General features: G+C 42.7%; 3 protein-coding genes across 16 annotated transcripts; all 3 read right to left on the reverse strand.

Moving 5' to 3' along the window:
* Positions 1-10,317: 10,317 nt before the first annotated feature.
* Positions 10,318-20,358, reverse strand: LOC127355856 (transmembrane protein 235). Its single transcript, XM_051387105.1, has 4 exons — positions 19,871-20,358; positions 18,528-18,605; positions 17,945-18,082; positions 10,318-14,988 (listed from the first exon to the last, which is right to left on the reverse strand). Exons 1-4 carry the CDS (start codon positions 20,040-20,042, stop codon positions 14,744-14,746), a joined length of 633 nt encoding a protein of 210 aa, XP_051243065.1. The 5' UTR covers positions 20,043-20,358; the 3' UTR covers positions 10,318-14,743.
* A 10,018-nt stretch (positions 20,359-30,376) lies between these two features.
* On the reverse strand, positions 30,377-38,612 carry fscn2a (fascin actin-bundling protein 2a, retinal). Of its 2 annotated transcripts, XM_051387104.1 has the most exons (5): positions 37,526-38,612; positions 33,998-34,154; positions 33,781-33,902; positions 33,505-33,672; positions 30,377-33,376 (listed from the first exon to the last, which is right to left on the reverse strand). In XM_051387104.1, exons 1-5 carry the CDS (start codon positions 38,346-38,348, stop codon positions 33,171-33,173), a joined length of 1,476 nt encoding a protein of 491 aa, XP_051243064.1. In that variant the 5' UTR covers positions 38,349-38,612; the 3' UTR covers positions 30,377-33,170. The 2 variants fall into 2 exon arrangements, with proteins under 2 accessions (XP_051243064.1, XP_051243063.1); XM_051387103.1 differs by having other exon boundaries at positions 33,505-33,902.
* A 16,572-nt stretch (positions 38,613-55,184) lies between these two features.
* On the reverse strand, positions 55,185-119,411 carry LOC127355853 (BAH and coiled-coil domain-containing protein 1). Of its 13 annotated transcripts, none has more exons than XM_051387092.1 (30): positions 119,182-119,411; positions 115,733-116,056; positions 89,094-89,276; positions 82,631-82,753; positions 80,042-82,420; positions 78,989-79,103; positions 78,687-78,886; positions 78,063-78,224; positions 76,272-76,561; positions 75,517-75,862; positions 73,667-74,608; positions 72,156-72,325; positions 71,853-71,989; positions 71,528-71,641; positions 70,380-70,520; positions 68,589-68,703; positions 68,044-68,278; positions 67,696-67,890; positions 66,573-66,746; positions 66,155-66,438; positions 65,558-65,638; positions 64,934-65,063; positions 64,725-64,839; positions 64,045-64,120; positions 61,527-61,635; positions 61,266-61,382; positions 61,000-61,161; positions 59,332-60,569; positions 58,923-59,159; positions 55,185-58,786 (listed from the first exon to the last, which is right to left on the reverse strand). In XM_051387092.1, the coding sequence occupies exons 2-30, from the start codon at positions 115,902-115,904 to the stop codon at positions 58,577-58,579; spliced, it is 8,952 nt and encodes a 2,983-aa protein (XP_051243052.1). In that variant the 5' UTR covers positions 115,905-116,056; positions 119,182-119,411; the 3' UTR covers positions 55,185-58,576. The 13 variants fall into 13 exon arrangements, with proteins under 13 accessions (XP_051243052.1, XP_051243055.1, XP_051243050.1 ...); XM_051387095.1 differs by having other exon boundaries at positions 78,989-79,076; positions 82,631-82,756; XM_051387090.1 differs by having other exon boundaries at positions 78,063-78,221; positions 82,631-82,756.
* Positions 119,412-125,268: the final 5,857 nt, after the last annotated feature.

The following is a 125,268-nucleotide window of genomic DNA, read 5'->3' on the forward strand; positions in this document are numbered from 1 at the left end:
ATTTAGTGTCATCTAGTTGCTGATTGCAACACCCTTGCCTCACCCTCCCATTTCAAATGGGAAGGAGAAACTAGGGTGGCTGTGAAACTTTTGAAAAATGTGTGAGGCCCTATCTAGAGCCAGTCTCTGCTTTGTCTTTGTCAGCTTTAGAAACGTGGTCGTCCACACAGTTCTCACAGACAGAGTGGTCCCCCTGTGGATGAAAACGTCTCATTTAACAAAAACAATAGATCCTCCTAAATGTAACACACTGGCCCTTTAACAAAAAGGTCAATCTCTGTATGGGTTCAAACATAACCTGTCAGTGGAAATAAATCAAAAAATGTTGTCCCAATTAGGAAAATAGGGTTTACCAAAGTTACCCTTAAATGTTTTATAATGCAATAATAGTATAGGAATGTCAATACTTTAAGTATTAATTAACTTTAAGTTTAAATTCTGCAAGTTGATTTCCATCATCATTATTATGTTTAAGTGAAACAGCTGAAGTAGTTAAAATAACTCAAATAATTTTAGTGCCTTGGGAGACTTTCTAAAAAAAAAGAAAAAGAAAAAAGAACATTGTTGTGTTACTCAGGGGCCAGATAAAGATGGCTGTGTTAAGTAAATACTCTTTGAGAAAATGTTTGAATTATTATCTCGGGATGCTGTGGATGGTGGAGAAAGAGCTGCTGTGGCACAATAAATAGGCCAGACACCATTTGTCCTGTGTCCACTGTGAGAAACCCAAGCTCCTCCAGTCTGAGGTAATGCCAGTGTGTGCAGACGGCTTCACGAGTGGATCAGATGACAGCAGTGAGTCCAGAGAGAAACACTTCCATTTTGAATCACCTCGCTGATACCCACATCCTCAGTCTCTCTTTCATGTTGACATATAGTTTTGTTCCCTGTCCTAAAGCTGAAAATAGCAATGAAGTTCCCATTAAATGATGTCCTGGGTCTTTAGATGGAACTACTTTATTGTGTCAGGATGGCAGCTCAACCCTGAAGAAGAATTGTGTTTAAAAATCTGTTTAACTTTTGTCACCCATCAAAAGTTTCAAGAAGAGTTTTGTGCTGAGCGGTCTACCAAGTGAAGTTTGTCAATGACAAGTTAAAGGCCTGAGGAGTGTTAATGCAGAACAGATTAAAGGGAAATCTTGTTCAAAGAGAGAGTGTGGATTTGTAGTAACACCACTAATGACACTTAGTGGATTACAATGATGATAAGTAGTATATTTGTTACACTGGCTATAAAGCACTGATGCTTAACACATATTAGTAAATATGTAAGTCTTTATCAGGTAAAACTACAGCGCAGTGTGTATATTATGGGTTGTACATGGTTCCTCTGAATATTAGGCAACTTGTTACCCAAAACACCTCAAGGCACAGACACTGAACACACTTAAAAGAATGAGTGGTGGGATTCTTTCAGCACATACTCATCAAGTTCTTTACATTAAACATATGAATACTTTTCAGGCATGTTGATGGAACATTACAGTAAAACATACAGCAACCAAAGTCTGACTGCATCATTTTGAATGGTGATCAAAGGGCAAACAATTTCCACATTATGTGGGAAGAAAGTAAAATGGAAATTTAGGTGTGTGTGTGTGTGTGTGTGTGTGTGTGTGTGTGTGTGTGTGTGTGTGTGTGTGTGTCTGTGTGTGTGTCTGTGTGTGTCTGTGTGATCAGGTTATATCTGTATTCACGAGAAAAATACTTTAGACAGTCTGTGGTGTGGCTTTTAGGGTTAGGAGGATAATGGTTAATATTGGTCTTTTTTGGCCCATTTTTTCTCTATGTAGTCTATTATTTGCTAAAACACTCCCAACCTCGCCAGTGACAGAAGAATGAGCCGTACTTTTCAGTAAGAGAAACATATTCAGAGCATTTACTTAAAGGTCCAGTATGTCACATTTAGGAAGATCTATTGGCAGAAAAAGAATATGATATTGCTAGGTATGTTGAAAGTACTTGGAAATAATAAGAATCATTCTGTATTTGTTACCTTAGAATGAGCAGTTTTTTTAATACAGATGCTCCCATGGAAAACTGGCTGTCTCTAGGGACCACCGTGCGAACTGTGGGGACTGCCATGTTTCTAAAGTAGCCAAGACAAACCAAAGTTTTGTGGTCACTGTAGCTTCACCTACCCACTTCACAGCCTGTTTTCAGGCCTTCAAATACAGAAGGGAGTGGTGTTCAGTTAATTGCAACTTCACCGTTAGATGCCACTAAATCCTACCTACTGGTTCTTTAAGCGAAACTATAAAAAATAACCCATAAAATTCCTCCATTACAGGAAAAAAAATCCTGTTTTCCAAATGTTTCTTCGTAAAAGTACAGCAATATTTTCAGCAAAATGTACCTAAAAAAAAAAAAAAAGTAAAAAGTAAAAGCCTCCATGTCCCCGTGTAGCCCTTATATGATCTATTTATTTTACTGATGCATTAACATATTTCTATTTATAATTAAGGATTTTTATATACTGCTGAAGAACTAGTTGTGTGTTTTTTGGGAGGTAAAAAAACTAGTGGAGTAGAAGTAGAAAGTATAAGCACAATTGTACACTGATATTAATATCATTGAAATAAATAATCATGTGCTTAGAGTATGTTAAATAAGGACAGAGCTTTCTACAGTAAAAATAACAACTCCCTTCTGTTAAAGACTTCTGGAGAAAGAAGCCCTTTGTTAAACTTACTTCAAAGGAAGATATGTCATCAACTACACTTCTGTTTAATTGGAGATCAGATAGCTTGTACAGTTACGGCTACAGTTTACATACCACATTTAACAAATTCGCATGAATAATGGCGACCTGCATAATAGGAAACTCTAATGTGGAATTTTGTCAGTGACACAATATAAGTGATTCGTTAAACTGTTTCCTCTTTCCTTGTAACCGAACCAGAACGACAGATCTGGTGTCTGACCTGCAGTATCAGTAGATGACAAATTCCCACCCTATCACAATGAATTTAGCAGAATGTTTCATGGTTAATCATTACCTTCTGTCATAATAAGGGATCTGTGAAAGCATGCATTTGTATCTGAGCCCACTAGCTGGTTTAGTGTGTGACTCCGTGAAGGCTTGGTAGTTTTGTGTGCATAGCCTGAGGTAACCATTATTCAATAAACTTTACTCTCAAACGTTTGGAAACAGGTGACACTGCTCTCAATAAGAATGTCTCCATTCTTCTGTCTATGTTCTGACCCCCTATCTGGTTGTTGTGATATTTCAGTGCCAAGAAATATTGCTCCACAGACAATGACATTGTACAATCCAGGTCAGGCCTACTCTTTTCCTAGAAGAGGGAGGGGGAGAGGGGATGAGAGAAGAGAAATAAGAGCCGAAAAGAAAATCTGGACAGATGTGTGGAAACAGGCTTGAAAAAAAGTTGGCATTCATATTTCTTTACTCTAACACCTGGCTGCAGCATGGTGTGCGTTTGAATAAAGCCTGTGACCAACTCATCTTACCCAAATCCAAGCTCATGTCTGTTTTCATTGCAAGATTATGGAGACTGAGGGAAGGAGGGAGAGGGTGTGTGTGTGTGTGTGTGTGTGTGTGTGTGTGTGTGTGTGTGTGTGTGTGTGTGTGGAGGGCAGGAAGGTTGGCAGGAATAGCAACAATGAGCTCATGTTGGCCCTTCCCATCTTGGCTTGACTTTTGCTTCAACCCCCAGGGGCCAGCAGTACAGTGTAAACTTTACGGTGAGGTGTTTAGGTCCCCTATGTTGAAATCGCAGTGGGAGGGAGCTTGGGCACAGGCAGAGTGGATTAAGATGGTAAAGGGCGCATAGTGACCATCCCACAGAGCTGTTTGTTTTGGCAGCAGACACAATGTCTACGGGAACACACACACACACACACACACACACACACACACACACACACACACACACACACACACACACACACACACACACACACACACACACACACCTCAGCTCTCAAACTGATGCCGCTGAATCCAGAATTGGGACTCGGCAGACATAGCAGTCAGCAGCAGATGTTAGCTGTATAAATGGAAACGAGTTCTATCCTTGGAAACACTGCATGATTGTTTGTTTGTTTACAGTATATGACTCAGTGCAGCTTTGAGAGGGATATGCTGTTCACGCCCACTAACAAAAAGACCATAATGTGGGCCTTTGTTCTGCATCCACATGAAGAGATCAAAAACGGGCCAAAGAGGCATTCCAAACACTAAACAAAGGAATTTTCCTTGACATGGGCGTCGACAGCCTGCACATGAAAACCCCCAGTCAACTTTTTTTTAAATTTATATTATTTGTGCAGAAAGCGACTCGGACAGACTTGAACCTTTAAGAGAACAGATGATCCTGTTCAGAAGGGAGACTTTTTATGATCATTCTGCAGAAGAGCAGGAACAGAAAATGACTGCAAGGTCATTTGAGTTTGAGCCAGAAGACACTTGAAAATAAAAATTGTGAGGAAGTGAGGAAGTGTACAGAGAAGGTTTGGGCTGAAAAGCCTCTGCAAATGTTTGGCCTGTTGGCTGCAGTGATTTTGTCTTGTACATGCAAAACTTAAGGACTTTGTCATCATTAACGCAAAGAAGTCTTATTCAAAGAGAAGCGGTGTCACTAAATTGCAGCCACCAGAGGACAGGGCATACAGGACCTTATTGTAACAGAAGAGAATAGGAGGAAATTGTACCAACAACACACACCCTATTGGCTTTCTGGAATCACAATGCCCTCTGGATTTCCTTACATGACACATGTGTATCACCTTATGCCAGCCAGGAATTACTCTTAGTGACTGGCAGGCAAACAAAAACAGACAATAGCTTGTAATAGATGCCTTAAGACCACTGTACATGGTGTACTAGGGCTCACGTGGACACTTATCCTGTAAAGCTCTCAGCCATTTAATTAAGGATTCCCGGCAACATAACCCTGCATTTATTGTGACTTCTTACATTCAGTATGCTAATTATAAGTTTTTGTTTTTTGGGGGGTAGAAAAACTTCAAAGTGTGAATACATCCAACTTACTGTCAATGTAGTTTAAACTGTGTTGCTGTAATTCTACTTTAAACAATGGCAATATCCTGAACACTATTGCTGAAATAAAGCCAAAAGTTAGTCAGTTGCACTGCCAGTGTGTGACAGCAGGATGAAAGCTATATTTGGGTGAACAAAGATGTCATTTTGTGACCGCTCAGTACAGGGGGACATGTGTAGATAATGGGCAAATGCTGACACCTGGTGGATCATAAGATACCAACCAACCACAGTGAGTGAGTTCATAAGAGTGTTTGATCAATGTTTCTGTGGCTTACATTGTGTCTCCATCTGGATGATTAATTACTCGCCTACAGCCTCGCTGCATACATAATGAGCTTGTAACACACAAAGAAACCATTGGGGCACTTTTACCACTGAGTGAATTGGTAATGTGTTTGAAATCGACCATTGCTATTTTTCAAACGTTTTATTACCCTACAAAGTATAGTAATGTTTTTAATAGGTCAAATAGTTATGTATAATGTGAAAGGTGTCGCTTGTAGTGACAAATCCACAGAGAATCTTCACCATGTTAGCCTCCTTCAGCTCATTGTTTTGATTTCATGTCAGTTTGGTGTACTGTTTTCATTCAGTCTCATTGCTCTAATCCATATTGTTTTAAGACATGACAGGTTTTAGTGTAAATGCTCTGTACACTTCTATAGAAGTGCAGAAAAAGTTAGAGAAAAGTTTGGTGGAAATATACTGGAGAACTTAGAGAGTAATTCCCTCAGGAGCTAGTGGATGGAGAAAAAAAAGTGTGTGAGTGAATATCGGACTTAAAATCATTGAGTTGCCCAAAACACGACTCCAAGTGAATGTTAATGTTTCCCTGTGCCTGCTGAATGTATAAACAGCCGTTTGCTATATGATGTTTGCTAGTTCAGTTATAGTTTATTAGACAAAAGTTTAGTAAAACATACTGTAGTAAAAAAAAGATCAGCATCTAAGACATTGTCAGGGATAACACAACAAAGACGAAGACTTATTTCTATTGTGGTCACTAATGTTGAATTAGTCTGTCCTCACCAGTAGTTCAATGTCCATAGCGATCACATAATGCCACATCAAAGAACAACAATCTACTAACCAATAAAAGAATAATAATGCAACAGGTATATGTTTATCATGTAACATTATTTTCATTTAAGGTTGAGTTCACATGAATAATTTTTTTTTATTTGGACCCCAGAAACAATAGCTGCTGTGATCCATATTAAAAATGTTAAAAATGGTGTACTAGGTGCGAAATTTAACATAAAGAAACATTTAGTCATTTAATCAATAATACAAGATTCCTATTTGTGCCAAACGTCTTCACAGCCATACAATCTGGACAAAAAGCTGAATTTTCTTTTCAGGTTTTCTTGGGTTGTCTCACCCAGCCTCTCTTCCAACACATGGTGGTTTAATTGCAACATCGACTGCAGTTATTACTGTTTATTTCAAGGTCTTCCAAGAGAAGCCTCTGGCCCTCCAGACTTCGAGAAAAACACAATCCTTTTAGGTTTATATAAGCTTGCGAGCATGTCATAGGGATTCAGGTGGTGTCTTGAATCAAATTAGAGGCCATGTGTATCATGGATTATTGGGTTACCATGTCTCTGGAAGGCATGATGCCATTACAGCTGCTGCAGCCACCCTGCATGATATTTCCACTTTCCCTTCACATGGGGGACATGAAGCCTGTTTCTCACTGACAATTTACTTCATGCCCTTTTTACATTATTTGTTGGCTTCATTTAACCTTATTAGCCTCATATTGACTGTGGTTGCTGGCAGTTCGGTCGCACTATGCAGGAAGCTGCACAGTGGAGATAAGAACACATTTAGCTTCAACAGGAACAATTTGTCATTGTCAACTGAAATAAATCCAGTGAGACAAAGAATGTGTGAGAGAGAGGGTGACAAAGGTGGAAGAAAGATAAAGCCATTTGTGTGTATCACTCTCTGACCTTTCTCCATTTCCATCCTTCTGGATCACGGCAGACAGTAATGTGCAGCTTTCATCAAAAGGAAGTGGGACCATTCTATTCAGAGAGGGGAATATGTGATTCGTCATTATTTTCTTTCTCTCCACTTATGTTTTGATCTACCATTTCTGTTTACAAACTTCCAAAGCCACCAGTGAATTTCCTGTTCTCTTCCTTTTCAACTAAAAGATCTGAGATACTTCTTTTTTTCTTTTCTTTCTTTTGTCGGCTGTTTTTAAAGCTTTCCAATCCAAGTCACATCCCAAACCTTCATCAGCAAATTGCAAGTCAGGATGCAAGTCATTCACGTCTCTGAATGATGACCATTACACTGATGCAGCATTTAAAGGACAAATATGTAAGCTATAGGAGCATCCTGCAGTGTAATTGCGGATTGTAACTCCCTCGCTTGACCTTCCCCTTCCAATCACAAAGGAGAAACTATGGTGGCTGTGAAATGCAAACGGCACATTCTGAAGCCAGTGTTTGGTTTGTCCGTTCTGTTGTAGAAACCGGGCGGTTCAAAGGCTCATTCTAAGGTAACAAAAGCATAACGATTCAGGTGATTATATATTGTTTAAAAAACATAGTTATGCTTATTATTTTACATTTATGCCAAAAGATCCCACTAAATATGACACACTGGACCTTTAAACCTAATCCTTTTCAACCATAAAAACAGGTATTCACCTATGGGTACACCAGATACCTAGATATACAGACACTCATTACCTTTCTTAAAAGTTTATAATTAGGCAAATAAGCTTAGCTAACGGATTACTTTAATAATGGCTATAGGCACAATGCCTGACACAATATTATAGTTAAATGTCCAAAATAACCAAACACTATTTCTGTTTATTTTTGGTACAAAATAAACCAACCAAACAATGCAATAAATACAATTCAGATCTGCATGAACATCAATAATTAAAGGCAAATGTCTTACAGGATAAATGTGTGCTGTATTGTAATAAGCTGTGTGGCTGCTGTGAGACATTACTTAAACCTTTCTGGACATGATTTTAATTTAGGCCTGATAATGAAATATGGAATCTATGCGGCATGACTACATATATAAGTCCCACCTGACGTTATGTAATTTTATTGCCTCAGGATTTTTACAGGGCAAAACGGATCGTTTCTCTCAAGTCTCAATTCAATTTTATTTGTATAGCGCCAATTCATAACAGAAGTTATCTTAGGACACTTTTCAAATAGAGCAGGTCTAGACCGAACTCTATAACATTATTTACAGAGACCCAACAGTACCACTATGAGCAAGCACTTGGCGACAAGGGCAAGGGAAAACTGCCTGTTAAAAGGCAGAAACCTAGGACAGATCCTTTGGCTCTAGGTGGGTGGTCGTCTGTCTCGACCAGTTGGGGTGAAAGAGAGAGAGAGAGAGAGAGAGAGAGAGAGAGAGACAGACAGACAGACAGACAGACAGACAGACAGACAGACAGACAGACAGGTGCACAGCAACAACAGTAGCAACAACTACACGAATAGTAGTGACTTATCATGATGAACATGACAACAGCAACGATGGGGGACAATGAGCAGTGACAACAGCAACAACAGTAACCGTAGCTATAATAAGACTTAATAATATAATAATAATAATAACACTAATATCAGTGATATTGGCAATGGCAGTCAAGCAGGACCATGGCAGGAGGCTCAACCAGGATCCATGAGAACCTGTGAGACGAAAAAGCACAAGAACTCCGGGGAAGAAGTGAAGTTAGTAACATGCATTAATGGGACATGAATGAGTGCAGAAAGAGAGAGGAAGAGAGGAGCTTAGTGCACCATGGGAAATCCCCCAATAGTCTAGGCCTAGGCAGCATAACTAAGGGATGGTTCAGGACTCACCTGAGCCAGCCCTAACTATAAGCTTTATCAAAGAGGAATGTCTTAAGCCTACTCTTGAATGTGGAGAGGGTGTCTGCCTCCCGAACCCCAACTGGAAGCTGGTTCCACAGAAGAGGAGCTTGGTAACTGAAGGCTCTGGCTCCTGTTCTACTTTTAGAGACTATAGGAACCACAAGTAGCCCTGCATTCAGAGAACGAAAATTCTATTCTAAATTTTACAGGGATCCAGTGCAGAGAAGCTAGTACAGGAGAGATGTGATCTCTTTTTCTACTTCCTGTCAGTACCCGTGCTGCAGCATTTTGAATTAATTGGAGCATTTTAATGGACTTATTGGGGCAACCTGATAATAAAGAGTTGCAGTAATCCAGCCTTGAAGTAACAAATGCATGGACTAGTTTTTCTGCATCTCAAGTCCTCATATTTAAGAGTCAGGTCTAAGTCTTTCTGTAGGTTTCAAGTCACTCTTTTCCTGCATTTTAACTTGTATTTATGCATGTTGTCTGTGTGCCAGTGTGTCACATGATTGACGCATTTGTCCTTCTGTGAGAGTTTCCTCCCATTTCATCCCTTGCCTGAATAGCAAATGTAAATGAGATCCGTAGCATCTTCAATTTCTTGAATGATCCCATTACTATACAGTAGGTGCTCACTGAGCAAGGGACAGGTCTAATTAACTTTTCAAGTGGTTCCCAGGTAAAAGAAAACACATCTTATTCACGTTCCTCCAGGGATTGAGTCCCTCCACGGTTTATGAGACCACTCAATCCTGAGACATCAGCTCCACACTTCTCTCGATTGAGGAGCTAGAATGAAGCAATGTGATGTGGTGAAGTGTCCAAGCGGATTTAAAAATCTACCACAACAGAGAGAAAAGATGATCTGAATCAGAGATAAAAGTGTTGGAGAATGAATCAACGGGTCTCTTAAACCTGCTGCCCTTGAAAAATATACAACATACATTTGAGGGATATAAAGTGGATTCTTAAATGGATGTGCTTTGAAATCTGAAGACTGCACAGTAGCTCTCCTTTAGTTTCCCTTTCAGGAGGTGGGTTATTATTTCCACCAAAGCATACTCCACAGTGTGCTGCATCTAGCCTTTCTTGGAAGAATTACATCTTTTCCTCGCAATCTCAGCAGACCCTTAAAGGTCATCAATTGTAGCAGCTCACAATCTATTAATGTATTTTATGTGAAATGAAAAAAAAAACCCAAGAACCATTGTCACAGCAGCATAATGAGCTTCCTTCCCAGCTGATAGCAGTTCTTAATAATGTGTGATCTCAGTTGTGATCTACTCTATTCAGAGTGTTGGCGGTAAGCTGGTGAAACATGAAGTCAAATTTGTTGATGAAAATCTTGTAGAGCCAAAACTTGAACATGTCATAAGACTGATTTCAAATCTTCCTTTACTAAATAACTGAGTCTTTTTCAATGAGTGGTGTTTAAATGTGCTTTTATTTGAGGACAGACCATCAATATGGCAACATGGCTCACCGCAAGGCCGCTCAGCAATGCGTAATTCAGTAGGAATTTTTTCTGTAACATTTCAGTGAGTGGCTTATTCATTATGACGTCAGACCTACTGAAAGAAAGCTATGACCTGATGACTAGAGGCACAACACCCTAAATGATTACAGCAAATCAATACAGGAAGGTGTTTTATTTATATTCCACCGCTTACACCAGCATTTTCATCATTGAGATAATCGCTTTACAAGATAACATGCTCTGGTCTTTCCCTGAGGCAATGTTATTTTTCTGTAACATATTAGTTGTACTGTGTACTGTGAATGTTGCATGGCCATATTATAGACACATGAACACGATATGGTCCAGTTAACTCTATGAGCCACCACACTGTGAGTAAGGATATGTAATATATTATGTTGACCACCCTGAGAGCAACAAATAGTGAGAAATAGCTGTAGTATAAGCACAAGCACAAGCACAAGCACAAACACAGCTACCTAATAGTTAGAAATGTGTCACACAGAGAAGCTAAAAGCCTAATTAAGCATGGTATCAGTTTGGTTCTTTTTTTTAATATATATGTTTGGGCTTTTTTTGCCTTTAATTGATAGTGACAGCTGAAGAGTGACAGGAGGACACACATGTGAACTACTAGGGCGCCCCTCAAAAAGCAAATTTCACAAAGGCAACTAAACTGATTAGACTGAGTGTGCACCCCAAGGAGAAGAAGAAGAGTGAGGAAAGTAGTTCTGATAAAAAATCAGTTGTGTTTCTTCAATAAATTGTTAAAACTGAGAGCCTAGGTTGTCTAAAAGTCAAAATTACTGCACTCTGTCAAAGACAAGGGCACGGACCAAAGAGTAATGGCTTAGCACCAACTTTGGTGTGCTTCTGCCAGAGCGGATTGAATTATGTTCTATAAAAGTTTAATGGGATTTCAGCTCGCCTAATATATAAAAGAAGGCCTGCGAGACTGTCGCTGTGCTTTGGTCCTTCCTTTATAGCTCTCTGCTCTCTGTACCATCTGAGACAGGATTACTGGGCAGGAAGCTGCCAAACAAACAGCTGAGTGGACACAATGTTTCATGGTTTGTATTTTGATTCACTGGTGGAGGCACATTAAATCATGCAGCAAATCACATTTAGGCAAACATAAGCACACCTTTTAATTCTAAAGTGTCTTTCTCAGCCTCTGCCCATTACAACGCTGAGCAGTGTAATTTAGAAGTGTGTTTAGCACTGGTCCACATCTTAGGGTGGAAAATTCCACTTACAACACTATTAGTCGAAAGTGCATCTTTGCAACTCCTAAACCTTTTCATGCAGAAATAAGGCATTTTCTAATGAGCTTTTGACAAAGAAAAAACAAACAAAATCAATGTGTCCAGTCAATTCATTTGGCCACCACTGCAACTTTTGTTGTTGTATTGTTTTTCTGTACAGTTCTGGTTGATCTGCTCTCTCTCACATGTGACATATTTTATACCAAAAAGACATCTACTGAATTGAGTTTCATGCACTGCCGTATTTACTATCTTGAGGTACAATGCAAGACCGTTTCATCATTTTTCGGTAGTTAATAGTTCAAGGTTGTCAAATGTCCTCTACCACTATGATTAAAATTGCTCAGTGGGTAAACAAGTCCTCCTCGTACTTTTATACTTAGCTTCAAACATCTTCAACCCTGTATATATTCTGAATTGTATTTTGAGTCTTACAATCAGTCATGAGAAAAAACATATTGTATAGGGTATATTGTCCTGGGTTATACTTTTCAAAATTGACATGCATGCAGTCTCATATTAATAACTTCCAGTGGAAAAGCCTGGATGTCAGGGATGGTCAGGGTATTGGATGGCCGCTGTTTAATGAGTACCCTGTGGAGTTTTCTTTTCAAACAGTTCTGGTTTTTTACACTTTCCATATTTCTCACTATTTTAACCACATTTGCCTTTTAAATGCAATTTATTTTTCTAACAACTACAACTAAACATTTGCTTTTTTTAGATGCTTTGGTACCAGCATTGTCCACATTGCCTTGTTATTGTCCTCTTTTATATACACATTCCAAGCTTTACAGCACATAACATAAAAGGTAGTAATGTACTGGATATTATGAACACACTTTTGTGTTAAATGTCACTGTTGTCACAACATCCCCAAAGGGATAAATGTGCAAATATATTTTTGAATCAATGTGACTTTTACAGACAGCAGAGTTACAACATGTTGGTCAGACATTTCTGAATTCCTCTGAGACACAATTGCTTTTCTGTCTGGCCGGACTCCTGCTGTGCTTCATTTACATTCAGACAGCCAGTCCCAATTTTACCCAAGGCACGGTGCTAGGTATTCTACAAACTCCAAGACGTCTCAGAATTGTATTACATATAGAATAGGTAAAACAAAACATACAATGCATGAATGAGTACATAAGAATGATGTTTTAGATATTATTGTCTCATAAGCCACAAAAATCATATGTGATTTCATGATATGTGTATATACGTATGTGTCACTTAGCTACATTTGAAAGCCTTTGATCAATGTGGCCATTTTTATGGTACCTACTTACAGTATTCACACTACAGCTGGATTAATGTTGCATTTTTGTCACAGTTAATTAAAAATCTAAGTCGTTTAGTTATAAAAACATTAACCATGTTTGTAGTGACAAAGGAACAACACAATACATTTTACAGCATTGCAAAGTGCTAAATGTTGTGTTTTCACAGTGATCTTTTTAGACAGACAGAATATTACAATATCTAGCCATTAACTACTGCAAAGCAGGCAGCAACACATGCACATATTCTGTATAGCTGAAAACAGCTTGCAGGACCCCCAGCGTGCACTTATCTCCAGCCCTGTTTCCATGATTAATGCATCCACCAGTAGAATGGGTAAAGGAATAAAGTTTGTAAGCAGGAGGCACAAACTAGATGTTTCTCTAAAAGTCACAATACTCAGCAGCTATAATTGTTTTAACTTCTGCATGACCGACCAAATGCTAATTGCTTTTCAAAAGCTGTGGGATGCAAAATGCACATGGATCAACAATACAGCAGTTGTGACTGCATGCTAGAGACTCGGTGGCTCCATTGCCTGGTGGTTTTCTGCTGCAGAACTTGAATGAATTACCCTGAACCAGTGATATGAACCACATTAAATGCACTGTAACATATGGATGCAGAGGAGGTGTAGAAGTCCTCCTCAAGTGGGAAATATCATATAGTGCATGTCAAAAAGAAAATGATCTCATTCAACTTAACTTGTTGTTTTGCATTCAAAACAGCCGAAATGCAGTGACTTTGCATTTGGGCTGCACATCATGCGGTTTTCTGTAAATTACAGACGTTTAAAGACACATCTCACAACAAAGCTACTGCTGAATAAAATGTGATGCACACATTCTTACAGAATTGTATACATACAAAAACTCTTTTCCTGAGTAATTTATTTTTTGGTTCGTTTTTTTGACTAATTTCTTTTTCCTGTTTTACGGAGTAATTTTTTCTGTTTTTCGTGGTAATTTTTTCCCCCATGGCCTTTTCTTCTGAACAACCGCAAAGTCCTCAGGTGCCTGCATAGAGTCGACAAACTAATGATAATACCATCTATATGACTTAAAGACAGGACTATCTCCCAGTGTCTTAAACCCAGATCAAAGTAAAACTTGACTGAACTAAACAAGGCGGTCATGTTTGTTTCCGTTAAATCGAGCTCTCAATAAAGGAATGAATGCGTCTATTGTTTCAAATCCTCTCTAAACTCAGAAAAAAAATTTGTCCGAAAAACTGAAAATTTTTTTTTTTAGAAAATCAGAAAAAAATAACTCTGAAAAAATCAACCATTAAAAAAATTACTCTGAAAAACAGAAAAAAAAATTAATTGCTCAGAAAAACACAAATAATAACTCAAAAACACAAACCAAAAAATACATTTTCAAGTGAATGCAATACACTTCCGTAGCACAAGGCTGAAATGACTGAAAAAAATACTGCTAATTTATGTAGTAATTACACTCTCAATGGGCAGCCTCTTTTTCTGTTTGTGTGGCCACAATGCAAACGTCATTGTGGAATGGGACAATGGGCAGACAATCATACTGAAAGGATGAAAAGCAGCAGGCATCACAACAAGCCACTGAAAACAATGAAGAAGCAGATGTTCAACAGCATCACTTATTCAGAATCTGTGTCTATGGTTGCACTTATGTAAAGCCAGCTTGCACCTATATTTTGCTGTTTTGGCCCTTGACACACTTGATGGTATTATAATACTCCTCAAAGCTATTTTTCTTTGAAAATAAAATAAATAAATAACAACAGCGATAATATACCATCCAACCTGTGGGCTTTTAGATTCACTTTGTCATGGAAAACATTAAACCTATAACATGGCGATGGCCACACCAGAGTCATAATGACCCTTCATCTGAGTTATTCTGGCAGCTAGCATGAGCAGCAGGCCAGTGGCCACCTCCAGGCTGTAGGAGAGCCAAGCTGTGGCTAAGGACCAGCCGAAGGACACATCCACATTGGCGAGGTTCTCCGGGGACACCATCCGCTGGAATTCCTCCATGGCCTGGTTGGAGTATTTGATGTAGATGCTGACCCCGGTAAGGGTAAAAAGACCTGATGGCGCACAGAAACAGACAAATGGCACCGTTGGAAAAAACAAGTCACCAAATTCCCTTGCACCTGGAACATGGAAATGGTTACGTCTTGACAATTAGAGACCCTTGAGCTGCCTAATCACACACCATAATCAGCATGTATTAAACATACTCAGTTTTTACAATGAGGTCATTAAAGTAATAATGCATTAATTATCAAATAATCCTTTTCCAACATAATTGTCCTCACATAAGTCAAGAGATGGCATTACAGAGTCCAATAATGAGAAACAATTTAGCATTAAAGATCTAAAGCAGTTTCAGGACAAAAATCTTTCTCCCAGTCATGTCCAAATTATTCGAGCAAGGTTCTTCTCAATTTAATCCGATAATTTACTAAACAGGAGAAACCTGTGATGTAAGTATGGAGTTTGTATATATTTATATATTGTCTTTGATCCCTTCATCTTTTTTTCCCAAAGAGACACATGAAACACCTCGCATTATCACAATTACCGCAGAGTTGAGCTGAAAGGTATAACTGAATGTCAATCCCAAAACCCCTTAAATATCAAGTAGTGGCTACTACATGCAGAACTGACCTTTCGTGTGGCAAGGCAGAAGGCAGAACCACTACACACTGCACAACGGTGTGCTGCAATTAACCTCCGTTAATTACTGATCATTACAAATCACAACTGTGGGCTTCTCTCTGAATGTCAAGTTGTGTGCCTAATTTTCATGTACAACAGAGTAGAAAGAAAGAAAGAAAGAAAGAAAGAAATTTATATGTGTAGTCTTATGTGTACAGTATGACTTATAGTTCCCTTGCACTTTATGAGGTCTGAACTGTTACTGCACCAATATTGTACTGGAAATGATGGATTTGCTAAAGATCATTTAAAAGCAAAGCTATTTTAATAGAGTGAAAAGAGTAGTTTTTTAAAACAACCCTGAGTTGCAGAGAGTCGAAGCTGATAAAGAAGTAAATTGTGTCCAAGATGGAAATGTCAGTTTTGTCAGATCTCACATTCCCAGAGGCCTGTCCAAAGTCCAAGGATTCAGATTCATTTATACTGCAGTACGTGATGTGAGTGTTCAGAATGGGATTTCAAAGACATATTGATGCATAGCTCAACATAAAATTTGTGTTTGAATATACCATCTCTCATACTAACATTTCAAACTCAAAAATAGGTTGCTGATGTATAAAAGGGGGGGCAGAACAAAACACTGAAATCCATTACCCCTTTTCTGTTTACCTAATGTCAGAGGTGGTTTTTGAAAGTGGAAGAGCTTGCAGGTCTTTTGATGTAGAGATGTGGACAGGACATTCGGTGCAAAGCATGAATTTAGCTGTCTCTTCTGTGTGACATGGGAGGCTGGCCCTGTCAGCAGAGATGGTGAAGTATATAATAATACCTTCTACTTCTGTGACGGATTCATGCATTCACCCTCAAGCTCACCCAAATCGAGATTCAAACTCATTCCCTTTGAGTTCACACCTTATTAAATTCATTCTTTGATGGATATTGTATTTATTGTGACTGGTCAACGGTTGAATCCACCATGGTGAAAGAAAAAAGCAATCTTACTGTTACCGTACTGCTGATGAAAGCATGTCCTTGTAGGGTCTCCTTATGGTATAGACCAAACGTATGGCATGTCTGCTCAGAGGACTCTCCTGTTTCATCAGAGAGGCTGACAGTTTTATCTTTGAGCTCCTATTCAGTTGGACAGTGATGTCTCAAGCATAGGGGTGAAAAAAATAAAGAGGGCACCATGAGGTCAAGACCTGGTGCGTTGATGGTGAAACAGTTCCAAACCCTGTTTCAGATTAAAAAGAGTTTATTATGTGACTCTAGGCCTATGTGGCACTGCATTGTGTTTTCTCCATTTTAAGTGTATTTTAGTGTACTGCAACACATGCTGTCTACTGTAAGGGCACACAAGAGGGCACTTTATCAAGTTTCACACACCATAGGGGCATCAGAGAGTCCATCAGTGCTTTTGGAAAGTCTTACATCTCACTGTTTATAACACAGGTTGTTTATCCTTTGCTGGCTGCTTTAAAAAAACAACAAAGAGGCATAAATTAAAAGTATAATCATGTATCCAGGTACCACTACACCACTACTCTCTTCCTTGGGCAGATACAAAGTATGTTGATTGTTTCAAGAGATATATTATGTTTATCAGTCCACCATTCAGATATGAGGCAATTATATTTTAATAAGACTAAAAGTCTACACCAATGCTAGCACTGTACTTTGGCACAGTGGTGCTTTGAGGTAAATGCTAATGCTAGCATAATGGCAACATGTTCACCAAAGGCATCCAGAGGGGAACATGAACGTGTACTAAATGTCACAGCATCCAGTCATCTATCTAATAGTTGATGATTTATTTCAGTCCTGACAAACCCACTGACCATTTGACCACTCAGTTTCTACAAAAAGGAAATAACATTTTGTTGATTTTTTTCTTTTATTTGAAAGCCGTTTAAAACTTAGAATGACACGAAAAAGAGCCTGCTGATGGTTCCAGGGGGATGTCTGACAGAAGCTTTCAATCAGGGCAATTTGCAATTTTGTGCCACTCCATCATGATCAGCAATCACTCCACATGCTTTGATCAATACTGTTAATTATGTCCATATCCAATGTTTGGTGTCTAAAATCATGTCGAGGACCCAGCTTGCAATCATGATTTATTTAATGCAAATCTAACTGGAGGTAAGACAATCATGTCCTCAGTAAATCATTACCTTTCTACAGCATAGTGTTTGTTAAACCTGCGGCACCTACATGTGTGAAATGTGCTGCCCACACACTTTTTCTTGCGCTGTACATCTTGCACTGACATACTATAACTAAACAAAGCATTCACTTCAGATCAGCCTACACACAAAGCACATATAATTGCTAAGGTTCAGAAAGAAAAAAAAAAACATTCGAAATTCTGTGTGGACTTACTGCAGAAGAGAAAGTAGGATGCTGATCCAGCCAGCAAGTTGGGACTGCTGGCCAACGAGCTGACAAGCCCGAAGATCCAGCCAAACACCAGCAGGACCAGGCTGAGGGGCAACATGATGACCACCACCTTGTGCAAGCCTGCAAACACACATGTGCACATACACGGTTCCGGTGTTTAAAGAATGGATTATTGCTTCAGACTTCACTACAAGTCAGCTGAATTTAGAATTGTTGCTGAGTACAACCATTTGCACATGCAGTGAAGACTTTCAGATTGATTTCTCACCATCCAGAGAGCCATTGTAGGTTTTCATTCCCATTGTCAGTAGGGTATGAAAATCAAGATAGCTTCTGTCACAGTTACAATTTATTACTGCATTTCAGTGTCAAAAGTGCAGGGACTGTTTCGGGAGACACACACTATTCTTTGCAAAATGTTTGCCTGTTGTATGTCTTCTGGATTAGAGTTTTCTGACAGAAAACTGTTGCTTGAAAACGTAATTTCTTCAGCAGCCAGCTCACTACTTTAAATCCGAATCTTTATCACCTCTCATGTCAGTTGATAAATAAAACCATCACTCACCAAGAAGGTGCCTTTCTGCCTCTGACAGGCTGGACATATTTGCTGTGAAAGAAGGGATGACCGAGCTCCTGTTTGCTCCTGAAAATGTGAAAGGAAAAGGTCACACATGACAGGATGTGTGGACAGAGCTGCAAAATTGTTACTGGATACCAAACATTGTCAGTTTCTTTTATCATAGTGATGTATAAATGATGATATTTATAAATATAAACCATTAACACATTCGATTAAGCAAACCAATTAAAGACATTGGTATGACACATATCTCCTCAGCCCTACATGTGTGACAATTTTGCTCCAAGACTTTGTGTCAGTGCATTTTCCACTCTTGCCGATATGTCACAGGTGAGCACTGCTTGAAGAGCCTCAGACTATGGTATATGTTGTGTCATTACTTGACATTTACTCTGTGAACTGTGGGCGCCACCAGACACAAATTGGACACCTCTGGGACCCCAAGCTGTGCTGCCAACAAGCAAATTATATTGCAGCTGTGCTGAAAAATATCTTTTCGCATCTCTCTGCAGCCTCCTGCGTGTTTGCCTGCAGCTCCCTTCAGGCAGCTGATACAGATGTGAGGGGTTACAGTTGTTATTACTTGGAAAGGAGAAAAAAAACATTTGCAATCTAATTTAATATATCTGTTATTCCTGTGGGATTCACCCCTCCCTGAATGAAAAGTTAAAATGTAAGAATCTTATTGGGGAGTTAATAAATCAGTACATAGCCCATAGCATATAGAGTGTTAGTAATTTATCCCTGCAAGCTAAAATCACTTGCATGTCACTTCTTCTGTGCACCAGTGTCACAAAACTGAAATTCAGCTTTTTGCAATCATGAGTTTTCCAATGGAGTAATGAGAAATAAACACACAGATTCTGCAGTGGACTCCAGCTGACAAGGCACACACACGGTAAGGCAGCAACATCAGACATATGATCATAAATAAAAGGCTATATAATACTGTTCGATCGCAACAGCATCACATGTAATACACTCCATCGATTTTCCTTTTTTAGTCAATATTGTGATCAATGCTTGTATTTGCACAAGTCAGAACGTGCCTGATTCCGGACAGATCGATAGAAAACCAAAAGCCTTCAGTGCCTTTCACACTCAATAGTGTCGTGAGAATAAGCGCAAAAGTTAAAAATGAAGGCTGCGTCCGATTTTATTACAGCTATCTTTCTCGCTCTCATACACACACACACACACACACACACACACACACACACACACACACACACACACACACAAACCATACTTGATTAAGTATTAAACCCCCCCTGAAAGAGATAACATACAAACTACAGACTATAATGTGTAGGCTTAAACTAACATACCTTCATTAATTCTCCACAGTCCAGAATGTGAACTCAGGTCGTCTGGACCTGTATGGTTGGGTTTATTCACATCGATGATGTACCAGTAATCAGTCCCAATAGCCACAGCGAGGAGGCTAAAACTGAGCAAACCTGTAAAGCCAGCAGTGAGGACCACCAGTCCGTACCTCATGATACAGTCCGCACGCAGAGCGCAGTTACTCTAATATTCTGTGAAGTTTTTAAAATATATTTCTACACTGTAATCTGCGTCGACGCTCCAAGATGTGCGACGCGTAAAAGCTCTCCAGCTGGATCCATCCCTGTAAAGTGCTGGCTCTCCACGGCTATCGCGGACCGAAAATGTAGTTTCGGGTGGAAACTGAGAAGAAAAAAAAGATAATCCTTAAACTGTTTCCAGTTTACTTTTAAAGGGGAAAAACACGAAAGAGAAGAGAAGAGAGATGCGTCTTCTTCCTCGGCACCAGTTTATAACACACCGCCATGGAATTGGGGCTGACGGAGGAGACAAGTTAAGGGAATAAAACGCCACACTTCCGCTGCGGACTTCCAAAATAAAACCCCGACTGGGGAACATGAAGGTGCTTCATTTAAATGTTTTCATGCATAATAGCCCACATCCGGCCACAGTTTATTTATCTGATGTTGACTTGAGAGTTACAGTAACTCAAATGTAGCCTGTTTTCAATAGCAACATTGGCTGATACTGTGACCAGATATTGATCCGACTCTGCCTTTGTGTCACTGCCCGTCAATAAATAGAAATGCTTTCTAAGATGAGGTAAAATTCCCAGACTTAATCAATATTTAAGGCTAGGAACATTGCCTGCACCTACAGTAAATAACAGACACATAAAAGTCCCCCTGGTTATGTGTTACTTACACTCAAGAAGCTCAGTTTGAATGGTTACATAAAAAAAAATGTTTAATAATAGTTGCCTGTACTTTATGACCAGGCACTTAATCTACTCACCTGTCTTATGGGTAGGGTCCTACAGGTGGGGCAGCTCAGATAATTGACGTTGTGCCTCTCTGAGTCCAAATGGGAAAAGAAAAAAAAGTGTTTGGCACTTTGGCACTAGTATCTGTCTCTGAAGTCTTTTTACAGTTAAACCAGAGTAAATGTGATAAAGTTTTATGTACAGATTTATGTAAATTAAATACAATAATTATCGCATCATTCACCCCTTTCAAGTCAATGTGTAATAGAAGTGCCTTTGGCGACAATTACAGCCTACGAGTCTGTGTGGGTCTGCCAGCCTCGTACATTTGGACAATACGTTTTCACCCCCATTATTCCTTGTAAAACTGCCCAAGCTCTGTCAAGTGCCATGGGGGCCATGAGTGAAAAGCAATTTTCAAATCCTGCTACATTTGTCGATTGGACTGAGGCTGTGTGACCCTGACTTGGCCACTACTCCAGGATATTTTGAAGCCATTCCTGTGTATCTTTATGGCTATAGTTACAGTATGTTGGCTGTTGTTGTTTTGCTGAGAATAAATCTTCAAAGTTATCTTGCAGACTGCAGCAGGCTTTCCTCATTCTCAGAATTCACCAGAAAATCTGGCTGTTACTTGTATTTTCAACCTCTTTTGATTTAAAAGAGTGGTGTAAAAGCAGATGAACACACAGAAAAGAGGCGGAGGAGGATTTCAACATACATCCTTTTAATGATCAGTGAAAGTTCAGTGTCGTGGACATGATTCTTTTTCATATTGACTAAGATTGAAGAAAGCAAACTGATTTTAAAATTCCAGCGCCTTATGAACAGTATACTTGGTTATTTCACCATGTCAGAAATAACCAAGTATCTATTCATTTCAGATCTTCTAAGAACAATGGACATGAAATCATAAAACAGTTTGAGTATGGCACTGTGATGCAATTGGAAGATGTAGTGGGTGTCTTGTTAAAATCCACAACCATCATAAATAATGTAAACTGTCCAGACAGCTCACAAATAAAAACACAACGGTAAAGCCTTGACAGCCAACCTAGAAGTTCCTATATAACCAAACTTTCCTCTATGTAGTTTATTTTTGTTGGTCAGAAATAGGTTGACAAAGGTAGAATTACTTATGGCATGACATATTTTGTACCTGATTGTAGCCCTTTTTTATAAAAAGCCTCATACGTTCACAAAAGACATCCAAGGGAAGGAAAGATTGATTTGTCGAGTGTAGGATGGGAAATTAAGTTCTTCTTGGTCTCTGCAATTTTCCGTGCCATCAAAACTTGTATACCCTATCTGTAGTTGAATTACCTTTCGATTCAAATGCATCCACTGTGATGTGTAGGTGAGTCAGAGGGGTACATTGAAATAATGTTTCTCAAACTTTTTACACTGCGCATCATATAGTGTAGGCCTACCCTGTTCATCTATGGCCTGTTCACAAAGGAGTCAGCTTTATTCCTTTATTTCATTTAAAAAGACATATATATTTCTGAGATTATTCCGCATACCACTAGAGGGAGCTTGCATACCACCGGTGGTACGTGTACTATAGTTTGAGAACCAGTGCAATAAATAAACCATGCACTGAAACATAATTCATTTAATTAGTTTAGAGCTGCACAATTGATCAAAATATTATCAAAATTGCAAGAGCAATGTTCTGATAAAAGGTAAAATGTGTGACAAACAGCATTATAATAAAGTACTGCAGTGCAGCAGAGATGCCCTTGCCTACAGATATTGTTCTCCAGAGAACATGATAGAGACCCCTAAAAATTCCGCATAGACATGATTTTTTAAAAATATATTTGTTTTAGTGAAAATTCAATTTGTGATGCAAAAATGATAATTCCGACTATAATCGTGAATCGTATTGCAATCGCAATATTTGTCAAAATAATCGCAATGTGGTGTTTTTACCATATTGTACAGCCCTAGTTTAGTTCAGAGCACATAGGCAAACTAATCATGTCTTCTTGAAGGGGACATCGCCGTGACGTTTGCAGAGCATCCAACATGATTATTGAGTGGATATTCTTTCATCAGAGTATGCTGTCAGTTCTGTTATAGGATGGATATTTCGGATATAAGTTATCTTTTCAATGAGGTATTTTGTCTAAAATAAATAAATAATCCACTATATTTTATATTTCAAAACAAAATGTCTGCTAAAACTGAGGTTTTATATTATTTATTTTTTTATTTTGTTTCAAAAACAATTTTTTTTAATTGAAAATCAGCTTTTTGCACAATTCCAAGAAAAGGTTTAACAGCAATTAATCATCAAACAGATCTGATCCTTAGCATATGTTAGATATGACAAAAACTGTCTAAACAGAGATAATCTATACAGCACAGATGTCTTTCATGGACGACATGGCATGAATAATTAAATCAAACAGTTTTAGAAATGTAGCCTACACCTGTAAACCTGTGTTAAATTGAAAATTGTTTCATTAAAATTACTGAAATGCCATCCTAGATGGAAAGCAGCAATGAAATGCCATGAAGTGTCAGAGTTGCTGTGGCTTAATCTTTTTAACTGCACCTGAGTATTTTTACCTTGAGCATTAGTTGACGCAAACACACAGGTTTGTGCCTTATTTTGCAAGCTAGTATCAATGTTTTATCAGCCATTTAGGATAGAATATTATTGCTGAAATGCTTCATGATGGTCTATGCAGCACTATGCCTCACTAATGCTTGGATTATTGTTAGCAAGATGAACAAGACTTGCCACATTGTCTCTTAATGATCTCTCTGTTGCAGCATACATTTTCTCCACAAAATTTGCGCCCAGGGACCATTACATTCGCTTTTGCTTTGAGGAAAGTAACACAAGTCAATTAGAGGCTTACCTGTGCTCTGTCGCAGGGGCTAGTTCTTGCTGATACTGGATCAGTGAAGCATTGCTGACATGATGCAATAGATTCCTGAGCAAATGATGTTCTAAAGCATTTTGTAGATCACTAAATCTATTCTGTTTTTGCAGATTTATTAGAAGAATAAAGAAGCCACATTATATCCAAACTGTGAAAGACAATATGAAGTTGTGTTAGCAGCGTGATAAACTAACTGAGTGTCAGAAATTAGGAAAAGGAGAAGTCAGAAGTTAACCTCTCTTTGGATCTGATAACAGAACTGAAACTTGGCAGAACTTATTCTGGGTTGCCAGATTTATTTGTGTCCACGTTGTGGTCATTGATGTCTTTCATAATCTGCCTCAGATGTACAGTCCTTCTTGTTGGCTATAATCTGGTTGGTCAAGTTTGTGTGAGGCCTGTGCTGAGGCTGTGGCCAGCTTCCTAAAAAGGACTTGTCTCCATTTTCCTCTGTGTGTAGCTGTGTAATGGCAGGAGCCTGGCTCATTGGCTTTGAGGTGTTTGTCGAATTATATTGTCTTTTTTGGATCCTGATTAAAAGGCAAAATTGGTCTATTTCTGTGCCGAATGGATTGTGTGTTGTGTTACTGTGTTCTTACCAATTTCAGTTTGCAAGGTTTCAGTTCTATGGTAATTGCATTTTCAATAGCCTTGTCAGGACACATCACTACAATATACAATTAATTCAGCTATGGATTTGAATATTTGTTCAGTTTCAGGTTGGTATAGGTGTTGAGATTGTTTTTTGGCATAGAAAGTCCTCCTTTCTTTGTCTTTCCAAGTGAAATGCCCATTGATGTAATTTGTGTTCCTTAGATTCTTATATATAGTTATGCCATGTGATCAATTGTGTTTTTCAGCTATAATAACACACCATTGTTTATTTGTTTATTATATATATGTAGTAACTATTAACTGAAGTTATCAGTGAAATGATCCATGATAGAAAGTCCATCTGTCCCTCATCCTTGTCAGCCTGTCTCACTGGAAAATGATGCGTCCTCGCCTTCCCTCTGAGCCCCTCCTCCACAGGTCTGGTCAACTTCTACAATCACACACTATTCTCCTGACTTGATCATCCCAGTCAAATCCATTCTGGTTCTGCTGTGGATAACTCCTCCCACTCCTTGCAAGCACCACCCTCCCCATCCCTGAATTTGTCACTCCCCCTCTAACAGATTGGTCATTCTTCCAGTTTTCCCTGATCTCTTCCACCGATCTCAACAAAGCACTGTCTGGCATAAAGACTGCCACCTGCGCCCTGGATCATTAGTCAAAGCTTGTCTCCCTGCTATCTGCCTGCTCATCCTCTCTGTCATCAACTCCTCCCCGTCTACTGGCTCTATCCTCAGTTACACCAATCCTCAAAAAGCCTGGCCTTGACCCTGATTTCCCAAGAATTACAGACCCATCTCCAATTTCCCCTTTCAATCTTAAATACTGAAACACACCATTGCTTCCCAACTCAAAACCCACCTGGACTCCCAACCCAACACAGCACAGAAACAGCTTTGATCAAAGTCACAAATTACGTGCTCTTCTCTAATGCCCACTCCCCTCAAATTTCTGATTCTACTTTGACACAATCAACCATTCCATCATCCTCTCCTTGGGTCCTCCCTCAGCATCACTGGCACTGCACTCTCCTGGTTCAAATCCTACCTCTCCAATCATCAACAGTTCATTAGCATAAACAAATCCAAGTCCAATACAGCCAGGGAGTCCCCCACTGTTCTGTGTTTGGACCCTTCCTCTTTGTCCTCTACATGCTTCCCCTTGGTCACATCATACGCCACCGTGGCCTATATTTCCACTGTTATGCTGATGACACCCAGCTCTACATCGCCACCAAATCCATTACTACTGCCACTTACTCCAATGCTCACAAACTGCCTCACTGAAATAAAATCATAAATACAAGCTAACTTTCTCATACTTAACAGCAATAAATCAGAAATCATCATTGGCCCAAAATCCCTCATCAAATCATGCCACAATTTCTCCCTCTGCCTGCTAAACTGTTCCACCTTCCGCAACCTGAATGTAATTTTTGATCAAACCCTCTCCTTCGAAACGCTGGGTCAACCACATCACAAAAACTGCCTTCTTCCATCTCAAAAACATTGCCCATCTTCGCCCCTCCCTCTCCTTCTCAGCTTTTCAAACACTCACGACTCGACGACTGCAACAGCATCCTGTATGTTACATCCACCATAATCTACTACAGTACAGCCAAAACATGGCCGCTCTTTTCCTCACCCATTCATTACATCACCCCTGTCCTTCAAATCTCCACTGGCTCCCCATTCAACAACAAATCCAGTTTAAAATTCTCCTCACAAGCACTCAACAATCTTGCCCCCTCCTCACCGATCTCCTGCACGGACATACTCCTACCTGCACCGACATACCCCTACCTGCAACCTAGGGGGACAAGGCCTTCTCCACTGTTGCCCATTCCCTCTGGAACTCTCTCCCCAAACACTTCAGACATTCTCCCTCACTCCCATCCTTTAAAACTGCACTCAAAACCCACCTATTTAAAGCTGTGATCCCTCCCTCTTTTTTATTGCTCCACCTGTTTTCTTTTTCGTTTTGTTTTATGCTGTTTTGTCTTTTGTTTATAGTTGTTTATAGTTGTTATAGTAGTGTTTTTATACTGATATTGCCTTGGCTTTATTTATTTTGTTATTCTTTAGTCACCATATGAAGTGTCTTTGTGGAGGTGGGTGTGGTTTGCACCCAGCACCAGGTGAGTTAATTACCTCAGCTGCTACTCATTGTGTAATGACTCATGAGACACACAACACAAGAGACACAGAAAACCCTCATGGACTTTGGAAGTGAGCTAAGCTGTCTCAATAGTGTGTGCAGCTGACAATAGTAATACAGTTGTCTTGCTTATTAATCTCTGTTGTGATCTGTGTGCTGAGTGAACCCTTGGTAGTAGCGAGTCTTGCTACAGCTATATATAAAATAAATATATTATTATTATTATTCCCCACTCCTTCTGAGAGGATATCTTATTCAAAGACACAAAAAGCAAAAAACTGTCCCGTTCCACAATCACATTTGAAACACATTTGCTTGTGTATACACTCCATTTTATTTTATGTGTCTGTATTTGTTTGTCGCGTGTGTTTTACTGGGATGTCGTGGCTGATCCAAGGAGATGGCTGATCTTCATTTAAACAAGATTTGCATAAAAGCTTAGTGTCCAGCTCATCTGTTTAAAACAAGCACTTGCCTTTAATCCAAAATATAGCAGAATTGGATTTCTGTCTAATATTTGTATTTTGAGATAACTTCCTTGGAGGATCTAAAATCTAACAGCCTAGTAAAAATAACTTAATTTTTTTGGCTGCAGGCAAACCTAGCCAGTGTTGCAGTAGAGAACACAGAGGAGGAAAACAGCACCAGTAATACATATTGACATCTAGCCATCAATTCTCAACAGAGGTGTGTAGTGCTATGGTTCAAACACAGACAGAAGAAGAAGAACCACAGGTCAGAGAGGTTAGTTAGTTGGCTACTTGAAATGAAAACTCTCAATTTAGTTTCAGAGTTCTTTTAGACTTTGTTTGCAAATGTAAAAAACGTTGGCTCTCTCATTGTCATTGCAGACATTTCACAGCTTCACCGAAAGCACAGTCTGTGTCATGTTAAAGGCAAGTTAATCCATTAAAACATCTCCAGTTCAATGAGTAGTGTGTAATTATCCGGGCTAGTGAGCAGGGCATTTATGCGCTGTGATTCTCAAAGAAAACGTTTGCCTATGTAATTACAGAATTAAACAAGAGGAGGCAAAAAGTTTAGAGTGTGTGTGTGTGTGTGTGTGTGTGTGTGTGTGTGTGTGTGTGTGTGTGTGTGTGTGTGTGTGTTTTCAAGAAAGAAAACTGGAAGTTTATTGGATAAATAGTTTGAAACACTATGAAAATGTTAGAGATGGTGATGGAAGAGGTCTATGATGGCTGAACCTGTAAGACTTCCTTTACATCATGTGACATCATGTCTTGTTTTCTTAATTACAGATAAGCACAGTGTTCTGGAAGTGACATCTGATGCCAGTTGTAGTTTAAAACTTGAAGTTGTTGAGAGTGTTAACAGATGTCAGGAGGTCAGTTGCAGTGTGGTGGTGGATTGCTAACAGGTGTTTGTGCTTGATGTGATTGCAGGATATGCTACTTTTACAGCACTTGTCACTGAGTATTACTGTGATAAAGAATGGGCTAAGAGAGGTACACACTGCCACCCAGTGTAGTAAATGGGGAAAATCATCTAAGAGATACCACACTGATCAAAATCCTGTCTGCCTTTTTATTTGTGGGTGAATGCTGATAAGGTTGGACTGTGCTCTGGTTTGGAAATTAAAATTCACCAGCCAGATTGCTGCCAAGTGTGCATTTGAGCATTTTGGTTACAGGCGTTTTAGAATTAGGCCATATACTGAAAGCTTTTTTGAACCAGTAACTGGGCTTATTGGCCCTTTGCAACAGACATTGTGACTCATAGCAGTTACACTTGTTACTAATTTTATTACTGCATGAAAGGGCTTATATTTTCAATATGACATTTCCTATTATATTACTGAGCCCTAACTATAATAGACCTTTTACACACATAGTAGGAAAAACTCAGGTGATAATATTATTATGAATTATGGCTGAATTCATTTTCAGGGCCCTGGTATTGTACATGCTGCCTTACTAACATACTGTCATGAGGCCAAATGTTGCAAAAAATGTTAACCAAATTCCCCAGCATTTGAAACAAGAAAATGTGAAGTAAAGATGGAACTGAGTTTTTTTTCTTTTCTTTTTTTTTTACGAAAAAGTGAAAATCAATGTTAATTTTAGTAACACCTATCCTTTTCCTACCATGACAATTCAAAATGTCTGCTATAAAAGAAGGCTGCTGAGTCATCTCTTCTTTATATCTTACAGTAAAGGCATTTGTGAGAAAAAAAGGGGTTAAAGTTGCGCAAATTGCAATAGGCTTCCTATTGTACAGGCACAGCAAAGTATTCTCTCCTGCTGACAAAACATCTGCTGTGGAGGGTGACGGATCACACACTGTAGCTCACGGAAGTCACTGCTGGTTGTGAGGTTTTTGCCATTAAGATGGGAGGTAATGTCACACCCGGCTACTGAATGGATGAAGAGGATGCAAGTGCACATGCTGGGACCCAGCTGCTGCTTGATGGTCTTGATGTTCCAGACACGTGGTGTTCTTACTACTCTTCTTTGGTTAAGTTTTGAAGAAAAGGTCATGTGTCCTGAGATTAGTGTGGTAGAGGGGATTTTTCTTTTCACATTTTTCCAATATAAGGAAAATTCATTCATTCATTTCTCTGAGCCTGGTATTTCGAGCATAAGGTAAGAAATTGTAGCTCTGTCTCAACCTGTCCTCTGTCACACTGGGAGCAGAGTCTCTCCTCCTGTTAGCCAGCTCTGTTTATGGCGCTCACCTTTGTGAAAATGGTAAAACATTGTAGATATATTGGTATTGAGAGCTAGAGAGAGCTAATGTAATTTTACTGAGCAAACCTGAAGAAGCTACAGGCGAAACCCATTGTTCGATAATGAAGTCATAGCAAAGTAATTTCAGTGTGCGCTGGTTAATTCTGACCTTCACTAAAGAGTGATCCTGTTTTGCGTGCGTTTCTTTTTGCCATGGTATCAAGTATTATTTATACTAGTATTTTATCAAAGTTTTACATTCTGATATTGTGAAAACCTTACCGGCAACACAGAACTTGTTGTTTAGAAAGAACAATCAAATGTAATTTCTGGCCAATTTTAACAGCACTTATGCATCTAAGGGATAATAATTTCCTTTGCACATGCATTTTACTGCATCCAACTCCATGTCTCATGTAAAAACAGTTTCTGGTTGATTGTGGACAGTCAGTGTGTAGACATCAGACAAGAAGACATGCATAGATAAATGTTTTTAACATGGGTGACAATGAGAAATTGTGGCATCACCAATTTCAGTATTTTTCACCACTTGGATTTCTTTGGATGCTAAATGACATATTTATAAGACTAAAAGAGTTGAGAGAGTTTCTGCTGCAATTTGTGTAGGGTCATGTTTTACAGACCTAATGGTAAATGGGTTGCATGTATGTAGCACCTTTCTAGTTTTCTGTCAATTAAGTAACTGAGCTGAAAACATCAGCAAATAATCACAAAAGTATTACACAGCTTTTACTACCACCAGGCCTGCACAAATAAGAAACTGTGAAATTCACAAAGCACCTGCAAAGGATGAAATGTACCCTCTGCTACGCTGGTGCTTTTTGCATGTATTTAAATAAGTTAATATGCATACATTGGGCTCAAAATTGCCCCCTCTCTATGCAAATGAGCCTCATCGCAAAAAAAAATTTCAAATTCACGAATGTCACGCTCAGACTTTCCAGTGATATAGCAACATTGATTGTAGCCAGGTGGGAAAAATAGAACACGAGAGTACATTATATGCGCACAGATGGCACAGACAGCACAGTACCTGATATTCACCATGAGGGAATGAAACTAATTCAACAAAACCTACTGCTGGGAGAAACAGAGTCCAGTACATGAGGGAGAGCACACAGTTAAAGCTCCCAGTCACTCTATTTGTGAGACATCCCACCAATAGAAAGAATGAAAGCACAGGGGAAGTTAAATCAAAATAGTTATTTTATGATTTGAGTAAGTTCTCTTTCAAATCAAACACCCTAAGATACAGGTGGAAAGTTCTGTTCTTGCAACTGCACTTATAATCTTTTTTGACTTAAACATAGCTTAATAATGTCATGTGATATGCAACTTCAGTCCACTTGAACAAATATTACTGAAAACACAACAGAAAATTGCAAATGAACATTAACAAATCATCTGCAAATTGCACAACTTGTGAATTGTACATTAAAACTGGACAGATAGTGGTTTCTAGTGATGCACAATAGTGCCATTAGTGGCAGCAATTCTTTTTTCTTTCTCTGCTCCATTTGCATTATAATTTGGGGTTTAGTGTTTCTCTCAAGGAGACTTGACATGAGCGGAGACTCAGAAGTAGGAGCCAGGGTTACAACCACCAACCCTATTGTCTATTTGAACTACTGAATCACAAATTTCCTATTTTCATAGTTTTTATTGTCATCAACATTTTCAAAAATCATATCAGAAAACAAAGATAGTAAAACATCTATATATATTAAATACATTCTAAAATATGGCTGGAGGCTCTCTATAGAGCTGATACAGGATGTATAGGTTAACAAGCCTTTTATACCTTGCTTTCTAAAATGTTTCTCTGTTAACTGCAAAATGCACACATTACAAAACCATTGGTTTAGACATTACGCTTGAACTACTGCTGATTTTATTTCTCCACGGGAAATGACTGGCAAAAGTCTACACGATAAGTTGTATACAGGTTCAGGTACAGGTTCTCCTCTTTGCTGCACACCAACATCTGGGCCAATAAATTCTGGGAAGCTTGTGCCCTTAGGAATTTGATGGGTGTCAGGAGTCTGTAATCATTACAATGTTCCCCATTAAAGGGGCTGTGCTGCCTAAGGGTATACTAGAGGCTACTGATCACATTTTACAAAAGCACTGTTACTGCAGGTTACTTAGAGAAATACTCACAGCTCACATACACTGAAATGCAGTTGTTTCCTGTCACAGCCAGAGTTAGATGAGAAGATTTATATCAGTTTCAGTGGGACGTTCTTGGCCTTAGTGGCTCAATGACTGAAGGCAGAGGGAAGGCAGATAGCCCAGCTCTGTAACATGTTTTTTAACAACTCCAAAGCTGTCTGAAGGAGCAGTTTGCTGATACAATGGAGCTGGGTTCGACCAACAACAACTGGGCAAAGGGAGTGCACATAGCATGCATTTCACAAATGAAATTTATGGCATCCTCTTATCTCACTGTGGGAAAATAGTTGGAAAACAAGCATTATATTAAGATTTATATTTAAATGCATTTGCATGTTCATGATCTTTTACAGAACATCACTGTTGTAATGGCCTAATGAGTTTTCTTATTCTACTTACAAGTATTCCAGTGAGTAATCTGTTCAAATATATCTATATCTATATATATATCTAAATCCATTATATTTTCTAATCTTACCACCCAACTCTGAGCAAGAGAACAGGGTATAAAGGGATATAGAGTGCAGTATGGTTTAAGGCCCCTAGGCAGAACACCAGAGAAGCACTTTCTGAGTTAACACCTGGTACATTAAAAATGATGTATAGTCCGATCAAATGCTTTCAGTGTGCTCCCCCTTTGGTGTCTAGCGTGTCCCTGATATGGATATGACATTTCTGTTGATATTCTTTGTTCCTGAACATGTCTGATCTCTGTAACGCTATATGTGTTACACGTCTATGTCAAAAAATGTTTCATTGTTTGCAGTGATGCTGAACTAAGTCCTCTTTGGATATACATTGCTCAGCATTGCAGAGGTGCCTGAGACAGTGCAGTCTATATGCTCTGGTCCACTCCATTTGCTTCATATTGTGCTTTTATGGAAGCTGTGCATGGTCCATTACGATAAATGAAAACGCAGTTGGCACCAGCCGTTCATGTCTTATGAAAGACAATGGTGCATTACCTCAGTGCTTAGCATGACATCAGTGACTACAGAACATTTCAAAGTATTGAAATCAAGTATCGTAAACAAACATAGTGGGATTGTTTCAGAACTAAGATCCAGATAAACATAGTTGACTACATTCTAGTCATCTAAACCCAATTATGTTGTTTTTTTGTTTGTTTTTTTAAATAAACCAAAGGATGCAGCCGCACTGATCCATCATTGTCATTGTCTGTTTTTCATTGATTTGCAGTGAGAGTGTGTGAACGTTGTTGAAGACTTCACTGCCAGATTTGTATGTGTTTCGACAGAGAGACAAATTGGCAGAGATCTTTTCAGCTTTTGGAGCTATTTAGTCAATTTAGCCAGTGGAATTTGGCAGCAACAGAAGCCTTGTCTTGCTATTCATGGTCATGCTTACTAAGTAGGCAAAAAAGAAAACGGTGGGACTCTATTCAATTTCTCACTGTTCATTGACTGATCAGTGTGGCTGCCCTCAAAGATGTTTGGTTGTCACTGTGCCTATATTGAACTAAGCGTGTCTGAAAGAATAGGGACAGCCACTCTCTTAATCCGTATTTGTGAATTTCAACATTTTCTTACAGTATGTGTTGTTTGATGTTGGCATTCTCATTTGAAAGACAAAACAATTAACATTTAAAAGAAAAAACACACCTTCCTAGTGTTCACTTTTTCCCAATTAAAAAAAACAAAAGACAAAACATAGTATCGGGCACCTAGCAGCTAGTATAAAAACAGGCAGGAAAATGTTACCCGGTCAGTCCGCTTCATTTGACCCTGATATAAGCAGGTCCTCCACCCTGCCTTCTTGCTTCCTCTTTGAGGACCCTGATTGAAAGGGATCAGTACTCCCAAAGAGAAGATCCATCAACGCTTGTGCCATCGCCCATAAGCGTACCTCCCTGGTCTCCACGAAGGTATTTGCCATTGGACCCCTTGATGGCGACCCGTCCATGTTCCAGGAACTCAAGGAAAAAGTCCTCTGGCTTTTCTCCATCTGAGCACACTAGACCACTGCTAGAGACGTACCAGAACTTTCCATTCACGCCTGCAGAAGGATATCAGTGGAGTATACTTTAGTCATTTGTTTAAATTACCAGCCATTGCTATTAAAACAGGACACAGATATAATATTTTGCAGAAATGTTGTATGTTTTGCATATATAAAACACTGACTTTTTATATTGTAGGCGCCGTCATTGAAGATCAATGAGAAAATGTCATAGACAGATCGATTTGCATTCAGAGTGTTGGAGTTCTTGTGGTGACACACATAACCATTCTCTCCACTAAGGATCAGAATAGGGCGGTTGATGAGTTTCATCAGGAATAATTCATCATCACCTGCAATGAAGGAGAAATGCTGTTCATCTATTACGGGGCAACAAAGCTGTACCTGTGGTGTCATTTTCAAACAAACACTGAATCTGTGTCTTGCCTGAGAGTGCTTACCCACTGAATCACTGACTGCTGAGAGCTGCCCATTCTTCTTTGTACACACATACTTTCCATTACTTGCTTTGAGTGCCACCCTCTGTCCTCGCCACTCAATGTCAAACATTGTGTTGACCTCTCTGAGAAAAAAGACATGGATGAGCAGGTGGAGAGGTTCAGGTAAGAAGTATGCGAGAATATGGAATCCTCTTTTAAAGCTCTAAGAGCTACTTACACTTCGGTGGCAGTAGACTGGATCTCTCCGTGAGTCACTAGAGTCCAGTAAGATCCGCCATTGGTCCTGAACATAGACTTTTTGCTCTCCTTATCAATCTCCATCTGAAAGGTCTCCATGTCTGTCTCCACATCCTGATTGGCTGAAATACTCACTCCTAGTAACAAGGGAAGGAAAGACAGCCTTGTTAATTGCCTTTATTCAGTAGAAATTACAGATTACAATGTTGCATCCTCTTGAATGCCATTTGCCTCCTCCTGAATTGAATTTACTCTCTCAGGCATTGCCAAGGAGACTTGTATGCATAATACAGTAGTAATCCAACATTTAATTACATCCATCATACCTTGTCTGTTGTTGCACCACATAATACATTGTGCTACATAAATGACTCATCCTATGCTTCTGTCTCCTAATATAGGCAGCAGGGGTCAGATGCATAAATCTCTGCAGATTCCCAACTGAAAATATGTGCACGGTTCAAGGTTCTTCAAAACACCAGAACAGCTGTCATTAAGCACGATCTGTGCCTATTTATAGTGTCTGTGCCACTAATTGGATGATCAATGATTCATTTATAGCACTCATATTAAAAGAGACTTTAGAAAGTGCTTCAAAATTATGGACACATTTAAAAGATTATTATTAACATGGAATGTAAAATGGGAAAAGAAAAAATAAAATTCATCACTAATAATTCATTTAAAATCAAGTGTATAAATGTGGCTTTGATTTGACATTTTACAGAACGCTGTGTAGAAAAATAATAATACAATCTGTGAAATTAGCAAACTTGATTATTAAAACTGTAAAATTACGTCTCTCCGCTTGTATTTAGTCACCACCTTATCATATTACCCGCAGCTATGTATAGAAAAGTGTGGACACCTAGTATGAAGTATGCCTGAGGTGTGCAAATTCTCACTACACATTCTTCTTCATACCAGTTTATGTGAGGGACATGGCACGCATACATGTTGTTGTTTTTTTGCACATGTATCATATAAACATCTGGCCCAAGGTGTTGTTAGGTCACACCGCATTTTATTGGGCAGAGTAATGCCTTGATGCTATCAATATCATATATTCACATTAATCACACATACAAAAAAGCACATCACATCTTCCATTCCATTATTTTTTTCATCAAATTATTTTGGTTGCTTGATTTTGTGCAATTGGTTCTAGGTTCTAGCGACATACGTGTTAAAATTGTTACCCACTCAAGTGGAGGTGCCGCATACAAATCTATGTTGCTTCAGGGCTCCTGCTGTGCAGATGAGCCTCTAATTTGTGATCTTCAATAGTGCAAAAGTGCGAAAGCAATGGTAACTCTTTGCTGTTGCAGTTGTCAGTGTTCACCTTCATGGATTTATGGCATTAAATCATACTCATTATATCATGCTTACTGTAACTAACAAGATGGCAGTATGTGAAAAGAAGCCTGCAATTTCAGACAGACTGAGATTGGTAGCTTTTAATATATTGGAACCACGAAAACACTGCCATATCTATTTAACCTTTTGGGTTTATAGGGTGTGTAGAATGTTTCATACTCAATAAATAGATTTTGGGCAGAGGATGGCTTTAAACAATCTGCTTTTTGCCATCTACAAGCTGTGGATGTTCCTAAGACTTGCTTTATGAACCTTTGCTCTTAAGCAAATTTCATGTAATGATCTTGTGTGTAAGTAAAGGTAAAAACACCACAGAATAACATTCAAAATCTGCTTTTCTTTCTAGTTAGAAGGTTAATGTTCCATTCTCCAAAGCCGACTGCCTTACTTTCAGCCAATCTGGTGTTAATTCACATGTATTAGCATGGGTGTCTGGTGGGGCGTGTCAGGTGGTGGAGAATACACAGGCATAACTGTGTCTGCTGTAGTTCAAATTAGATGCCACAGAAATATCCTTCAACCTTTCTCTTAAGCCTGTTACAACCCTAATCCCCTACAGTCACCCCTCCACCCTTCCCGTTCATTCGCTTGCTGTAATTCCCTGAGTGGTGAAATGCAAATCTGCACTGCAGGGCCCTCTAAGCAGCTTTCAGTGCCTTGTTCCTTAAAAAACGTGGAACTGCCACAAGGCCAAACACTACAGTTAAAAATTTTATTATTTGCCCTATATTATGAGGCTAGAGTGGCAGGTTGTTTGAATATTGCCCACATAGGGATCTTTTTAATGCAGAATTTTATTCATGCATAAGAATAATGTAAAGATAGTTTGAGAACCTCATTCCTCAGATATGCTATAGTACTGCATGTCCATTGTAACTACTTAACAATAAAGATAAGGCTTATAATAACTATTGTTTTAATTTAACTTTAAAGCTTTAAAAAGCTGCAACAGAACACAGCTTTCTCTCCTGTCCTTTCACATTGTTTGTTTGAATAATTGTACAGGGCAGAGCAAATCACATCATGCAGGCTGACAAGAGACCTTGTAACTGATCTGTCGGGTAAGGCCTGGCTGTAGCTCTTTTTTGCTGCCATCTCATTGCCACACTGGGCGACGATAGACCCACATAATTTGGAAAACTTCACTCGAAGGATGATGGTAAAGAGCGAGTAGCTGCAAGGCTTAAAGTCCATTGATGGTAATTGACACCCATGAGGCCAAGATCTGCCCTAGAGTAATTTGCACGCTGCTTAATCTTCAATGGACACACAGTGGAAATGACAAAGCCCATTACCACAATTACCCCCACAGTATGGCTGTCAACCATTCTAGATCCAGAATGTAGACAGGAAAGACAGCGCTTTCTCTCATTAACTGATAAATGTAACCGATTAGTTTTTTGTTACGTCAACCCAGCAGTGGTACTGCTCCATTCAAATGCCATGTTCTCTACAGTGCTATGTTTCTTAGATATTTTTGCGTAGGCTAATGCTTTACACTTTGCAAACCTCAGTACCTAAACCAACCTAAAGAATCGTCTGAAAAAGGGTGTACACTTTTCAAAAATATAGTGCACGGCTCTCTAACCGATCAGAAAATGGTCTCACCTAGCCTCACATACTAACGCTGTGGTAAAGTGCACAAAGACTTATAGCAGCTGCTTGGTGATTGTAAAATCATAGTGGAGAAATGCTGTGTCATTTTGTCAAAAGTGATGATTTAACCATGGTGTTATATTCATAATCGCTTCTTCCTTTAAGCGTGAACTTAATGGAGCATCTGAAAGTTCTAGCTTCTAGCTACATTTAGCTTGCATGTTCGCCATATTGTTTTTGTGCCCATTTGTTACTACAACAACACTTTACCTTGCCTAATTTTGAATAGTCAAGTTTCTTGAAAATGTATTTGCAAACAATCAAATCTAATTATTTTCCCACAATGGTTTTCAACGATAAACGCTTTAAATTCACTTAGTGCTTAATACTGGATTGTGAACCTCATACTACAAGTGCAGCACTCCAACCCATTTTCTGTATGAAAATTATATTTATTTTGTAACTATCAAAACTTGCTTGCTTACCATTAGAAAAAGAGATGTGATTACACAAGACTGCATCACAGGCTGATTACCTTGCTTGACTGAGACAAATCTTTTATTGGCGGCTTGAAAAACTACTTGTGGATGACTCTCCTCAAGATCAAACAGCTCATCTTTTCCGGGCTTGGAGCATCGGCCAGATCGTAGCGTTCCTGTGGGACCCACTGGGGTCAGATATTTCCCATCACAGTCCTTAAAGGCCAGCTTGCCAGATTTCAGCTCCAGTGTGAAGCTAGTAGTATTGCTGTTCTCCTTCACCAGTTTGCCATCATTGCTGAGGAAACGGCTGTCACAGGTCTTCAGGCTGTACTTGCCATCCAGGTATACCAAGGTAACCAGGGAGTCCACTCCCCAGGGAATGTTGCTGTCCACTGAAATCTCTCCATCCGAAGCAGACAGATGGGCATAGCGCTTGCGTGCCACACTGAGCAGACTGGCCTGTGGGTGTAAAGCCAAATGGACAGCCCACAGCTCTTGTTCCCCAATGGCTTGGGCAAAGCAGGACAGGTAGTCAGCCGAGCCTCCAAAGTAACGCAGGTAAGGCTCTGATTGCAGTGCCCAGCGACCATCAGACTGGGGCACGATAAGGAAACGGCATTCAGGGTCAGGCTTCTCTGCCCCACATATGATCTTCCCATCTTTGTCAGAGGCCAGATAGCGTCCAAGGTGGCTGCGGAGGAACACTACTTGGCCATCTTGCTCGTCCTGCTCTAAGGTCCAGATCTGTTTCTTCTTCATGCTGATGCCCGAGGCGTTCACCTTGAAGCCGAATGCTTCAGCCGTCAGATAACGGTTTTCATAGTTGATGAGGCCAAACTGCAGCTTCAGGGCCCTGTTACCTCCGTTCGGGGGCATGCTTGAACAGGCCACACGTAGAGATTGCAAGTAAAGAGGTTTAGAACAAACAAGGGAAAGGGTAATGAGGGAAAGCAGGCATGAGACTGAAAAGCAAAAATAAAATGCTTGATTTCTCCTCTCTTCTGCCTCTCAAGCTGTAAATTAGCTCCACTGATCTCCCTTGATAGATTGTGTAGTGTTCCTTCCTTCTCCTGTCACTTTCTCTCTTTCCCCAGAGGGTTTGCACAGGCACTTGCTCTCTGTTTGTTAATGAGTTAGGATTAAAATCAGCAGGACACAGCACCTCAATCCAACAAGCCGCTGACGTCACATACCAGTGCACCAACCACAAACTTCCCCTCCTCCCTCTCCTTCTCCGGTAGCACAGATTCATTCTCTGTCTCTTCCATATTTTCCTTTCTCTCATCCCTCTCTTTTCTCCTCCACCCTTGTTTTCCTTCTCTGTAACTCACACTGACACACTCATTTGTCAACCTGACTCCCTATTGGTTGTTAGTATCAAATTTAGGTCCATAAACTAGTAGCCACGCCATCTAGCCCTAGGATTATCTTAGCTTTGATCTGCTGGCAAGCCACAGCCTAATTGGAAAATGTCCAAAAAGTAAAGGTGCTTTTGGTTGCTCCCCGCTGCTGCTCCTTCTCTTTTGCGTCCCTTTTCAAACTAATTGAGTTTTTCATGATTCAGTTTGTGTTAATATAAATACACTTTGAATAACATTTCTTAACCATGAATAAGCATTCTGCTTGTTAAAGGCTTGATGTAAAGATTAAAATTGCATTGACAAAGAGCCTCTTTCACATCGCATTTGACCAGGGTTAATGTACATGGTTGACTGATTTAGAAGCATAGTCTTTACTCCCAAAGTAGTACAGATTTATTTATGAAAGTTTGTAGGTCCAGAAGAGGCATATACCATTATGTTTGTACCAGGTCTTAAGAGATATTTACATTTGTGAAGTCTGTGAGCTTAACCAAGAGAAATTTGAATAACCCACATTTGAATGTGCAAGCGTCGTCCATTTGGTTTTCCTCTACCTTCACCTGTCTTGATTCTTAACCTTTTCTTTCTTGAACACATTTCTTGTTCCATCAGTCAATTGATAATAGAGGACGCGACTCCATGTCACATGACATATGTCACAGTGCACGCTAAGATCAACCTTTGTAAGAGCATTAACACCCTCTTTCACTAAGGTTTCTGGGGATTTTGAGGATAATGCCAAGGAGAACATATTACAAATACTAAAATCACAAAAGTGTGTGATTCAAACTATAGCACAAAGCAAAATCCAAAGGATATTATTTCTGGTTGATAATCACATGGCTCTCATCTATTAGGCATGACAGTTAAGAGTGATTAGCATAGTGATCCCAGACCACCGTAGGGGGTTAACGCTCTGATGGTAATCTAAGGACAAAGGTTGGTAATAGCCCAAAGCTAAAAAAGAAGCTGATTGCAAACATTTGTAGGACATTGATTGTGTGTGTGTGTGTGTGTGTGTGTGTGTGTGTGTGTGTGTGTGTGTGTGTGTGTGTGTGTGTGTGTGTAAAGTATCGTACAGTTCAGTCAGCCAACTCACGTTTTCAATGTTTATTAAGCAGTACAGCATATTTAGATTTTGCCGTCTAGGCTCAGACCTCACCACTCCACGCAAATATGTTTACATAGAGATATTGGGGAGTGATGCGCAAATACCTTAACCCCAAGTCGGAGCCTACAGGTGGATGCTGGGGTGGTGGTGGGGCTTACAGAGCAGCAGCAGCAGCAATACAGATGCAGGGTGTTGACAGAGCAGAGGGAGAGCTTGGAAATTGTACAGTTTAAATAGACCGCCAGATTGGAGGGGAGCGCTTGGTTAGTGATTATGGAATAAGGCATGTCATGTGTGTAATCAGCACAGCTCGAGTTGACCTGCCTGAACTAGCTTGCAGGCTTTCCTCCATTATGTTTTTGTTATGATTAGATTCTCAGCATGCACTCACTGTCATACAAGGCCATATTCACACATGCACTGAACTTTTATGTGAAAACGGGAGTGCAACACATCATTGCCTTACAGGACAGAAAATGTGCACTGTTTCCGTAATTGTCCAAAATATCACGTCTCCCCACTCTCTGTGATGACAGCATTTCACCCCGCCCTCCAGTGTGGCTGAACAACTATAAACACATTAGATTTGCAGAATTGGTTGAACAAACTACTTCTTTTTGAGCCAAACAAGACCATAAGGCCATCAAATCAGCATGCCTCTCAGACTGCTCACTAAAAAGAGCCGGTTCTTTTGGCTCGGCTCACTAAAAAGAGCCGGCTCTTTCGGCTCCCAAGTGGCTCCTCAGATTTTTTGTTGCTTAGATTAATTTATTACCTCATGTGTAAAATTAATTACTAATGTAAATACATACATATATATATATATATCAAATATTTATTATTTATATGGATTTATTAATATATTCAATATGGACCAGAGTGCTACAAAAATAAATTCTAAAATACAAAAACAAAGACCCATCTAAATTAGACAAAAAGCTGCTCGATATGAAATTTTTAACTTTGCACAGTCTACACTCTGCCTTTGAACTGTCTATCACGTGTCCAAACTTTATTATGTTTCCTGTCACTCATTTTCCTCACCTTTCCAGTGTGTAATATCTGTGTATGTAGTGCCAAGTTCTCTCGCTCTCTCAAGTCTCCCTCCCTCCTATTCAAGTGCTCACTGTGCCGTGTGTGTCTGTAACCCCTCCCCCCTCCTGCTCAGTGTAGATACACAGACGCGGCCACACATCTTGACCAATGACATGGCTTTAACAGAAAAAGACGGGGAAAAAATCTGGAGGCTCCCGTCGTTCACTTCAAATAGCCGGCTCTTAGAGCCGGATCGTTCGCCACCGACCCATCACTATTGGGAACCCAGAACTCACTGGAAAGGTAGAGGTTGAGTTATGCTTCAAAACAAACTAGTCTGTGTTGTTTGACTGGTCCGTCTTTAGATGTTCCAAAAGGCCATACTCTAGAGTTGTGACGTTCACGAACAAACCAAGTCTATTGAACGGCTCTTTAACATGAACGATGGGAACCGAGTCGCAGTTGAGAGCCGTTCTTTTTCTTTTTTCGTTCTTAATTTGATATGCAAATTTCGCATGACGTCATCTGAGTTGTCCAACACAGTGGCACACTGCCTTCACATGAGTGCGAGTGTCAGTACTGCAGCTACAATGAGCCAAAGAAAGCGCAGCAGCTTTTGGATGCAGTTTTCGGACGAAAAAAGTGGCAAAGCAAAGTGTAACATCTGTCAAAATAATATTTCCTTCAAGTCTGGTAGCTTCTTAAAATAAATGAATATAAAAACGAGCCAGTCTTTTGAATGACTCTTTGAAAGGAACGGCTCCTCAAGATCCAGCTCCCTTCATAGAGCCATAAATTCCATCTCTACCATACTTGAAGGCCGGGTGAAAGCCTGCCGTCGTAGAGAAGGGGGAGGTATAATGGTCGTTCATGGGGATAGGGTTAGGGTTAGTTACTCATTTGGACAATCAGTCTAATCTGTCCAATCTAGGTGACATTCACAGTGTTGCATTTGTATGTACAGATGAAAAGAAAACAAAAGTTGTAAGGAGAATCAAAACAGAGAAAGACATTCAAATCGTGCCTGCTTTTTTGGCTCCAGACACCTGTGTGATGCGGCCACCAGTGAAAGTGGCAAACAGTGTTGCAATACAAAAAAGGTGTTCACATTGCATTTCTAATTTGTCTGAGAGGACTCTTATTCAGCTCTTTCGGTGAGATTCTGACTCTTAATTGTCATTTGAAGCAACAGGTTTATTTTTGCCTGAACTAAAACATATATATATATGTTTTTATATTTAATCTGTCAAAAGTAATTAGCCAGTTTCTAGTCATTGTTTGAGCAACGCCTAATCTATAAAAACCTGAACTGTAATGTACACTAAAAACAAACTCTCAATTGTCTGTTATCAGAATCTCATTCCTCAAACTCGATTGGTTGGTCTGCTCTTACTTGCCTTAAATTGTGTGATTTAAAAAGTCAAACAAAAACACTTATTGAAGCACATATTATTTTTCATGTGTTTTCACTCGATGCTCACTGGGTGGCAGCATTGCCTTTTAACAGTACCCAATAGTGGTTTACTATTGCAGGTAGCTGAAGCGCTACAATTAACAGAGGATTAAATTCATGTAATACAGTGTCATATTGCTGGTGTTTATTTGTATTGCAGTTTCCAGGACACTGAATTAATCCATTTATCCATGCTGATAGTGAGATAGTGAGCATTGAGGTTATTGATCATTTTGAAAACAGTATTGTGTAAGTTTGAAACGTTTGACAGTCCATGCTTATTAAATTTTTAGCAAATACTAACTGAGTTATTAGATGAATCCGATGAAATTAAATAGCAGATTGTCTTAAGGGACACTACACCAATTGTCAAAGTCAATTTACTAGTTATACTACACTAGGGATGTTACACTACCTGTAGAAACCGCTCCAGTGTCATCACTTGAGTAATTTTTGTGGAAGGCTTGGAGACATAGAACAACAGAAATCACATGGTATTTGAAAGACACGACCATGACAGGGAGAGTCTAACAAAGGACGCCATTGAGTTGCACAACCGGAAGTTTAGGATCCAGTGTTTGTGAAGCTTGACACATACTAGGAAATTAAAGTCATTTTAGCATATGATTGCACTGATTCTGACTATTCTTTTTGTAATCTGTCTCTTACAAGTCCCCTACCTTTGTGGGAGTGCAATACTAATGATCAATCATTAGAATTTTGTTTACCAGAGAAGACTAAAAAAAAGAATTCACTAGATCACAATCAGTACTGTAATGAATTAGTACAGACACATTATAAGTCCCTATGTGAATGTGTTTTTGGATGCCAAATATAACACGCAATTATCTATTTTGGGACAAGGCCCAGCTTTCAATTAACTTTGTAATTCTGTGCATATGTGCATCAGCGCTTCTATGGTTGACATGATTAATTCATGTCCACTAGATGGCAGTGTTGTCTATAAATTTTAACTACTGTGTTTTCGCTCTCATAAATTTGGATTCATGTGTTCACTGGGTTAGGCTGTGAAATGAGAAACATTTCATGAGAGGAATGTCATTCCTTTTCTCAATGTTCATAATAGAAAGAAGTTGCTTGACTGATTGAACACAAAGCAAAAGCTGAATTAACTCATGACACTGTGCAGCAAACGGATTTCTGAGGGTGTATAAGAGAGAATGAACTACTGGCAAATAAATAATCAATAGTATTCAGTATCAATAGTAACGTTTTGTGTTTCAAATTAAGAAAACCAAGCAATAATTAATGGCACTGTGTCAGCCTTTTGTGTCCCAAATAGTATGGAAAGTGTAATGAGAATCATGAAAAATATAAAAGGATTTGTATTTTGCAGGTGTAAAGCAATTCAATTAAATTAAATCATTAATCAGCTGTTCATTCCTTCTTTATGCAAACAGAAAACTGAAAAAGACAAGAAAATGTTGAGAGGACATACTGTCGCTGATAAGGCCATGAGCCTCTGATGGAAATAGTATTCAACAAATGAGGACAGTCTTTCTCCTGTCCTTCAGATGCCCCTACTCCCTTGCACTCCAGGAACCTTATGAGCAATAACTGTACATCATTTAAACAGTGGTGGTCCAGTGGCCATGCCAAATTGCATATTGTGGCTTAAATGTCTTTAATTTCTCTCCCTCTTTCTTTCTTTCTTTGGTTGTTTCTTGGTTGTCTTTGTATCTTTCTCTCTCTTTTTGCACTGTTTCTCACTCCTCCCTCTCTTTCCCTGTGCCATATCCCTTGCTGGAGTTCCTGGTTAAAAGTATGTCAGAAAGAATAATAAAAGCTTTGCTGTAAGCTCTAAAAGACAATGATTGAAGGAGAGAAAAAGGAAAGAATGAGTGAAAAGGTTACTTGCAAATACAGAAATACAGAGACATGCATGTGCACGCATGTTCACATACTGTATACATGCACTCACACACAGATCAGATGGTGAGCTCAGGTCTCCCCCTAGGGCATGAACACGGATTAATGTGCCAAGCGTGATTATTTCATTTATAACTGTCCTGGACCTTTTCAGATAAGGCCATTTTTCAGGTTGCCATCCACTAGCACCTTTAGACTGCATCTATTAGCCTGCCAAGCACTCAGAGCACGATTTAAAGGGCCAGTACTCTCCCTGTTTTGCTTGCATTGTAAAGCACTTTCACAGAAGAGTCAAGGTTGTCTAATGGCAAATTGAGCCAAACTTACTCCCAGAGGACCAAGGTGCAAATGCTTTAAGTAGTCAGTGACACTTTGGTGATTGCGAAGACAAATACACTATGGGATGTGAAGACAGTATGTCTCTTAACAATCCTTAAAAAGATGCATTTACCACTTCAAGTGAGCTCAGTTATTTCAATACTTTTACATTTTGTTTACAATTTGTAGAAATTATTGTACATCATCATAAACCTATTGCAGTTTCTCTTATGGGGTTGTGTCCTTGAGATGGCTGAGGGTTAATAAAATCATAACTGTATAACCAGCAGCCCCACTGCTCATGTCCTATATACAGTACATAGGTCCAAAAAATGTCCTTTCTTTGCTCTCTTGTGCCCCCGTGGGACCCTCCTGCTGCCCCCTCTAAAACCAGCAGAGGAAAACAGTCCATGAGACATGCAATAAAAGTAAAATGTAAAATGGCTGCCTTGGCTGGGATTCTCCTTCCTCAGCAGCTTGGTGCTCACTGACCCCATTAATCCAGGTGTTCATTCATCTACAGGACGATCCTCCCACAGGCCGTTAACGGCTCACCCCACTGTGTTTGCCCAGCCCCAACCCATCCCAGCCCCGGCCTTCTCACTCCTGCTCTACCCAGTGTTATGGGGGCTGCCAATGAGCTAAGTATGGGCAGCCATATAAATGAGCCTTGGTAAATGTCAAGCCTTTTAATAGTCAGTTGTAATGCCACATTTGTTTTGTAGGCTGTCATTTGTTTTTAGAGTGAGCCAAACTTGTTAAACCACTCCCCCTCCCCCTTCCTAATTTTCCAAGGAGTCAAGACAGGGAACTAGTCATGCAGAGAGAGAAGGTGGTATAACTTAATTGGAGGTTACATCGCTGTCAGTGCAATACATTATTGACAAAGATACTTCAACTCTCAAGGAAAGCAGCCTGTAAATAGGTAAGCAATAAAAGCAGTTTCTCATTGATTAAACTGCAGACTGGTGGACACTGCGTACAGCCGTGCACAGACTGGGCTCTTGTTACGATGCAGACAGGGTGAGCTTTAAGGGACAGGAGTGCTCATGTTAATGTCATCCTTTGCTCACTGGCTCTGACAGCAGGGCTAATATGAGGCCTCAGCTTCTGCCATTCTGACAATTCCCTGTCTCTTTCATATAAAGAGAATGATCATGTGAATTACAATGACAGGTATGTGCGTCTGTCTGTAAAAATGTGCTTGTTTGTGTGTGAGCTAATGTCTAGGTGGATGTGAGCTTGCATGCGTAGCAAATACTCACTTTCCTTGTGTGTTTTTTGTTTGTGACTGTGCGTGCATGTGCATGCATACATGGTAATTTATGTGCAAACACATGTGTTTCAGCATCCCCACATGTTGGTCTGTTCACTCAGTGGTTTATATACAATCTCTGCCTTTCTGCAAGAGCCAGACATACGTCCCACTGCATTTCTCCTCCCTCACTTTTTACTGCATTCCCACACGCAGAGACTGTAAAAGAGAGTGATTTACACACAAGTGCATAAATACTGTGCGCTGGCGATACAGTCTATGCACTATACCCATCCTGTGCTCATTCAAAAAAGCTACAGTTAGTCCCAGGCCCCTTTGAGAGGGTCAGAGGAGAATTTGTTTAGCATCCCAGCAAAATCTGTTAGAGGGATTGTTAGTACAGTAGCTAGGGGGCCAAAACAGTGCAAAACCTCACTAAATTAAGACAAGATTTTAACCTGTCACGTAAGGCAATTACAAATGAGGATCAAAATCACTATTATGACGGCTACTCATGGCAACATGTGAGGTTGATATTGGCATATATGAAATTGTCTTGAAGACAACAGTTTAGACCAGCATTTGGAAAAGAGTGGACAATGTGTGGGAGGAGAGATAATGATGAGGAAAGGAGAGGGAGCCCTTATTATGCAGTGTGAACTCAGCCAAGCTGTATATCCAACGTCTGTCTCCATAAGCCCTGAGCACTTGCTATGTGTTCATCTTCACAGAGAGATGCCATTTGTCCTAGCACACACACAAAAACACACACACACACACACTCTCACACACATTCCCCTGAAACAGACTACGGTAGCTTGTCTGACAAATTGAGCACATTTGTTCACTGGAGAAATTTTCATTGAGCAACTGGGTCTTCTCTACGTCTCCTGTTGTTTCTCATTCAGAGGTTTCCTCCCCTCTTTCTCTGTCTGTGAGTAGATTGTTTACAGCAGGAAGTGCCTGGCATCCTCTCACTTGGCACTGGGAGACAGTGACTTGGCTGGTGCTAGTAGCCCAACATCATTCACAGTCCCAGTGCCTGCTTCAATGTAATTCATGTGCTTTTGGGAGACATCCTTACCGGAATAGAGAGCATTTTTGTTGATTATTCCGTCTGTTTTTGATTACATCCTGGCTAGCATGGGAGAGCAAGCAGACAATTTAGCTATCATTCCTAGATGGGTTAATGGGGCCCAGGCTAGAGGTTTATGTTGGGGTTCAAAGCAGTAGGTTGGCTGAGATTTTCAGTTGTTAGAGCAATGATTACTGTATTTGTGTGGTATTACTCTTCCATGTATGTGTGCGCACATGCAAGCTCTACAAATTCACATTTGTGGTTTTGTGTGAAATGTCTCAACAACTGGATAGATTGCCATTACATTTTGAAACATTTGAAATATACATTCAAGACCCGCCCCTTGTACCTGCATAGCATCAGCATGTTAGCATTGCCATTGTAATCAACCTTACCGAGCTGCTAGCATGGCTATGTAGACTTATAGTCTTGCTTTGACAAAGCTATAAGTCATCAGATGTTTAATCCATCTCATGACTGTTTGACCAGGACCAGCTGTGTTACAGACACACTGTAAAAGAGAGGATATTGGTATCTTCATGGTGCAAACAGAATTTGTGCCCTTTGACCCTTGAGATGGATGTTGCATGGTCTGAATAGTGCTAGCTTCTGCATAAGTACTCCAATTGCTCTCTGCTGAAGTGCTAAGCCTGCTGGGGCTGTTTGTGCTGGGTAAGCTTGTATTTCCTTGAGCATGCACCACCTGTCAGCAAGTAACACAACTATGTGTGGATGTGTGTTTGTGTGTGTGTTTATATGTTCATGCTTGGACATTACAAGCGTGTCACAAGCCATGACTAGTCAAACCCATATGTTGTTTTTCTACTGTATAAAGCTTTGTTTATGTTCACATAAGTCACGGTGGTGCGGCCTCCGCAGAGCATGCACAGCAGCCTATATACTCAACACGTTGTTTGCTGCATTAATTCTTCAACATGGCAGGGGGTGAACAAACAAAACATTCTGTGAGAAAGCAAGAAGTCAACGAGTGTTTAACAGAAGAACATGGCGAGCGCTGACCCACAGCTCCTCAATGCTGAGGATGCATTGATCGGTTTATTTATATTAAAAAGACAAAAGTACAGGGTTTGTGAAAATGTTTACAGTAAAAAGAATAGATAAGCATCAGACACAAACATTGTGAATACAACAACTTAATATTATATTAAAATGCGTCGTAAACCTAAAGAATATAGAAAAGAGCAGCTGTCCCAGTGGTCTCTCAATGAAGGGTCATAAAGATGTCTGTAGAAGCGAACTTGTTTGGCTAGTCTACTTCGAACACTTCCATCTTGAAATGAAAAGCGCAGCGTGCATCTAGGTGCAAAGCTTCGTAGGTGCACGACCAAACGAAGCCTTTGCACCCAACGCAAGAGGCGTGATGATGTCATTTTTGGCGTACACACCATTGCGCCGGGAGCTGCGTCGAGCATAAACCTAGCTTAACACTAAGAGGTTGGCACTCTCTTATTAAGGAGCTTTCAGACAGTGTAATTGTATTCCAAAAGCGGTTGTGCTAGTGTGTGCTTATGTTAGTGCATGAGCATATGCAACTTTCCCAGGGGGCTACCTGATCCTATTACATTATCCAGTGCACATCAAAGGGTTAAGAGCTGTCTGCCTCTATAGTCATTAAGCCCTCTCTTAGCCACAGTAAATCAACGCTGTGCTGGCAACAGCTGCTCTGATCACCTATTAAAACTTCCATAATGTGCCGTGTGTACAGAGTGGGGCCTGTAAGCTGACACTGGCCAATACACCCCAGATAAAGGCCATCTTGAGCCTCTGATCTGGTTCCTATGGTCAGGATAGCAAGGGAAGTGGAGCTGAGTGGGGAAAGATGACAGAGAAGCCTTGCCTCGGGGCTTGAAACCATGCAGGATACAAAACAGATATGCCCTGTACTGTAGATGTATTTATATCTCAAGGCACAGACTATAAGATGTTATCAAGCCTTTAACCCAGTTGGTTGAAGTCTTTAAAACTTAATATATTCAAAGCTGGAGATTTCCTGGGCAAATGCCTGGTAGCAGCTGAAAAATATTTTATCTGATGTGTTGGGACCTATACATTAGAAAGGAGTAAAGGAATGCATAGTGTACATGTGAAATGTTTCTTGAAATACAAAAAATACTACAGTTTAGAAATTAATCTAAACATTGACTACAGAATACACAGCGGCTTTCTGCTGTCGTCCACACCAGTTTGGTGTGCAGCAAAAGACTTGACCACAGGCTAGCTTTTTCCACTGATCTAGTCAGTGAAATTGTGTGGAAATCAATAGCAGGACTAGCTAGCTGGACTACTGTCAGTCTGTACAGAAGCCACACTCAGGAGGCCCGTTTCCATGGAGACACAAACAGGGCATGAGGCTGCCCTCAGGTGAATTCTCTGTGTGGCTCCGCCAGCTGAATTGGTCCATTTAGGTTTCATTTTCTTTCTTGTCTACATCTTTCTCTTTCTCTTTTTCTTTCACTTTCTCCCCTACTGTTCAGCAGCAGGTCCCGTGCCCGACTTTTCTATCTCTTTCTTTCATTCACTCACTTTCTTTTTCTCTCCCACTGACAGGTAGCAGGGCTAAAATTCAAGAGAAGATATAAGGTGAAATTGGGTCTCTGTACATAACAACTGTCACAGGCCATTCAGGGGATGGATACTGATTTACCTCTGCCAAGGTTGCAGAGATGTTTGTCAGTTGATCTCATAGCGCGGCCCATGCATGCTGTGCTCTTCCCTCTCCTCTCTCTGACAGAATTTCTCTTCACCTTTTTTTGTCATGTCCTCGCCTCTCTTTTTACATTTTGTCTAATTTTTCTCTTCCTCACTCACACGTGCAGATTGTTTTTCAGCCTCTCACCTCTTTATTGAACAGCCCGTATATGGCTGTGCCTCTGTTTCCTGCATCACAAGGTACATTTAGTGCTTTGAGTTTGTTTCGAATTTAGCACACCAACCCCAATGGATTTGTTTGAAGAAAATGAGAGATGTCTCCAAAATGTCTGATCAAAGCCTGGCTTAGTTGCCCAGGGGCTTCAACTCGTGTTGATAAGATGTCCAAGTGCCAGTCATGGAGCTTATGACTGCCTAGTATCTAAGCAGATTGTATATTTTTAAAGTGCTAGATATATTCGAGGAGGAGAGGAGAGCAGAGCCATCCAGTGAAGGACATGGATGTGTTTAAGGGCTCTGGCAACCAGCGCTGGGGGCCTGGCAGCTGGGCAGAATTCTTTTATATCCTGCTATGACTGGCACTTTTATACACACACACAGGCTGTCTCTGTATGTCTCTCTCTTTAATACGCTCACTCACCACTCGTGCCATTATACACGCTGATATCCTTTTTCATCATGGGTCAGGCTACTACAAGGCTAGGCCAGATAGGAGGAGGAGGTTTTGCGCGTGTGTGTGTCTGTGTGTGTGTGTGTGTGTGTGTGTGTGTGTGTGTGTGTGTGTGTGCGGCAACTTAAACTGCTACAAGCATGTGTCTTCATCACCCTGACGTGAATGTGCAACAGTACATTAGTTGTTACAACCGTCGGCATCCTAGGATTTTCTTCTTTGTCTTTTTTTCTTTCTATTTTCTTCTCTTATTTTCGCTCTTATCAGGCAGCTTTCACGAGAGAGCAAAATGATCAGCCTTACCTGTTAATCAAATGTACCATAAGTTCATTCTTCTGTCTGACGTTCAAAGAACAGGGTGTTTTACTGCCATCCTGGTGACTTTTCTGCATAAACCACCATGTTAGTGTAAATTCAAACTAATTTGTTGCACCATAAAAATGCAATTAGCTAAAAGGGAATAGAACAGATGCAGGGAAGAGGGGGTGAGGCGATTATTTTAGCTGTATTTTGCCCATATGAACCAGAAGTCCATATAGATGAGAGGGAGGGGTATCTATAGCCCTTTGGTGAGTGGTGTAGTGGCCTGTGTGAAGCATGGATGATGTTTGTGGATTTTGCACCATATACTGTTGCCATAGCAGCATTAAGTGGTTGTTTTGTCATTCATATCACTCAAGTCAGAATTACTGTACATTCAAAGGATGAAATTTGAACTAATTTTTTAAATGTGTAACTTAGACGTTAATCATTTGATATTTGAGGAGGCACTGTGTATCATGCTTTATGAAACATCTTTAATCATGCATACACAAACACGACTAGAGAGGAAGACATGCACACGCACGCTGATGCCAGTTCACATATTAGCACTTGTATAGACATGAAGAACCCAGACAGGCCCATATTCCACTGGCTCCAAGCCGTAGCTATTGTATTGTGATAAATGGAGTGTCTCCTGTCCCTGTAGCCACAAGACCCTGCGGCGGTCCACAGGGAGCCTGGGGATGCTTGGTGGCCTTTCTCCCTGGTTTCCTGTCTCCTGACTCAGCACCAGCTGTGCACACTAGCAGGAAAAAGAACATGCAATGGTAAAAAATAATTCACTGGAGATTCATGGTATGGTATGACCCTAAGGCAGTCAGTTAGACAATAGTCTTTCTTCTACCTGACAGCAAGCCAGGCAAAACGTTTCAGAAGGGCTCCTCATGCTCTGCGGGATAATGGCCCCTATGGATGATGTCATGTAAGAGCAGGATATATGTGGTACTTACAGAAAAAGTGCCAATATGATGAAAATGCAATATGTTTTGTAATGACATACTGTAAAAGCCCTGTTTCATTGTAAATATATTTTTGCCAGTTTAATCTAGATAATCTGGATATGATTGCTGCTTGTTTAAATCACCACAAAACTGCATCCCATATGGAGACACTTAATCAAAAGCTGAACTTGGCAAATTTGTCTTGCAGTTTGAAGACAATCTCTGACAGTTGCCCTGGCTGACTCTATGCCCAGAAGCCACTCTGGCATTGAAGGAGACTGAGCTTTATGGCAACAATGGCAGGCGTGCCAGCGGAGCCAGGCAGTCATCATGGTAGCGAGCATGGTGGGCTGTCAGAGAGAGCTGTGTGGCAGCACTGTGCGGTTGAAGCGCCTGCTCCCTCCATAATGGAACAGCTGTTTGGAGCGCGGTGCGCCAGGGCGCTGGAGCACAGAGTAAATAGAGGAGAAGAGCAATGTAAACAGAGATGGGATGGCGGGAGCTGCTTCCCTGTTACCGTGAGAGGGGGTAAACACCCCAGAGAGCTAGACGCAGGGGTTGTCGACACAGGAATGCACAAACACCACTACACAGGAAGGTGTGGGTGTATTGTGAAAGAACGAAATGCTCTACCCCAGCCTCAGTTTCCTATACAATACCTGACCTCTATATTTTTATTTTTTTATGAGACGGATAATTACCAGAGTTAAGACAAGAATCATACCTGCTACCCCATATCCCAGTTTCTCACAATTGAAATCTTAATACTTGCCTATGGGTTTATTATCAACCAAATGCCGTAATTTTATTTGATTTTGAATGGAACTGATTAATTGAGCTCGAAGCTGATCTCCCTCCTAAGAGGGCCAATGGTCTTTATTATTTATGAGATATAGAGCATTTCCAGCTGTCCTGCACTTACAAATGGGATAGTGCGAGAAGGCGCCTGACCCCTTTTATGACAGGCTGTAACTTTTCCTGCTTTTGTTGGGTCAGTGGAGTACTGTGGACAGTGAGAGAACAACTGCGGCTGTTGGCACCGTATCGTTTTGTAACGTGACAAGAGGGACACAGGAAGACATCTATACGTGTTAGACCAAACCCAGATTCATGTAGGTGTTTTTTTAGGAGCTACAAGTGACAACCAGCCCCTCTGACCGACTGCGCAGTCTTCCTTCTTTTTTCCACAGCTAGGTCATGTGCACAAAATTGAGGCTTGGAAAGATTTGATCTTTTGGATTTAGACCCATTTACAAACAGCATCCATCCCCTGATTACGCAGTTTTCTGTGATTCCTGCCAAGCTAGATGAATACATTAGGGGTAAGCAGTTTAGGTCAGATACATATCTGAGATAGTTTGGGGCCATGTGGCTATGAAATCCCCATTTTCTCTTAACCTGAACTCTAGTGGACTATCCTCCCTAAATTGTATACTCATATGAAAATGCTGATTTCTCCTCTGTTTTCATTTTCCTCTTTCATTCATTCATGAACACACTACTGCTGTATCACACAACAGAAGGAAAGACATGGAAAAGTGTTAGAGGGATGATTTTTGGATAAAAGAGGATGTGACACAATCTTAACCCACAAACAAAAAGAGGGAAGACCCTGATAATGAGTCACGCATTTGTTATTTTTTCGGCGCCATGTAAACAGGGTGGCAATGTTACATCAGAGTTTGTGAGCAACATATGTAGCGAGGAGAAACAGTAATCCCATGTAATACTGTGAAAAGCTCTTGTAGCATAGCTGATACAGAATCTTTACAAGCCACTAATAATGAGCAACAGAGAAATGGATTAGGGGTGGCATGGCTGGATCTGGGCCACGGCAAGCAACACACAGCACAGTTAGTGAATTGACTGTGTGTTGGCATATGTGTCTGTGCAACACAGGAGTATGCATTAGTCCAGTGTATCCCTATAAGGAAGTGCAGGTATTTGCAAACAGCATGTGGTTCAGCATTCAATTCACCACCTGAAAGCCTTCCATAATGCCTGCTGTAAACACGCACACACTTTCAGCTTGTGAAGGTTTGATGCACTTCATGTTATTTCAAGACTCAGTCTTGAATCCATCGCTAAACAAAATTATGTTGTTTACTATCAGATTGAGCTGAAAGGCTCTCAAACCTAGCTGTAATTTTCCTTCTTCCCTTTACACTTTTTATATACTACCATATTTCTCTCATCTGCAAGTCTAACCCTTTCATACTTGTATAAATCCAAATGTGGACATCAAAGACCTTCTATGTTTTTCACGCTGAGGCTGCACTTTTGCTCCACTACATAGAGAAATTGCTTGAAAGCTTCTGTATTACTTCTGCATACAGTATAGTTGAGGTTATTCCACAGTTGCTGTTACTGTTCCATAATTGATATACTAAAAAACAGGCTTTAGTGCCCTTTAAGAAGAAGCAGTCAGCGTCTGAGTGATTTGTTTGTCCTACTCTCTTCTCCCAGCACCTTGTTAAGACCCAAGACCTCACCTCAACCCCACTGCTACACGCACACACACACACACTCTGCTGTCTGTCCCCTGTTCAACCCCCTCGCAGTCAGAGGCCAGACAGGGTCAAGCAGAGGGCGAGACTTTTATGAGGTGTAGATATTTGTGCAGGAAAGCATTCCTCCTGTTGACACTGAGCAACACAGTCTGGATGCTGAGCGAGCTGAACCAGACAGGCACTGAAAAATAAGGCAGGCAGATCAGTCTGTCGAGTGAGAGGTAACAGAATCCAGGTTGCAGACTTTGAAATGAGGAAAGAAATTTTGCAACTTTGGTGCATTGACCTGTTTTAGTGACTTTCCCACAGATATAGCCTGTTTAGTTAGGGTTAGAGTGCATAATTTGTCAAAAATATCTTATATATCTTATCTCACAACTTAAATTGTCCTTATTGGATCCCTGATTAGTCTTATCTTGACTGTGTCTAAGCACAGAGAAGTAATGAAGCAAAACCCTCTCAAAACATGATAATAACCTGAACACCCCCACACACTCACTCTTAACCCCATCTTCAGCTCCAGTGGTGAGGAGAGTCCCTCCTACCCCCATGCTGTGGATGCAGGAAGGGCCAAGGCTCAGACACGGGGCAGTGGCCATAGTCAACACTAAAGGTTGTGGTGGTAAACAGAGCTGTTTGTGTTCACTGGACCACTGTTGGAGATGACTGATGTGCCCATTAGCCCCTGTCTGGGCATTAGGGGGAGGGGTAGCAGCGCTGGGGCTCCATGCAGGACAAAAAGACCCCTGGGCTTGCAGAGAAAGGTCACTGACCCATATTGTGTCTCCTTTAGGCCTAGCTAGTGGTTATTTCACTGATTCAGGTTACAGAGACTGGCTTTGTTAAAACTGATGAGCATGTATCCAAATGGACAGATGCTGTAGGTTATGGTTGGTGTGGTGGGCTAGAGGAATATACCTGCTGCTCCAGGCACTGAATGGAGAAGGGTTCATATTACTGCTGGAATTTTGTACATCATTGTATATTAAAAAATCCTAATACAGTGTGTATTGTGTGTGATGTAGTGTGCTTTTTGTTCCACTAGAGAGCGCCCTTCTTTACATTTGTGCTTCATTTAAGAGATGTGAAAAATGTATATATATAAATCCCTTTATTTTGATCAGAAACAAACATTCAATTTGAATAAAATCTTACATTTTTTGTTATGGTATTTATTCATTTATAAAAATCTTGATCCTTTACCACAGATGTATTAGTAAAAATTGCAGCACAAATACAGAAATTACACATTTACAAATCTTGAAAACATTAACACACTGAATGCTGACAGACTTCTTTCAAAGGCTTGGGACAAAATGGTAGTTTTAGTTAGCTTTTGGGCCGATGTCCTGGTTTTCCCTAACCCCATAGATACACCAACAAAGAACCAGTTCATTTTAAAAAGAAAGTAGGCAAATGTACTTTATCATGAATCACGAAATTCAGTCAGTCAACATCATATTTACAGAGCTTGGCAGCTAAACCCAGTAGGCTTTATTTGATGCTGTGACAGATCTGTCTCTATTTACTAAGGAACTCAAAGCTCACATAAACTTAGTTCAGCCAGAGACACTTACATCAAAGGATTTATTGCAACAAATAAAAGAATTTGGCAGAAAAGTGGCCTTGTGCTCGATGGTGCTTTACAAATGAATTCAAGTAGCCTCAAAATTCTAAGGGGAGCACATTAAAACTCCCAATGGGGTATAAAAAACAGAACCCAGCGCACATATATAAATGAGATATGTGATATACATAATGCACAACAAGGCAAGAGCTGCCATCACCACGTCTAGTAATAAGAAACTAGAACAGGTGGAGGCTGGGGGATGGTTAGGGGGGAATTCACCCGTGTAATATAGGTAGGAAAAAACAATATAACCAGTTGCAGCAAAGCCAGCACAAATAAAAAAAACGAGTCCAAGTTTGTCAGAAAGACTCCTTGTGGACTTGTTGACTAGCCTGGTGATTGTTGTTACTGTTTAGCTGATGACATGCACAATGTAAGAACTCTGTCTGAACCAGTTACTCCATTTGTGTTAAAGGGTAAGCTTTTGCACTTTTTTTCTTTCTTTTAAAAACACCATAAAATTCTGTCTTAGATATTTGTCGAAAAGGGTTCCTAATGCATGTGAACTGGGTTAGTTTGTTCTCAAAACAGTGTCTCTTTGGTATCAATCTTGCGTCTGTTTGACCCATTTCAATGACAAAATTCAATTTATTCTCTTTCAAAGACAATATCAAAACCTTGTTCAAGCCACCTATTCCAGAATTCAAGTGGACCGTCGGAAATGTCTTACCCTGTTTGTTTCTGACACCCACCGTCACTATTTCTGTGTTTAAAGCAGCAAAATAATTGTTTCTAAAATCTGATTTAAAAAAAAAAAAAACGTTTTGAAAAACAGTAGTAGGTGCAAAAATTCTGGGTTTAACATAAATGTGTTGATGGGAAATGGCAGGTGCAATAAGATGAAGGGGACACAGCCAGAATAACAGAATTAATTCACAGAGGGTTTTGGATGAGAAGAATCCAGTGTTGCTTTATTTCTTTTCACTAGATGGCCTCTACAAGACCAGTTTTATTTAAGAAATGCAAATGCGACATCACACCAAGAAAAACAATGTCACATTCTCATAAAGCGCTCTTGGCATGAACAAACAGCAACAATGACAATAAATAAAATGTTGGCGAACAAAATAAAACTTTGTGAACAAAGAATACTCAGGATTGCATATCAAACAAGACAAAAAATAGACAAAAAGTACTTGGCACAAATTAAATAAACTTAATTAATTTTCAGATTGAGTGAACCTACTCTATGTCCATTGCTTTGTGAATCTGATTGTCCTTCACAGTTAGCATTGAGTATGTGCGTGTACTGTACAAAATAGACACAGATGGCTGATGAAACTGAAATAGATTAATTCCAACAAATTGTCAGTACTCAACATCTTACTTTGTCAGTACCTTGACCTTCATAGTCACACTCCCAGGTGGCCTTTTGCTGCATATGTTTGCACTAAACAAAACTGCAGGTAAATGTGCAAGAAACCATTGTCACAATGCAAAGCCAATATATATGCACATAGTGGAGGACAAGTATTCTATAAGTTACCAGTGATTTCTGATTTGAGTTGAGTACAGGTGCATGACATAATGTTAAATTTAAATAAAGGAAAATAAAGATATTAAAGACACTTTGGTATTTTGTAGGTCATAATGTGCTAAAGTATGCAGTCATGAGTACAATGCACATTTAACACATTTTCATTAAAAGACCCAGTCTTGTTCTAAATTGATTTGTGTGGACATGATTATAGTGATGCCAGGACACTCATCGCACACAAATATTGTGTCAAAATGGTATACTCATATCATTAATCTTAAATCATTTTTGACCCGTGATTGCAGTCCAGTGGGATCTGCCTTGTGATGATGACCAACTGAGAGGTACATAAATAAAAAGGTGTTTTTAAAATAGGATAACAAAAATGCGAAGTAACAGAACACTTTTACAAAAAGCCAGTTGACCTATTTTTTAAACAGGATGACCCCTATCTCTCAGAAAGTGAGTCTTGTCCTGTTATAGACTAAATCCTTCTGTCTTTGTGCTCTGTCTGTTTCTCTGTCTCAGCAGGGCATATGCAGTGCAACACTAACATCTCCAATCTTGACTTCCCAAAGCAAAAGAAAAACAACATAATGTTTTCTACACCCATATAAAAATAAATCAATCGCAAACATGGAAAGATACATCTCATATATACAATAAACTCCTATATAAAATAGCTTTTATGTACATATAGACAACAGACAACAATACAATAATTGAACTGTACAATGTACACCTGAACAGTTAAGACAGGCGAGAGGTACTGAAGTGTATGGCTTGATTGGGAAAAATTCTAAATATTTACAGACATCAACTTTACATCCTTTACATGTTTTTAACTTCCTTGGAATGAAGAAGTCTAGGGAGAGGCCCATGCCTCACTTTCGTTTCCATTCCCTTAGGTAAGGCTACCTTTTAAGAATTGGTCCGCAGAGACTTTTCAGCCTCATGGTACTTTGCACAGTCAAATGTACTCTCAGCTCTCTTTTGGTGACATATGATAGGAGCTGGAAACATGAGTCTTAAAACCATTTATGAAGCTGTCAATCACATGGATCCATTAAAAAGAGATTAGTTAGACGACTGAAACTCCACTTATTGAATTTGCCCAGGAAGACCCAGACTTACTACTATTCTTTTTGAAAGGATTAACCAGTTATCGACATCCCCTTCACTTCGAGGAAGGTTAGACGCCAGTAGACTCCAGTGTGTAACCTCAGACAGCCATGCTTTGGTGCTGACATTTAGTCCATGGGTCCTTGAGGCATACCCAAGGAACACTTGTTGTCTTCCAAGGCTGGAGGGTGTTGTAGGAAAAGTCATGGACTTCTATTCTTCCTCCAAAGGGGTCCTTCAGTAGTGTCCTCATGGAGGTTCAGCACAGGATGGAAACCCCATCAGCAGTGACCAACTGACCAGTGGTGGGGTCATACGTCCCAGCCAGGTAGTAGAGGTCTGGGGAGGTACTGTTCGGCTTCTGATTGCGAGTCAGACACTCATACTCCTCCCTGCTCACCACCTGGCACTTATGAGAGATTGTCTGGACGTCATTCTCATCCTCATGACATGACTGGTACAGGGCATGCTGGATAGGGAAAAGACAGGGTTAGTTGCATCATTATACTGTATGTAAAAAGCAAAGAAAGAATAATGTCATGTGAAAGTTTCATATGCTTTAAATGAATAAACTACATAAAATTGTAACATATATCATGACTCACCTTGCCATCTCTATGCCTCTTGCCAAGCTTGGTCTCTTCAGGGTGATAGAACCACTTTACTTTGACCACCATGCTGGAGGTCCAGGATTCCCAGAAGTTCTCAATTCGACCTACGTATGGTAGGTTAGGGCGTCCAGCTGAGAGGAACACAGCACAATCTCCCACTCTCACTGTGTCTCTGCCTCGCACAATGGCCTTATAGTAAAGCTTCCTGGCCTTGCCCTTTAGACCTCGCCGCTGTGGAAAACCAGACATTTGGATTAATCCTCTTTGATGATTATTATTATTATTATTACCTCTCCTGACCTCTAGTGATTTAGTATTCTAAGCTGAACTGATGCTATAAAAGAAGAGTACAAATCTTTGCTGCATTGATGGTATGCAGCAGAAACATTACTACTATTCTCACCTGCGTAGGGTTTCCTGACCACCTCCACATTTGTCGTCCTGAAAGGAATGCAGACATCTTGGGCCTTGGAATAAATGAGGTGTCATCTGGGAGCATCCTAGGTTTCTTCAAGAAATCCTTACATGGTTTAGAGGAGGAACTGCTGCATTCTTTCCTCTTCAGGGACTTGCTGTTGGAGACCTGGTCAGGGGGACCTCCTTTGGCATTGGAAACAGCCACAGCTTTGGCCACAAAGGAGTGCTGGTGCGGCCTTGAAGAAGTGGAGGGTTCAGAGGGTTGCAGGAGCCCCCGGTGGGAAGACATACAACTCTGAAGCATCAGTGTAGAACTGTCCTCATCCTCTGAGCTGTAGGAAGAATCATTGTCAGAGGAACACAGGCTGGAACTAGAGAGAGAGCCTGAAGAGGAGGAGCTTGAAGAACCAGAAGAGGAGGAGGAGACAGAAAGACGAGACAGGAAGCGGCCAGCCGTCCTTAGTCCTCCTGAGGCAGCAGCCAGTGCAGCTCTCCTCCTCTCTTCTTCTTCATCATCCAGATCAGAGTAGGAGCTGTGACACTCTCTGTGATAGCTGAAACCCAAGTCGCTATATTCACCGAGACGCATAGGAAGGGAGGGCTTTCTTTGAGGTGTGGTTCCTTTCACGAGAAGTTCTACCCTGGAGGCACCGCCCTTTTTGTTGTCTTTAACCAGAAGGACTGGGTGAGAGTAAGCCTCTGTTCTGGGCATACCACTGACACTGGAAGATCCACCTCGCAACAGCAGAGCCTTGCTGTTCTTTGTCTTGGGGGAGGTCACTCCTTCATGGTCTAACTTAACCAGGAACTCTTGTCCAGACTTCCTGCCCCTTGGCATAACAAGCTCATCTTGCCTGCGCCTCTGGCCATACAGCCCACTTCTGGGACCCATAGATAAACCTGGACTTGGCCCTGTAGACTGAGTACAGAAAGATGAGTAGCCATTTGCAATGCTGCTGAAGGAGTCCACCTCAAAGGAGCTGCTGCTGAAAAGGCCTTTGGCTGGGGTGGATGCCAATGGCTGGGTCTGAGGTAAGGGGAACAGGTCATCCTCTTTCCCTCTCATGGCCTTCCTGGGTGCCCCGTTCAGCTGAAATAAGTTGTCGGACATCCTCTTCCTGGTGTTGGCCAACAAAGGCCAACCCAGGAACGGTGAGGGATTTTTATTGGCATTCTCAGCTTGCTGCTGCTGCTTTTGTTTTTTCCCAGAACCCTTTGGTCTCCCTAGAATAAAGAAAAGTCATGCTTTAGTAATACAACGTGACTGAAATGTGACTGTGTCTCTTTTGCACATACTGTACACTGACCAGTTTATTAGGTACACTTGTCCAACACAATAGCCCCACAATAAGTCTTGCTTATTGAAAGATTCTGCTGCTCAACACCAACAATAAAGTGTGAAGTGTGAATAAAAACTAGAGTGTGAACAATAACATTGTAAACTTTACAAAGACAAGATCTTTTGCAAGGCTATTGTGTTGGTTTACATAGCTGAGCAGTGAACAAACCCACAGAAATGTGTTTTGAATTCTGTCAAGAATGCATGGTTTTCCAAGATTCATAAGGTTACATTTGTTTGTAATATAATATTATGCATACATAAAGATTGTAGGTATTCAAGGTAAAAATAAGAGTTTCTGAGGTTAATTCTTACCCGGTCTTCTTTTGTGAACAGTTAGAGTTTGGCTGTTTATTACACTGTTGATAGTGTTGAGTCTGTCAGATGGTCTGTCACTGATTGGGGCCTGCTCCAGACTAGAACTTCTCTTGGCTGTTGTCCCGCCGGGTACCAGCAGGGCAGGAGATGACTCCCCACCTAAAGGACAAGGAGTAGAAGATTATTAGCATTTACTTACAGGTAGATAATACACTGCAACACGAAAGGGAAAATTCCCAGTTACACAGAGAGGAGACACCCACAGTGAATCTGATATCCTGGAGGCAGGTGACGGATGTTTGGGAGAGAAATCTTCCCTCGGTCTCCATCATCAAACTCTACCATCACTCCTCCTTGCTTCCCTTCATCAGATGAACCAACTGCAAGAGACATAAATGTACTTCCTTAGGCGTGCAGGAAAATGGGCAAATGCAAATTAAGTGAATACATGTACATACAATCAAATAAATTGAAGATACAGTGGATACATAGGAAAACAGAGATAAAAAAAGCTAATGTCTCACCTCTGCGAACATAGCCTGGGTATAAGCAGCGTGAGCGTTCGCTCCAGTAAGCACACACCCTGGTTCCTTCCCTGAGCATAGTCTCTGACTCTGGACGTATATCCAGGACCTGTAGGCCAGACCAAAACATAATTAAGATTCATTACAGGCTGCACACACACACACACACACACACACAGACATATATGTATACACACTCACACACACACACATACAAACAGTGTGAGAGCCATGGAGCATTGTGCATGGGCAGCCACTGTGCCACGTTTCCAAGCGGCACTTATCTCATGCCAATGTGCCAGTCAGGGCTGAAAAGAACGGAAGCCATGATGCAGTAAATCCTGACTTGCTGAGTAATACTAAAGAGGGTCTGAATAGAGGGCTTGTGATTGCAGGTTGCCAGATCCTCCCTCCAACAATGCAGGCAGCCCCAGCATCCGCCACTCACTGGGGGCTCTTTCAGGTTGCTTTCATTTACTGTTGCCATGGCGAGGGACCCTTTGACTGATGAGGTGTGGATGTGTAGTGTGTGTGTGTGTGTGTGTGTGTGTGTGTGTGTGTGTGTGTGTGTATGTATGTATGGGGAAGGGAGAGGGAGCACGGTGAAAATTGTGGTATTGGTGTCAGAGTTAAATAAATGGCTTTTGGACTAATTTAAAGACAAGAAAGTGGAAGTATGGAATAATTAGAACCAGCTGCAATCCAATAAGTGTTTAGACAAGACTTAAGTTGCCAGAAGTGCTGCGTGTATAACTGCCAGGAGAACTAGAAAATGGCACTGTGAGAAGGCTTTGTGGGGAAACACTGATCAGTATGAGTGAGCTTACATGGATGATAGAGGGAGGAGACAATCACTCAGATATTAAATGGACTAATGTATGTGTGAGGGGAAAGATCTCACACTGCTGAACAACAGGCACGTGATGAGTGCTGATGTTATGGGGAGAATGCTACAGTAACCCATGGCCAGTAGGGAGGAATAAACAATAATAACACATGGGATCTCTTTAATGAATGATCTTGGACTTATACTTAAACAAACAAATACAATACCTAACACTGTACAAAAGAAGTTTTAAGAAATGTAACTGACACGTGCACCCGTGATTTATTCATCTCAGTTAACTTTAAACACGTTTCCCAACAGGTGAAAAAACATAAAATTTCCTCACAATATTTACTAAAAATTTGATCCTGCTTTAATTGAAACTATCACATATTAATGATTGATTATTAGAAATGGATAGTAATTCCTCATCATGACGTTAAAATGTATGCCAGCTTTGTTTTTCAAAACAAATCAGATGACTCACTTCCATACATGCAGTCTAGTCTAAAATTTGTGCGCATTTTTACACATCACTACTTAATCATTCTTAACATTGGATGAAATATGATCACAACACTATTTAAAATGAGGTCCTAGCACAGTTATCATGCCCTCTTGGCAGCTTCTCCTGTTTTCTCCCCGTTAGAATGACAAGAAAAGCCATCAATGCAAAGCACAATCATGCCAGTTAAACTCTGCTCTACTCTTCCAGGGTCATCATCTCTTGAGTTTCCATTGTGTGCAAACACAATGTCCTGTGCCCTGTTTGGCAGGAGTGAAGACTTATTTCCACAGTTGGAGAAGATGTGGGTTTGACGGCATTGCCTTAGGTGACCCAGCTGTTATTAGTTCACAGACCAACATCCTTTCGGTAATAATAAACAAAACAAAATGGGACGTAGGTCACCTGTTGCAGTTAACACTAAAACTACATTCTGGATGCAGAACACACCAGGAAGCACATGTTACCTAAATACAAATGAATACCAGCCAAGAATGTGCTGCGGTTTCTACAATGTGTAATTGTGTCTCATTACATGGATGACTTAGGAACTGTAATTATATCTTAACATGAAACTGAGTGAGAATTACAAATCTTGTGGTGTAGGTAAGAAAAAAAAAAAAACCCGGTGCAACCGGAAAAAGCAATGAGGTGAGCAATTTTATTATGAAATTGATATATGTCTTATAATAGCTGGATAGCCCTGAACTTTTGGATGCCTCCAGGTGAACTTCTGCTAGTTTCTCTTCATACACTGTTGTGGCTGAGCCTTTAAACAACTTTGGCAGCAGTAGGGATGTTAAGTCCACATCATATCCCATTTAAACTCCAAAATGTGAATGTATCCAGGTGTTTGTGGGATTATCCCACCCACACACAGATCTGGGTCTAACAGACTTTTACAGACAGTCACACACAAACCCAAAGATCCTGCCCTCCCATATGTTCATATTCATTTAAGAGGTTTAGATGGCTCTCAGTGACCCTGAGACACAGTCAAGGGAGGTCAAAAGAGAGAGAGCGAAGGGACTGGCAGAGCTACTGACAGGCTGGACGGCTATTGGGAAGTGCAAAGCCGGTGAGATGGATGTGAAAGAGAAATAGAAGTGTTGAGAGACCCAGAAGACCAAACAAATTATGTTTTTTCTCGTAACAAGGAATGTTTTAGTGCAGCGGGGTGAACTTACAGCTTCCTGTAGCAGTTGCTCCAATGAATAGATTCTTGGGCGGTTTCCTCTTTCACCATCAATAACAATGCTAAAGCTAGAGAAAAAAAGCACAGCAGAGAGAGAAAGATGAGGCTATTTTCAGATGCTTGTATTATGCTAGCCTGGCTCCCATGTCATGTGTTACTCCCACTCTGCTGTTGTTATAGCATCTTTTTGCTGCCTGAGCCAGAGGAGCCTTATCGATATTGAGCTAGCTATGGGGTGATGTGGGGATTGTAATGTAAGGAAAAAAGACATGAAGAGAGATAAAAAATTCCTTTTTTTGTGATTGTAAAGATGCCTACCCTGATAGATATTGTTTGCATGATTTCTTTTGTGATGAGTTGATGTCTGGAAGGATGTGCTAGCCTCTAGGATAATTCATTGATTTATTTCCGTGTCTCTACATAGAAATGGCACTCTGCCGAGTGAACACTGACAAAAAAGTGTACACATGACACTGTAATTTGAAGTACTGAAGTAATCTTTGTCTGTAAATTTTAGCGTTACTTGGATGTCAACCGTAATAACCTCCTTAATACATAAAATAATCTGATCTAGGTGACATTTTCAAAAATTTAGTATTGCCTTAACCACTGTATGAGTGTATTGAAAAACTCATTGACTAAACACTTGAACCACTTAGCATGTGCGCTTACATGTCGGGGATCTCCAGAGTGTGGACCCTGGCAGCGTATAGGAGCTCATCCTCCTTGGAGATCAGCACCTTCAGTCCATCAGTCAAGAGCTCTTTGGTCAGGACACAATTAGGAACTGCAAAAGCAAACATCATAATTATTATTTTACCATCATTGAAACAATCTGCTGCTTGAAACACATTTGCAAGATACCTAGTGTTATCTGTTACCTTCGGGGCTTTTGTTGTTGTATGAATGGCGGCTGTCTTCCTCTTCTTCTGAGAAGCTGCTGCCATCCATCTGAAAGCCCTCATCAGCTGCAAAGCTCTCCAGCAGCCGACTCACCGCTCGTCCCTTTGGCTGTAGAATATAACAGAAGGGACGGCCAGAAGAATAAATGGATGCAGGAATGGATAAAAAAATAAACTTGGAGATAAAAAAGTGTGATAGAAGAAAGAAGAAATTGTTTAGCATGCTACTCAAAGTAGCAATTAACCGCAGGGGACTTCACAGTGCCTGTACCGTCTCCTATCAGTAGCTATTTTACTCCAACATTTTTTCACTCTGTCACAGCAGAAGGTGTGAGCCACCCCCCTTCCCACATCTCATCTCCCATCATCTCCTTCTCTAAGATTACTCAGCAGGAGGTTGGGCTATGTGCGATGTGCTAAGTACTTTTAATAGTCCTACAGTAACGGTCCTCAGGGTGAGAAATCTAGGACAGTAAGACATCACCACATTTGTTAAAGAATGTATGAAGTCTGGTATTTTTTGTAAGAATTGGATTCTGTTTGGTGTTTGCATGTGCCTTGTTTCCTGAGTTAGGTGCTTTTTGAGTTCTCTGTGACTGGTACCTGTTGGTCCTTGGTCCTTCGTCCCCTGCTAGCCTCCTCACTCTGCAAAGATGGTGCCCCAACTGACCAGCAATTTCTCCTCTGTTAAAATGACACAAGGATTGTTGAGATGAATTGTGAGATACATATCTCTGGTTATGGAGGGGGGGAAGCAGGAATTATGTGCACATAAATGATCAAAAATAATAGTTTATGTGGAAAATGATTTTAAGTCCTTTGAGGGTACAAATTATTAATTTGAGGGAACATATTTCTAATTTGTGAGCATTATTAATTCAAGTTTTCAATTCACATGCACTAATTAAACCAAGGGTATTAATTAAAATTTGGGTGTACAAATTAGCAGAATCTATCCCTGATACCTGCCAGGCTCTGCTACTGTAGAACTAAATACTCATTTCCATCAGCTAATACTTCTATATCACCCATCTTTTCTCTACCATGTGTATTTCTGTGATGACAGATTGATTAGCATACCTAACTGTGTATTATGGAGTGCCTATTATGTGCAGCTCCATTTAAGCTTGGCGAGGAAAAATTCATTTTGAAATGTACAAGCATTTTGTCAAAAATTCTATAGAAATATTTTCTACTAACCTTATTGATTGCTCCTCTCAACATGGTGCTCTTGCGGGTCGCCCTCTTTAGCCTCTCACTGGTGGTCGGGAAGGTGGCCAGTCCCATGCTTCTCCGGTAGCGGTTGCCTCTGGTCCCAAGGTTGCCCCACCGAGGCTCTTTAGACCTCGATACACATGGCCTTCTAACTCCTTCAGGCCGGTGATCTTCATGGTGGTTTTTGACTGCAGTGGCCAGGCCCAGCCTACAGGGGGTCTTCTTTCTTACTTTGACCTCCCCTTCTGCTCCAGACAGACTCTGGGAGCCTGTGCGGTTCAATTAGAGAAACAGATTTAGACCAAGCTAACAAGCCAGGAGGAGAAACACAAAACAGATGCTTCCCGTGAAGATGTGGGGCAGCTTTGTTGACTTATGAATGCATTTCAAAGGACAGTCTTACCATAAAGCTCCTGTCTCTGTTTTTTGTTCCTGGCTTTCTGATTGGCCTCCAGTTTTACAACAGATGAGGGACTCGGACCTGTCACAGAGGAGCTAGAAGTGATGTCTCTGGGGGGCTGTGCTCTGTAGTCTTGACCTTCGTCAGTATCATAACTGCCTTCTTCTTCTTCATCTTCTAATAGAGATAGCAAACAAAACAGCATGGATATGCTACTGTTAGGTAGGTTTTATGAACTTAATGTGGCTTATCAAATCCATCTTTTAAAGTCATTATCCACCAAGTTATTTAACTTACTCTCCATCGTTTCAGAAGCACTTCATTAGCATTTAAGTAAATAGTTTAACTGATCATAGAAATTATGTATGAAGTGCTTTGCCTCAGTGGTATTTCCTGGTGTGAACCCACATGCTACAGAGCTAGTGTGCAAGGGAGTGTAGGAGTGAGTGTGTGTGTGTGTGTGTGTGTGTGTGTGTGTGTGTGTGTGTGTTTGTCACTGCACTTTCTCAAGCAGCTCTTTGACCCAGTCTGCTAGTTTCCAGGGCTGTCAAAGCCTCTCACAGGCAAGTGTCCACAGCTGTGGCTGCACATCCAGCCCAGACCAGCCAACAAGGCTGATCACTGAGGTGTCAAGTGTCCAAGCACACCCCTGTCTGTTACAAGACATTCATCAACACGTTTTTGCTCACCTCTGATTACTTTTAAAGTGATTTACAAATTAACAAAATGCACACTGGACACTGGAAGTGGCAAAGCATGTCTGGTCAGACATAAATATGTCTGGAGGTTGTTTCTTTTTCTTTTTTTTTTACTCAAAAACAGGTCCAATGTGCTTTATGCACTGCAGCCTTTACACTTTATCTCTGTGTACATGTGTAGTTATTCATAGTGATCAACCAAAAACACCCTTGCACATGGCTGTCATCATACAGATAACATTTTAATAGCTAGCCAATTAAAAATCCCCAGTTCACCCACAAGTCTACAGAGTAAACACAGGAACACATGCAAACTTCATACAGACAGGTACTAGGAATCACACCCAGGTCTTTCTGAGCCATATTGGGTTGCTGTGGTCATTCATTACCTATCACTCATAGCCAGCCATCAGTATTAACTGCCTCACCTTGATCAGAGTAGTCACTCTCTGCAGGGGAGCTATCTCCCTCCTCCATTGCTTCCTGCCTGTGGCCACGGAGAACCCTGGCTCTGGGCTGGTTCAGATGGGAAGAACCCTGCTTAAGGGTGGTGGATCCCTTTTTACGTCCATGGCGCACCAGTCCAGTCCAGCTCTCCTGGGGGCCACTGTCGACACTGGCTGCTGAGAAAGTTTGCGAAACCGATCACAGTTCAAATGTAGGTTAAGAATTGTTGTGGAACATTAAGGAACAGTGTGAATTTGAAAACAAAGCACTGTGCTTTTTACAACAAAACAGCATGAAGCACAATCAATACTGTGATTGCCGGTATATACCTGTGTCACTTTGTCCCCCAGACTCTCGCCTGGATTCAGCTTTGCTTATGCCCTGGCTTCTGTGTCTATGCTTGGGGTTGGAGTTGCAGGGTGAAACCTCCTTGTCCCTGGAGCCTGTCCCTGAGAGATTCTTTTTACCCTGGGCTTTTTGTTTGAGCTGAGTCACATCACCGGCCAGCTTGGAGCTGAGCATGCTGTGAAGACTGCTTTTTTTGCAGCCCTGTGCTTTTATCTGCTGCAACAGAGAGAGATGAGAGAGCCAGAGAGAGCCAGTTACACTCCCGGTCACAGCAGCCGCAAAAGCATCAGAACGTCAGAGGAAGGGGGCTCTCGTTTGCTCACACACAGAGAAGAAAAAGGGAGAGTAGAAGCCCCAATGAAAAGGATATTAATATGGAGAGCAGAGGATTTGACTCCTGAGCGTAACACCTAATTAGAAATAGTGTGCAACAAAGGAATATATCAAACGCAAAGAAACAAAGAGTGGCCTCTTTCATTTCTAGTTGCATAGAGGACAAAAGGGAGGAGGAAAAGGGGACCCTGACCTGTGTGCTGCTGAGTCGCTCAATGCCTCGACTGGACAGCCTCTTCTTCCTTCTCTGGCTGTCTCCGCCCCCTCCTAGATCCTCAGGCAACAGGGCAAGCCCCGCCCCCATCGACCTGCCAGTCAAAACAAGGGAGAGGCATTCATTAGAGGAGAATGGCGGTGGTTTGAAAGAAAAAGAGGGGGTAGGACATCACAGGGGAAAACAGAGTTGAGTCACCTCTCAGTGGGATCTAATAACTCGGTTCTCTGTCTAAAGAACAGAATGACAAAAAAGGACACGGAGAGACCAATGTCTCAACCACACACTTGAAAAATTGGGATCTAACAAGGAACCTGGGATTGTTTGAGGGCAGTGTGGCATAAGAAGCCTTAACGTTTTATCTAGGGAGTGTCTTTGCAGCCTGTGAAGCACTGCATAGCTTTGAAAAATACAGTAAATGGTTGGAAGGCATTGAATTTGTATGCAGCTCTATTGTTCTCAGTGAATATTGTAGCGCTCCAGTTGCATTTTCATATCACTGTGGCACACTATTTCCCCTACACTGAGCAGAATCACAGGCCAACCACTCCAAATGCCCTTGAATTTCCCTCTGGAAGCCTGCCCATAGACCACACCAACGTGAGCCAGGCCATGCTCAAACAAAAGATTAACTTCCCCTCTCCTAGTGTGCATACAGCCTAGAAAATCAGTCACATTTACAGAGTAAGCAGGATTTAAATGTGAAGTAGATAAATAAGCACATTCAACATTTCATGTTAGTTCTTTGTTTGCATATTGTACCACATACAATTCTGTAACTACACATAGTTTGAAATGAAATGTGTGTGTGTGCTTCTTTGTACACAGGGTTTGACTGTAGGCTTTGATTGTGTGTAAATCTCATAATCAGAGCGTGTTAGTGTGCATCAATAACGTAACGTGAAAAGAATGAAGGCGATTGTCGGGCAGCGGGACTGTCTGCCCATTGACTGACAGGAGAGTGACAGAGGTGGCAGTGAAGTGTGATTTGTCCCTGCGAGGGACATCCCGCCACTGCTTGCCTTCCGCTGCTGACAAACACAATATGACAAGAGTCCCTCCCCTCTGTGGGGGGCTGGTGGGGCTGAGCGTACAGTGACTAATTAAACAGAATTGATTAGCAGGGTTTGCTGGCAAGCAGTAAGTTCTCTCCAGTCTTCCCCCCAATCAAAGCAGCACCACAAAGGACCGCAGTGCTCTACCCACAGGAATAACAGAGGCACGCACAAAAACAAACAATGCCTGCCTAAATGCTCATAAGCACACAGCTACATCCATACCTAATTGCGCATATGCATAGAATACACAGGCAGGGAGGCTTGAATTTATCACTCACTCAACCACTGCCACACACATTATTTTGCTCGAACCACAGGGAGTTCAAGCAAAATAAGGTTATGAAGGAGATACAAAAAGACTGGGCTGTTACCCACTGACCCACTGCCCTCCATCATAGCACCCAAGTGTCAGCCTCTTGTAGTGGCATGAGTGGCAGGTGCAGTACATACTTTTACATAACCCTGCCATGTAGCGCAATATGGGGCTAATCAGTCCCCAGTCTGCCTGTTACTTGTTCAGAAGCGTCATGTCATTCTCTGCTGCACACACACATCTGCAGAAACAAAAGGGTGTGCACCCTAGCTGTCTTGAATAAAAGTACCAGAGCTGTAGCTCAGATTATAAACACAATAGAAACGCAGACTGCACCCTACCACCCCCATGTCGGCCTCCACCCTTCCTCCACCTCGCTGCAGGGTCCTGGCCCCTTACCCTTTCATTTGGGTGTCATTGTCAACCAGCATCAGCGTCCCCACTCCGATCAGTGCTGGCCTGGCAAGGGGGCAGGGGTACATGGGTGGAAGCAGAGTGGAGGTGACATCGCAGAGGGGCAGCTGGGAACACTGTGGACCACTGCCCAGAAACCACAGTGAGAAAAGGAGGGAGAAGAGGAGAGGGAGACAGAGAGAGTGAGTGAGAGAGAGACAGAGAGAGACAGAGAGAGAGAGAGAGACAGAGAAAGAGAGAGAGCGATGCGAGGTGACATTAAGTGCTCTATGCCTTTCCAAACCCTGATGACAAGGCTAATTGAAGCCTGACAGCAAACCTTTATCCCCTAGACCCTTTTGGTTCATCAGTTCCTCCACCAAGACCAAACAGCAATGGCACCCCTGTTTTGACAAAAGCTGACGCTTGCACTTTTTAAAATGTCATCAACATTTTGAGATAGCGTAGCGTCCTTGTTTCTTGAATATCCTCCAATCTCTCCATCTCTGTCTCCCACTTTATATTTTTTTCGCTGTTCGGCTCACTGTATTCGTCTAATTGTTTTTTTTCCTCTCATACACACATGGACATTGTATGAGAGCTCTAAATGTCAGCTTATCTCTAAGTGCCTGGACTGTCTGACCATCATGTTATCCTTTAGACCCCTGGTGACCCTGTTGGGCTGTGGTGTGTCACATTCCTGCTGCTGGGACAGATTACAGGAGAATTCACAGTACTCTAATTACATCCTCTGCCTGTCATCCCCCCAGCCAGCAGCCAGCTCCCCCCCTAACCCATCGCAGCTAAGCTCTACATGCACTACAGTAATGCCACGGAGGTTTAAGACTAGCCAGGTTGAAGCCTAATGAGGCCAATGATCAGTTTTCTAGGTATGTGTAATCCATATATTAAGCATACATAAATATTCTGTACTAGCAGACATACACTCAGCTGACACTGATTATGCTGTTATACAATTAACGCCAGTGTTGATTAGAAAGGACTTAAGTGGACTTCCTTGAATGGTTCAGCTGTGTTCTCCCATTTCCTGTTTATGCCAATGAGAGGCAGTCCCTGTACGCCAGTGATATGGAGGGATTTATCAGACAAGATTGGACTATAGCCAGCCAGCCTATGGGCTGAGTGATACTCACTTGACTTTTCTTTGGCCCTCAGATGAGGACACTGGACCTGTGGTGAGGGTGGGTTTCCGCTTCCTTGGCCGCCCGGGTCCTCGTCGCGCTGGGCTGCGAGGTGTTTCCTCCTTCCTGCTTGCACACGCAGATGTAAACACACAAGCAGACAGAGAGGAACTCTTGAGATACCATCTAAACTGAAAAGGTTGTAGTAGCAAATAATACAGAAAAGAAATCTCTGAAAACTAGAAGCAAATGTGTTAAAGGTTTTATTACTTTTGAAATAGCTCAATGCAAAAGGTGGAGATGAGCTTAAGGGAAAGGTGGAAAAGGTCGCACTCACTGATGATCGTGCTTCCTCTGAAGTTTGGCTAGCTCCTTTTGCTTCTCTTTGTAGCGACGCTGTAGCTCAGCCAACTTCATACGCATGGCGAGCTCAGGACCATCCATTGTTTCCATGGTACCTTTGGCCGGGCACACCTGAGATACACATCATTGATGGTTGTTTTTAACATTAAACACAACCTTAAAAAAAATCACGTAAAACACATTCTTCACTTGGTAGTCTGTTTAATTTATTTAAATGAAAGACATTAAAACCATATAGGATCTTTGTGTTTTGGAGGCACCACAGTTGCAGTCTTACTGGTTCATTGCGAGGTGTCCAGCTGCATTTCCTGCGTAAATTGAGGATCCTGCGGGCTGGGAAGTGTCGCCCTGAACCTGTGCTGCTGCCCTCCTGGGAGCCCATCTCCAGTGCACGGGCTGTGGCCAGGGTGGCAAGGCTCTGGAGGTCAAACATCAGCAACTCCTCTTCTGTTATGGAACAAAAGAAAAAAAACAATGATTTAGTTCACATTGTGTCCATGACACAATCGTGTGAGATAGTGAATAAATAATGAGGAGGAAAGACATTGAAGGAAATCGGGTATATTTATCCAGTATGAGGAAGCAGCAGCATCTCATTTCAGAGGTCATATCAATGTGGACTCACCAGATGCTGCTATGTCTGTGGCCATCTGGGCCAAGCTCTTCCTATATAGCCCCTGCTACCTGCCTATGGCACTGACTGGACTATCTGCCATCAATGGACTGAGCTAAAGGTTGAATATCAGGCGTTGCAGCAGTCTCAGAGTTGGAAAAACACAACATTTTGTTTACAAAGTAACACTGCCTTACGCCTTTACATATATAAATAAAAAATACTTATGCTTCTCACTTGTTTTAGTACTTGTTTTGGTAAAGACTATTGTTGTGACTCGACATGTGCCACTTCCTTGAGCTGTCAACAGTATCGCATCACAAAGACAACATCACTGACTCTAGAATCAGTTGATGATACCCTTTTTATAGAACCCTCTTTTGGGAGCAGTTAAATGCATTAGGATGCTGTGGTAAACACAAAACATCCTTTTGCATGAATAAAAAAAACACATGGCACTTTGAAAAACAAGGAAGCTTTTAAAGGCACTTTAAAACAATGGGGTCTAATTAGCCAGGCAATGCTCCAGGGTGCTGAAAACATCGACTGCTTTTGTGATTACACACTAACTTTCAGTAACGTGTTGTGTGTGGGAGAGAGGGATACCAATTGGTGTCTCTTTTTTCATTTTTGTTAAAGTGTGTGTATTTGCAATTGCATGTGTGTTTTCATGTGTGCTTGGGTGTGTGTGCATTTCTGCACACGTGTGGATCAAACAGCGGCAGGATGGAGAGACAGAGAGACAGAGAGACAGCTCCCTAAGGAAAGCTGGAAGGGAAAGAGAGGGAGTGTACACCCCTCACTAGTAGTTCAGCCCTGTCCTCCTGCTTCTTCTCCCTCTCCTGAGGCCTCTGCATCGTTAGAACAGCCTTTTAGAAAATAAAAGTGCCTTTAACACACCAAAGAAGAGGAACGGCAAGCAAGCATGCAGACAGCTTCTCTGGGGACATGTTAGAATCCACCAGAGGCTCTTGAGACCAGCAGGAAGAGAGGAGTATCTGGGAGGGAACACAGAGTGACACAGGCTAGGCCTGAGGGGGAAGTGGGAGTTTGTCTCGGTGGACACAGAGGAAAAGGAGGGTAAACTACGAGAGAGAAGTGCATTCTGCTGATAGGAGTGTGTTTCTGTGTGCATGTTAATGTGTGTGACTAATGGAAGACGCACAGTCCCTCACCCTGACTTTTCCCACAGGTGCGCTTTTGCTGTTGCAGCTCCAGATCTGCCAGCTCACTCAGAAGCTCCATACCCTGGTGGGGGTTGGGCTGTGATGGGGCAACCGATGGGGTGCTAAGAGGGAACAAGGGAAATGGAGGTACGTCTGTGCAGAAGGCAGCAGCAATCAGCAGCTCCAGACTCCAGTAGCAGGGCACAAGAGGTTTGTGGGGCACAGCAACAGTTGCCTGGCTCGGGCTACAGGCGGAAGCTGAGGCAGGGGAAAGACAGACAAAATCCACTGAGGCATCATCATGGGTCATCTCGTTCTTGTGCTGCTGCTTGCTGTCCTTTGCTCCCTCAAGGGCTGGGGACTGCGACTCAGTGGCTGCAGGGGAAACGGGGTCAAGCTCGATGATGGTGGGTAGCTCTGGATCCTGATCTCCAGGCATGTTGACCTTTTGAGCATGCTCCACCTGGCTCTCCTCACCCACCGCCTCATCATCCTCTTCCTCTTCCAAGGTGATGACAGCCCCTGGCCTTTCAGGCTCCTCTGTTGAAAGGGGGACTGGACAGGAAGCAGCCTCGCACACTGGGCTCTCAGCAGGGGGGCAAACCAGGACCTCTTCCTCAGCGGGCCCCTGCTCCTCCACCTCCGTCTCTCCAGGCACATATTTGGCTGCTGTCACATCCACCTCCTCCCTTTGCTCCAGAACTCTCTCAACAACTCTTTCCTCCTCTTCTTGTTCCACTTCCTTAGGTGGGAGGGGCTCTGGGAGTGGCCTGACCACCGCTTGGCAGTCCAACCCCTCCCCCAGAGTGGAGAGGGACTGGGGAGCATGCTCAGCAGGCTCAACTTGGACTGCTTCCAGGTCGGCTGGCTCAGCCAGTCGAACATCCTGGGGGGAGGGCCCGCTCCTGTAGCCAATGGCAATAGCAGGGTAGGTGTATCCAGGAGGCAAGTCTATAGAGAGAAATAAATAAGAAATAGAAAATAGAATCAACAATTGTCAATATTGGCTAAATGATTCTGATGAAAAACCTCCCACAAAAATATCTCATAATGCCATTATTTTGTAAATTATATTTAAGTTGAAATACAACAAAATAGATTTTCTTTCCCCAAGACAGCCTTACATTTAGAGGTGCTTTGCAAATCTAAAATCCTTACACATCAGGCCCACTTTAAACTTAACTCCCTTGCTACCTACGAGGTCACAAGGGGTGAAAACCAGGAAAAGGAAAAGCACACTGCCTTGATCTCCCAGCAGTAGGAGGGGTAGAGGACCACATGCAACCTTGTGTGAGTGTGTTATTTGAAGTAGGCCAGGCCTTTGGTTTTTATCAGAGCACCTGACACAATTCTTCTGGCGTGTGGTGCCCGTTAGCCAGACATTAATGATGATGAAGAGAGTGCGGGGCCTGTGGGGGTGGAGGAGAGGTGAGGGCTGCTATTGAGGTGTTTCTCAGTCATTACAAAGGTAACAGTACTGGGAAGCCCCAGCTCAGCCGGCAGCCATTTTCTGCAGCTTTGAGCTGTTCAGTCAATCAGGGGCTTGCCAACAGAGCCACCCACACATTTTACCACAACACCAGCAGAAAGCATCATTAACAACAGTGGCTATTCCAATTACAGTTGTGTGTAATGTAGTAGGTGCTGCTATTCACTGTCATCTTGCTGTTGCTGTGTGAGTTATTTGGCATAACATTTGTCACTAGAAGCATCTTAAACGGATTGCCTGTTCTCTGAAAGGCTTTTATCTGATGTTATCAATATAGCTCATACTTAAGCCATTGCACACAGTGCATCAAAGGCAGCAGGAAAACATTTCTGTTTGCATTGCATATATACACCATTTTGCTCATGCTTACCAGGCTCCAGAGACTCTGGGTAATCCTGTGGGGGCTGTCCCTCTCCTCTCTTGTCCTGGGATTCGGCCCCCTTGGGCATCTGTGGTGGGGCAGGGCTGATGGCAGGTGAGTGAGGGGCTACAGCAGCAGGGCTGGGAGCAGGGCAGGGTGTTGAGGGAGTGCTTTTGGGATGTGGTCGTAGTGAGGGGGACTGGCAACAAGGGGACAGGTGAGCAGCGCAGGACCCAGCGGGAGAGGTGTTCCTCTGAGGTGGGTTATAAGAGTAGGGCTTGGCCGGTTTAGACGTTCTGGGTTCCGAAATGAGTTCCTCTAGTTCAACCGAGGTCTCATCGGGCCTCTTCTGCATCTGTGGCATTAAAATACAGTTATTTTCATTTAATTTCGCAAGAAAGTGAATGAGCAAATGTAATAACCAAATCCATGCAATCTAATCATTGACAGAAAAAGCTACTTGCTCCACAGCCTATATTCAGTGATTCGCTCCATCCCTGTGAGAAAATCAGCATATCCCAGAAAAATATTAGGGGAGTTAAAAATAGACTAAATCATGTGAGAATTTAAGCTGACTCATGACTCACTTACTCTGCTTGACTCTTATTCTATTTAGATAGATAGATAGATAGATAGATAGATAGATAGATAGATAGATAGATAGATAGATAGATAGATAGATAGATAGATAGATAGATAGATAGATAGATAGATAGATAGATAGATAGATAGATCAATCTTGCGTAGTTTGACTTTATAATCACCTGTGAATTGTGACTGGCATGATGTTGCATGTCCATGCCATGCGCAGCTCTGTGCTGCTGCTGCTGCTGCTGCTGGGCTTGAGACTGTGGTTGTGCTTGCTGTGACTGGTGGCTCTGGTGCTGATGTTGATGCTGATGCTGATGCTGGAGCTGTTGGTGCTGCTGGAGAGCATACAGCTCCTGTTGCCGTAGAAACTGGGATCGCGAGTACACAGCAGGATGCTGCATGTGGGAGGGTGGGCCCCGGGCGCCATACACAGGGGGCCACAGCCCTGGCTGCTCCATCACATCTAATGAGAAAAGGGAGGAGGAATGTGACAAAGGGACTACCTTAGAACAAAAATGCACATACACACTTTAGAAACAGTTTCCTTTGGATTCATACACATCAACACTAAAAACACACTAGAATGCAACATTGTGTTACCGTATCTCTCATTATCTGCCTCCCACACACCCATTACAAAACAGTGAAACCATTATGGATCATTTAAAAATCATTGTATTCACATTTTATAGCAACGACATAGACAAATCTCTTCACAAAAAAAAGATTTCTGACTTCACAGAACAACATCTCCCCAGGCAGTAGCAATCCCACACTCTCCCCCGCTCTGAACTGAAAGCTGTCTCTTAAGAAGTGCCTTGAGAATTTTCTGGAATGCTGGAAAAATATCATGACAATGATGAAATGTGAACAGATGATGATGGTTGCAGGTTGATTAGAGGTCAAAACACTGGGCTGGAAGTGCATGTTTGTCTCGCCGGAGCATTCAGCGAGGACTTTCCACCGAAAAGTCCCACCTGCCCAGCCAAACCACAGAAAAGGGTCTGCAATAGGGCCCAGCAGGAATTTTAGTTCCCATGTCTGTGGATAACCTTTCTCATGTGGCTTTAAGAAGCAGTACAACCTCCCACGGTGGAAGTAGTGGGCCTACACTGTAAAAACCTTAAAACTGGTATTTTTCTGTTCTCTCGCCCTTTGACCTTGACTCTCCCTTCCACCTTTTTCCTTGACACAACAAAATCCTTGTTCAGAGACATAAACATAGATACGCAAATGTTTCCTCTGGGAAAGCTTTTGTGGATGCACTTCCTCTCTTGGCTGAAACTCCTGTGGAGCACAGAAGGAAACGAACCCTCGAAAATTGTGAGCTAATTAAATGTCACAGCCTGTTCACTGAATATGTGTCTACAATGAGTTTTGAGAAGTGATCGTTCCCTCACTCTCACGCTTCCTCTTCCTCTGGTGTGCCTCGCAGTGTGTGCATGTGTATGTGTGTCTGAATGTTGTGGGGGGGAGGTGGGGAGTACCGTGACCCATTGAGAGCCCAATTCCTGCTGGGCCAAGCAGGTGGTGTGCAGGAAATGTTTGAATTGTGGTGAGTGTGTGTGTGTGTGTGTGTGTGTGTGTGTGTGTGTGTGTGTGTGTGTGTGTGTGTGTGTGTGTATGTGTGTGTGTCAGTGAATGAGCCCATTAAAAGGAAGTTCATCAGCAGTCTTCACAGGATCACTATGATTACCAACAGTTCTTTTAATGTTTTCCCTGGATTATATGGACACTGAAATAACATTGTGTTAATGACTATTCAGTGGGAGGTGAAGCTGTGGAATATAGGCTACATTTAGTGAAATTCTAATTTATCGGGATTTACGTTTCTACAAGGGCAAATACATAATGTGTATGTGTGAGGTTGTACATGCATAGTTTGTGTGTAGCAGACTCATTTGTTCAGAGTGCTTTATAAATACAATTGGCTTTACAGAGGAGAAAGCAAGGTTATGGCATACCCAGGTGATGAGTGGCAGGATGGGCGGGAGGCTCTGTGGGCAGGACCACCAGCTGGGCAGAGGGGTCCTGAGGCAGAGGCAGGACTGGCTGCAGGGAGCCTGGCATGGCTGCAGAGAAGCCTGGGGGCAGATTCTGGTGCAGGGCTGTATGACCTATACCTGCTTTATAGAAAGGATTTCAGTTAAGATTTAGCTTTCCATCACATGTAAAAAAGGGTTATAAATATACTACGACTACAAATCATGATCACTACATCATGAAATCAATTCTAAACTTGACTGGGAACAAATGACGATGCAAATGTTGAAATGGTGTGTTCTCTTCAGCATAACGTAAAATCTTGGCTGCTGAATTCTGCACAAATATGAGATGATACAGAGTTCTGTAGGCATGAAAGAAAACTCAATATTTACTGCTGGGCAAGATCATATAAAAGCGTAAATGATCTGCTGGTCGGCAGACAAACACACGTATGTTTTTGACCTTTTAACAAGGAGGACTTTACTACCTTCTTTACATGATCTGTAAAAAATACTGAAAATGACTGAAATCAATAAAGTCGCACAGTTTGAAGGTGTAAAATTTTAGTATCTTAATTTCCAAATCTGTTAACATACTGTTACCATAAGAGTGTCCTGTCATCCAGAGGGACGGGCTTCCAGTTCTTGGCATCCAATGATGGTGAGCAGAATGTGCAGCAGGATCTCCTAACTGGCCAGACTGGAGGGAAGTCCCGCCTGGGACCATGAGATGAGAGGTGAGGTCTCCGTGACAGCTGTTGGAGGGATGGATTCTTGCAAACTCCACCCTTTCCTTATTATCCCTGGCATCAGGATGAAATAAAGATAAGGAAAAACAAATAAAGACCAGTGTACTGAAGGTTTCTAGAAGTAACTGATTTTAATTGGGCTTTACAGTTGCTTACCTGATATATGCATCTCTCTCTCTGTCCAGGCAAGTCAGACCTATTTGTTCACCACTCATCCTCTTCCTCTCCTCTTCAGCTGTAAGATCTGAGGGATACATGGAGCGGGGCGGTCCTGTGAGACAAACATTAGCTTTACCAATAGCTTTCATCATTATGTCTCCCGGTAAGGACATATTCCCAAGTCTCTCACTATTTCTTAAAACACCATGACTCACAAGGGACTGACCGTACATATTAGTTTGGCTCATTATACAGATTTTGTATCATACTTTTTAACATCATTTTAAGCATTCTTATATATTTTACTGTTTTCTGGCCTATTCCTTTCATCATACCTGCATTTGTCCCCCAAAATAAGATTTGTCTTTTGCTGACATGTTTGCTTGGACAAAGCATTATATTTCTGATATCATAAATAAGATATGGATTAACCTAGAGGTGAATCTCATCACTACTGGATTCTGTTTTCAAAATGACACCATGAATGGGTGGGCAGTGAGTACAGATCCAAATAAAGACATATGTGGTACTGACTGTGTACTGTGGCTATATTTAAAATAATGCTACAGAATTGATTTTGATATGCTGCTAAATTTAATTTTAAAAAACCAAGACTGTTTTGATGTGTTTTGTCAAAACCAGAATGGACAAACCAAACACTGGCTCTAGATAGGGCCTTTCACATTTGGCTACCATAGTTTCTCCTACTTAGGACAAGGGGGAAAAGCAAGTGGGTTGTAATCAAACTACACCACTGTATGCCACTGAATTTGACACACTTCCTTTAAGGGAAAGTTAAATAATATAGAACTAAGATAAAGTTAAATAGGTGTGGTTTGGGAACCTATGGGTAGTAAATTACATTCATTTAGCAAAAATTAAGGTTTAACTAATTACTGCAAAAAATGCTCAGTGCCACATTTTTCATTTTTTTTCTCTTTTCTTTTGTGTTGTTTTCACAGCTAGGTCATTAAAAGGTCACAGGTAAGAGAAAAAAAGGTTTCTGTTCTCTTCACCTCTATTAATGAGGCAGTGACCTAGACTGCTTACCTTTCACTGAGGGATGTACCCTGCCCTGTCGGCTGTTGGGATGACCGTCTGCTGAACGACAAGGTGGCTCCCTTTGTCTTGCCACAGCCACTGCAATTCCCACCGGCGGCTGCCGCACCTCACTTTCCCCGTGACCTGTTTCCCCCATTTCCCGACTCCGCCCACTGTAATCAGGGCGGTCGTTGTCATTGGTTGGGCCCTTTCTGGAAGGTAGAGTCTGTTTGTTGCCCTGCAGGGCACAGCTCCCCCCAGCAGGACCTGATTTGAGGCTACCCAGCCCCCCAAAGGGGCTCTTTTGGGAGAGGAGGAGTGGCTGTTGCTGGTTGCTGTACTTTAGTAAGCTTTTCATGGCACTGCTCTCCCCCTGAGTTGGGCCCTGGGCCTCGGGTTGCTGCTGTGACTGCTGCTGTTGCTGACTAAGGGAAGGTGCAGGAGGAGGCTGGGGAGGAGGCAGGCTCATTCCCGGCTGCTGTTGCTGCTGGGAGTGTTGCCCACCAGTGCTTCCTAACTCCATGTAGGACTTCCTCTGCTCGTCCTCAGGTTGTGACATGTGGTGGGGAGGCCTCATGGCCCAGGGTGGCACCGGGGGCTGCTGGTGGTGGTGCTGCCCACTGCTGTTGCTGTAACCATAAGGAGACATGTCCATCTTTCTTTTCAGCTCCTGACTAGTCGCTTGGTTCAACTCAGCAGGAGAAGGAGCATCTGGGCCAGGTCGGCCATGCTGCTGGTGGCGTATCCTGGCTACCTTTTGTCCATCTCTCTGTAAGGAGCAGCTACCTCCAGGACCAGGGCCATGGGTTGCTCCAGCTCCACTATGCTGACCCATGCTTTTACTTCCAAGTGGGGAGGAATTGGGTGGAGGTCCTGGATGGGAACAGTCTCTGTAAGGAGAAGTGTTGACAGAATGAGGGACAGGGTGTCCAGCTTTGGGCCCCTGGGGCAGTGAGGGTCTGAACACGTCCATGTCCACACCGCTGTTGATACACTCAGCACTGCGTGATCTTACAACCTGGTGCTGCTGTTGAGGATGTGGGGGCTGTTGTAGTTGGGGAGGTGGAGGAAGCTGTGAGGGCTGAAGGTGTTGGTGGTGTGACTGCATCCAATCTGGAGCCTTCTCTGTTTTTCTGTATGGGTGCTGCTGTTGCTGTTGTTGTTGTTGTTGTTGCTGCTGCTGCTGTTGCTGTTGTTGTTGTTGTTGTTGTTGCTGTTGCTGTTGCTGTTGCTGCTGTTGTTGTTGTTTTCTGTGCCAACTACCATGGTGCCCACCGCCTCCATTCTTTTCTATTACCTTATCCTTGGTATTGCCACCTCCCCCTCCACCACCAACACCCTGGCAGTCAGGGTTACCAAGCTGGAATGGTCCACTAGATTTGTCCCCCAGGTCTGCCACAGACGGCACAAATGTAGGCCCTGTGACTTTAGGTTCTCGCCCCACATTGGCTGGCCCCCTCTCATGTGAGGCAGGGTTAGCTAGAGGAGCAGGAGGGGGCGGGCAGAAAAAGTCTGGGTGGTGGTGTGTATGGTGGGAATGATGTGGGTGGTGTGGGTGACTAGGGTGGAGCTGAAGGCAGTGGAACCCCCCTGGGTGAGGATGTGTATGCGGGTGAGCATGAGGATGTGGATGGGGGTGTGCCCCTCCAGTAGCAGAACCCATGTGTAAGGGTGGGGGTACAGAGTAGGACAGAGAGTGGTGGAGTGGTGCCTGACCCCTTTCTAGACAGTCTGAAGGTTGTTCACTGATCCTCATCTCCCCACTTACCCCCTCTTTGGTGCAGCGACTAGTGCCACTGGACCCCATATGTCTGCCCTGGCTGCTCCCCCCACCCCCCATAGACCCAAGGGCTGTGCCCTCCCCCCCACAGCTGGACATGGAGGCCTTAGCCCCTGTTCCAGTTCCTGCATCTCCATTTTGCATCTTGCCATTGTGCAGGCAGGCACTGAGGGGCTTGCCCATACTCTGAGGGTGTTCCTTGCTGTACTCCATCGTGAGTGATGCCTTGTGTCTCTCCAGGGCCCGACTGTTGACCTCCTCCAAAGGTAGTGGGTGCTGTGGATAGTGTGGGTGCTGCTGATGGGGGTGGGAATGATGGTGGTGTGTGGGCTGGGGTGGCTGGTGGCTGTGGTGCTGTTGGTGCTGCTGCTGTCTCTCCTTTGCTTCCTGTTTGCTACTGGACCTCTCCTTGTCCTTGACAGATACCACTCCTCTCTCTACAGAACCCTCTTTAAGACCCTTATGTAGACCTGTCCCTACCCCCGGATCTCTGTCTCTGCTGCAGGACCCCTGAGAGTGTCCTGAACCTGCCCTGGACATTGGTGGCAGACTGTGATTGGCGGAGATGAGAGGTGGCTGGGACGGGAGACCTCGAAGATAGAAATTCTCTAACAGAGGAAGGGAGGCCAGTAAAGACAAATGCATTAGTCAAGAAAGGAAAAGGCAATGACAGAATTAGATTATTCAGCTCTCATGATAGTGTCCCTAGGCATCCTTATATCAATATCCCACATCAAATTACACCATACTATGTTGTATAAATTGGATTTAAATGTCTTATTTCTGTCTGATTAAATTTTAATCATCTCATGCCTCACCTTTTTGGGTGTCATAGAAACGGTGCTGCCCGTAGAGAACTCCACTGTTGGCATGGTGATCCAAGTGGCTCATGGGAAGGAAAGTGTGGGCCAGACTCCCTGAGAATCGAGGATACCCTGGAGCTGCTGAGATGGATAGCAGAGAGAGGGAGAGAATTGATAAGACAGCACAATAACCACCAAGATGCAGTTATCCAGACTAAACCAGCATAATCCTTCAGGTCCAATGCAGCTGGTGGTGTTCATACGCAAATAAGTACTGGCTCTGCCTGTCATGTTTGCCTTTCCTGCCTGAGTTTAGAATGCAAACAATACGAGACAAGCTTGGGGATTGCTGTAATGTATGAAATTTGTCTTATACATATGGCTCTTTCTTTATCTCTCTCTCCGAACTGGCAGTGGCACCTCTATCCATCTGAACGGAGTGATAAGGACGGATTTTAAGCTTGTGTTTACAATAAAGAGCGAGCTGAGTGGCTGACCTTTACTGACCTATAAGGGGGGTAAAAGGTCATATGGATGTCGGGCCTGTAAGCCAGTACACCTGGGCTTATTACACCGAGCCCATCTGGAGGACATTTACACCAAAACCAAACACAAAACACATTTTGCAATGGGACATTCAAAAACACAAAGGACTTTGAAGGTGGAGGAGAGAGAAAACATGGATTGAGATGAAAGCCTATCGCAATATTAGGACAAAGAAAAAGCATCACTATGACAACCCACTTCCACTGCAATTGGGTAACCATAACATCTAAACAAATCAATGTGAATTGATGCACTGTATAATTAATTATTTCGCTTGATTTAATAATAAAATGAAAGTACTGTAAATTACAAAAATAGGGCAGTATGGGCGTATGATGAAATTCTTTGCTGACAACAGTGCAATATAAGTACAGTTAATATTCTCTACTGAGCATATTATGTAATGTGATACTAAAAAAAACAGCCATGATTAAACCTGTGCCCTCCCCGTCTTCTCCATGCTACGCACATGAAAGGAATACGGAAAAGAAAACTAACCCACAGCCTATGCACTATTACCAAGAGTGAACCAATGTCAGGGCGGGAAAAAGAGAGAGGAAGAAAAGTACAGAGAGACATGTAGAGTTATTTTCTGTTAGTGCTTCTTTTCCAAATCATCTGACTGTGATAAAGACAGACAGGACGTCTACTGTCCAGCACCACATACAAGCATCTCAGTGACCCCTGAGTCATCTAGAGAAGTCCAGGTGTTTCATGTCTTCTTTTCCCTGCTTTTGCACCTGTCACACCCTCCAGCCTCACTTTCAAATACAACTCACAGACGGAGCGAAGGAAGGAGGAGGGGGATAAAGAGAGGAAAACATGGCTCTACAAGCTAAATGAAAGACAGACGTATTTGTGTTGGCAAGCGTGCGACCTGATCCCGGAAAGCGCAGATGCAGTTCATTTGGCCGTGTATGTGTGTGTGTGTGTGTGTGTGTGTGTGTGTGCGCGCAGCGCCGTGGTTTTAACAGGAGCTCCGAGTGTTGAATGTCTCACTTTCTGCTGGTGGAACAATGGGGCCGGTGCTGTGAGCCGGCTCTGGGGAGGGAGGAGTGTTGTGGTGGGCTTAATGACCCCCGTCTCAGAGCGGCCTCCGCATGCTCCCATCTTAATTAATGAAATGCACAGAGAGGGCAAACAGCCCTGCAATAACACAGGAGGTGCTTTCCGAGGAGGGCAATGGGGTGATAATTACATACCCTCACTTTTTCTCTCTTTTTCTTTGTTTCACCTATTTTTCTACCTCTTACTCCATTCGCTCTGTCCCCTTTTGTCTGTCTTTCTTTGCTGTCATGATTAATAAGCACACACATTTATGCCAATTCATCTACAGTGGGAGGAGGGGGGGAATCCTTTGTTTAAGCAAGACGTTTTTCTCTGATTTTGGGAGGGAGAAAAGCAGAGAGCTGTTTGGCAGTCTTTATCCAAGCTGGGAGAAGGGCTTTTTTTCTGCGGCAGCATGTTGTTTGTGAGCGTGACGATTGACGGCGTAATCCCTTTTCACAGCGTGGTCTGGCTGTGCCCGATAATGCCAGCCCGCTCAGTTTCAGCATGCCCTCCATTGGGGCGGCAAGAGGGGGACTGCTGGGCACGGCAGAGCCCATTCAGCCATTAATCTGGCCAGGACAAGGGAAGCTGCTGCTGCTGCTGCTGCTGCTGCTGCAGGCGACGTGAGCAGGGTCTTAGTGCAGTCTGCTGACTGCACAGCAGCCTCGCTCTCTTTTGCTCCCTCCACACACTCACACACATAAACAAGTCCGCATCGGCAAGTGAATGACAGAGGGGAGTTCGCAGCGCATGCCCTCCTTTCCACGGGCGGAGCAGGAGCAAGAGGCAGAACAAACAGAGCTGCATCCCAGGGAGGGATTTCCACAAGTTCTGAAGGTATTTCTCACAGCATGGTGGGTTGAGAGAAGCAGGCCGACAGGGAGGACAAAGAAGGGGGCTGGATATAGAACAGCACCTAGAGGCATAGGAGAATTAAGCCTGCTGAATTAGAGGCAGACGACAGCGTGTTACGTTTCTCAGAGAACCATCCTCTCTGCATTCCTATCCACTCCTCTTATACCTGCTCTGAAAACACGAGCCCACACGAGGCAAAATAACAAAAAAATGCAGAGGGAAATGGCTGTAACATTTCAGAGATAGAGAGATAGAAGGACAGAGAGAGAGAAAGATAGCGTGGCAGAAGAAGACCAAGAGGAGAGGAGGAGCAGGCTTAGCTGCCTGTCAGGTCCGCTAATTGAGAAAAAGTGACAGAACCATCAAGACATAGAAAGGGAGGAGGAGGGGTTTGGCGGAGGAGGGGCAGCACTGTGGTGGATCTCTTCAGGTTTGACTAATTGAAAGGAAGGGATGCAGGCTGGCACGAGAGAGGGAGGGAGAGAGAGAAAGAGAGAGAGAGAATGAAAGAGGCAGGAGTATGGAGGAGAGGAGAGGAGAGGAGAGAAGAGGTGGGTGGGGGGTGCAGCTTAAATCCCACAAAAGGAAAAGCTAGCAACTGCTAACAGAAGGAAAGATGGACAACTGAAGATAGGCTTGGAAAGGCGTATCAAACAGAAGTGGATTAGACAGGTGTGTGCAGGCAATTGTGTGTGTGCATGCATGTGTGTCTATACGTGTTGACAGAGATATGAGAGTGCGATTGTTTTTGGCATAACGTAAGAAGTCATTTGGATTGCAGCCAGCTGGCCTCAGGCCTGTGAGGAGCCCGCAGGTTTTTTGGGGGGGGTTTCATGTCCATTTTTCTTTTTTAATTTTTTCCACTCAGTTGATTCAGCGGGGTTTATTTAAACATGAAAATAAATATTTTAAAAGCTCAGAGGGCCTAATCCATTTCACCAGGTGTTATGAAAAACATTTTACATTACATTTATTAAAACGGTCAGTACACTGCATCTGTCTCTGTCACATACTGCCGCCCCCCCTCTCTCTCTCTCTCTCTCTCTCTCTCTCTCTCTCTCTCTCTGTCTCTGTGTCAGTGAGTCCACATCTCTCCTCAGAAAATGAACACCAGACAATCCCGTGTGTGGTGCACACAATGGCTGTTACTCTATTTGGCAATCAATTTAGAAGACAGAATCTGAAACAAAAAGCCTCTTTTAATCTTTGCTACCCTCTGACATCATGAAAGCCACTAATGGTTCTTGGCACTGTCACCTAACACAAATATCTCAGCATTTGTAAGACAGTATACTGTACACTTTCCTTTTCCCAACACAATAAATCTTTTAAGAAAAAAGTTAGTTTTCTGTACCAGATTTACCGACTCCCTCTGCAAAAGTTATCTTGACCCAAAGGACCTTCCCACCACTGTTATGTGGTGATGTTATTTATAGGTTTGCTTAACGTGTCACTCAGCTAATGGTTTGTCACTCATGCTCCCTGTAGAAATGTGGTTTGTATGCATGACTTACTGGCCCTCATAACATATCCAAAAAATGTCCACACAAACGCCTGTGCTAATGCAGATTAAGTTGAAAACACATCTTTTTCTCTCTGATTTGGCCTTCCAACCCCAGAAACTAAGCTTTGGCTAATTGCAGTAATAGGTGATCAGGTTTTGCTGCAAATCCAGATTCAGTTTCATAATCCAGGAACACAATTGCAGGTTTTTACTCATGCACTTACTGGAATAAAAACATATTGCCCACATGTACCTTTTGATTGTCAATCGCTGTGTGAATTTTGTTGCAGATCTAAATCCAAATGAAGATTATTCTTAAAATAAAACATTCAGAGAGGTCTGTGTGAAGGCACTCCCTATTAGTTTTCTAATAATATATTTATTTGGCGTCTTTCATCTCCACCATAATTCCATTTCAAAAGCCTGTGATAATTATCGTATAGAAAAGGAGAAATTGTCCTTAATTGACTAAACTAATAAAGGTCTTTTAAAAAAGTGTTTATCCACACTAAATGACTGGTTAGCAAGTGACTAATGAGATCATTGTTATCTATTGCTCGATACGTGGTCGATTTTAGCTCTTTAATCTGTAAGAAAATGTGTCAGAAGAATAGCAGAGACAAAGACATTCTGCACCATGACAGGTATATGCCAGCGACATGAGGATCATACAGTAATCTTTGAATACAAATTTGAGCTGCTATGCTTGGATTTGCATGCAAACAGCCACTTTAAAAACACACTCGCAAAAGAAAAAAAAAAATCTGGAGAATATCTTTAAGGTTACAAGTGACACACTAATGCGCCGACACATACACACACAAGTCAGTGCCTGCTCTGCTGCTGGTGGGGTTCTGCTGACACCCGGAGAGAGGAGGCGAGAGTCTGGGTAATTGTGCCGCTCATTTTGATGACTTGCTTTTTATGCAAAACAGGAAAAAGACAATATGCAATTATCTTGAGGAGGGAACAGCTGAATGTGGTTGATGAACAGTCTGGATTCAATCATGCTCTTAGTGCGTTATATGCAATTAAACTGCAATAGAGATAATGGCCTCCATTGCCAACTGAGTAATAATCCCAGTCATAATCACCTCCATTACTTTTATTAGGCTTGGCATTATCATCATCACTCTTATTAATATTATTCTACTTTTCCACAAGAAGAACATCTTTGACAATGAAACCCTGAAACTATAAGGTAAAAGAAACACGGATGATTAGAAAATGAGTTTGAGGGAAAATGTTTCAGACTGGGCTGATGCGAGAGTCTCATCTCATTCAAATGTATTCTTCCTGAAGTCTGGAGTTTCATCTATTCTCACCACTGTAGCAGCTGTCCACTGACTCAACCCCTGGTGGCCAGGATGTGCAAGCGAGGTGGGGGGAAGGGAGAAAGTGGCTGGGAGGCATCCAATGGCTAAACACACTCAAAAAAAATAGACAGCATCTCAGCTGCACTGCACCCAATCAGCCCCAGCCACAAATCACGCAACTGGGGCGCCGCTGATCAGTGACCACAAATAACAAACACTCCCCACTGGCGTTCCCCCATGGACTAACAGCTGGGCTATTCTTAGAAAATAAATAAATAAATACAAGAAGGCTGAAATAACAAGAGTCCATCAACTTCAAAGACTGTGGTTCACTAGACGGCGTTGGGCAGCCATCACACCGTGTAATTAGCAAAAGATTATGAACATGTAAATCTAAAAGTGACAGAAGTGAAGTCACAGGAAAGCAGACCTTGCATTAATATATCAGTGGGTGGCATTAGATAGGTCTCACATTTATCCGTCATCCTTAGCTTTTGAATTCTCGAAATACTCTAGCAGATTAATCTCTCTACTCTATCCTTGTCTGACTTCCTGGCTGTATTTTTAAGCAGAAATGTGAGGTGTTCAACTGAGTGTCTCTCTGTGTGTGTGTGTGTGTGTGTGTGTGTGTGTGTGTGTGTGTGTGTGTGTGTGTGTGTGTGTGTGTGTGTGAGTGTATGTGTTTTTATTTTCCTGACTGTGCACATATGTGTTTGTGTAGCCAGGGTTTTGTAATGCTGAGCGTTGGGTGGGAACCACCCTATTAAACTGTGATGGAGACACCAGCTGAAAGCTCTGCAATCACTGCAACTTTTTACAGGCCCGCATTTGTGCGTGCTGCTTCAGAGAGTCTTGAGTGACATTCCTGCTGACGTGAATCGAATACCGCAAGATTCTTTGGCTGAACTTTTGACCCTGTGTCCCCAATCCAGAAGCCGTGGCATAGTGCTCCATCCCAAACATTCTGGGCCTGGGCTTATTTTGGTGCACAAATAAAAGGGCAGCAGCCTGGCTCTTCCTAGATGATTACAAGCCGTGCTTTGGTGGAAACCTAACACGACTTAAAAATACACAATATCACAGCAACAATACAAAGCTCTGTCCCCAATACAGCCAAGACATAAATATCTCGTCATCCAGACAATGTGGTCAGATGAGGGGGTGAGGCTGTGGGCGTGTGTTTGTGTACATGTGTGATTTGAGGTACCTTCATGCGAATGGGGAAACCAGATTTGCGAGGCGCTGGAGTGGGGTCCGCCCCGGAAGGAGGGTGAGGAGGGCGAGGAGGGCGGCCGGGAAGGGTGAGACGGGTGGGAAGGGGGGGTACCCAGACTACTGGCCAGAAAGGTCCCCATGAAGGAGGCGGAGGAATTGCCCATCAATCCACTGCCTGCATTCCCACAGGGACAAAGGTAAGCAGAGAAAACATGGTTAGAATTAGAGGGGTGTACACTGTGACCATGAGTTTGACCATAAAGAAAGAAAACTGCATCAGATGTAGATGAAAAAGGATGGAGCCCAATGGCCCCTCTAGGTGGAATCATTAAGCCAGGCAGATTTGATCGCTGCCCTGGAGAGAGGGTGAATGAGTGAGAGTGTACATGTGTGTGTGAGTGAAAGAGTGTGAGACTCTCCTCCCCCTCACTGACAGCAGAGTCCTCTCCCCTCGCCTTCTCTCCCCTCACGCCGCCTCTCCCTATGGGCAGACAGAGGTCTCATCTCACAGCTGAGTACACACTTTCTCAGGCTCTCTCCCTCTCGCTCTCACACACTTTTGCTCCTGCTCCCCAGTGTCCCTTTCTCAATTTCTCTCCCTCCCTCCATTATCTTATGCTCTCCATCTCTCACTTTCATGCCCTCAATCTCTCTTATGGCTCTGCTCCATTTCACCTCCTCTCTGTCTCTCTTTCTTCCATTCTTCCTTTCTCTCTGCATGATTCTGACAATCCTGTACTCTTACTATCTCCTTTGGTTCCATTTTGGTGTTTTACTACTTTTCTTTCCTCTCTCTTGTCACAGTGGCCCTTTTCTATCTTTCACTTCCCTGTCCCATTGCGATGAGCAGAGATACACTATGTGAATGCCTCTTCACTCATTGTCTCTATTTTCTTCCTCTGTCCCTCTTTCTTTCTGACACATAGCATTGCTTTGCTTTGTTCTTTACCATAATGATGGCACCAGCAGAGCAATCTGTCCCCGGCTGGCTGAACTGTGTGTTTAACAAGACTATGATGAGTAATTGACCATTCGTAGCTACGCCCGTGTGACTGGGGGCTGATTGTCTATTATGCATTGCTGGGCAAGTCGCAGAAAACACACTGATTAACCACTGCTTAAATTACATTCCCATTACGCGCCCGCCAGTGCGCTTGAGCGAGGGGCCCGGGTGCCCGGCTCTTTGCACATTCATTTCCCCCAAGTCACAGTGCCATGAAGACTCATGCATATGTATGAAGATGCCTGGATGAGAGCACACATGCACATACTTGCACAAACACACACATTGGTGTAATATACAATGTGCGCACAGGGCTAGCTGTGAAAACGAAGGGGAGAGGAACATGGTAAAAATTCATTATCAGCCCCTCGTGACGAGCTGATCTAACGAGGAACGCTGTTTGATTTGATTGTCTTTAAGCATGAATCAGTCCAAACATAAATCGATCCTTTTCTGGGAGTGTGAGAACAATTGCATGGAAGTCTTAATCAGCCAGGCAGTGAGTGAGCACATCCTCTGGGCAGACAGCAGGGATAAGTCTGCCGCTCACTCCTGCACCGAATAGCCTACGGCTCACAGGCCAGAGCACAGGAGCATGCAGAGGCGCATAGACACACCTCTGTCACACTTTGCACCACAACCCCAGACAGGTGGAAATCCCCCACAATCCCCAACCTTACAGAGCTCTACCTCGAAAACTACCTTAAAACCCAACCTGTAGGTGCATGTGTGAGTGTGTTCAAATGTCGGTCTATCACAAACTTAAAACAATAACAGTCTCCTTAGTGTTTAACTAGCACATTTATCACTGCAACACTAAGCCTCTAAAATTATAATTATTGATGTATTGATGCTGTCTTTCTTGTTTGTCATTTGTTTTATTATTATTTTATGGATTGTCTGATATAGCAGGAAACCTGCCATAAAATGTTTTTAACAATAACAACTTTTTGAGTCAATGTCAGCTAAATCAATTTAAACTGAAAAATGTGAGAACTTCCACTACTATTACAAACACTTGCAGGATAAAGCACCCAAAAATGACAAGGAAGACTTAAATCATCTTTAGGGGGCAGCCACAAAAGAATGGGTGCTATAGCAACATTGTACATGTCGGTGGGAGGTAGTATCCATGTTTTTCAGTCGCCTTAGCCTCCTTCCTTCTCCGCTGCCATCTCCTATCACCCCTGACCCTGACGAGCACTCCTGGCAGAGCTCTGTGGAGTGCTGGGTGGGGTTGAGGCAGTGGGGGGTGGATTTGTGGCTAGCGTGCTCACTAGGCATACATCCAGCCCCTATCATCCAGACACCCAGGGCTCCTGTATGGCACCGCCCTCCACATTGCACACTCCTCGGCCCTCTCTTTCTGCCTGTCGCCCCAAGGAACCCCAGCTTGCCTCCGGCTCACATAAATCAGCTAATCCTCCTGCATTATTAACAGCCTCGCCCCAGAGAGAGAGAAAGGGTGAGAGAGACATAGAGAGTGACAGAGAGAGGCCGTGAAGCCCCTCTTCACACACCAATAGAGGAGAGAGGCTCTGCCAGAAAGACAAGGAGAGGGACAATACATAAAAAGGGAATGTCTAGATGTCAGGCAAGGGGATCTTTGAAGTTTAAGCTGATGTTACGGGAGAAGGGGATTGAAGGAAAACCTCAGGAGGTTCTCAGATCAACTCATACATGAAGACCTTCCCACAACATAACCAGTGATCCAATCTGACCATAGTGTCTGTGCCGGGAGAGAAGCCGACCATTGGTCCAATCTGAGCAGTAGTAGGTACGGAATAATAATACAGTGGCCTTCCACCTCTGTCACTCTGGCTCTTGCTGACTTCACAGCCTGTCACTCAAGAAGAACCCCTCCCTCTGTGTTTTATCTGCTGTTTGCCTCCTGCTGTGAAATATACCGTGCATGGTGCTGCACAAATCTGTCTTTCTCTTGCAGCTTTTTCAAGAATTATCATTCCACTGTTCTAGGACATGAGCAACACTCACACTGTGTTAATATGACCCCCCCCCCTTAACCCATATAAAGCCTAATGAATCAGAGGTGTCGGTGAGAAAGCACACAGATTATTAAAGTGGGCTGGTCTGCCTTGGTGTTTCAGCAGTTTCAGTTTGGGTGCCAACCAAAGCAGTGCCTAACTGGACTGGACTCACTATAACTATTTATTTAGCAGCTTATTAAATAGTGACATGGATCCAGGGAGCCTGCCACTGTTATACCACCTCCTTGTAGAAGTTGTGTATTTTCTCTGCTTGATTTTTATTTTTAAACCGTGTTTATTTATTTCTCCGGTTCTAAAGTGGTGCCAACAGTGCACTTGCATGGGCTCTTAAGAAAATCGGGTCATGTGCATCCTAATCGGCGCCGATCCCTGACAGCGATGGAGATTAATCCTATTAGAGAATTAAAGGAGAGGGGAGCATTGGGATGGGGGAACCCCACCTCCCTCCCTGACATCTAAACATCCCACCCTGACACCCTTACTCACACAGTTGTGTTCAGCAGGTTCAAAGTACAAACACAGAAACAAACACACAAATATCCCAGAACCTCTGGAGGTGGAGGTGTTAAATAGTGCTACTCCACCCACGCTCCAGTGTGGGTGGAGTAGGATGAAGGAGTCCAGTTTGTGCACAACAACCAAAAACACAAGCATGCACACACAGTAATGTGGGCCTAGGCAGAGGCTCCCGTGTACGGCATCAAGTGAGCAGCAGGCGGGGAGGCGGAGCAGGGAGAAAGAAGGCCCAGTTGTCATGGGAACGAAAGAGAAACAGCGCTCGAGGCAAGGAGGCTGAATGCTAGCCATTACAACAGCAGTGGGCAGATGCATTTGGACAGCTGATCAGAAACAGCAGCCCTCCCAACCCACCTTCAAACCCCACCCAACTCCTCCGCAGCTTGTAAACACACACACACACACACACACACACACACACACACACACACACACACCACACACACACACATACACATACACAACACACACACACACACACCTTTCTCCAATATTTAATCTGGTTTCAATTGTTAGGTTTCAAGGGAAGGGATGTGTCATAATCTTTTCCCGGTTTGGGTCACTAATCTTCTCCAATGAGCATCCCTACCCATTAATATAACTCAAGGGTGAGTGGTTGTTTGGTGTCTTAACAAGGAATTAAACAATAATAGGATGTAAAGGGATTCGTCTAAATGTGGGCCAAGCAGTGATGGGAAAAAAAAGCTAAGAAGACAACAGGCACCCTCCCACAACACGTTGTTCTTTTGAATGCTGGGAATCAGATCAAAATTTCCTCCTGGAGAAATACACACCCATTCACATGCACATGTGTGCTTAGGCACGTAAGTACACACACATACACACACTCGCGTAGGTCTAAGACTATGCCTATTGTCTACAAGAAGATAAAGTACAATTATTACACCGTGCATCATATTTCCCTGTCTGCTCTTGAAAAGTGAGCCAAGGTATTCTGCAGCTCTCTGTCTTATCTGCAGACGGCAGCCTGAAGGGACGGATGGACTTGTCGTCTAGACAAGGACACCAGACAGACAACGAGAGATGAGAGTGATGGTGACAAGAGAAGAAGAGAGGCAGAGAGAAAATTGCAGGTGTGACTGCATCAACCTGTTCTCCACAGCTCAGTGATCAGCGAGTGCCAGAAAGGGGAGGATAGAAGAAGAAATGCCAGGAGAGATAGAAACACACACACATGCACACCATTCGTTTATAACACCTCCTATCACACGAAGAGTGAATGAGCACAAGCCGGTTGAGGTTGCACAGTCAGCGGTCAGTGCCATGTGGCAGCCAGGCTCTGTAGCTGTTCACTACGCGCACTGAATGATTACAGCTCACATACTCTCCCCCTCTGTCATGTCCTGTGACAAAACACACACCCACTTCCTTCTTGTCTCAAATAAATCAAATCAATATCAGCAAGAGTTAGATGATCAAAGAGAGAACAAGAAACTTTTCTTTTTCCAAGATCTGCTCAAAATCCAGTGTCTAATAGAAGTAACTATTGTTGACAGTGCAACAATAGCCACACTAACCCACAGCAAGACAAGACACCTGAACATGTATTGGTTACATTAGAATGAGATTACTGATCTCAAACAAAGTTTACTTCTTCAAGCCGTTAAGAATTTCTGTGTTTATGTGGTCTTAGCTGTGAGACTTAATGGTTTGGCTCTTTAACATTTGGCTAATATACGGAAGGACCTTAAACGCAGGGAGTAGACGCCGAAGACAGAAACGATGAAAAAAATAGACATTTGAATGTTAACTTACCAAGTGAAAACATATTGAGCAGGGTGTCTGTTGGTAAGATTTTCACTCCCACTTCAGTGTCTTTCTCATCAGACTTTCCTACGGATGCAGTTCCATGTTCTGCCCAGGAATTCAGACGCCCAAGAAGAAGCCAGCCAGACTTTCCACACACATATTCACTCATAAACACACAACTAAGTTTTTTGACCCTCACCAGTAACACAGGGAAGCTGAATTGGATTGGGCAACTGTACACACCAGCAGCCCCAGACAGACTGCACACGCTACCCTGGAGGGCCGCTGACTAACCCAGCGCCTACTTCCTCACAATAAAACACAGAAGGAATTTCAAATGGCTACTTAAGAGGGGGGATTTCCTTCAAACAGTCAAAGTCATCTTGAAAACATTAGCGCAACTGGTAGCCAAATTCCTCCTCACTTCAGAAACAACTGTAGCAGAAGTTTTTTTTTCTTTTTTTTTAGCTTACCCTCCTGCTTTATAAACTCCCTCCCTGACTTTGTCTTTTTGGGTTGGTAGAGGGTGGACTCGTAGGGCTGAGGGAGCGCGCCCCCACTACAACTCTAGTAGGAGGCTGGTCTGATCGGAGGCACACTGAAGTGCAGAGAGAGAGAGAGAGAGAGAGAGAGAGAGAGAGAGAGAGGAAGAACGAGCAGGCGGTCCAGTCCTGGAGCAGGGCCCAGTGCAGGGGTGGGGGAAAGTGCTAGCAGCGCACGCCTCCGACACTGTCCACACTGCGTGCCTGTGGAGTGAGTTTAGTGAATGTGGTCAATGCGGGGGTGGGAGAAGTGGAAAGGGAGCAGGAAAAGCAGTTGGAAGAATGGATGGAGGAAGAGAGTGAGAAAGATTGTCTGCACTGCAGGGCAACATCCAGAGGAGGGGTAAGGGGCGAGAGTTTAGACTACAAGTGTAGATAAGGGTGTGAGGAACTGTGAGAAACTTTGAAAGTGAAAGAGGAGCAGAGAGAATGTGTGGGAGTGTGCGCTGCCGAGCATATGTGAGCCTCTGTGTGTGATTGTGTGTGCGTATGGTGGTCGTCTCGCTGAAGTTGACAGCCTGTGTTTGCAGAGTGGCTTTGTGGTCAGCCACCCGCTCGCGATTGAAGCGATGGCAGCGTAAAAGGGATTCTGGGATTTTTTTTTCTGAAGTGCTATGCAAATAAAATTGGCTCGGGGAGGTCAGTCGAAGCACCCCGCCCACTTCACCCAGCTGTTTATACAATATACAAGTTGACATGATAGGGATAAGAGATTCTAATCCTAAACAAATTAGTCCAACTGGCTCGTCCTGGCTTGGCATGGAGTCTGAAAACAACAATGGATCCACACAGGCTGTGATGCTACAGAGAAAACAGATAGGAGAAATTGTCTCTGTGGGATATTTTGTTCTTGTAGGGGTGGAGCGATGTCAAAGAGCGTGCACACATCCCACCAATATGTTTCTCTCCATCTTTTCTCTTCCTCACACTCTTTCACTATGTCTACAGGAGTCTGCAAAAACATCAGCTTTCTTGACACAGCAAAGCATGTGTCCCGCTACCTGGCCTTCCTCCTCAAGGGGTATTCCACCTCAATTTGACCATAATTAATCATTCATAAAGCCTCCTTTTCAGAGAGGGTTATCGTTGTCAAAAAAAAGGGACTTCACCTCTAATCCCATCACTCCTGTGCCAACAGTGGTGTGAGGGGGCAGCCGACGGGAAGAGATAGCACTGTCTGGAAGAGTTCCTGCTGAAGAGGCGTTTAATGGGCACTGTAAATAAAGAGCTGGACACGGAGCACCGGTGCAGCTATTTGTCGAAGGGCCCGGCCAGGAAGTATGTCGTTTAAGACACAATAAGACCTCTGACTGTCAAAGTAAGAGCTGGCTGGGTGGTTGAGCAGTGTGGGTGAAGGCTACAGGGGAAGAAGAAGAAGAAGCTGGGGTAAGGGTGAAGAGTTTGAGGGTAACGCACAGGGCAGGGCATGTAACTCAGGTTTATGTTACAGAAATGAAAATGGACACAGAGCAGCTGGGACATTAATGGCTGGACAAAAGGCTAAGGATATAGTAGGGTCAGCTAGGTTTGTGCTTGGACCTGTGTATAAGTGTTCTTGCTGCAATCCATGTGAAAGTGCGGGAGTTTGCTGAGTCACTGTCCTCATCTGTGGAGAACAAGTAGACATTCCAGGCTGGGACACAGGAGGTGGGAGGACAGATTTGAAACAGCAGCAGGACCGGGCCAGGACAAATGAGCTCAAGGCCCATTACCTTCCTTTTACACCCACCCACACATGCACACTCACATTCCCTACTCCCACAACACAGATTTAATAGCACACACAAGAAAAGCAATGTCACCACACAAAATCACTAAACTCCGCTTTCAGTTTCTTCTATCCTTTCTCTGAGAACTTAAATGTTCATGATGTAACAGGACCAACAACAGACCAATGCAGTTTTCCTTGGACCGGACTCTCATTACAGAGTGTTTTCTCTCCAAGCGCCTTCTTGTTATTTCCATCAGCATTTTACTTTATTAAATCCCCCTCCGCACTACCAACTAAAGCAATTGCTTTTTTGTCTCTTGGTTCAGATAAAATGCAAGTGTTTCTTATGGAATGGCCAATAAAGGCCTGACTTTTTGCTGAGTGCTTGCAGGGCCAGACGCACTTTGTTCTTTGTATACAGGGCAGCTACACACTCCTCAAGGAGAACCATTTGTTATCTGTCCAAACTTTGGTGAGTGTGCTTGTTAACTGACCCATTGTTACATGAGAGCGTTTCAGGGCCGTTTGTTGCGTTCCGGCTCTTTATTCCTGAGGCATGAAATTGTGATTACCATAGTGGGGCTCATCCATCTCATTCTCTCATCCACACATGCACGCTAAACATCCGCATTTTTATTTTGCTTTCTCTCTTTCTCTTCCCCCCCATAGTTGTCTCTGTTCCTCTCTCACACATACACATGGTACACACACACACACACACACACACACACACACACACACACACACAGAGCAACACACCCAAACACAAAAAGAGCCGCCCACAGCTGCGTCAGGCCATCTCTCTAACAATCCAATCTGTTTTCTTTCCCATGATGTTTCCCATTGGCACAGGGAGGAGAAAATCAGATTTACTCCCCCACAGGGCCCATGCAGTTGCACTGATATGGAAAATGATTTCAGTGCTGCTTGAGCCCATAAACATTATTTTGGTCTCCCCTGTTAATGACACATTTCTTCCCAGCATTGTGGATCTCACAGAGGAAGAGATGAGTGTAAAGGGGGTGAAGAAGAGAGGAGGAGGAGGAAGAGAGGAAGGGGGGAGGAATCCTCCAGGGCCTCGCATACAACAGGGGAGTCCTTCACCCCTCAAACTGCATCCTGACATCCATGACTTCTCTCACCCTCTCCCTCATTCACAGACAAACACATACGCACACAGCTAATCAACAATGCAGGAACTTAAATTGTCATGGCCTTCAAATAAAGCCCCCCTGACAAAAATCAGAGCACAAAGATTTCCCCGCATGAAAACGAGTAGAGTCAAAGAGGGATTTCTCACCTCTCTCTCTCTATCTAGCTGTCAGCCTGATTCCAAACACACTGCATTTGGCTCCGGGGCTCAAAGCAGCCCCACTACAATTGTGTCATAGAGCCCACATATCTTTTACTGGCAGTAGCAGCCAATATAGCAGCCCCCCGCCTCCTCTTGAACATAGGGATAAAATTTGTACTTTTAGTGGTAAGTTACAAACACTTTCTGCCCGAGGCATGTTATCAACGAGAGGAGCACGCTGTAGGCTCGGGTCCTAAACGCAAGTCATTTAATATGATGGTGTTAAAAAGAGACTCCAACAGGCCAATAGCGAGGCACTAAACCTCCCATTTGGCATCCATTAAAACCCATCTGCAGGACCAAATACGAGGGGGCGGACAGGAAATAGCCACGTTAGATATGACTAAACACTCTCCTCCACTTCTGAACAATTCTCTCACAGGTCTCTCAATCTCCAGATTCAAATATGGGATTTTCATGGTTCTCCTGTTCCACTGGAAACATCACATGGAATGCTCTGGATCTGGTTTGTTTTACAGCTGATGACTGATCTGTCTAAATCCATTGGTTTTATGTTCTGGCCATGGGGATGGATGGGTGACTAACGCCGGCTTGCGTGCCATGTTTCTGCCGACGCAGCCAGAGCTCAGCCAGCCAGGTCACGGACACAGACATGCCTGGTAGTGGGAAAAAGGCAGATTAAAACAAGTGCTCAGCACTATTCTCTCTAATTAGTCCCCTGTTAACTTTTGAACTTAATTGGTTAATTGAGATGTGGTTAGACTGGGCAGGTTTCCCCTCCCTCAGGGTGACCATACGGCTCCAGTATTTCAGCCTGGCACTGCCTGGCACAGGAGGTGACTGCCTCTCTCTCACTCTCTCTCTTTTTGAGCATCCCACCGCTCCAGTGACGAGGAGTAATGGTGCTGCACAGGAGGCAGTAAAACTGTGTTTTTGCGAGTGTGTTTTAGCAGAGATTGTACCCATGCACTGCACATATGCTTGTGCCACATCAAAGCAACTCTTTGACTACCCAGTCCTGGGTGGTCTAAAACCTCTCTTCTCTCAACCAGCAGTGCTAGATAGATAGGCTAGAGAAAAGTGGAGTGTGGATGTGGGTGGATGTTACCTCACCACAGGCAAGTGTGTTCTGTGGAACTCAGAAGTCAGTTTGCTTTGGAGGAGACATGAACAGCGTGAGGATGGAGAATGAAAGTGCGGTGCAATACCGACACAGATAAACACACAGACAAACCCATAGGCGTCACATTGCTTGAGTCTCCCCATCTCCTCTGGTTGATGTATAATGATACCCACAACACCACATAAATCTGCAAGCAGCTCGATTCATTGGGGCAGATTGTGCCTGCTGTCTTCCCTTTTTCACTTTCATCCCCTCTTCTCCCTTTGCTCCTTTGAGCCCCATCACTCATTCCCCTTCTCAGTTTTCCCTTTCTGTCCTCACACCCTCTCCATCATCCCTCCATCACTGTGCCTCCTTCCCCCTGCTGCTCAGCTCCATATTTCTGTCCTCCCTCATCACCTCGCTCTCTTCCCTCGGTTGCCGTCATCCACGTGCTTCAAAATGGAAACACTTTCTCTTCATTTTTGGGGTTTTTTAAAAACCGCTTTCCCTCCCACTCCCTCTTCCCACTTGCTCTCTGTTTCTCTGCTCTTGTTCGGCCATCAGTTTTCCTGAGGCCTGGGAGGGTAATGAACGTCTTGTTTTATGGCAAGTCACAGGTTCACCCCTCCCTCCGTCAGAACCGCCCATAAATCAGCATCCCAGCATTCAACTGGCAACCAGGGCTCATCGGAATGTCCTGTTCCTGTCCTCCCATCCTCTCTCCCTCCCTCTTCCATCTGTGGCTCGGCGCCTCCTTTAGGTCATAGAGAGCAGTGCTGGATATGAGGGGGCCTGGTGGTTGAAGAGACTGCTTTGCTGCTGTCCTCTGAGTTCTCTTGGATTGGCCTGTAATATGATAAAGTCCTGGAGTGATGTGTGTGAGAGAAACAGAAGGCAGCTCCCTGCTCTGGCTTCTCTCTGTCTGATGTAGCCTGTCAGAGGCGCAGAGACAGAACAGTGTAGATAACGGAGCAGAGAGCCGCCTCGCCAGCCAGCCAGCCAGCCAGCCAGCCCAAGGTCTTTCTGCAGCCCTGAATATAATTTGCTGCTGGTTCACAAGGGGAACAAAGGAGAAATGTTTAATTCTTGTAGCGTTGGCAAAGACAAATGCAAGCATTTTTGTTCTGATAACCTACAGACAAGGGGAGGGAAGGCACCTGGGTAGCCAAGGCCAAACGATATGTATTACCTTGTAAAGAACACACTGTAAAATACACGTGCGTCTCCTTGACTTCTGTTGTTGCAAAGCTTCTTAGCCATGAGGAAAATAATCCAGTTGGCTGATACAGATAACCACCATTGTTCCCAGTGTAGCAACCTACACTTTCAAGTGCGTACAAGGTCACCCAAATCACACAGTAAATTCTTTGATGAAATGCATCTGACAAACTGGGGCTTTAAAGTTGAGTTATGTCTCGACTGCTGACACTGGTCATCCATGGAATGCCGCTGCCGGGGCCTGCTCAACATCTGCAGCAACACACTTGAGCAGAGATGAGTAAAATTAGGAGCATTTCCTGAAATCTGTACAGAGGAGAGAAGGTCATCCTCGCCCGAACAAGAGCAGATGAAGTGTAACACAGAGCAGGGCGGCCATAAAAAGCCTCTCCTCTCCTCTCCAGCTGGTTAGCTTGATGTGGGCTTTAACAGCTAGGAGTGAAAAAGGCACAATCCAAGGTCAAACCGGGGAGAAGGTGGGGAGGGATATCATCTTGATCAACTGCTCATGGCCTGTCTGTGTGGTTGGTTGGCTGCACAGCTACCGTTGCAGTCGTCTATCTCCTTTGCAGTGATCACATCTAGTCGGCTGGACAGGTGGGCGGGCCAGACGGTCACGTGTTGTCGTCCACTCGCTCTGTATTTGTCTGCAGGTTGTATTCAGAACGGGCATAGGAGGAGGGAGGCCTTGTGGGGTCACAAGAGGCTTGCAGCATCTGATCGAAGTGAACAGATGTGTTGCAGCTGCTCGTTTGGTTTGCCATAGGACATCCTCAAACACACCCCCACACGCACAGATACAGTACACTCACTCACCGAAAAGGCACAGAAAAGTAGCACTATATACACGTTAGCAGGATGGAAATTCAAATCATATATTTTCCAACTGGCCATGCTCAACAGGACTACTGGCAGTGTTTTGGGTCTCAAATAAAAACCCTACATCCCAGAGTAATCATTAAAATGACTTTGAACAGTGTGCCTATGAGTGCACATGTTGGCTTTTCTTATTTTTCTTTAATATACGCTTAGCTCTGCTGGTCATAAAACATGTCGGCACCTACGCGTTGGGCCAGAAAGCCTCAAGCTATGTGACAGGCCTGACCGGTGAAATGATTTGGGGAATCTGTGGAAGGATAACAGCGAGTCGTGGAGTTAACGGGAGGAAGCATGAGGGAGACGTAGCGCAGAGAAACCTCAGCTGGGTGTCCTCGTATCCGCGGGAGGGCAACAGCTTTCAGCAGGTTATCACAACGCCAGTGTGAGCCAAGCTCAGTCTAGACCTGGCAGAGGCCATAATGGAGAGGAAGGGGGAGGCAGTGGGGGACGGGGAGAGACAGGGAAGGAGAATAAAGAAGAGTTATTAGGGTGATGTGAGGCAATGAGGGGAAGAGAGCTCGCTGAAATGTTTTGACGCAGAAAAATAGCAAATGTGACACAGGTACTTAAACAAGGGTTTGAAAAGCAAACCACCACCATGTTTTTTTATTTCTGTACCCTCCTCTCCGCTGTTCCCTTTCTTTCTCTCTGCTCAGTTTGTCACACACCCACACAAGTGATAGTTGCTGCTGAAACTTCCACAAACTACTCATTCCCTTAAGCCCGATGGCAGAGCTCGTCTCATGACTGTCAGGCTGGCCTTCATTCTTCGCCATATTGAGCAGTGCGAACAGAGTCCAGGTCCTTCGTCCAGATTACTAAGATCCTAAACACCCCATTATTTTCATGAGCTCACATGAACACCAGGTAGTCTGGTAGCATGAACAGCCCGCGCTGGGACCACAACTTGATTACACTTCTGCTGTACAGTCCTGCGTTATCAGTTATGGATTGTTTTGTGCCATATTGATGCCAGCATCAGCAGCAGCAGCTTTCACTTGTAGTACCATATGACACATTCCTTCACAGTCAGTGTGTGTGTGTGTGTGTGTGTGTGTGTGTGTGTGTGTGTGTGTGTGTGTGTGTGGATTTCTGTGTTAGAGAGTGTGGTTTCTATCTCCTTACTGTATTTGTTCTGGCATAGTGTTCTATTGTGGGGCTGGGCTTTGCACTTCTCAGATAAGAGAGCAGTTATGTCAACACTGGGTGCTGTGAAGGAGCCGCCTGGTCGTGTTGACATTCTACAACACTGCTTATTTACTCTGACCACAGAGTTCAGCCATCATCTAGCCTCTAATGCACTAATGACCAGAAGCCTCCTGGGGTGGAGCCGCCTCCTGGCTCTTCCCGGTACTTGCTCTCAGCTTGTCAGGTGAGAAGAAAGATGAGGGGGCTGGGGATAACTAATGGCTTTGAAAAAGCCTGAGTTTAAAGCAGACTGCCAACAGATTCTGGGGGAAAAAAGGTTGACGAATGCTTCTCACAATACACACAGCCCCTTGTAGACTCAGGCAGCATGAGTCTGCATATTGAGCTGAGCTGAGCAGCCCTATCAGTAAAGAGCCAGTGGAGCAATCCATGCATAATTAGGGAAGGGGGGAGGGGGTTAATTGACTTCTTTGAGAAAGATCCTGATTTCTATCAGCCAGTCCCATAATCATGTGAGCCAGGGCTCTCATTAAGACCCCTCCCTCATTTATCTCTCTTCCCCTCTAACCCTTTACCCTCTCCCCTCCCTTTCCTATCTCTCCTCCCCCGCTTTGAAAAAGGGTGAAACCCCAACCACTCCTGCTGTGTCCTCAGCAGGCCAGGAAAGGGTGAGGCAGATTTATAGCTAGTACCTGAGTGAGTAAGGTGCACATTGGCACATAAACACATGATTAGTGCGCGCACACACACACACACACACACACACACACACACACACACACACACACACACACACACACACACAAAGGCTCCAGACTGCAGTTGACCTGACTGTGACCCCAGTGCGGTAATGTTGTGGCTAGCAGGTATTAGCAGCAAACCTGTGTGCATGTGTCCCTTTAGCCAGAAATGTTCTCCACACAGACAGTGTTGCACACCTGACGTATTATTATTTATTTTTTTACTATTTCTAACAATAATTGCTCAAACCACAGTGCAGCAGAAACAGCACTGTAACAAGTGCTTTGAATTATTTACAGGCAGAAAGTATACACTGCCTAATGACATGCATCTGTACCACAAACAAAATACATTACGCTGACATGTCAACACCTATGAATATTTACTAAAACATATCCATTAAGACAAGGCTTTTGTTCAACATGGTTTTAACCAGATAGGGAAAGAAAGCAGCTCCCTCCTGGCTGCTTTCCTTTTCTATTCCCTTCCTCCCTTCTTAGCTTTTTCTCTTCGGTCTTTGGAAGCAGTGGAAGATTTGAGGAAAAGCTTGAATTCCATTGAGAGAGTGAGAGAGAGAAAAAAAAGGATGACGTGGAGAAAAGAGATGAAAAGTGACAAATGAGAGATTTCCTCCACAAGCTAATAAATCAGTAGACGCAGGCAGGGGCAGTATGAGGCCTCCTTCAAAAAGCCAAACTTTTTTTTCCCCTTCACAGCCAGCGCTAACCACCTCTCTCCCTTTACATGCACGCAAACACACACTTACACAAACATATGTGCAAAATCACATACACAAAAACGCACACTTCCTCTGTTCCTCTTTGCACACTCTCCCAGATGGTGTGTGCTGGAATGGCATCCCCATTGCTCTCCACCAATCTGGTTGTGGCGCAGTGGCCTGGCTGACTGGCACAGAAACATGTCTCATAAAATCACTTACAGTTAGGAGTGGTGCAGACTTCAAAGTGGCATGCCTTCAAACCAGCCCCGTTAAAGGGTCCAAGCACGCGTGCTGAAATAAATCCTGCTCATTCTGTCACATAAAAAACACACAAGGTGGGGGGCTGAGGGAGTAGGGTTGGGTGGTGTAGCCGCTACTTCAGGTACGCGGGAGACGAGGTAAATGAGCCCGTCAGAGCGTTTGCTATATGCACACAGTAGGGTGCCACACACTGGGCGAGGATGTAGGGGAACAGAGCACAGAGGCACCCGGCTGGGTTTGGAGGTATCTGCTGAGTCGGTGGGGAGCAAAAGGAGTGAGCAATGGGGGCAAGTGTCAGCAGCCCTTATTCAGCTCCAGCGTTTGTGTGAGTAAATGTGAACGCCGCAGTTAGACTGGGCATATGTGCGCTGCGGAGGGAAGGCGGTGACTACGGCCAGGTTGAGAGCTGGGAAGGCTCATCCATTGCTAAGAAACTTGAGCCCCGTGCAGGACGGTCCCAGAGACTGTCGGTTTGATGGAGATCCAAAAAGACTTAGGATCTGCTTTCATTCTGAATGTTCACCATCTGCTTGGCTGGAAAGAGAACCCACGGAGCTGGAGAAAACTCTGTCAACTGACAGATGAGACATTGAGCGTAAATGTGTGTGTGCGTGTGTTGTGTGTACTTGTGCAGACAGTGTGTCAGTATTGATCCTCAAAGCAGCTCCACTTTCTGAAAGGAGATCTGTCAAATGGGGATACACACATTTACACACACAAAACCCCCCCTCCCCAAAAAAAATAAAAAAAGCAGTAATACATTGCGGACTTCATAGCTTAAATAACATTCTTCCTCTAAAATAACAGACATCTGCACCACCATCACATGTTCCAGTATGCACAACCATCCTCTCCTTCCCACACAGCTGCATAGTTTACTCCACCTCCACCATGCCAGTGGTATTGATCCATCCAGTTTCCATGTGCACAGACAACTCTGGTCTAGTAATGCACCGTTACCAAGGATGACCACTTCTCTCCTCATACTTCACTGGTCACACAGTAGCCAGGAAGACACAGACCTTCCACATCACCAAAATAAACCAAACACATGTCCTGTTTTGTTTCCTAACAACCGCACACAAATCCACATGTGCGCAACCAAGACCATTTTACGATCCGTTAGCAGTCACGGTCTACTGCTAACCTCCAAAAACCGTCCTGCATAAAAATGCCTCATGTAGGTCTCTTGTGTAATCTCGTGAGTGGTCCTAGAAACACAAGCCTATCTTTGACCTATCACTAACCCCCGGAAGTAATCAGCAGCCATGCACACAACAAAATTCCTGTTAGTGCGTGGAAAATTCTCTCTGACCTCCTGACCCCCGGGGAAACCACAATGATCTCTGTATTCCTTCTGTCTAGTTAAATGAGAGATAACAAGGGCCTAAGGACCTGATGAAGAAACAGCAGATACACTCCCATAACTGTCATCCCATATGCTGAGAATTCTGCGTGATTTACAGCACTTGCCAGCAAAACAGTAAACCGCAGCTTCTCGCAAACGGGGGCGCCTGCACACCTGAGAACAAGCTGTTCCACGAGCAAAAAAGTGAGTAATTAAAATTATGAGGTGAAAAATGAACACAGCTTCTTAAAATTCTTACCTGTTTATTTATGCAACAGACTTACAGTATAATGCAGTATAAATCCATTTGTGTGTGTGTGTGTGTGTGTGTGTGTGTGTGTGTGTTATTATTCTGATTACTGTCACAGATATATCGGCTAATCAGCGCTGTAATTGAAGCAGGTGGATTTACTACATACCACAACAGCCCCATGCAGAAATGGAGACGAGAGAGATGGATGGAATATAAAACGCCCAGGGCTGAGGTAGAATTAGGCACCTGCATCAGCCCCCCGTCCACCCCCACATGCTGCCCTCTCAGCTGCCTGCCACTCTGTTTCCTCTCTCACTCCTTTTATACAATCTCTCCACCACACAGCTCCTTTGATTGCTCTTTCCCGTGGGCATACACACACGCACACACACACACACACACACACACACACACACACACACACACACACACACACACACAAATACAACATGTGTACACAAAAACACACTCCTTCTGTACTGTTCAGAGACAGTTGCCCCAGCTGAGTTTTGATTTGGAAAGAAAAGTTGCCTCCACTACAAATAACGACAGGCACTCAAGAAACAAGCAGAGCACAGTTATCACACAGAAAACACACACACAAACCCACACACACGTATGCAAGCAAAATGCATAACTCGCGAAAACATGCCAAAAGCACAGAAAACCACTCTTAAAAGCAAGTTTAATCACAGATACACACAGGCAGCCACCCACACATAGCAAACACACACACACGTGCATCCCCACACCCTCCCATTATGCTGTATAACCAAAAGGCATTCAGCCATTTCAGCAGTGTTCTGAGAGCCAGCCAAGTGAGAGGTCTGTCAGTGCATTAGCCAGCATGTAATCATAGCCCAACCTCACTGCAATTAGAAGTGGTTCTAATTCTTCACTGGAAACACTGCCTTCTCCCACCGCTAATAGTTTACTTTACTCCAACAGCTGACAGACCCAACCCTGCCTCCTTGCCTCGGCTTCCTAAACACACACACACACACACACACACACACACACACACATAGACACACCCACAGCTGTAGCTCGTCTGTCAGTATGGGAGATCAAAATGGATCCTGGGAATAGTCCCCAGCCATGTCCCACTTGTGCCACATCAATCCCACGAGTCTTTAGGCTGTGCCACAGTTCACCTATGCGGTGGAGCTCTGTGAGTAACAGGCCTCCTCTCTGCCTTCCCTCTACGCTGCCTTCAAGAAAAAAATCTCCTACTATACGAAACATGACAGAGAGAAATGACAGTGAAATCATGAAACAATTGCAAAAATGAAAAAACCCGAGAGTTCCTAAAGGCTTTCTGTAGATGAGGCAGGCGTGTGAGAGGAGGGTGGCGAGATAGTGGTGGGGAAACGTTAGCTAATGAAGACTGAGGAAGAGGGAGCGCTCCCTATACTGATGGTATTGCTATTAGCCTGTGAGCCGGTGCACTTGGGTGTCACTTCAAAGCATTCCCCACTATTAATCAGAGACTATCCAGCCCTCCAGCAAGGGCCCCGCTGGCTGTGCTGCTAACTACCCCCCTCAACATCAACACAATGGAGCCATCATTACGGCCGTTACGCTACGCCTCGGCCAGACAGCGCACCTTTATCTCGGCATATACGTTACATACTCACGACCAATTAATTTACCTGCCATGTCTCCGAATAAAGAGGGTGGAGTGGGTGGTGGCAGTGTATGCAAGCACACATTTCTATTATGTAGTGGTTTATGTATTTGGGTGGGGGATGGGGAGCACCTGGCTCAGGTTGCATCCAGCGGGCTGTGCATTTCGCCTTGGGGGCTCTTTATGAAAGCACCTGCAAGAGGCTGCAACCTGCCTGGCTCAGACCCACAGGCCCAACCCTGCCCTGATCTGGTTCTCACCTGGCAGCCCCAGGCGGGCCAACGGGGGCAGCACAGCGTCTCCCTGACAGCTTCCCCCCTCCAGGCCCCCCTGGCTAACAACAGCCACTCAGCTGGATATCAGCCACCAAGCTTGAGGATTAACTACAGCACTGGCCCTGTCTCTTTAATACTAGATACATTTTATACAACGCTAATCCTCAGCATCAACTCTTTCTTCCTTTTGTTTTGACTATTGTGATGGACAGCACTTTCCGCCGGGTCAAAGCGAGAGCCTGCAGGGCAGGGGTGAAGAAATTATTCGTTTTTTATCGTGGGGGGGGGGATTGTCAACTGGATGTATCAGTGAGGCTAATGGGGAAAATACATCACCTTGTTTGCCGTCGCTCGCTTCTCGTAAATTTGCACATTCATGTTACATGAGGATGAGAGGGCTTACGATACAAGACACTCTCCCCCTCCCCCTCTGTCTCCTGTTGTACTGTACTGAGAGCCTGCAGACTGTAGCAGCGCTGAGGGGATGAGATAACCATTCACCATTGTGAGAAAAGGCTGTCAAAGCTTTGTTTTTTCTCTTGCGCGCGCTCTCTCTCTCTCTCTTTCTCTCCCCCTCTCTCCCTCTCCCTCTTGTAGGAATATAAAAAAGCTGGAGCAGTGGTTGCAGAAATAGTCCTGTTTCTATAATTAGATGTAAACAGACAAACCAGACTCTCAAGCTTGCTCTGTCCCACTGGCCCCATGGCCTCCTGGGAAGCAAGATGTGTGAGCGTGTATGACGTGTGAGTGTGTGTGCATGCGTGCATTTTGTGTGTGTGTGTGTGTGTGTGTGTGTGTGTGTGTGTGTGTGTGTGTGCGTGTGTGCATCTTTGTGTGAGTCTGCTTGCGATGCACCAGTAAGTGTATGACAGCATGTGACAGTGTGCATCTAGGCTTGCTGTCGCACTCCTCTCTTTCTCTGTCTGTCTCCTTCTCGCGCATACACACAAACTCACTCAGTCCCCCTCCCCCACACATTCACCAGAGGGTAGGTCAGTGGCCGTGCATGGCAAGCACAGAACGCTAATGCATGCAGCACCAGCAGACAAACACACATCTGTTGCTGAGGAGCCAGTCATTTGCCCCAGATCCCCAGGACACATACTGTATCAGAGAGAGGAGGCAGTGTAGCCTAGTGGTCACAACAGGCAGAGGGGACAAAAAAAAACCCTTCAGAACGAGGTAGAGGGCAGAGAGGGACACACTCTGGGAAACATGGAGGACAATGAACATAAAAGAGAAGGAGGGAGGTGGGGGGGGGACTGCAGGGAGGAGCGGACAGTGTATGGACATGGATCATCAAAGGGAGAACATGTAGACATGAAAGAATTTGTGGTGTAAAACAAGTGATTTGACAAAAAAAAAGCAGAAAGGGAGGGAGAGAGGAGGATTTTTGTTCTAATCAATGTCAGAAGGAGCACAGGAAATCCATGCAAGACAGAGAGAGAGCAACAAGTCCCTTTTGGATTGAGGACTAGGCAGCTGGTTGGATGGTCCCAAGAGACTTATTAAAATGGAATTCCTGATGCTAATCTTTGTTTTCTCACAAAAGGGCTGACACATCCTTGAGAGGCATACTGCATGTATATTTAATGGCAAATCTCTGCATATATTTAGCAGCACACCTCATTGTTTGGTACTGTGTCACCACCGCCCACTGTTCCACTGACAGTCCCCGAATCGTGGCCCATTATTTGAGTTTATCTGCTCTCCGTCCTGCCCCTCCACCACATACCATCTGCATTTATGGATCATAGCCTGCCATTTGAAATAGGGAACCTCGGAATACAGAAAAACTACAATAAAAATAAACGAAGCAGCAATAGAAAGGAAGTTCTGTACAGGAACAACTGATGAGCTGTATAATTGTTTCCCTTTCAAAATGAATCCCGTACATCAACAACATGTTAGTGCCACAACAGAAACTTCGGCCTGTTCTTTGCACAATTTTGGACGGGCACCCTATACGCTAAACTGCCGTTTGACAGAAAAATTGTGATTTTCAAAAGTCCTCTTATATGTGCAGAGAAAGAACACATAATTAGAATGCAGCACAAAGTGTTACCGCTACACAAGCTGCATCACAAGCATGAAATCCTGCCAGGAGCACTCGCAGCAAATCCAGCAGGGACAGACTCAGACGTTAGAGGGTTAACAATGCACCTGTCTGGGCCTCACAACCAACCACAGGGTGCCTTGGCTCTAGTGGGGGGTGTCTGGAGAACACAGCCCAGCACACACACACACGCATGCAAACCTACCCGCCCACCCAAACATAACCACACACACACGCTCATACTCATGTGCACACAGTATTGTCACTGACCACAAATCTGCTTACAACAATAGGGCAACGGCCCTTTTTTGTTCTTCTCACTGAACGATTACAATAATAAAATTTAAATTAAAAAACAAGTAATCTGGATTTTCTGCTTGAGCCGTTAATAATGTCTAACAGCTGTCACATGCAATACGGCCATGCACTGAGGTGGGCCTGGGGCTGCCTGATGAGAAGCAGCCTGATACTGGGAGAGGGAGGGCGAATGAGGAGGGGGAAAAAGAGACAAAAAGAAAGAGAAAAAGAGCAAAACAGAGGGAGAGCGAGAGAGAGAGATCCCAATCACAAACAAAACAGCAACTTTGGGCAAATGTAACAGTCTATTCAATCGCACAACAATATATTTTCAGGCCAGCTTTTTTTCCCCAAGTTTTGATGTGTGTGTGTGTGTGTGTGTGTGTGTGTGTGTGTGTGTGTGTGTGTGTGTGTGTGTGTGTGTGTGTGTGAGTGAGTGTGTGTGTGTGAGTGTGTGTGTGTGTGTGTGTGTGTGTTCGTCATGGGATGTGAACAAAAGACTTTGTTGGATCCTTAATACAACTTCTCACTTCCTTGTGTTGAGTGTAAAAATAGATGGGAAGGTTTTGAAATCCAATGCCCTGAAATCCGATACAGGAAGGTATTACCCTGCCCGTCACTCTCACCCGTGGGTCTCCTTTGTGTTTGTCCTGTGTACACGCCCCATGCTCGAGGCGAGGGCTCTGTGGCACCATGCCACACAGTGTAGTGTGGGTGGCGGTCTGTTTGAAGAGCCTGTCTCTGAGGCAGCATGGCCACTCACTAGCCAAATTCCTCTTGCAACGCCAGATCCCTACTTTTTTTTCTCCACTCAGCGAAAGCCTCCTCTTTCTGTGGACAGTTTTGCTGATGAGCAAAGAAATGCAAAGAAAAGCAACCGATTATATAATTTTTCTGTCACTTAAGTTATCTGAGTGTAATGAATTCCAGATGCTGTTACTTATTCTTTGATGACTGGTTATTGGATATCTGTTATCCAATAGTGACCAAAAATGGCTTGCCAGAGTTCTAATGATACCGACGCCTGAATCCAGGTGAGCGCATGTTACCCTAGTATTTGCTTGCTCTTTAAAACTGCCCTTGCAAGTCATTTGGGTTTCAGTGGGAGTGTCAGGAGAACCTGACAGATGGCGGCAGCACCGGGCAAGGTGGTGTTTCAGCCAGGTGTACAATGCCAAGCAACACCTCCACCATTCAGGGGAACTCCTGTGACATTGCGTCTGAACCATGTCATCTCACAACAATCCACAAACGAGCCCGACCACAGGCCAAGCTTCTCACTCTGTTTTGCAGAGCTGGACCGAAAGAGAGAGGGAGTGCACAATGCCTGAGCCAAATGGAACTTGGCCTAAGACCCACGTTCTGTCACTGTACTTCCACCATGGTGGCTCCCCGATACAAGTAACCTTTTAATGTCATATTTAGGATGGGTTATTCAACACAGCAGTTTTCTTTTCAGGCAGGTAAGGCTCACCTGTTGAATTTTCTCTCACCAAATCCCCAAAATCGTTCAATCTATAAGGAAAGGACATTTGCAGGCTTTCAGTGGTTCTGGTTGCTGTGCTGCTAAATAATTATGCTGAGCACGCAACACACTCCAGCCAATGCTCTTGTCTGGGGTCAACAAGGATGGGGGGTAGGTAAAGCCAGAGGGAAGGAAGGTACGAACTGTGAGTGCTCACAACACAAGAGCTACAAGGCCAAGAAGAAGCCTCCCTTCCCATAAACAACCCTCAGCCACTCACTGAGGTTTATTCTTTTAAAGACCCTGGTTGTAACCAGCCCTTTGCTAACTCCACCAAACACCTGTGTTTGTCTTTGAAGCGTCTTCCTAACAACCACAGACCCATGGGATATTCCAGCAATGAGACGTTCAATAAAAGTCTCAGTAAAGTTATTTATTCCCCTTTGGAAAAAAAAATGGGAGAAGGCAGACAGCATAGCTAACCTTTGAAGGGGGAAGCTGCTCGGATATCCAGCTAGGACATAAAAACCAAGGGAATGACAGGGACATCCTACCAGAAAACAATAAAGGGGGTGGAAGGGACTGTTTTTTATCTTTAACAGCAGCCGTAAAACACACACAAAGCTGGGGTCTGCAACAATGGCCTAGGGCAGGGGAGGGTGGCTAAAACAGAAGTGGCAGGAAGACCACCGCTTCCCAGACACAAGGGTCTTCCTGCTGGAAAGAAAGGAGACCGAGAAACGGAGGGGAGGAGAGAGAGGACAGCTTATGGAAAGGGAGACAGAGGAGATGTAAAGGAAGGGGAGGCAGAGTGAGCAAGATGACACAAATATGACCTTTGATTACATGGGGTGTTTAGAGCAGAGCTCAGCCATGGACAGCCTCTGAACCCCTGCTGCTTTCACACAGCCACACCTCAGCCAGAGCACGCTGATCAGAACAATATGGCTGAAAGATGAGCCCCCAGCCATAAATGCCAGCAGTAAAGACAGCTCCACTGTGTCTCCTCCTTTGACACTATCCAACATCTGAATCCCAGCCTCACAGCCAAGTGAAGACTGTCTCCAACTCCACACCGGAGCCAGCAGAAGATAAGATTACTATTTCAAAGTCCTTGTAAATGAACTGGCTGAATTAAACCGCATTAGATGAGTTTACAGGTCTGCGTCTCACTGTATCAGCAAGCACACAGAGAGAAGTTGCTCCAATGTCACATTCCCAGAACACAGTACAAGTGCAAACTATAAATCGACCACCTGACATGCATTACAAATGACTGGCTTGTAGTAGGTGAAGATGGACAGAGGCAAATGCACACTGACAGAACCTCCACTGGTTCTAAGTTAACATGGTTCAGTGGGCAAGAAGGTAGGAGTGTGCGTCTACGTCTGTTGTTACCTAATTGCAACCAAACTCACCCGTGTGTGTTCAAAAGAAAGAGAGGAAATTTCTTCCCAAAATCTGTGAAATTCTGTAACCCGACAGCGAACAATGCCAAGGGAGGGTGTCGCAACCGCCATCACTCTTTTCAGCTGCGAGGGTGAAGGGAGCACTCACAATAAATACCTCTGCAAAGTCAGAGGAGCCCTTTCAAGGAGCCACATCAGAAACCTTCCTCTGAATGCATTTTTACATCAACCCTGAAATATTCATGCTCTTTGTAAAGTATTCATGTGAACCAGTGTGCAAGTTAGTCCCCAGGGGAAAGTGCAGGGAAACCTGAAGGGATCCAACGCACACAGCAAACAACATTCTCAGTTGTGCTAATGTTGCTAGCATACAGGACACTTGAGGGGGACACTAATGACCTGCCCTGTCAAGACAAACAACAGTCTGGGACCTGTTTGGTCAGACAACCTACCAGCATTTGACTGCTCTGACATAGTGTGACTGGCCTGTATTCATTTGGGTAAACTGACAGAATTTTTTTTTAAATTAACGTTAACTTAACTAGTGTGATCAAATAAATAAATAAATTTGCTTATATTAAATGTAGACATAAGAAATAAAAAAAAAATGTATGAGGTAAAAAATTATTTCTTCTTTTTTTCTTGTGTCACGTGGATTATAAATTTGCATTGTGTGCTGGTTTGATGAATTACCATCTTAAAAATATATTCTATGAATAATTGTGAATCAGGTTTCATGTCCCATCCACCTCTTTGCTTTATGACATGCTTGACATTTTCAAATATTGTTAAAATAATAAATCAAAGATTGTACATCAGCAGAGCACAATAACAAAATCATTTTAATGGGGCCTAGGGGGGATTTAGGTATACTGTGAACTCATGTGAAATTATTAATTCAATAAAATACCTGATGTGCAAAGAATTAAGTCATTTTCCAAATCTTGAGGATATTAGATAGACTTCTCTCCAGTCACACCCATGTGTTACTGACGAGACTGGGGAGAACAATAAACCACCTGTGCTGCTCATTGAACAGTGATGACATTTAGAGGGTAGGTCTTCACACTGGTGCAGCACAATACTACAAAAGAAACACCAGATCTGGTTGGGGGGAGCACCTGTACCCTGTAGCCAGCATTAGCCTTCATGCTCTCAACAAAACCTCTATAAGAAGAAAAAAAAACATACGGACCCAGGCACTGTGTGTGTGTGTGTGTGTGTGTGTGTGTGTGTGTGTGTGTACTGCCAAAAGCAAACATGAATGGTGAGAGATGAATGGTGAACGGCGCCCATGAATTCTCCTGAATGCCTAATTATACCTCATGTTTAGCATGATTTTGTAAATTAATTCAGAATCTTTATAAACAGAGTGAATTTGAAAAATATGTTTGATTAGCATGCCACAACACAGCCTACAGTAGAACTGTTTAATAAAAAGAATACAAATAAATGCAGAACACAGAAAAAGCTATTGTCAGAGGTTACTTTGATACTGTATTTAGCCACCTACAACAGCCACCTACATTGATAAATTTAGCTGATATACGTTACATAAAATAACTTAAAAGGGCTAAATATGCCAATGCTTTCCAGTGACCCAAGATTCCTCTGCTGCTGCATCACAAACATGTGTTTTTACAAGCCATATTATCATATTTTCAAAGGAAATTGTTTAAGAAGTGTAACCGTTTGATGCAATCAATGCCACTGCTGTGACTTATTTAAATCTCTTTTGTCTTCCATGGGTGGACAAAATAAAAGCAACAACAGTATATTGTGATCCAGCCCATTACAATGCTGTGCGATAAATTTCTTTTCTTTTCTTATATATATTTTTATTTTCTTTTTAATTTTTTGGCTTTTTCTGAACACAAATTAGGAAGACCATTATATATTTAATTAAATCCCACACAGCAGCTACATAAACTAGTGCATAAACTCAGAATGATCATAAACCAGGTGACACAGTCTCCACAAAAACTGAACATTAGAAGCATCACCAAGGTTTTGTATTTTAGAGAGTTGTCGCATTTGACTGTACATGTGCTGCTTTTATTGTGTCCACCCCCTGAATTAAAAAAATTAAAAATTTAAAAATATGCCAGCTGGTATAGATAATTCTGTTGCAGTATATTCTGACTGTTCTATGTGGACACAAATGTCTGTCCTGGTGTTTTTAAACATGCACATTTGGGTACACAAGAAACCCAAGTCACTTGTTAAACCTGATGCATGCACTGTGAAGACATTTGCACCCCAACACTTTAAAGCTCAATATAGAAGGAGGATTTTTTTTTTATTGCTCTTCTTCCAACAACGTCCAAATGCACCAGAACCCGTGCAGACCTCTTCATCCAGCTTATCAATGTAACGTGTAGTGACGAACTCTCATTTCAAATTCAGCTCCAGGGGCCAATGGGAAACCAGTGCCAGTGTGCCCCTGTCCAACTTCCAACAGTGCAAGCTACAACAGATCTTAAATGCCATTTTTAAATACCATGGCATTTACCTAACTTATCAAACGGCTATTTGTTTAACTAAGATGTCTTTATTACCTTTGAGATATTTAAGCTATAAATGTTGGTTCAGCTTAATCAAAATTCCTGATCGTGGGCCTAGTGTAAATCAAATTTCACCTGATTTATTAGCTGATATTTGAATAGTGAAACTCTGTCAACAGCCACACCTGAGCAACCATTTATTTAAAACAGAAAGCCCCGTCTATTCTCCTCTTTTGTGCAAAAATAATCAGCTTTGTACCACACCACACATGCAGGGCCATAGCCTATTATTCACGCTGATAAATGAACAGGCTTTATGGCGCAACATTATGAGGAGAGCATTTGAAACAACAGCCAGCTTTGAGATAATGGATGTATGTTGCCGCTATGGGAACAAACAACATTTCAGTCGCTACATTCTTGTGTGTGACAAAGCCCACGTAGATGTTTGACTAACCTGAGTGGGGAGCCATTGGTATGTGCGAGGGGTAATATTTTCCCGGCGGGAAGTGACCGGCATGCTGCACAGAGCTGTGGCCCGAGGGAGCGATCCGAGAGGCGGCTCGGTGCACCAGGGCGCCCCGCTCTGATAGGAGGTGCGCCGGAGCAGCGAAATCCCGTCCTTCCATCCCGAAGAATGTTGAGTAATCCGAAATCCGGATATGGCAGGTCAGGAAAATCAAATGCAACCCATATAATAATCCTTTCCTTCAGATCTATGTGTTGCTTTCAGTCGATCGCAGGCTTCCCCAGCCAAAAACGTAGCCCCCGATCATCTTTTCTGTCAGAGGAAAAAAAAAAAAATCAAAGCATTGTTTTTTTCATTAACAAGACAAATGGAGGGTCCGGTTTAAAAATTACACGATGCAAAATACTAACAGTGCAGTCTACTCCTATAAAATGGAAGAGAAAACAAATCATTAGTTCCGCCCCATTGGATTTTGCTGTAATACCTTTCTGTCATATCCAGGTTTCTTTTTGCATAGAGCTTAAATCACTATGTTCGACCTAAAACTGATGCTACAAAATAAGACAGCGCAGATAGAAACAGCCAGTGAGGCGTTCACAAACCCACTGAGTCGGGCTCACATTCAGCTCTATTGATCAGCCTGGGATATAGGCCTGATATGCATCATATGGAGAAGAGCCATTCATATTCCACACACACACACACACACACACACACACACACACACACACACACACACACACACACACAAGGAGCAGATTGACACTTATTTTATCTAGGTTTATATATGTATATATCCCTTTCTATTTAATAATGCTCACTTCATATTTTACCCAAACAATTAATTCAACTACCACGTCAGCAGTTGCCAGCTGTCACTCTCTCCCAAAACCATGGCAAGCATATTAACTGGGAACATTTATATATTTATATATATATAATTATAAAATCGTGATTGCTGCAACAATGTAGAAAAGCGTCCGTTAGAGGAGCAATTGTGTTGTCCTGTTTGGATGGGTTAAAAATGAACAAAAATGATGGAAGCCTACTCAGCCTACATCTCAAGGTGAACAACGGTGCCTGCCTTCTCCTGCTCGTCCTATTGTCTCGGATTGATACAGGCGGTTTTTTCTCCCCCTGCCTCTATCCATCCAGCTCTCATTACACCTCACACTATTTGCACATTTTGCACTACAATGATTTGACATATAAATTGGCATAAATACCAAATATATTATTGTTAGTTTATCATAAAACTGGCAACAAAAAAATGCATCATGCATCGACCAATCTGCGGACCTTCAGGCACAAGGAACCTGTACTGTCAGTTTATAAAGTTTCGAAACAAATCATAAAGCAAGACGCTTGATATTTAAAAAGAATATTATTAAAACCCATAACAGAGATGCATCCTGAAAGACCCCCCCCCTCCCTCCTTCTCAGTGGTGTGTGTGTGCGCGCAACCGTGTGTGCGTGTGTGCATGTGAATAACTGCACTCTCACTGTCTTCATCTGCCTTGACCTATTTCAGGTCAGGTAATCAAATGGAGTAGTAAATACATTATAGGCTACATCCTCTGCCATGCCACAAAAATATCATTCTATAGTCGAGATGGGGGGGAAAAACCATTCAATTCAATTAAAATAAAACGTAATTTCACTGTTAAAATATATGCTTTTGTCTTTACAACAATCATCTAAACGTGACAGCCCATGTTTCTGGCTTTGTGATGGCTGTGATAAATTAAAAATAAGGCAGGCAAACAGAGGGCAGCTTAATTTGATAGTTTCAAATAAATGAATAAATACTACATGGCTGAATTTTCTTAACACACTAGGCTATATGTCTGATTTTACATTATAGATTCTCAATCTGGGGGGGGCCTACAGGGTTTCTCGAAGGGGTTGCAGGGGGTCCCCAACCAGATAAAAAAAAAACACTTTCACTATAAATTTAATTATTTAAAAAAAAAAAAATCTAAATCCAACAATTTGCAAGAATGTTTAGGTATATCATATGTGCTATTTCACTCTCAGCACTATTATCTTCCCATGCAGCCAGTTTACAGCCTAGCCTACAATTCAGTGCTACATCAACAACAATAAAATCCTTCCACACGGAGCTCCCTGAGAAAAAAAAGAAAAGAAAATCTGATCAACTGAGGCTTCGTGAGCTAATGTGTGTGCATGCATGTGGCCGCCTTAATGTGAAACCGTTTAAGAAGCCTTGCTATTGCATGCATGATAGCTGAGTCTTCAATTTGTGGACTGTATAGAGATCCAAGGCGAATGGCCGCCCGTCAGGAGGACTGCCTTTGTCTCCACACTGAGAAAGTGCTTTGCAGTCAGCCATTAGGCTACCTTCCCCCTCGCCATGCTGTTGCATCACTCTCCGTGTCCACTTACAACCTCAGAATAAAAAAAAAATTATTTAACATTTACGAGACTGGGAAGAGGCTGCTGCTGTGTAAATGTTCGAAATGTACATTCATTAGAATTTAATTGCAGCAGCGCAACTCCCCACGGTTGTTTCCCCTTCGTTTTAGCCTTAAATCCCCCCCTCTCAAAATATACGCTTTAATTTTTAAAACCGTTCAAATAATCGACGCCCCTAATGTAATTCATTAAGCAGCTGTCAATTTCCTTTGCACAATCCAATCGAAGGCAGAAACGCAGATAATAAATCAAATTAGGCTGCATAGGTCGCGTCGCGCTGCGAGACAGGCGGCCCTCCGTGGATGAGTTGGCCGGCAGGGAATGCACCTCGACCGGGGTGAGTAATAAGACGTACCCCCCTCCCTCCACCCGTCCTCTACCTTCTCAATGCAAATTCTCCGATTGGAGTTAATCGCAACCTGACTACCACCATAGTCTACACCCCACAGACAGGTTAACAACAAAATAGAAGCACATTTTAACAGTTAATCAAAGGCTCTTAAATCTAGACCAGTTGTAGAAAATACGTAGCCTGTCACATCTCTGAAAAACGGAGGATAATTAAAAACAAAACATCATCAAATAGCCCCAGTCGTCGGTCGATATAATTAAATATTTTATCTAATTATAAAAATGCTCCTGACGTCAAAATGTAATGAAACTGTTAACGTTATTATTATCAATACTAGTATTAATTCTACTTCTATTATTACTAAAGAAAATAATAATAGTTGAATTAATTGTGTGTAAACTCAATGCCTTAAATCATCAATTTATTCCACATAGCATAAACCTCATACATTACTGTTTGGTTATTTTGTAAAATTATAGCAGTGCACTGTGTATAATGAACAGCATGTCACAAATAGCATTTTTTTTTTTTTTTTGAACTTTTGAACCGCTATTATTTTTACAACGAGGAAACAGGCCTTAAAATATTTTTATTCAATAAGGAGAAGAGAAAAAAAAAAAAAACCAAGTATATAAAATGTACTACTTACTGGTATGTTAAATCCTTGCATAACAATAAATTATAAAAACACAAAACACAAGGAGGGCCGAGTGCGACGCCCATTTAAAATCAAAATCTGAAATAAACCATGTGGCTAGAGTGAAAATCCTACAATATTTCCATCTGAGGCTGTGCAGTAGCCTTCTGGTTCAGTCTATGGAAGCAGTGGGACTAGGGCTTCCGGCCTGGCTGGATCGCGGCTCGGATCTCCGAGCAGCGGTTTCTCTCCCGGTGCAACTGCGTACCTCGCGTCTCAGGGCAGGGTAAACACGCCCTCCCATTGGTCGGATACCTGCATGTTAATGAGCTCGTGCCGCCCGCCCGGAGATACGGGAGGTTTTGATTGGCCGGCAGCAGAGGCCAATGGTGTGGTGACTGGCAATGCTAAACAGAGTGAAAAGCGCCAGATTTAAAGCACGGGATGGTCTATATCTCTCTCTCACAATAGAGCTCAGTGCAGCCTGAGCACAGCTTCAAATGCGTGGTAGATGATAAAATGTCTACAGGCAGCGTCGTAATGTAAGGAATTTATGCATGCTTTTAAGAAAAACCCAAACTGAGCTTACAGTGCTTGGATAAAGCTCCAAATCCACTGCCTGTGTGGAATTTACCAACAGCGTTAAGACTGAACGCATCTGAAGAATGCAGGGTAGTTAAAAAAAAAAATGTGTTTATTATCCTATAGCTGTATAGGCAGTAGTCATAACAATCTTAATAATGTGAAACCAAACAAAAATTAAAATTATTTTCAAAGGTACAGTTTAATTGATATGTGCTGTAGTGATATAGTATTGGCTTTCAACTCTTTAAAAAGTGGGTAAAATATTTCCTATATCTTGATCTAGTGATTCAATCAACAAACTTCCAATCACTGAAATATGAAAAGGAAAATGACACTAGAAAAAATATAAAAAAAACGATTAAGTATTAAATATACCAGTTTTCCAAATATAAATCGTGTTGAATAAATACAACATAAATCGCTGTTACAGGTCGGTGTGTATTTTTTAACTGTCACTGAAACCCCCTCCTCTTTAAGAATTTTGCTAACAATTCAGGGCATTTATACACATCAAACACTCACTGAAGTTCTGTCTACATTTTTTCCTTCTTTAGAGCCTCTAGAGGCTTTTTGACAAATGGTTTCAAAGCCAATTTCTTGAAACTCTACACTGAATCATGCAGACAAGACAGTAATTCGAATATTTCTCTCATGTTATTACTATGGACTTTGGTTATTACATTATGCTAAATGTTTACAAATGAACCCCCCCACCCCCCGCTGTATGTGCGGTTCTGATTGGCTGGCACGGGGCCAGAGCATTGTCAGTCACAGAATGTAAACAAGGCTCTGATTGGCTGTTGGCCAGTCCGCATTGGGCTGTCTGAAAAAAAAAAAAAAAAAAAAAAAAGCAATAACTGGCCCTGCGGTTTTAAGGCTTCCCGGGTTAGATGATGAAAGGGGATAAGAAGAGACGGTTTCAAGGCGCCCCAAAGGCGGACCCCTATTGGCCCTGAAGCCATATGAGTCAAGCGTGAATCAAAGGGAATACTGCAGAGAGGGGGGAAATTATAGGTTGGATATTTAAAATAATCGAGGTTAGTTTTCGGATAAATGCGGACCAGCGATGCCTCCTCATTATGAAAAGTTATGAAAACAAGTGAAACTCGAAATAATCCAGGTTAGAGGCTGCACGTGAGAAAACAAAAAACAAAAAGAAAGAAAGAAAGAAAGCTCCGGTTGTGGATCGCCCTGCCGAAGTCCGCTTTAATGGAGAAAATCTGCGTGGAGTCTTTCACCATTTTAAAGTGTGGCTGCATGAGGTTTGTCGTAGTGGGGTTAGTGCGGTAAAAAAAAAAAAAAAAGCAGTGTAATTTGTTTGATGTAAAATTTGACGTTGAGTTAATCGGATGATAGCGTCGCATGCTGTTTGTAATAGTTGTGGTCTGGCTTTTTTAGTCGGTAAATTCACATTAGGGGTGTAAAATGTTTACATGGAGCCAGGCGAGATGGATGCATGAAGACGATGTGGAGATGATCATAAATGTGTGCAGCCAAAAAATATTTTACATTTTCTGCCTTTCTTGCATGTTTATGTGACCTGTTTGTTCCAGTTTTTTTTTAACATTTCTTTTTTTTTTTTTTTGCTATCACGTTTAAAAAAAAAATACTTTTGAGAGGCCCTCTTTGGTAAATTGATAGCTGCAACTTTCTAAGAATATTATATAATTTTGATGTTTGCTTTGTAAGAATAATAAAGAAGAGAATTGTCTCCATTCACTTTTCCTTTGGTTATTTTTTCTACACAACTAACTGTGCATTTAACTGAGTAACTTTTTCCTTTTTCACTCTTGAGTAAATGTTTCATTTAACTGTCAGATCACAGGGAAATAAAATATACAAGGAGGCTATTAATATTTATGACCAAAAAAAGGAGATGTATGTTAAATTATTAGCACATTTTCATGTGTGTCACTGACCCCTGACCCACATAAGATTTTTTTAAAGCACTTTAGATGATACGATACAATACAATACAATACAAATACAAATCTTTATTTATTCACGTTTATTTATTTATTTTTGGGGTAGATAAAACCTCAAACTGGCTTGGTGTTATTTATCAATTCACAACTTTTATAGGCTGATATCCTAAAATCCCCCAACGTAGATCTGCATTAATAAAAAAATAAATTGAATATATTTCTGAAATTACATTTCCTTGCACAGAGCTGAATTTAATGAATATGTCTTTTGAGTCTACTCAGTGTGACCATGATGTCATTTACCACAGTGGACACTTATTTTCACTGTGCACTGCCATGTGTGAGATTTTACAAAAGGTCGGCTGCTTTGCTTGAATACTAACTTGTATTTTAGCAGAGGGTGTTGGAATTTCATCTCATCATGGGCTCTTCTCGAGTGAGAGCATGCAATGTGAAATAGTCGAAGAGGTGGCTGGGTTGCACACGCACGAGTACGCACAGTAATACGTGCTTGTGCACGCACGCACGCACACACACACACACACACACACACACACACACACACACACAGACAGAGTGATAATTAATGCGGAGTGAGTGATTTCTTAAGAAAAAGACCAGTTTTACGACGAGGATTGTCCTTGATCAATGAAGCGTTGATGATTGACAGTGTGTGCCTCCCACCCACGTCTACAGACGGAGAAAGGGCCTTTGGATATTAAGGACACTCGTTGTCTATATGCTTTTATTTCCGCACATAAAATACTCACTATAAGCATGGCTGATCACCTGACAGTGATACAGGATTCATGTTCTGAAAATATTTAAGTTTGAAACAAAAGCGCTTTATATTGCCTCGAGATTAAACTTGTATGGGCTGATTAAAAATAGATTTATTTTTTCCCCATTATTTAGCTACTTAAATGCTGTGAATCTCACGGCAGGAACTTCATATTAAAAACTTATTATTTAAAAATATATATATATATATCCTAAATGAGTCAATGCATGATTTGGAATGGGTTTTACGCGTTTAGTTTGGTCAAGTTAAGTCATGAAGCCGCAGAGCCGTCCGTTGACAACCGGTAGCCTTTGACCCGTGTGTTTGTTTGTGTGTTGTGTGTGTGTGTGTGTGTGTGTGTGTGTGTGTGACACAGAGAGAGAGAGAGCATCCGTGCGTGCGCGCATAATCTGATTGAGTATCAGCCGATACATCAATTAAGCCGTAATGAATCACATGGACAGGTGTATCTTTATGCATATACATTACATACATAACATTTAGGAAGCAATTTTAACAGCTCACATTATGTGTGCAATCTTGAAAATATACATGATTAGATTTTTTTTATTGGCCCCAATCGAGGTGGAGATGTATGTGTGTGTGTGTGTGTGTGTGTGTGTGTGTGTGTGTGTGTGTGTGGTGGGGGTGCTACGTAAGAACTGCTTGAATTGTTGTGGCATATGGCATAACCAGAAGCCTACCGAAGGCTGGCACTGTTACACAGATCTGTCTTCACTTCAAGGAGAGAACCCTGATCTTACCACACTAATAAAACTGTTCATTTTATTTTTAGATAATTCTCACAGAGATTTAACTCTCGCTAAAGGGCAGCTCGAACACATTTCAATTTTAGCAACAGGCCAAAGATAGTCTGTTTTAAACCAGGTGTCAGTTCACATCATACTGAAAACAAAAGATCATTGGAAGCTGGAGTGAAGACAATGGACACAGACAACTCACATGCATCAGAGGCGATAAAAACAACGCCTAAGAAACAATAAACATAAATTCTTCCCCAATAAATTTATACAATTTAATTAAAAAAGACAATTTTCCCAGTTAGCATAGAGGGGCTTTGCAGGACAATTTGTCAATATAAATGGAAGATCTAATAATTTCCTTACAATTCTGTGACATCCTCTGGCAGGTTCAAGGAAACTGACATCACATTTTAACCCACTCATTGCCTCACTGGGATTACAAGCCAGGACTGTTTCCTCTTGCAGTCCTGCAGGCCCACAATGTAAATGACAACATTTGCAAAGTTCATCACCAGCTGGAGGCTGTTAGTACAATTCCAGTGCTAACAGCAATGGATAGAAAGTTTGTCAAAGTGAACTGTGTGTGTTTATGCTCATGTATGTGCCATGAAACCTAATTGTTGCGAATATATAGTATAAATTCATGAACAGCTTTATTTGGCTCTCAATTCAAATAGTTGATCTTCACTTTAGACTGTCTGCACATTAAGCCATTGTGTTCCTTGACCAAGTCTTGTGATCGTGGATGTCGAACACAACTGTTGAAGGCTTAACAACACAAGAGCAACATTGTGCCTCCAATATTAAACTCATTAAACATGTTGTGACCCAACATCTGCAGCGAGGGGTGCTGGTGGACACTGGGGTTGGGGGGGGGGGGTGCATGATGCTCCCATGGTCATGTGACCAAGATGGCTGTTGTCACTAAAAAGCTCTTGTTTGAGAGAAGAAAAGGGGGTTTGTGGTGTCATTGATTTCTCCCCCAGCTGCAGGTTGGAGGAGCATTGCATAAGAGCATCACATGGCCGGACTGGGCAGCTATCATGTAGATCAGTTCAGGGTCCCCAGACCCAGGTCCAACCATGTTAGCTCACAGAGCCCCTGCATTCATTTCACACAACTAGCTGCATCAAGAAGGTGCTGAGACCGGAGAACCAGTTACTGATGAATGATCAATAGAGATTCAGTGATTCAGCCCCAAACAAGAATGTCCGGCTTACTTAAAAGGTAGTTGAAATCCTGATATAGTGATACTTATCTACAGTAACAACAAAAACAACAATAACATGCATACACCAAAGTCAGATCATGTTAAAGGCTCCTGATAACAAGCAACTTTTGAACAATCAGATTAAAACTAAGCATTCCTTAACAGTTATCTGATCTGGTGCTCTGATTGTAAAGCAATTACTAAACTAACTAACTAATGCACTACTTTTCTTTTTTTTGAAGCACCTCTCTCCACCCCAATGTTTCTTTGCTCACTGCCATAAATCCAGCTCAGTCCTCATACCAACATATCATTTTATATGACATGTATATTCTTTTCACACAAAGCATCCAATTAAAAATGTCCTCTGCAAGGCCTCAAACAGTCTTCCTGGTTGCTATTGTGCCCAACCTATAGCAGATGGCCCCTCTGTCATATTAATTTCACATCCCCATAGCCGATTGTGGTTCCAACATAAAAGTGATGAGCTATATTTCAGTGTCCCGGCTGATGCGACTCCCAAAGATATGGGCACCTTTTTATGGATCTTCAAATATGCAGTTAACACTCTCGCTGCCCACCTGACAAGCCTGCAACATCTTCCAAAGATAAAAGTTTAACAATGCTAGATCATGGTGACAATGGCAAAGTGGAGGTTCAATGAGCAACATGTGCTCTAAAATCCTAAATGTAACCCTTCAACTAGAAAAGGTGGAATTATGCCCAACAGATCCCCCCCCAACATTTAAGCATAAATGGCAAAACCAAAACCTTTTTCATAACCGTTTTTAGATTGATTCAAATGTTGATTTCTCATTTGCCCAACAAATAGAC

This window comes from Dicentrarchus labrax, unplaced genomic scaffold (genome assembly GCF_905237075.1).
Source record: "Dicentrarchus labrax unplaced genomic scaffold, dlabrax2021, whole genome shotgun sequence".
NCBI lineage: Eukaryota > Metazoa > Chordata > Actinopteri > Moronidae > Dicentrarchus > Dicentrarchus labrax.

Excerpts from the sequence above, each read along its gene's own strand:
- fscn2a (XM_051387103.1), bottom strand. The coding sequence starts at position 38,348 with ATGCCCCCGAACGGAGGTAACAGGGCCCTGAAGCTGCAGTTTGGCCTC. Across the intron at positions 34,155-37,525 it reads ATTTGTCTCAGTCAAGCAAG|GAGTGAGTATTTCAGCCAAT; the intron begins GTAATCAGCCTG and ends CCTTGTTACTAG. Across the intron at positions 33,903-33,997 it reads CAGTCTACTGCCACCGAAGT|AGAGGTCAACACAATGTTTG; the intron begins GTAAGTAGCTCT and ends CTTTTTTCTCAG.
- LOC127355856 (XM_051387105.1), bottom strand. The coding sequence starts at position 20,042 with ATGAGGTACGGACTGGTGGTCCTCACTGCTGGCTTTACAGGTTTGCTC. Across the intron at positions 18,083-18,527 it reads GGCAGAAAGGCACCTTCTTG|GCTTGCACAAGGTGGTGGTC; the intron begins GTGAGTGATGGT and ends GTGTGTTTGCAG. Across the intron at positions 14,989-17,944 it reads ATCCTACTTTCTCTTCTGCA|GTCTTTTTACCCTTACCGGG; the intron begins GTAAGTCCACAC and ends GTGCGCCATCAG.
- LOC127355853 (XM_051387087.1), bottom strand. The coding sequence starts at position 115,904 with ATGGAAGGACGGGATTTCGCTGCTCCGGCGCACCTCCTATCAGAGCGG. Across the intron at positions 66,439-66,572 it reads ACAGAGACAGGAGCTTTATG|GCTCCCAGAGTCTGTCTGGA; the intron begins GTAAGACTGTCC and ends TGAACCGCACAG. Across the intron at positions 61,162-61,265 it reads TCCAGGATATCAGATTCACT|GTGGGGAGTCATCTCCTGCC; the intron begins GTGGGTGTCTCC and ends CTTGTCCTTTAG.